This window comes from Phragmites australis, chromosome 4 (genome assembly GCF_958298935.1).
Source record: "Phragmites australis chromosome 4, lpPhrAust1.1, whole genome shotgun sequence".
In the NCBI taxonomy this organism is placed as follows: Eukaryota; Viridiplantae; Streptophyta; class Magnoliopsida; order Poales; family Poaceae; genus Phragmites; species Phragmites australis.
Window position 1 is genome coordinate 45,556,612 of NC_084924.1, and position 140,135 is coordinate 45,696,746.

At 42.8% G+C, this 140,135-nt stretch overlaps 12 protein-coding genes across 26 annotated transcripts; 10 read left to right on the forward strand and 2 right to left on the reverse strand.

Annotated features, from left to right (window-relative positions):
* The first annotated feature begins 2,479 nt into the window (after nt 1-2,479).
* LOC133916795 (uncharacterized) lies at nt 2,480-5,464 on the forward strand. Of its 3 annotated transcripts, none has more exons than XR_009909538.1 (5): nt 2,480-2,833; nt 3,703-3,831; nt 4,340-4,504; nt 4,615-5,277; nt 5,345-5,464. XR_009909538.1 is itself a non-coding variant. In XM_062360639.1 (5 exons), exons 1-5 carry the CDS (start codon nt 2,576-2,578, stop codon nt 5,164-5,166), a joined length of 999 nt encoding a protein of 332 aa, XP_062216623.1. In that variant the 5' UTR covers nt 2,482-2,575; the 3' UTR covers nt 5,167-5,464. The 3 variants fall into 3 exon arrangements, 2 of the variants coding, with proteins under 2 accessions (XP_062216622.1, XP_062216623.1); XM_062360639.1 differs by having other exon boundaries at nt 2,482-2,833; nt 4,615-4,920; nt 5,026-5,464; XM_062360638.1 differs by having other exon boundaries at nt 4,615-5,464.
* Nucleotides 5,465-17,539: 12,075 nt separating this feature from the next.
* LOC133916796 (uncharacterized) lies at nt 17,540-25,594 on the forward strand. 4 transcript variants are annotated; one of them, XM_062360640.1, is made up of 10 exons: nt 17,540-18,474; nt 20,096-21,259; nt 22,031-23,152; nt 23,338-23,379; nt 23,832-23,908; nt 24,020-24,104; nt 24,179-24,262; nt 24,345-24,446; nt 24,534-24,676; nt 24,732-25,043. In XM_062360640.1, the coding sequence occupies exons 1-10, from the start codon at nt 17,794-17,796 to the stop codon at nt 24,877-24,879; spliced, it is 3,648 nt and encodes a 1,215-aa protein (XP_062216624.1). In that variant the 5' UTR covers nt 17,540-17,793; the 3' UTR covers nt 24,880-25,043. The 4 variants fall into 4 exon arrangements, 3 of the variants coding, with proteins under 3 accessions (XP_062216624.1, XP_062216625.1, XP_062216626.1); XM_062360641.1 differs by lacking the exon at nt 24,732-25,043 and adding an exon at nt 25,080-25,594 and having other exon boundaries at nt 17,542-18,474; nt 24,534-24,632; XM_062360642.1 differs by lacking the exon at nt 17,540-18,474 and adding an exon at nt 19,076-19,208.
* A 4,393-nt stretch (nt 25,595-29,987) lies between these two features.
* Nucleotides 29,988-31,777, forward strand: LOC133916798 (uncharacterized protein At5g64816-like). Its single transcript, XM_062360643.1, has 3 exons — nt 29,988-30,174; nt 30,307-30,753; nt 31,538-31,777. Exon 2 carries the CDS (start codon nt 30,345-30,347, stop codon nt 30,720-30,722), a length of 378 nt encoding a protein of 125 aa, XP_062216627.1. The 5' UTR covers nt 29,988-30,174; nt 30,307-30,344; the 3' UTR covers nt 30,723-30,753; nt 31,538-31,777.
* Nucleotides 31,778-39,604: 7,827 nt separating this feature from the next.
* Nucleotides 39,605-43,743, forward strand: LOC133916799 (uroporphyrinogen-III synthase, chloroplastic). Its single transcript, XM_062360644.1, has 10 exons — nt 39,605-39,890; nt 40,678-40,765; nt 41,018-41,084; nt 41,337-41,455; nt 41,571-41,666; nt 41,934-41,989; nt 42,561-42,646; nt 42,923-43,057; nt 43,213-43,264; nt 43,349-43,743. Exons 1-10 carry the CDS (start codon nt 39,714-39,716, stop codon nt 43,361-43,363), a joined length of 891 nt encoding a protein of 296 aa, XP_062216628.1. The 5' UTR covers nt 39,605-39,713; the 3' UTR covers nt 43,364-43,743.
* Nucleotides 43,744-52,298: 8,555 nt separating this feature from the next.
* LOC133916800 (uncharacterized) lies at nt 52,299-57,704 on the forward strand. The gene is made up of 4 exons (XM_062360646.1): nt 52,299-52,743; nt 53,045-54,746; nt 55,635-56,719; nt 56,806-57,704. The coding sequence occupies exons 1-4, from the start codon at nt 52,355-52,357 to the stop codon at nt 57,686-57,688; spliced, it is 4,059 nt and encodes a 1,352-aa protein (XP_062216630.1). The 5' UTR covers nt 52,299-52,354; the 3' UTR covers nt 57,689-57,704.
* A 797-nt stretch (nt 57,705-58,501) lies between these two features.
* On the reverse strand, nt 58,502-70,347 carry LOC133916801 (MADS-box transcription factor 47-like). Its single transcript, XM_062360647.1, has 9 exons — nt 69,960-70,347; nt 69,611-69,822; nt 59,988-60,072; nt 59,806-59,867; nt 59,594-59,693; nt 59,435-59,476; nt 59,130-59,171; nt 58,890-59,038; nt 58,502-58,750 (listed from the first exon to the last, which is right to left on the reverse strand). The coding sequence occupies exons 2-9, from the start codon at nt 69,796-69,798 to the stop codon at nt 58,732-58,734; spliced, it is 687 nt and encodes a 228-aa protein (XP_062216631.1). The 5' UTR covers nt 69,799-69,822; nt 69,960-70,347; the 3' UTR covers nt 58,502-58,731.
* A 6,869-nt stretch (nt 70,348-77,216) lies between these two features.
* LOC133916802 (vacuolar protein-sorting-associated protein 37 homolog 1-like) lies at nt 77,217-86,576 on the forward strand. 6 transcript variants are annotated; one of them, XM_062360649.1, is made up of 9 exons: nt 77,220-77,375; nt 77,488-77,645; nt 78,334-78,372; nt 78,800-79,018; nt 79,870-79,957; nt 85,336-85,375; nt 85,480-85,526; nt 85,731-85,851; nt 86,150-86,576. In XM_062360649.1, the coding sequence occupies exons 3-9, from the start codon at nt 78,347-78,349 to the stop codon at nt 86,308-86,310; spliced, it is 702 nt and encodes a 233-aa protein (XP_062216633.1). In that variant the 5' UTR covers nt 77,220-77,375; nt 77,488-77,645; nt 78,334-78,346; the 3' UTR covers nt 86,311-86,576. The 6 variants fall into 6 exon arrangements, with proteins under 6 accessions (XP_062216634.1, XP_062216636.1, XP_062216633.1 ...); XM_062360650.1 differs by lacking the exon at nt 77,488-77,645 and having other exon boundaries at nt 77,217-77,375; XM_062360652.1 differs by lacking the exon at nt 77,488-77,645 and having other exon boundaries at nt 77,218-77,375; nt 78,803-79,018.
* A 3,734-nt stretch (nt 86,577-90,310) lies between these two features.
* On the forward strand, nt 90,311-91,845 carry LOC133916804 (aspartyl protease 25). The gene has a single exon (XM_062360654.1). The coding sequence runs from the start codon at nt 90,374-90,376 to the stop codon at nt 91,652-91,654; it is 1,281 nt and encodes a 426-aa protein (XP_062216638.1). The 5' UTR covers nt 90,311-90,373; the 3' UTR covers nt 91,655-91,845.
* Nucleotides 91,846-93,185: 1,340 nt separating this feature from the next.
* Nucleotides 93,186-97,853, reverse strand: LOC133916805 (protein CutA 1, chloroplastic-like). The gene is made up of 6 exons (XM_062360655.1): nt 97,548-97,853; nt 94,886-94,977; nt 94,556-94,618; nt 93,785-93,816; nt 93,572-93,666; nt 93,186-93,458 (listed from the first exon to the last, which is right to left on the reverse strand). Exons 1-6 carry the CDS (start codon nt 97,754-97,756, stop codon nt 93,374-93,376), a joined length of 576 nt encoding a protein of 191 aa, XP_062216639.1. The 5' UTR covers nt 97,757-97,853; the 3' UTR covers nt 93,186-93,373.
* A 95-nt stretch (nt 97,854-97,948) lies between these two features.
* Nucleotides 97,949-100,626, forward strand: LOC133916806 (protein EMBRYO DEFECTIVE 514-like). The gene is made up of 2 exons (XM_062360656.1): nt 97,949-98,375; nt 100,125-100,626. Exons 1-2 carry the CDS (start codon nt 98,049-98,051, stop codon nt 100,449-100,451), a joined length of 654 nt encoding a protein of 217 aa, XP_062216640.1. The 5' UTR covers nt 97,949-98,048; the 3' UTR covers nt 100,452-100,626.
* A 13,835-nt stretch (nt 100,627-114,461) lies between these two features.
* On the forward strand, nt 114,462-122,761 carry LOC133916807 (uncharacterized). Of its 3 annotated transcripts, none has more exons than XM_062360658.1 (13): nt 114,462-114,920; nt 116,296-116,522; nt 116,674-116,747; nt 117,006-117,059; nt 117,178-117,518; nt 117,874-117,942; nt 118,037-118,125; nt 118,481-120,619; nt 121,348-121,425; nt 121,520-121,631; nt 121,883-121,933; nt 122,042-122,088; nt 122,210-122,761. In XM_062360658.1, the coding sequence occupies exons 1-13, from the start codon at nt 114,606-114,608 to the stop codon at nt 122,292-122,294; spliced, it is 3,681 nt and encodes a 1,226-aa protein (XP_062216642.1). In that variant the 5' UTR covers nt 114,462-114,605; the 3' UTR covers nt 122,295-122,761. The 3 variants fall into 3 exon arrangements, with proteins under 3 accessions (XP_062216642.1, XP_062216643.1, XP_062216644.1); XM_062360660.1 differs by lacking the exon at nt 114,462-114,920 and adding an exon at nt 116,007-116,205; XM_062360659.1 differs by having other exon boundaries at nt 114,463-114,920; nt 122,042-122,761.
* A 6,503-nt stretch (nt 122,762-129,264) lies between these two features.
* On the forward strand, nt 129,265-139,643 carry LOC133916808 (protein ALTERED SEED GERMINATION 2-like). 3 transcript variants are annotated; one of them, XM_062360663.1, is made up of 20 exons: nt 129,265-129,538; nt 131,157-131,225; nt 131,397-131,474; nt 132,229-132,363; nt 132,452-132,559; nt 132,904-133,032; nt 133,626-133,741; nt 133,837-133,954; nt 134,356-134,461; nt 134,594-134,721; nt 134,881-135,051; nt 135,129-135,239; nt 135,672-135,783; nt 136,173-136,501; nt 136,618-136,699; nt 137,904-137,999; nt 138,073-138,143; nt 138,417-138,529; nt 138,983-139,076; nt 139,173-139,643. In XM_062360663.1, exons 1-19 carry the CDS (start codon nt 129,452-129,454, stop codon nt 139,050-139,052), a joined length of 2,229 nt encoding a protein of 742 aa, XP_062216647.1. In that variant the 5' UTR covers nt 129,265-129,451; the 3' UTR covers nt 139,053-139,076; nt 139,173-139,643. The 3 variants fall into 3 exon arrangements, with proteins under 3 accessions (XP_062216647.1, XP_062216646.1, XP_062216645.1); XM_062360662.1 differs by having other exon boundaries at nt 129,266-129,538; nt 134,359-134,461; nt 136,618-136,708; XM_062360661.1 differs by having other exon boundaries at nt 129,267-129,538; nt 136,618-136,708.
* Nucleotides 139,644-140,135: the final 492 nt, after the last annotated feature.

The window sequence follows — 140,135 nt, forward strand, 5'->3', positions numbered from 1 at the left end:
ACGAAATTCGATCAATTTCTACCTAATTCCACCGAATTACTATCGAAAACCGTAAATATCGAAGAAATCGCTGGGGCTCAGTGATCGGTCTTGAATCTAATTTTGAAACCTTAGGTATGACATGCCGGCATTGCACAGGTGATGTCACCGCTGATGCATAAAGTTAAAGAAGTTGTTTCATGTGTCAATGATAATATCATCTTGTGCATTTACTTTAGAGGAATATACGTCCAGCTGTATGGGGGAGATGAGATGTTTTACTTCAGAAACTGGCTAGAAAAAAGAGGAGCAGAGATAGACGATCAACAAAGGAGGAAGATTTTTTTTTTCCCCGCTCATTCGGAGGCACACCCAGCCCAATATGCAACTTGCTCTATAAAATTTCACCGATGTACTCGAATTTGCATTTGCACAAAATTTCTCTGATTTTGCTCCTATATGAACTATACTGCTTTTGCGAAACAAAAATTTGTCAATCAGATCTAGTGAGAAGCGGAAGAATTCGCGATGGAATAGATTCCAAATTTATTTTGTGAATTGCATTTGCTTCTCCTGGTGCGTTAGCTAAGCACCACGAGTGAAAGTACGGACAAGTAAGACAATGTTGCTAAGCACCACGGTGAGGAAGATACGTGTCTGGTGTGGATGTATGACAGCGCCAGGTGAGCTCTTGCTCTGGGCATGCACGCGACTTGCTCACGGTTCATCTTGGACTCGACTAGTGTGACTTCGCAACGTGGGTGTGCATCGTTTCAAAAAGAGTAAATTTTATAAAATTATAACTATTTGTATTATTATAATGTAGAACTATAATTTTTCAAGTTTATTTCACATAACTATAACTATTTCAAAACCAAATAATAAATTTTTAGCATATGTGTGGTTGACAGATGAAATCAGAAAATGTGACATATGTGTGGCTGATGGGTGAGACATAGTAAAAAAAAATTATAATTATTGTTAATAAGGATCGAAGTAGTTATAGTTTTGCGAAATATAATCCAAAAGTTATAGTTATATATTACAAAGGTATAAATAATTATAATTTTGTGAAACTTACTCTTTCAAAAAAGAAGATAAAGTAGTTATGGGTCCGGAAACCCTGCACTCGTATCGTCTAGGCACGACTATTGAAAATTATTGGTGTGCTGGTTGGCGAACCAACCTCTTTGAAATGGTAACTCCACATCACTTATGCGGATACCTAATTTCGTTCATCTATATCTCTCACGTATTTTCTTGTTCAGAAATAATAGACGTATTTTTTAGCTTGATCTTTAAAGTTAGGTTTTAACTAAGTTTTCTCATAAAATATATTTATAGCTATAAAATTTATATATTATAAAATTATTTTAAATTATAAACCTAGTTATATATTTTTTATACGCTAGATATTCTTATTATTTAATTAAATGTTACTATTTCTAAATGAAAAAATATATCTATTCATCTATTGGCTCACGCATAAGTTCTACAATTCTTTTATTATTAGACTATCTTCAACAGAAACTCTAAAAATTCATCATCTATAACACTATTATAGCATCTACTAACACTATTACAATATCCTCTATTTTTTTTATCTTCAACAGCTACCCTATTTCCTCCTTTCCATTACTCTCCTCCTCTTCTCGGATCCACGTGTATACGCTATGCACAGTGATACAGGTGCCATTTTCCTTCGGCAAATTTGCCATCTCCGAACGTAGCCCGCATCCCTGTAGATGTGAAAAAACAAGTTTGCCGATTCTATTGGAGTTTTTTTTTGGGGTAGTAGGCGAGCGGTAAATCGTCAGGTACAAGGATATGACAGTTGGATGCTGATTTTTTTGGAGATGGTCTTGTTAATCTTAACCTAAAAAAACAGTGGTGGTAATAGGCCGTGGTGCACATCCACGTGAAAATTTCCCTTCTGATCGACTCTCGAGCAGTCGCCGTGTGTTCCCGCTCAAAAACCGCCGTCGGCTTGAGTTGGAGGTTGGGTGGGCCCCTTTTCATAAGTTGATTAGACAGAGGCCGGTTCGTGCCGCTCGGGGCGGATCCCTCTAAGACCATCTCCAGCAGCTACCTTAAATTTTCATTCTCAAAAATACTATTACAGCATCCGCTATCACTATTACATCATCCCTTATTTTTTTCATCTCCATTAGTTAACCTATTTTCTACTTTCTACTCCTCTTTTTCCTCTCTCCGGGCCCGCTGTCAGCCTCTGTAAACAGTACAGCTACAGCGTTGCTACAGTACAGATATTGTTTTCTTCATCCGGACCCACTATCAATTTCTCGTGAGCAGTGTTGCTACAGTGTTGATGTTCGTTCTCCCTCCCCGCAGCACTGTAGCATTGGGTATCGATTCTTCTGGAGCTGCTACAGTACGTGAACAGTACGTGCTACAGTGTTGATGTTACTGTAGCAGACGAATCTGAAAAATGCTCCTCTGCTGAAGATGGCCTAATGATAAAAGCTCACGTTGGTGGCTTCGAGCAGCAGGAGTGTGCAGTGCCGTGCCGTGCAGCGCGACTTGGATCGGATCAGCTCGCGGTTGCGTGAGGCGCTAGTCTAGCCGGGCTCGGGGCATGTGGGTGGCGGTGACCGGCGCGACGGGGTTCATGGGGGGCCGCCTGTGCGCGGCGCTGGCCGACGCCGGCCACGACGTGCGCGCCTTCGCGCTTCGCGGCGTCGACGTCTCCGGCCTCCCTCCCTCGGTCGAGGTGGCCTACGGCGACGTCACCGACGAGGGCTCGCTCGTCGCCGCCTTCCACGGGTGCGACGCCGTGTTCCACGCCGCCGCGGCCGTTGAGGCGTGGCTCCCCGACCCCTCCGTTTTTTACACTGTAAGTTTTGTTACTAACATGGGTCTCTACACGTGCACACCAACTTCTCATGCACGAGATAGGAGATTCCACCTAGCGCCGGTTAGTGGGGATCCAAAATAAATATAACCGGATGTCTCAAGCTAGCATACTAAGATTTGAATATTTCACTTGTTAAACTATAGATTACCACATGAGCTACTATATATAAAGACCACTTAAAAATAAAATTTTAACTAGTGTCTTATACACTCTATGTCTATAATTTACTCTGTGTAAGCCAAAGACCTTTTGCACATCTATGTGTAAAAGGTTGCTTTCACAGTAGGACCTAAACCGCACAAGTACTTACATAAAAAATGGCCGTTGTGAAGCACATAAGATGATTTTGTTTATTCGAAAAAAAACAGATGCATATGTTGCTAATGATACATATCATATGCCAAACGGTTCTCTTATCCAATTCTAGGTTTTGTAGTGCCATTCTCAAGTTAATTGCTGCTACCATTGTTTATGCCCACATATTCCTCATCGTGGTACTATTTTTTAGAGAGAGAAAAAGACATAAAGGCATCAAATAATTGAGAAGACCCCGAGACAGTGCATGAAACTGGAATGCAGATAAAATTGGATTGGTATAATATTTGCGCATAAGTTTCCTAAACGGGCTATTGAGGGCTTAGGCAATTTATTGGTAGATGGCACATCGGTTTCTGTTATTAAGCTTCATAATCCTCCCTTCCCGCAAAAAAGGGGCTGTTATCAATTCGCACATGCCCTATTGTTTTGGGAAATTATGGGACAACCTTCACACTTTGTTTATGAAAATAATAATAAATGAACATGTGCATTTGTCATAAAGAAAACGCATCTTCTGGTGTGATTAACAGGTCAATGTTGGGGGGCTTGAGAATGTGTTAAAGGCTGCCAAGAGAACACCAACAGTGAAAAAGATAGTTTACACATCGTCATACTTCGCAATTGGCCCAACCGATGGTTATGTCGCGGATGAGACACAGGTATAAAATTGTATTCTTGAACTCTGTCTTCGATTTTTGCCTTTCCCAACCTGAAAATATTGCCATGAAATTACTTATGGTGTTTCCTAAGGAATAAATTTGGCTCAACGACTTTCTTCTATGGGTTCTATTCGAAGTGCATGTATTACCATATCTCACATATATGTTGCTAGATTTAACAGACACTAATGCTAAGGCTGGCATAGTTACTTGCTTCATTTGATTGTCTGAGTGGATTTTCTATAATGTACAAATCTTTAGCCGTCTAGTTATAGGCCCTGTTTCAAAAGTATTTTAATCTACCCATACATATTTCAGCCCCTTGTAGAACAACCCTGCTTGATACACTAACATCCAGCTGACTTGTAGTCATCATTTCCAACTTAGGCTCCTTATATTGAATTGGATTACTCATGCTATTTGAATTTTCCACACTTATGCAGAAAGGCATTTACATGGAAGATAGTGCCGCAAATTGTAACATAGTTGAATCGCTTTTAAATCGCAGATGCATCGAGGGAAAACATTTTGCACAGAGTATGAGAAATCAAAGTTTCTAGCAGATAATATGGCACTGCAGGCAGCAGCGAAGGGGGTGCCAATCACCGTTGTCTACCCAGGTGTTATGTACGGCCCTGGAGCACTTACAACTGGAAATCTTATTTCCCGCGTTGTAAGATAGCTTTTTTGCCCATGAACATACCAAATATCTACTTTTTTTCTCTTTTCACAAAAAATATTGTGCATTTATATTTGAATTAACAAAAACAGATCTTCTTGCAGTTAATCGAAAGGTTTAATGGGCGTCTACCTGGTTACATAGGAAAAGGGTATGATAGAGAATCTTTCTGCCATGTTGATGATGTAGTTAGTGGGCACATAGCGGCTATGGAGAAGGGCAGAGTAGGCGAAAGATATCTCCTTACTGGAGATAACATGTCATTCATGCAGATTTTCAATTTGGCTGCTAAGATTACCAACTCAAAGCCACCCAAATTCCACTTACCTCTCTGGTTGCTTGAAATATATGGGTGGATTTCAGTTTTTGTTGCTCGCATCACTGGAAAGACCCCCCTTATCAGTTACCCTGTATGTCAATTATTCTCCATTTTAAAAAAAAAATCAAGTTTATTACTTGCACATAAACCATGCTTTGGGTTAATATATAGTTGGTCTATAATGTGCATATTGCAGGGAGTGCGTTGTCTTAGACATCAATGGGCATACTCATGTGACAAAGCCAAGAAGGAGCTGGGCTATGCTCCGAGAAACTTAACTGAAGGTTTGTCGGAGACGCTCTTGTGGCTGAAGAATGAGAAATTGATCAAATTTTAGTGTTCTGCACTTCTTTATTTGAGAGTCATTTTGATCATGACATCAAACAAAAGTTGTATATAAGACATGAATTACGAAGTTGCGAAATTGCTGGGAAGGGCATATAACAGGGTAATGTTCACCAATCAAAACCCTCGCAACACGTCAATGTAACTCCCCAGCTTTTTCTTGCTGCTAGCTTCCATGGAATGGTTCCACGGTTTGCAAAGTAAATGCTGTCAGTTTTCTAGGATACCTACAGAACAAATGGAACAACATGATTATCTATTGAATGGGAGAAACACATGTTTTTAGCTCCCATGGTAATGCTAGCACATATCCACAACCTTTTCGTTCTCTCTGTGGTATCTGGTGCTATCTGTTGATGAATGTTACTTTTTCAGTAAAAACATATGCATTCCCAATTAATGATAGAATGGACGCTAGACACTACAGCATGATGTAAAATGCCGTTTGTTCCTGCCATTTTACACGATCACAGGATGCATCGAAAAGAAAAGCATTTCGGAAGCAAATTTATTACCTGTTAACAATTCGTACCAAAATCCTATGAATTGGTAGAGCTGACCGATCGAGACGTGAAAAGATTTCGTTTACACTGCATGGGTTCGTATAACATTCACAAAGATGCTTAGAGTGTGTTTGGTTCGTATTACAACTCGGGCCACAGAATGCGTCACAAGCAGGTGCATGCGCGACGTGCTTCTCCGCCAACATCTCGTCGCGCAACAGCAGCGGCGTGGCCGTGGCCGCGGGCGTGGTGGAGGCGGCCGTAGACGACCACAGGGCAGAGGCGGTCTTTTGAATAAAAGGCCCAACCACTTCAAATCATCCATGTACGGCAATGACCAATTCATTCTTTTGCATAATTCAGTGTCTATTTAACAAGCAAAGCTTCTAATGGGCCTGCTTCCATCTTAGGCTTGCAAGTGGGGCAGGGCGGGCGGCCTACCCGTTAGGCTGGCCTGCACCACAAGCCCACATAGCACCGCAAATCAGCGGGCAGGCCACAAGTTCCTAGTGGCGCCGTGAGCCCACAAAGCCACGCATAGCGTCATGAGGTAGGTTGCCACCCCTATGGCAGACCCTTGTTCTCGACCTGAAAGGATAATGATATCGTCTAGAGAGGGTGAATATGCAATTTTACAAAAAATCGTCTCTTTTTTATCGTTGATCTAAACTTGCAGCGAAAAATACAGATTTTTCAAAGTAAAATCTAAATATGTTGAGCTCAGCTAGTGCACAATTAACTTAAATAAGTGTAAAATATATAATCTTAGGGTAACAAAGATTATTCAAAACTAGCAAAAGATATAAAAAAACTTTAGTTGAAAATCCTAAAAATATTGTTCACTGGATACTCCGGGTTGACCTGAAACCTCCAGATTCAGATCTGATTGTACAGTATCTGGAGTATCCAGGTTAAATTTAGAACCTCCAGGTTCAGCAGAGAATGAAATCGAAACTAAAATTAAATAGTGTCTCAGGAGTTCTATCTCAAACTGAATAAAATCGTGTGTTCCAAATGATGATTCAAGTAGATGCACGAAGAACATACAATCAATTTCACACGAGCAAGTAGATTGAGAAATATGAATAAATATTGAGCAAAAACACAAAAACAAGGAAACAAAAGAGGAGACACAAGATTTATTTTCTAAAGTTCAGACACTTCCTTTAGAGATTCCTACATCACCGTTGAGGGGCTCGGTAGCATTTGAGCCAGATCTCTCTCAACATTTTTTCTCTCCAAGCTCGGTCACACTTGAGCTAGGCTTTCACTCTTGATTTCTTTCATTCCGGAGGCGAACAAAGCCTTTTGTAACACCCCGAGTTTTAGAATTATAGAAAATAGCAAAATTCGCTCTAAATTATTTTTTCTAATTATTAAACTAATATAAAATGAGGAAATATATATTTGAATATATATATATACCTGTATGTGTGTGTGTTCAAATATATTATTTTGGCTAAGTATTCTAAAGTTCACTAAATTAATTTCTAAATTAATTGTTGTAATAAATTGATCATATATATTTTGGTTTAATTGTTCTTATGGTTCTTGTGTGGCGATTCAAAATTCAAACCCGTTTTAATTCCTTTCAGTAATTTCCTTTTCCATATCAATCCGTGAAAATCGATCTTCCAATCCAGCTCAAATGTATAATTCAATAATTCAATTGAATTATCTCCATTTAACTTTGATCGACTCGAATTTGAACATCTCTCAAATTCAAATCTAATTTTTAGATTCTTTCATCTCGAGATCCAATTGAATTCATTTCTTTTGAATTCAACTCCAAATATTCTTTTAGAATCAATCTCCAATTTCAAATACCTTTCAGTTCAATTGCTTCACAAATTAAATTCAAATCAGTTTGAATCAAGTTCTAAGTTTGAATCTCGTAATTCAAATCATCGTACATCCAATTTCTAATTCAAATATATTTATTTGAATTATTCCAAACCTAATTTCAAATTCAAATTAATGATTTGAATAATTACAAATCAAGTTTACAAATCTACTTTACAAATTCGGTTACATTCAAATGCTCTCTCTTTTGAGATCTTTCATCTGTTCCACTCTCTCTCAATTTCTCCCACTCTCTCCTTCCTCATTGTTCTCTCTCCCTCACAAGCAAAAGCCCATACTGCCACCGCCCCATGTGCTGATGTGCCTTCCTCTCTCTCTCACTCTCTCATCTCTCTAATCTCCCTCTCACATGGGCAGAAAAAGATTAACACCCTGCCGTCATGCTTCTCCAGTGTTCACACCAGCCCTTACTCCCCTCTCTGATCTTTTCTCTATGCAACAACACCAGCCACCTCCTCCCCATATCGACCTCTGATATTTTCATTGGGAGGCAAAACCAATTTGCTCCCCTCCTCCTCCCTTTTCTTCACCTGCAAGACTCTCACCTCCACACCGAGCAACCACATACATTCACACAAGCACACACACCAGCTTCCTCACAAGCATACACACACAGCAGCAGCTCCACCACGCCCTGGGCCACAGCTCCATCGCACCGTGTTGTCATCGTGTGCGCTGAGCCGCCGCCGCCTAGCCGTGCATGCTATCGCCGTGTTGCCATCACCACTGGGTCGACGTGCGCAGTGCCGCTGACCTCCACTACGCTATTCCCACATGCGCCACGTCGCCGCCACCATGGATCCTGCCGCTCTGCTCCCCGTCGAGCCACCATGGGCCGCCTCAAGTTCAACCAGCCAGCTCCGCCACCCGTGTCATGTCACCGCATCATCACGGTGAGCTTACTCTCTTCTCCCTCACATGCCACGTCATCCCGAGCGTGCCACCGTACGCATCCACGCTGTCAGGTCCCTGGACCCGGGACCCCTGTGCCTCCTGTATCAGTCCCTGGATCAAGTAGCTGATACGCACAGTATAACAGTCATAATATCACAGTCAAACTTCGTGCATAAATAATATGGTTTAGAGTACAAAAGGTTACAACCCATACTGTATATTACAAATCTGGCCTAGCGGCCATCAAAGCACACAGCGGAACAAAAGCCCAAGCCACAAGCAACGAGGGTGCGAACGCGACTTTAGATACTATTCTTCATTTCTGGCTTCTCCTCCGGCGAAGTTGGCATCGGCTTCTTCATCTGAATGACAGCAAGAGTGAGTACGAAAGGTACTCAACAAGTCCTATACTACTTCAAAGGGGTTGATAGATGCATAATGGATATTTGAAGGATAAGGCTTTATGGCATAGTTTTAAGCGTAAGGCAGGTTTTATGCAGGTATCTAGTTATATTCTCCACTGTTAACCATTTGAAATAAATGTAACCAAGCTTTCGAAATAGTTTTAAAACCAAAACCAGGGTAACAAGTTGTATCTGGGGGTTTTTAGTCCTGGGAGGGGCTATACCTCACTCCGCAGTCCCTTTTATCACATCTGGTGTACCTCTAGTACCACACAGCTTCTGGCAGATCGAGCCAGGAACCACATCACACGGACATCTAGTCCACACACTCACTCATCAAGACACACGCACCAGGAGTCTATTCAAGTGAGGTCAATGCTTTGCATGTCCATGACCGTGGACACGGCTATTCGAATAGGTTTACACTCTGCAGAGGTTGTACAGCTTTACCCATACGATATGCTCAGCCTCCAACCGTTGCAAGCGGAGGAGCGAATCATACCGAGACTCTCCAAACACCTTTCCTGCCGGGCTTTTCCACGAGACACGCCAAGTTCCAGAGCTGCATGTTCCGAAGGTCAGCCTCCATTTTTAAGCCTAAGCCGGTCCCTGAACCTCCAAACAGCGGGACAGATAGACCCCTGGCTGCTCGTTGCTCTCAGCCTCCTGGTATGATGCCCAACTCAGTCCAGTGAAGAAAAATCAAGTCCTGCCCATACAGGACGCATGGTTGCACGGGGTGTCTAAGCATGACGGCGCAAGACTCGGTCCTTAAGCGGCCGGGCTAGGCATCTTCACGGGCAATGAATACCATCATGTAACTCAAGCCCCCAAGAGCATCCTCCCCGGAGGACTACTCTACCTGCCCGCGCCAAAACAGTTTTCACCCATTTTTACACATCACCTTCCATGTCCCACACGACATCAAGGATTTCACCACAATCACGGAATTCACAACCATCAAGGAATCATGGTATATGAGTTATCATTGATAACAGCAAATTGATCTCCGAAGAGAAGTGTTTTAAAAGCGACATCTTCGAGGAGATGTATTCAATCCTAAGCATGCTAGATATCAAGGTGTCGTCTATTGTTAATATATGTAACAACAGGTATTCCTAGGGTGATATGTATTCTGGATGATAACATGTATGGCATGGCAGTGTTGATAGGGTTAACTACTACAAGTAGTTTGAAAGAAATGCAATATATAGCACATGCGATAATAAGTCTGATTTTAGTTGATCATATATATTATTCGAAAACATAGGTTCAATATGATCAAGGAAATAGGACTTGCCTTCTCCGGAGTTTTCTTCAAAATCTTGGTTGTAATCAGGATCTTCTTCGCTTCTAATGCTTCCCGCGCAGCACTCACAGAATTCTGGCAGATCTGCAATTGCGACTACGACCATTAACGAGCTATACTAGGGAGGAACCAATCACACCAAATGGAAAACCAATGAGCCTTAACAAACATCATAATGCAACAGATAACTAGATCTTGATTTTAGATGAACTTTGGCGAAAGAATCGCCGAAATCGGAGCCAGAACGGAGTAGTTACGGCTCCCGGAAGATTTAATATAAAATTAAATCGGAAAATTATGAAATGACACTATTCATAGGTGGGACCCACATGAATAGTACCCAGTGGGCCTAATGGGCTCAGATTGGGCCGAATTTGGGCCTAGATGGGCCTGGGCCGGGCTTGGACTGCACAGTAATAACTACACAATACTGGCCCATTCAGGTCTGGGCTGGCTAGCTAACGGGCCAGAGGAGCTGGGCCGGCCCACGATGCACGGCCTGCTGGCCAGGCCGGTTAGCCAGCCACTGGGCCGAGCCAGGCCGGCTGGCCAGGCCGAGACATGGCCCAGTTGGCTTGCGCGAACGCGCCAGCGCGCGAACGCGCCCGAGCGGCGGAGCGGAGGGGAAACAAGCCGGCGGCGAGGAATCACGGCGGCGCAGCACTGGAAAGCTCGCCGGGATCGAGTTTTCGCCGGAGTTTCACGACTATGAGTTATCGCCGGGCTTCTAAGCGACATGGCGGACTCGGCAAGGATCATCTCGACGGCGACCGGCGGAGAGAACGATGCCAGATCACCGCCGGAGAGGAGATGGCGGCGTGGCGCAACTGGACAGCACCTCCCCCGCACGGAGAGGGGCCAATCCTGCAAGGAAAAGAGGCCTAACGCCTCTAGAGCATATGGCACGATGGCCGGATCACAGCACAGGGCAGAATCATGCCGGCGGCGAGCGCAACTGCGGCGGCGGAAACCAAAACACGGCGGCGCACGGTGAAAAGCTAAGGGAGAGCGCGAGGACACCTACACGCTATCTAGGAGGGGGGTGCTAGGGCTTGGGGTGCTCACCGAGCGCAGGAATGACGACGGGCGAGGTGGCGGTCGGCGATTCGTCGGAGAGATGGCGGCAACGCAGCTCGGCTATTGGCACGGACGAGCTCCAGTCGAGCTTCCGGTGAACAAGCAGCGGCACAGAGACGGCGGTAGTGTCCTGAAACTCCTTGACGGCACGTGGACGGTGAAGGGGTGACGGCGAGGTTGCAGCGGCGGAAATGGCGGTGGTGGTGGTACGGTGGCGCGGCGAAGTGGAGAAAAGGAGGGAGAGAGAAGCACATGCTGCTCTACTTATAGACGGGAGGGAAGGCACGGGGAGGCGGTTCACGTGCTGGCTTCACAGGGACGTCGGTGGCGAGGTGGCGGCCGGCGCCCACCATTTTCCCCGGAGCATGGGCACTCTGCGCCGGCCAGCGCGTGGGCCGCGGAAATCACGGCGCAGAGGCATGGGCAGCAGGGAGAGAGAGAGAGAGAGAGAGAGAGCGGAGGGTGAGCGGGGACTGCGGAGAGTGGTCGGGCGTGCGCGAGATATTTCCCGGAGAGACGGCGACCGGCGATGTCGTCGTCGCGCTGGAGGGGAGAAGGAAGGAGAGGCGCGCGGACGCGTGCGGGCGGATCAGCGACGCGTGGCTCAGCGGACCGTCGAGGGCGTATGAGTGCGCGCGCGTGAGTGGGCCGATACGACGCAGCGAGCTGGGCCGGACGCAGCGCGTGGGAGAGAGGAGGCCGAGCTGGCCAGCTGGGCCAAGAAGGAGAGGGAAGGGGAAAGCCGGCCCAGGGAGAAAAAGAAAAATGGAAGGAGGAAAAAGAAGGAGAGAAAGAAAAGGTTTTGGAATAATTCAAATTTGGAGAATTTGAATTTGGTTTTGACTTTGGATTCAACAACTCTATTTTGAATATTTGAACTTGGATATCGAGATTTTCAAGACGATTTGAACCAAAGGATCCAACTAAATTTTTGGATTTGCGCTGAATAGAATCTAAAAGTATATTTTGAATTTGATCCTAGTGCACTTCGAATACTGCTGCAACTTAGCATAACTCACAATTACGAAAGTATACATATACTTGTATATATACATCCACACTCCTATTTTCTTAACCTTAATCAGCCTAATTTACCCTAAAAAGTTTCAATTTGGAGTGAGATTTGCACTAATTGGCAGGCTTAAACTCAGGATGTTACACACGCCATGCGCGCAGCCTTCGACGCAGCTGCTGCCACGCCGCTCAGCCAAGGCCACTGCGTCGCCGCTGGCCAGTTCCCCCTCCAACGCTGTCTTCTCCCCACCAGCCTCCATCTTCACCACGCCGCCCTCGCGTAATTGGCCCTTGCCGCCGCATTGTCCCTTCGCTGCTTCCCTCTCTTCCTCCCGTGTGCCGTCCTGGTCTCTCCCCGCTGGCGCGCTGCCGCTTAGCTGCTCGGTCAACAAGCTGCGGTCGACGAGCCCTCCTCCTCCGACCTCCACCTCACCGGTGCCGCCCTCTCTCACATCGCCGGCACCACCAAGCTTCTCACACCGGTAAGCCTTGCCATGCTCGGCCTTCCTCTCCTCTCTCTCCCTCTCGGTGAGCCCCATCTCCAGCCAGCCACCTCCCCATTCCGACCGTCGTCTCCTTCCTCCGGTGCCGCCTCTCCCTCTCACCGCCCACTCTCCCTCCGCTTCTCTCTCTGTTATAGTGAGGCAACCCGGGAAAATATCCCCCTCCCTTATCCTCTCCTCCCCTCACTAATAGTGGGCCCCACTGGCCAGGCTGACATTTCCATCGGCCTTGGTCCACCACAGACCGACTGCATGAGCTCCCTCCGGTCCACCGAGTCCACCAAGCCATGAACCAAGTCCAAAAAACTAGTGCACCATGCACTTCCTCACAAAGTCCCCTATGGTTCACCAATTCTGTGGACCGAATCCGCAGCACAATGCCATTTTTCGATTTTTAGGATTATTCTTTCCAGTAAAACTTTCGACGACATATCTCCTCCATTTTAACTCCAATTTTAGCGGTTCTATCACCGATATTCCTCTAAAATCATAATCTATCTCTTCGCCAAATCTTGTAATTTTTGGAGCTCGTTTAATTTTCTCGTTCGGTATTTACTTCGTGTAGCGACGTTTAACCTTGATTTAATTTTCGTCTTTTAATAAATAAAGTTGAGTTAGTTACTTCGATAACCATGTTTAGGTTGTAATCATAGATTAATTGCTTATTTTAATCTAGCATAAATATATATTTAATCATTATATTATTTAAAGAATAGTTTTTAGAATAAACTAAAGAATTGATCTTTTAATTAAATGTTTAGAAGTAATTGTTATTTCATTCTTTAATTCATAGGATTTAATCTGAGTATAACTGATGAAATAAGTTTAACCAGTGTAGATGTTAAATAAATAAATATCAATCATTAGAAGATGATAGAATAATTTAACCTTAGTAATTGATTAATTAATTAATTAATTACACTTTTAATAATTAATTAATTAGTTCTTAAAATAGTTTAACCTAATTAATTAATTATATAAATACTCTTATGATGGCAATAATATATAGCTTAATTAGAGTGACAATTAAGTAATATTAGGTAATTAGAAATAAATACTAGATAACAATACCATAGGGTCAGGGGTGACGAGGCAATGGGAGCAAGGCTAGGAGCTCGGTGGCCTTGTGTCATCCACGCCATTCAACGAGTGTGGCAACAGTGACTCTTCCAGCGGCAGCTATGACTCCTCCTGCCCTGAGCACCTTAGCGAGTGTGGTAGTGACGACCTCTCCTTTCTATGGCAAAACACTTTTCTGTGGTAGTCGTCTTTTACTATCCCTTTGTGATAAGAATGTTGTAGTCCTTCGATTTAATTTGTTGCAGCGATTTATTTTATACATGATGTTGCAGTCCTTAGTTTAGAATGTTGTATCGATTAATTTTTGATGTCGTAGGGAATACTTTTCGATGTTACAACTGTCTTTTTTGTTGCAATCCTTTGTTTAGAATGTTACATCGATTCCTTTTTGATGTTGCAGTAAATATCTTTTGATGTTGCGGTAAATATCTTTTGATGTTGCAGTGATTCTTTTTTTTATTGTTGCACTAATTATTATTCGATGTTGTATTGTTTCTTTTTTGATGTTGTATTAATTAACTTTCGACGTTGCATTGCCTAGCTTAGATTCGGCTAATGAGAGTGGCTTCTGACTCCAGGTTTTTCTTCTGCGTGTACGCGGCCAAATTTACGAGGTGGACGACAACGTGGTGTTGCATGGAGATCCAGTGGCGGTGTCTTCAGAAGAAGCATCGGCTCCTGGTTGATGAAGAGGACGATGACAGATGGCAGTGTCGAGCTGGTTCAGCACGATGGTGTCCTCCATAACGGTGTGGTTCGAGAGGAGCACCAGTATCACTGGATGTGGAGAGGCTACGTGGCTCAGGACCGTCGGATCCGGAGGCAACGTAGCTCAGGATCGTCGGTTCCGGCAGCGACGAGCGGCGAGGAGCACGAGGGAGGAGGGAGGGCACATGAAGAAATGGAGATATGGAGGCATAGATTGAAAACGTAGCTCACTAATTAGTCCTGCAGACGTTTAGGAGAATCATTTTGATCGGAAGACAGCTGATTACCTTGCTCCTTTAATCTGGAACCGTCCAATACTATGTTTAGATTGGGTGTCCGAGCGCTAGCAGTTCGAACATTGGGTGCGCGCGGGGTTGGAGAATGGAGAGCTTTGCGGACCGGTTGGCTGTAGATCACAAGTCAGCCATCAGCTGGACGTACCGCGTTAATCCAACGGTTAAGAATAGCAGTTGTAGTGTTATTTCTAAGACAGATAGAACGTCATGTCTTTCCCACGTCTACCCCTCGATTCGGAAGACATAATTTTTTTTAAAAAAAAATGTAGTGTTAGTTCTAAGACAGATAGAACGTCATGTCTTTCCCACGTCTACCCCTCGATTCGGTGCTGACATGTGGGTCGTATTCTGCACCACCAATCCCAATCCCACGCCCTCGCTCTGCTTCCCTCCCTCTGATAAACTCCTTCCACCCGCACTCCTCTCCCCAACACACCCACCCGCCCTAACCACGCTGCCGACCCCCCTCTCCCTCCTCCTGCGCACCCCCTCACCGCCTAGCATCAAATCAACAGCTCTAACATTCGCAGCCACTGATCAACGCCGACGCCACCACGCTACTCCCCTCCCGATGGACACTGTTGCGTTCCCTCTACCTTTCCTCGACGACGACTTCAATTTCAGTGATTTCACCTTCTCCTCCGCACCAGCACCCCAGCCACCCCTCGCCGATCCCTGACCCGCCGCCTTCGATGACAACTGGGGCGACTTCATGACGAGTCCAATCGAATCCAAGCGAGATGCGTCCGCACAGCCCACGCCACCAACGCCCATATCCATCGCTTCCTCTTAGGAGAGGTCGCGGGGCCTATTCCCTCTCTCTCTATTTGGCACCGACGACCACGAGGAGGATGGAGATGAATTGCAAAAATGGAGGTGAGTGTTTCGCACTGTGATGCATATTTTAATCACCATATTGATTCCTTTAGCTGTTTTTGTCCAAATTTCATAAGATGTTGGGAGTTAGGAAGACTGTATAGTTACCTCAACACTATCCGAAAAAATCATATGAATTGCCATAATATGATGTTGCACTCACAAACCAGATAAAATATAATGGTTTCAAGCTCCCAGGATTATTTCAGTGGCCAGCATGATGTATTGATGATAATACAATGTGACAATTAACAGAATGCAAATTTGAATAAGGATCTGGTTGTTGGTGTAAGAGATAGATGTGTTGTTTCTTTGGTTCTAACAAATTTTAAGCCAGGCCGCCAAAGTTGTCCTACTTAAGAAAATCCCTGAAAACCTATTGATATTATAACATTAGGACCTCTTAGATAACGGAAAAGTAAATCACACTATTTTCATATTCAAGATAAAAAGTAGAACTAGTTTGTAGTGTATTGGTTTGCCCGTTTGTACATACAACAAAGGTGAATGTTGAAGCGTAAAGCACTAACCGAAACACCATTAATACAAATATCACTGTGTATTTGATAGCAATTCAGTGTAAATGATAGTGTGTACTAAGAAGATGATCGTATACATGCTTGCAATCATATAATCTTTCACAGAAGGGAATTCTATAGAACACATTATTGCAAATCCCATCGTTAGTTGGTTCTAGACTTTGTTCTGACTTTTAATTTGACTATTTGTCCTTCTTCATTGGTTGCTGTGGTTCCTGCACCTAAGCAAGACGTCTATTGATTCCTTAGTGTTCAGAATAGTATCTTTAATATTTGCAGTGCTTTAATAATATGAACAATATTATTGTTTGAAAGATACTTCGGCTATGATGGCTGATTTTAGAGGTGTCAACAATATTATTATGTACAACTTTGCGACTCTTGTTGTAACGTATGGACATTCAAGTATACAATATAATTTGCACACACATGCAGGATAAATCCATCATTCATCCCCGAAGGTATTAGAAATAAAAAATAATTACAAATGGGCAGCAGATGTGCTGTGTGACAGCACATAAAATCACTCTTTAGAACTATTAATATAAATAATACCTATACATATACTTAATATTATCGTATATAAATTTTATTTTCTGTTATAATACATTAACACTCAACTAATACAAACTACAAAGTAGCATGCCAAATTCATTGTCCAACAGGAGTAGACGAGTAGTTTGTGGAGAAGTAGAGGTGGTCAAATAGGTGGCCCGGCACGACACGGTACGTGCCTATTAAGGCACAACCCGTTTAGCTAAGTGCCAACCCACGTGTCGTGACTCTAGCCTAGCACTAATCACTTAAGATCGAGTCATGCCGTGCTGGCTCGCGGTATTGTAGGTCTGATGACCTTTTTTGGCTCGTCAGCTCGCGGAAAATTAGAAAAAATTATAAAAACTTGCTTTCACCTGAAGTCGAACACACGATATTCTGCTTAGACTCAAACACACTACTATTACACAACATATTCTATATGGTATTAGATCTAAATAAATTATATAAGATATTAAAAAATAGAAATAGTTAAACAGACTGTGCCGTGCCTCCATCGTACCGCGGCTCCGATCTAAACCATCGTTGCCGACTGACCCATTAGACACCGTACTGTGCCATACCTAGGTCGAAAAAAATAACCGTGCCTCATACAGACCTATTTAGCCCGGCCCACATAGCCACTTTTATGGAGAAGAATCTCTCTCTGTAAAAAAAGGTACACGGCGAGGAAAACGTGCGGCCTTTCGACACGGGCTGCGTCTTTCCGAAGCTTCGAGTCCGATCCAAACTAAGGTAGCGTAGCCCATCAAGCCCAACACACCAGCTCTCCCGTCCCGTCCCGTCTCCTCGCTTGCCGCACCACCGCCTCTCTCTCGCTCGCCCCCTCTTCTCCGGCGAATATTCCCGCGCCGCGTGCCTCCCTTCCCCAACTCCCTCGACTTCCTCCCCACGGCAAACCGGCAACCGCCGCACCCGTTGAACACATCGCCCGGAAACCCCGCCCCCCCCCCCCCCCCAAAAAAAACGACCCTCCCGAAGAGAAGAAGCTGCCCGCGATGCTTCCCTGTGCGGCGATGCTGCGACGCGGTCTCCACCTCCGTCGTGTCTACCACCATCGGCATCGCCTCTGTCTGCTCTCCTCCAGCCCCACCCCGCCCGCCTCGCCCACGCCCTCCGCCCCCTCCACCTCTGCCTCCTCCCTCCCGATCGCAGCCCCGCCGCCGCACCACCTCGCGCCCCGCCGCAGTGGGGCCCGCCGCCTCGCCCCGCTCCTCGCCTTCTCCACGATCTCCCTCGCTGCCGCGTGCACGGTCTACCTCACCACCGACAACCTCGAGGAGACCCTGGAGAGGTCCAGGGCGTCCGCGGGGCGCGTCGTGGAGCGGATGCAGCACACGTGGACGGCCTCGCGGGTGCTGTGCAACTCGCTCCTGTCCGTGCTCTCGTCCGCGAACCAGGATGTGCGGTCGGGGTTCGAGCTGCGGGTGGCCGCGCTGCTCGCCGACATCGCCGCTGCCAGCGCCGCGCGCCGCGCGGCCATCGTCTCTGCAGGCGGCGGCGCCGTCATCGACTGGCTGCTCGACAGCGTCGTGCGCGGCGCCACGCAGGCGGAGGCCGCGAGGGCGCTCGCGCACCTGGTGGCCGACCCGTGGGTCGCGCCTGCTGTTCTCGGGCGCCCACGCGCCGTGCCCTGCCTCCTCCAGTTCATCTTCTCTTACCAACCAACGCGCGGCAAGGTGATAATAGGTGTTACTTTTGTGTTGTTTGCTTTAATTGATTGCCGTAATGTGGTTTGATATAAGCTTGCGGTATGCCATCACACGGGATTGGTGAATATGCGCTGTAGTTGGCTCTTTGTGGTTATTTACTGTAACCACCACGTGGAATTAGGATAAGAAAACCCCACTATTTCTTATACGTCCACCTGAGCATCAACTAATATTTGACCTGTTAATTTTTTCGGTATTGCTAAACTCTACCCGAGTTTTTCTCCCATCTTCACCCCTTCTCCATCTCCGGCGGGGTTAGGGTTAGGCGAGGGGGTTTCTCTGGTGAGGGTTAGGGGTGGGGTTGGAGTTCACCGGAGTTCTCCGTGAGCTTAGAAGGATGCCTGGGCAGCAGGCCAGCCCAGCAATGGTGGTGGGTGTGGGGGCGGGGTAGCGGGGATGCCGCTGGCCGCAGGATGTGGAGGACTGTCGGCTGTGCAGTGTCGGGGCCGGGGCATCACAGCAAGAGCCCGGTGAAGTCGGGTTAGAGTGCCGGCGGCCGATGGTGGCGGATTCGGTGGTGGGAGCCGCCGCAAACGGGAGCAAAAGGGTGGGGTGGGGGCGGGAGATCCAGAGGAGACAGATCGGGAGGAAAAAGAAAATGGGATGACCATTAGATGTGGATTTGATGGTGGAAAAATCGAGTGAGGAGAGGGAGAGAAATGCTCGAGTGAGCTATAGACGGCACCTACTTTTTTAGCTAGGTAAATTGATTTGACATTGCCTGTTTTCTAGCAACGAAATAGGGCATCCATGTGTTATGTTGTAGGATTCAGATGCCTAGCTTATAAGTGGAAATAGGTTTGTACTCATATTTTGCAAGATTAGTTATGTCGATGCCATGTCTTAATGGGTATTCAGTCTCTGTGTTCTTGCACTTTAAGGTTGCTTGAGCTAAAACTCTCTACGCAATGTGACTGCATTGCGATGATAATAGATCTGGATGTCCAATGAGTTTGTAACTTGAAAATTAGCTGCACAAACTTGCTATTTTTCTGCTTCAGTAAGGTCTAGGAGTTAGAATAAATGTAGTATATTTTCATTGGTGGCTTGGTTATCTCTTGTGCAGTCTTTAAGTCTTAACATTCAAAGTTACTTGTTCATTTATGTAAATTACGACATTATGACCCATGAATGCAATATTTAACACATTTCTATGACTGGAGAATCGATGTGATTGGAGGTCAGCATATTTACCTGTATTTTGCTTAAGATAATTAATCTGTTATGAATACGTCTAGTGCTGCAATGCAGAGTTTCTATTTCTTTCCTGTGCTAAAAGGATGTGGGATCAATAGGAGCTTGTTAACGTTTATTTGCTGTATGTCAAGTAGAGGCAAAATAAACAAAATAACATAAACAGGCCTTTATTCTGTTTGGTATAATTACAAGGTAAAAACTGTGTTAAGATTTTTGTTACTGACCAATCATTTTCTTAAGCTTTTTCATTCTTTTCGGGATATGTATTGTCTTCAGGCATACTTTGCTTCATGAAAAGAAGCAACCTATTGTTCTTAAATTTTCTGGCTTTGCCACACTCATGGACACTATTAGTTGCTCATACCTAATATTTTTTCTATTGTTGAGACAGAAATCTAGGCACTCTTCATTTGATGGTTCAGATCATTCTAAAGGGAGGAGCATGCTTGTGGCTGCACTTATGGATATCATCACTTCGAACTGCGATAATGCAGATTTCTCGTCGTTTCAGCCTTTGCTGCCTGCAGATGCTGATACAAGAGATATTGCAGCAGCAATTGAAGTCATTGAGCAAGGGGGGATGCATTTTGATGACCACGAGGATACTAGCAGCAATGATGGTGACAGAGGATTAAAAGGGATAGGGATTAAGGTGCTTGGTGGAACCACTATATTGGGATTCTCTAGGGGAAATAACTTGTTGGAGTTGGACAACTCAGATGATGATATTCTGGAAGTCTCACATAATAGTAGAAGATTGGAGGTGCAAGAGGATGCTATTGAGTCTCCACTAGTTGAGAAATTAAGGTCTTCTGCCGTCCCAGGCCTTTGGGATGACTTGCAGAGGGAGCATGTAGCTGTACCTTTTGCTACATGGGCTCTTGCAAACTGGGCTATAGCATCAGATCTGAATCGCACTCGTATTCAAGAACTTGATAGTGATGGCCATGCGGTCGCAACTGCACTGAAAGCACCTGAAAGAACAGTTAAGTGGCATGGAACTCTGGTGGCTCGAGCTCTTTTAGAAGTCCAGAATTCGACCTTGGCTTCTTCAGTTCCTGATTGGTGCTATAGTCTTCTTTCTACAGCTTCCCAGGCTACTGAGAACAATGACATGCCATTGGGTCAGCTGTCATTATCAACTTTCCTATTATCCATGATGCGGTGTAATGAGTCAAAATTTGTGATAAGGAAGAAGGGCCTTCACCCTCTTCGCAGTATTGCAAAAAAGATAGAAAATCAGAATGGTCAGAACAGTATGAAAGAATCAATATCAGTCGCACTGAGTTTGCTTTATGCTGGTGAAGTTCCTTTATCACTTGAGGAATCTCAAAGATGGTCCGGCATTCTTCTTCGTTGGCTTTTTGATAAATCTGTATCAGATAAAACACATCTGACAGCTGTAAAAATCCTTTCATGCATACTTGAAGACTATGGGCCAGCTTCAGTGCCAATTTCTCAGGGATGGTTAGCTCTTGCCCTTTCTGAGATTCTTGGAGACAACAAGGCACAAAATTTGAAAGGACCCACTCAGCCTGAACTGGAGAAAGTGAAGGTACTCATGTTTTGTTTACTGCAAAATATATTTTGGATGAGTGTTTTACCCAGTGTAAAGATCTTAAGCTTGTCTACAGTATACACACTATCACAGCATAAAAGTAGATTGATAAGCTCTGACTAAAGTACTTCATTTGTTTCAAAGTAGATGTTGTTTTAGACATAGTCACAGTATCCAATACCTTTGGGCATGGATATTTATAGTACTATGTTAATAGAAATTATAAAACATTATATTGAATGCTTCATGAAGTGTGTGGCTATTTAGAATAGACTGGTGGAATTATCCCGGTGTAATCATAGACAGGTTCTATAAACATTCATGCTTTGATGGAAAACCACAATTTCTTTTTATTAGAATGTTGGTTTTTGTAACAAAGTTAAGGCATTTGATTGTGTCATCATTTATTATTCAGACATGTACCAGCTGCCCTGTTCTGTTGATGTAACATTATTTGAATGTTACAGTATAACCTAGATTTGCACTGTGGAATTTAGCATGTTACCTGATAGTCCTAATGAATATGATCTAAACAAGGACCAACCTAGGAGGAGCTAGGTGGCTTTTCATTAAGAAGAAATAGGCACCCAAATCCGAGTTCAAGAGCACTCGAACTTGGGTGGTGGGGGTCTACACCCACACCTCCCACACATCTCTCTCTCCGTGGTCGAGTTTTTCTTCTTCTTCTAATGAATATGATCATTTACTGTTTCACTCACATTCTTGTTCTTCCTCCTACCATCCTAATGCAACTTTTGTTATTGACAGAGTCCGGTTGACTACCATAATGCTTCCACTGCAACTCAGGTCCTGAATCAATTAGCTAGCGCTGTTGTTAAACTGGCAAGCATTCAATCGGACTATGAATCTGAATCTGATGACAAAGTACCACTTTCCGATTTTCTATCACTTGAACCATTTGCTACAGCTCTAAAGAATTTGAACAAAAAGAACCCACCTAAGTTTGATGCTACTGACTCAGCATCAGCTACCCTCAAGGGAATAAAAGCTCTAGCTGAGCTTTGTTCTGAGGATAGTGCATGCCAAAAGAGAATAGCTGATTTTGGAGCTCTTTCCTTGTTGAGGCACATCCTCCTGGGTGATGATTATGAGAAACTTGCTGCAATTGAAGCATATGATGCATCACGAATTCTAGAAGTGCAGGACAAGAATGTGTCTGCTTCTAATGTTTCTTCTACTGATGCTACCACTGATCCCTCAACTGTACGTGTTCCTCCTGCAGCACATATTCGAAGGCATGCTGGACGGTTGCTTACCATTCTCTCTCTTCTACCTAGTTCAAAGAAGGAAATTATTTCTGATGATGTATGGTGCAAGTGGCTTGAAGAATGTGCAAGTGGACGAATTCCTTGCAATGATATAAAACTTAAAAGTTACTGCAGGTTAACATTGTTGAACATATTCTGCTCTGAGAATCTAAATATGAGAAGAGTTTCTGATGAATATCCTGATTCAGAAAGCGAGTATAAAAGAAAATGTCCTCAGTTTGGAGATGCACTGTTCTTGCTAAATCCAGAGTTACCTCTCGAGGTTCATTTGGACAACAGTGGTTTTGGGATTTCAAAAGTCGCAAGAGATAATTGTAATGATGACGGATGTATTGAAGACTGTGGCTTTGAAACGGGGAGCTCTGTAGATGGTGCAGATGCTGCATCCAAAACTGCCCCTTTGATGGATGTTGTGTTTGTCCATGGCCTTCGTGGTGGCCCATTCAATTCATGGCGAATAGCTGATGACAAATCATCAACTACCAAAGCGGGTTTGGTGGAAAGCATTGACGAGGATGCTGGAAAAGAGGGCACATGTTGGCCAAGAGAATGGCTTGCAGCAGATTTCCCTCAAGCTCGTTTTTTTACAGTCAAATACAAGGTCTGTTCTTTGATGCCTCATCAATTGCCTCTGTTCTGCCGTCCTTATGTTGGAGATCTGTATTCGCCCCTTTCACAATATGAGTTCTTCTGGTACATTTGAATATTTGATGCTTCCCTGCTGAAGTGCTGATACCATCCTTGTTGCTTTTAAATGTCCTTATCAGTTTCAATTAATTTATGCAGACAAATTTGACCCAATGGACTGGAGCCAGCTTGCCCCTTCAGGTTATAACTTTCGAGAGTTCTTTAAGTTTTCCGTGTTTTGCGCATGGCCCCCTCCCTCGCCGCATTCTCTTTCATGCCACCTGAAGAAATCTTGAAATTTTGTGTCACTTGTATCTTTTATATGTGGGCCTGCATCCAGCTTGTCAGCGTTACAAATTACAATCCAAAAGTTTTTAAACTTAGTAGTGGCATATACCCCCGCCCAAAAAAAACAACCTTTTTTTTCTTATTGATGCAAGTTTTTGTGGTGAAATAGACTAGGTGCTGACAATTGAGTATTTGTCTGGCCTTTCTCATGGGCTGCTATTTCACTGTAAATTGTTCCATAATTCTAGGTTGCAAGAATCTATGTTTGATGTGATATATGTTGGTACCTATTTTTATGTTATTGATTGATAATTTGATTTTTTTCTTACTCATAGTATTCAATTGAGACTGTATTTGCTGTATAGGAGGTGAGCTCTATGCTGCTGAGAAAGTTGGTGGCTGCTGGGATCGGTAGTAGGCCTGTTGTTTTTGTGACACACAGGTAAAGATGGCTGGTTTCTGGTGTTGTGCTCGCTCATGCAATTGCGGTGGCGTGGTGCTAACTTTTCCTTGCTTCTGTAATTTTTGATTGCTGAAAGAACTTTACTTGCAGCATGGGAGGACTGGTGGTTAAGCAGCTATTGTATCAAGCAAAGCTGAATAATTACGACAAGTTCCTGAGTAATACTGTTGGGCTAGTATGTATTTGGTTGTTGAATTTTATGATCATCTCTGTGACTGTGAATAGGATGTAACTGTGTCCGTATCACAGGTTTTTTATAGCTGTCCGCATTTTGGCAGTAAACTTGCAGACATGCCATGGCGTATGGGGTTGGTGTTTCGTCCTGCTCCTTCGGTATGATCTTCGTATGACAAACTTGCTCAGCAACTGATATTTTTCGTCGTTTCTATATTGTTCTGACACTATCTTTCAATAGATTGGTGAGCTAAGAAGTGGATCTCCAAGACTAGTTGAACTAAACGATTTTGTGCGGCAGCGCCACAGTAAAGGACTTCTTGATGTTCTTAGTTTTAGTGAGGTAAAGGAAAAATGCCGTCATACAATCATACTGTATGGTTCCAATGCCACAATGCTAAGTTATCTGTGCTAATTGGTTCCATGACAGACCCAGGTCACGCCAATCGTTGAAGGCTATGGTGGTTGGGCACTTCGGATGGAGATAGTGCCAATTGAATCTGCATACCCTGGTTATGGGGAACTCGTTGTAAGTATTTCACAGTTCTTTGCAGTTTTACAACCATTATATAGGTAATTCTTACATGAGTATTTCACAGTTCTTTGCAGTTTTTCGACCATTATATAGGGAATTCTTACCTTGTATCATGAGGGGCTTAACATATCATGCAATCACATGTGGTGCACAGTCCAATTTTAGTCTCGATGATGTCAACGGTATATTTATGTTGATAGTCAAAAGTAGGTTTAGTTTGCCTATTTGCACTGCGAAATAGTACGGAAAGACGCTGGGATTTATTTATAATTAGGTCACCTAGGCTACCAATGTACTTATATACTTTGATCCATATGAACCACTCTCACATTTGTCCTACCAGTTATTTTTAGTTCATTTTGTATGCTTTCATAAATTCCTTGTGCTACGGCAGTTCCAGATTATGCAAATTTCAAGTGCTTACCGTTGTACTTTTTGCAGGTTCTGCCGTCCACTGACCATATAAATTCATGCAAGCCAGTGAACAAGAATGATCCTTCTTATGCCGAAACCTTGGGATTTTTGGAGAAAAACTTGAAATTACGTCTCAAAAAAGCAGAAACCTAGGCCTTTTGTTTCCCGGGCGGCATTGTACCAATTCAGTTGGATGTTAATGGTGCTGTGGAATTTTTCGGTAGCATGCATGCTTCGGTTTAGCATTTCTTCGTGAGACTCGATTTGTCCCTTTACTGAAACAAGGTGGTTGATCTGACGAAGCAATTTTGGGCGGGCTGTGTTTTATGAAGCTTGCACCCAATTGCGGGATACATCGTACATAGCGGATAAGCTGTAAATAGTTGTCTTTTCCTTTTAGATGAAATAGTTACCCCTTGTAAGATTAAGTAGTATATGTGTATCACATCTAAAAAAATGTGTATCATCTCAAAATAGTATAATTTTCCGTTTGAAAGTCAGAGGCACGCATCCGTACATGTTGAACGAAAGTTTATCTCCAATCCTTTTCTATTCGATTGCTCGAAATATGAAAAGTGTCTACATTTTTTAGGGTACAAGGGGCGTACATGCGTGTGCGGCCATCACATGTTAAGAATGAATTAGAAGGCTTGAGACCTTCGGTGTGTGAGAGCGCGTAATATCATTGAACACTTGTCGCGTGTGTAGCAAAAGCTGGAGTCGAACTCCCGACCTGGTTGCTCGCACGCTGTGAGCAACTTGCGAAAAGTGTCGACTTGACAGTCCAGTATTTCAGAGGGGCTTCGTCTTGAAGCTTTATGTGTCGGCTTTGGGGCTATATGGGCAAGAAGTGTGAAGATCATGGTTGTCATGACGTCGTCATAACGATGATATAGTGGTGTGGCGGTAGTTTGGGCCTTGCCACGGCATTGACATCTATGGCGTCCGCTATATAGGCATGGTGTTGCCGTGGCGCCGATATATCGTCATGTGGTGTCTGTTTTCGTGTAGCGGATGTCGTACCGGTTGGACGGAGGGGATTAGAAGGGGAGGAGAGGTCGAGTGGGTCACAGAGGAGCGTCTCACCTTTACCCACTAGCGACTGGTCCAGTGGTCCTCGTCGATCCCCGCCGCCACTGCTGAGACGGCTCCTCACCGACGTGCCGCCCTCAGATTCGGCTGACGCGCCACCGGCCACCCTCAGATCCAGCAGTCGTCCGCGCACTCGCCGTATCCGCCAGCCACCCTCAGATCCTGCCCGTCTCCGACCATCATCCCTCGGTTGAAAGTCCGCCGCCCACGTCGCCAGAGCCGACGTCCCCCGCCGTCGCCCAAGCTGGCCGCCTTCCCCACCTAGAAGTCTGCTGCCCCCCCCCCCCCCCGCGCATGGAAGTCCATCGCCCCCGTCGCCTGAGCCGACCGCCTCTGTCACTTGAGTCGGCCACCCCGCCCAAGGTATGCTCTGGCTCTCTCTCTCTTCTCTCTGTGCTGTGAGCCTCTACTCTTTTATTTGGTAGATGAGCACATCTATGAGCACAACACATACTGATTTGAGCTTATGTGATCTGTTAGAACATCTTCTGAACAAGGCTGTGATGTTAGGCCATTAGGCAGTAGACACATCTTTTAATCATTGGTAGTTAGCACTAATTCTTAGCTCTTGTAGTCTATTGCCCATGATTAACAACAGTTAGAACTAGTTCTTTACTTCTTATGTTAGCATTTCGCTATATTCTAAATTGTTGCTACATTTTCTTCGGAATATGGCTACTCAAGGAACTGGAAGTGCGGAGGCTTCAAACGCTGCATCAAAGCATAATCCAAAGACTGGTCCAAAGCGAAAGTCGGTAAGGTCAACTGATCCAGGGTAAAAATATGCATTTTGGCCGACCATTGATAATAAAGATCTCTTACAGTGTTGCTTGTATGATAGAACTGTAATCGGAGGAATTACAAGGCTCAAGGAGCATCTTGTGGGTGGTTATAGAGATATTCTGAAGTGTGCCAAAACCACATCAGCTATCGCTCAAGAGATGCAAATAGTTTTGAAAGGCAAGAATAGACCACTTCCACTTGATGATGAAGGAGGGCTTCAAGAAGAAAATGATGATGTGATTGATGTGATAGAGGAGTTCCAAGATGTTACTAGAAGCATTGTGCATCCTAGTTTAGGACAGCTGCCAAAAGAAAACAATCTACCTTAAAGTTCAGAGCACCAAAAGAGCCCAATACAAAGTCAGTTGGTTCAATGCTTAGGAGAACGCCAAAAGAGGAAGTGGAAGAAAGACATTCGAATGGTACTTCTCAAATCAGTATCCAAGCTAGATGAGGACAAAGGAAGAAAGAGATGCTGTCAACTTGGAGTGAGCTAGCTTCTTTTATGAGTGTGGCATACCATTCAATACCGCAAATTTTAAATATTTTGAGATTGCTATAGAGGACACTGCACAATATGGTTTTGGGTACAAGCCTCCTACCTACCATGAGCTTAGGGAGCTATTGCTTGAGAAGGTTGTTAAAGAGACAGATGATTTGAGGAAGAAACACGAGGATGCATGAAAGCAATATGGTTGCACATTGATGTCAGATGGATGGACGGATAAGAGAGGGCACCATTTGATCAACTTTCTAGTCAATAGTCTGGAGGGGACTTTCTTCTTGGAGTCAGTTGATGCATCAGCATAAGTTCATGACCAAATGATGCTAGCTAATTTGTTAGAGAAAAGAATAATGGATATTGGAGAAGATAAAGTTGTGCAAGTTGTCACTGACAATGGGGCTAATTATAAGGCAGCGGGAAAACTTCTCATGGAGAGGTTTCCTACACTTTATTGGATACCTTGTGCTGCACATTGCTTAGATATTATGTAGGAAGATGTAGGGAAGTTGAAGGAATTCAAAAAGCCTATCTCACGTGCTTGGCATGTTACTACTTTCTTCTATAGGCGTGGGAGACTTCTTAGTGCAATGAGAGAGAAGACAGGTGGTAGGGATCTTGTGAGACCAGCAGCAACTCGGTTTGCTACCACATTTCTCACCTTGCAGAGTTTGCACAAGCACGGAGATGTACTGAGATATTTGTTTACCTCTAATGATTGGACTTGTTGCAAACTAGCAAAGACAGAGGCAGGAAAAAAGGTGTATGATATTGTGCTTTCTAGGGAGTTCTAGAACTCCATTGAGGATTCCCTTAGAGCTTCTCTACCACTTATCATTGTGTTGAAGGTGATTGATGGTGATGAGAGGCTTGCCATGCCAGAGGTTGCTTCTCTCATGAATAATGCATGAGAGAGGATAAATGTTGCCTCTGTACTGAAAATTAGAGAAACTTGCTCAATAAAATCTTACTAATTATTAAGGGTCGTTGGGATAGGCAAATGGACACTCCACTCTATGATGCTGCTCTCTTTTTGAATCTAGGAAAATTCTATGCCATCCAAAAAGAGAATGATGAATATGTTGAGCACCTAAGGGGTTGTTTTAATGATGTGCTTGCATGAATGGTGGAAGATGAGACCATTCAAAACAAAATTGAAGAACAATCCATGCTCTACGAAGATCAACGTGGAGACATCTTCAAGAATTGCATGGCCCTCCAAACTATGAAGTTAAAGAACCCCGTAAGTGATTTAAAATTGTAATTTCAGCATATTATTTAAGAAATAACTCATAATATATGCATGTTTATTGTTAATTTAGTTGATTGGTGGCATGCGTATGGTGGCCGATCTATCGACTTACAAAGATTTGCAAAGCATATTGTTAGTCTTTATGCTTCATCATCCAGTTGTGAGTATAATTGGAGCACTTTGTACTTTTGGATTTGTAAGTGAAGTACTCAAGTTCCATATTTCAATTAACAAAATTAATAATATATTTTTATTAACTTTGCTTGCTTTTATGGTTGCTTGTAGACTCATACTAAGAAGAGAAACCGACTAGAGCATAAAAGATTGAATGATTTGGTTTATATTGCCTACAATTGGAAAATGACTAGTAGGTTCCGAAAGCGCTGTGAGGAAGCGGGTAAAAGCTACGACGCTTTTGTTACGAAAGACTTTGATTGGGAAAATAAATGAGTTGACCCAACGGCCCAATCTCAAGTTACTAGTGGCTCGGACTCACATGGGATCAAGTTAATGACGCAATTGGTGCATCATATGAGCTTCGAGGTCGTAACCTTTCTAGGACCTATGCTCGTCGTGTAAGACATATATCAAGAGTGGTTACGACGACAAGGAGGATGGAGAGGAAGAAGACATCATTGTGGATGATGTTGATGTTGATGATTTTGGTGACAAACCAATAGATGCTACTGAAGATAGTGTAGAGAACGTGGATGCTTCTAACGATCTCGATGAGTTTGTATTGAATGACTTTTGAGAGATGAGACATTTGAAATTTTAAAAGATCGGAGTGTTATATATCTTTTATGCTATATTTACATTTCTATTTATCTTTTGTGTTATATTTATATTTCTTAATATCCTAAACTATAGTTGTTAAGCTACATTTATATTATTATTTGTTAATATTCTCGATTATAATGTGAATATTCGTTACGATGTGTATGATATCATATGTTATGCGACGTATCGCTGTAAAATTATGAAGATGATAGGTCTCCACGCCGCCGTAAGACTATCCCCAACCATATTCCTTTCATTTCGTTCTCTTCCTGATTCCCTTCCCTGTTCTCATTCACTTTATTTTCTCTCATCTCCAACAGCTTCTCTTCGAAGGGAATCGTGAAGGGAAAGGAGAGAGAATCCCGTCCTGAAGGGAATGACCCTGAAAATCCTATCGTGAAGGGAACCGTGAAGGAAAACCGTTGGAAGCGCTGAAGGGAACGAGAATCCCTTCACGACGGGAATCTGACCGTGAAGGGAATCCGTTAGAGGTAGTCTAACAAGTGAAGATGGTGCCAAACTTTCGGCCGATTTTCAGCCCAGCTCCAGCCGTCATCTCCGCTCTCCAGACCCGCAGAACAGAACAGATTGGAGTTGGAGAAAGGAAACGCCACCTCGCCGTCCTCGCCTCGCCTAAAACCCTCGCCTCCCTCTCTCCCTCTCCTCCGCTCCACGCGCGGCGGCGACTCGGCGTCCAAGCGGCCCATCCTAAGGTGTCACCCCCAAATCTCCCCGCCCATCCCTTCCCATCTCGCCTCAAGAATTCCTCACAGATCGTTGTTGTCTCGTTAGGGATTTTTGCCAAATCTGATCCGCGCAGCCCCGATTCCCCCCCCCCCCCCCAGGCGGCGTCGGTTGCACGCGGAGTCTCGCTCACGTGGTGATGGTGGACGCGTGGTGGCCGTTGCTGGGCGCGGCCATCCCGGCGCTCGTGGCGGGCCAGGCCATCCTCATCAAGCGGCGCCGTGACGAGGAGCAGCGCCTCAAGGCGGCGCGGGGGCGGGAGAAGAGCTCCGACGAGGTCTTCGTCTGCGAACGCGTGTGCACCTCCAAGAGGATGCTCAAGAAGGTGGGGGCATTCTCCAAGGACCCCATCCCGGAGACCTGCGTCACCGTCTGCGGCGTCTCCGAGCTCGACGTCTGCGCCGACGCTTGTGCGCGCACCGTCTGCGTCAACCAGCACCAGGTGCCCAACTGGAACGACGTCTGCCTCAAGAGGTGCCAGAGCGAGTGCCTCAAGCTCTCCTCAACCCTCATGTAGTGACCATCTCGGCTCGCTGTGCCCTCTTTAGGTACCACTCGTCAGGCTCTTCCCCATTCGTAAATCGCAATGCAATGTTTCCTGCTTCAATCCATACCATGGTTTAGGAACTTCGGACGTCGATAACTGTCATTTATATATCTCAAGGAATGGAATGAGTGAATTGCTGATTTTAGTTGTTATGTCGTCCTTTTGAGTGGCTAGTTCACATTTCATCTCATTTCAGGCAAATGTTTTACTGATTGTGGTTGTTGGAGCCAGCCATATCCTGATTTGTGAGGTGTAACAGAATCTGAGTTAGCCCTGTTGGATCAAATGCTTACTCTGTTAAATTCCATGTGCTTCCATGAAGCTGCTCGCTTTGATATTTATTTGAGTAGGATGCTTATTTCACGCCTTGCTAGTGCTGTGGTCTGGTGTATGTTGCGCACTGGCATCTACTTAGCCTCACAGTCTAAGATAAGAATTCTGAAATATTATTGGGCTTCATACGCCAAATCTTAGAGGTTTGGTCTTTTAGGTTTTTGGGAGTTCAATTTCGTGGGCATTGCGAGTATATCATGCTGCTTGTTGGAGTTTCTTGTGCAAACATCCAGGGTTGTGATAATTTGGGCTTAAGATAAATAATTGATTGGTTGATAATACCATCTTCAAATTGCCATTCATCCAGGTGGGACGCAGATGTTATTTGTGACATATTAGATATGAGCCATTTTGGTTAACCTTTCTAATTCAGTATTATTATGGTTTCTGCTTCTTCTTCTTCTTTTGCTGTAGTAATAGCCTAATAGGTAATTCTTCTTTCTTAACTGCAGAGCCAGATCACTGGTTCGGGTAAAATGAATAGTGGCGGGCTGGCCAAGCTATGCTGGTTTGGGTATTGGGGGGCAGTAAAGTTCTAGCTGATGGTAAACGAAAACCAGTATTTTAAGATTTGATTCGTTACTAGTTTGCAATAAGGTTTACTTCTATATTCTATTTGGACATCAAGCTTGTTGTTTTGGGTCCATGTATCAAATTTCAATGAGTTAAACATCGTTACTGGTTTGCAATAATGGTTACTTAACCATCTTGCTAATAAAACTGAGTATAGAGGACCTGCTCAGTAAAGAAAATGAAGGATAGAAAATGCGGTACTTGAAAATTTTGAATGGAGGATGCAGACCGACAGTAGATTTTCATGTGAGGGGTTACAGAATGCATGTTTTTGTAAGAGAAATATTACTTGTATTCGCAGTCTTCTTGACAAGAGGTTCTTTTGTTCGCTAGATTAACTGCTCAGCGAATGTTATCTACCATCCAAATGACAAATTTAAGGCCTATTTGATAGAGCTCTGGAACTCCAAGAATTCGTAGAGCTGTGTATCTCTAGCTCAAAAAATTCGTGGAGCCAGTGTTATGGGTATACTAGGGTGTTTGGATAAACGTTATCTTATTTTTATTTTAGACTAAAAATATATGTTTAAATCATTTTTTAAAGTATACAAACTCTAAATCTGAGGAGAAGCTGGAAGCTGCAGCCTTAGCAAACAGGATCTTAGTGTATTGGACTTCTCAACTACATTTCTGCATCACTGATGTTACTGGTCTCTAGTTTCGAATTTTCATTGGACTTTGAACAAGAAATTGATACTTTTAACTCAAATTTCGAAGCAATTTCTGTAACGTAGCGCGCTCGAGAGCTACTGCCATGGGATGAGCTAGGGTGAAGGGGACGAGGAGAGGTGTGGAGACAAATTGCGGCGTCCACAGGACATGTAAATATGACATAACTACATTTGTCAGTTCACAAAAATATACTCGTAAAAGGGATGAAGAAAAGGCATTTCTCAGAACAGTCGCATGATCAGCATTCGAGCATCCGTCATAACCTTAATCCGTTTTCAGATATTTGGACAAGCCACAGGTACTCGTACCAGCGCCAAGGCCGAGTCCTAGAGCACGTCTGCGTCGAGACATCCGGTAGTATCTTGTGGATTACGCGCCTCGCGCAGTGCTCCATCTCGACGCACCTGATTGAGCCGTCGGTGCAGACGACGAGGTCGCGGTAGGAACATCGAGGCGCCGCGGGAGTCGGACTGGTTGGCTGGGAGCATCTTAGGCAGCAGGATGACATATGGCTTGCACATCTTATTTATATCATCTATCTTATAATTTAATATTAAAAAAAAGAGAATAGATATGTATCATAAGAGGAGCCTCCGTTCCGGAGGTGGACCCAGCCTAGCTCGCCGCCTCCCAGCACGATTACCTTGACTAGGTAAAGAGACACCTCCCTCCCAGGCATCAGCGCACTGTTGGTCCACATGCCATGCTTGGACCGGAAGACGTGGAGCTCGTACGTCACTTCGGTGGGTGTTGAACGGAGAGCGGCCAAACGAAGTGCCCGTCGTCGGTGCCAAAGGGCACGAGTCCAATGGAAGCAGATGCAACAGATGCCCTGGAGAAGCTGCAGCGACGGCCGGCGCCCGGCCCTGTAGATGAAGTAGTCGGTCGTGTGGGTGGGACCGCCCGATAGGGTGGCGCGGAGGAGCGCGAGGTCGCCCTTCGAGTCCGAGTAGAGGATATATATGCTCCATCGGCGCGACCGGCCTCCCGAGGAAGCCGTCCTTCTTCAGGCCGGTGCAGTGGGCGCAGAAGTAGGAGTCGCACGGCGGGTCGGCGGCGAAGAAGGTGACCGGGATCGTGCTCGTGCGCGCCGACTAGCTAGCTCTGCACACTTTATGCATAAATGTTATATCTATCGTGAGCAATTTAGAGTTATGCATCAAGCTTTTTTTCATAAACTTTAATAAGTTATCATTTTCTTGCATTTTTATCAGGTAGGACTTCTATGTGGTTTCGTAAAGCAATTACACAGAATGCTATATGTACTTTTGAGCTATTTAAAATTATTTATCAAACATTTTTCATTGTTCAGTATAGGTAATTGTACGAATCTATACTATTATGTAGGCAAATTAATGGTAATATGCAGATACATTAATTATATTTTGTAGGAAAATATTTATTATTATGTAAGAAAATTTATATTTCTTCAATATATGGGTTAGACATCGGCACTTATATGATTACATCGTAGGTAATTTTATCATATTGTGTAGGTATATTGATGATATTGTGTAGCATATTGTGATACTGTGCAGGCAAATCAATAGTATTAAGCAATCAAGTTAGTATTTTGGCATAAACACAGTGTAGGCATAGGGTGTTCAAAGTTTATACTATGGCATAAATAGATAGTGCTATCCAAAGTTGTTAAGCATTGAATATATAACACAATGATTTTCTTTTTATGAAAGTTGAAAAGAAATAGACATTCTACTGTGTAGGCAAAACTATTATACCATCTAGGCAAATAGATGTTCTGTTCATGCAATTTATTATTGTTATGTAGGCAAATCCAGAGTTAAGCATTTCTCATGACATTTGTAGAACATAAGCTGGTTCTCATGATATTAAAGGTATATTTGTTTGGACTTCTGCTTTTGGTTTTTTTTTGAAAAACTATGTATTTGGCTTTTCTGAAAAATTGATTTTGGATTTGAACTATGGAATTTTATAATAAATTTTTAACTTTTCAGCACACCACTTCTCAGAAAAACTACTCTCAGCTAGCATCTCAACTTCTAGTTCATTTCCTCAGAAACAGGCTTCTGGCTTTTCCAGAAGCCACAGAAGCTACTTTTCAGCAATCTCGTTTGCTTGGACTTCTGACTTCTGACAGTAAAAAATCTAAAAGCAGAAGCCCAAACAAACCGGCCCTAATTATGCATATTCTCACTTTTTTCGTTGGCACAAGTTTTGTGAATAGCAATGGACTAGTAGAATTTCAAGATAGGTTTATACATGGAGAATTCAGGCTACAATAAAAATCAGACAAAACTAGTGTTGCACAGGTGAAGTGATATGGAGCTTAATGTTGTGTAAATCAAGTCTAGTGTTGGAGTTCAATAAAACAATCCTGGAGAACTATATTTCCTATAGAGAAACTAATAAAAAAATTATGTCCTTGTTCTGTGGTTCAACAGTAATCTAGTTTTGATCATTGCCTTGTTTCTCTGGGTACTAGTAGAAACTAGTGAAAACTAGAGAATTGTGCTTCAATTTTCTAGTAGATGTAGTTGTATCTAATAGATATATTTGTAGGAAAAGTATAAGGGCCAAGAATATTGTACAAAATTTTGCTTTTTGGTTAAGTGTTTTTTGGAAACCTCAAATGATCCTTTGTAACAAGGAAAAGTAACATTGTGGTATGATGGTACTGGAAAGCAAATTTGATCTAATTTGAGAGAAAATAATGCAAATTACTGTATAGATCTCTATATTTTGATCAACTATTGAGGACTTGACTTGTAGCTTTCTTATTTGGAGAAGTTGCACATATGGATGGTAGAAAAACCAGAATAGAGAGGTTTTCTTTAGAGTCAAATGTGTTTGTATTGCGTACGTGATTTTTACTTGTGCACAAGTAAAGCAGGTGAGGCCATAAAGAGGGATCAAATGTAATGGATCAGGTGGGAGGCAATCTTGTGCACATGTAAAGCAGGTGGGGTTAAAAAAAAAAGTATGGGCAGAAGCACTATAGCACGCACGGCCTTGTTGTAGTGGCGTCTAATAAAACAGAGATGTAACACTGTGTTATTTTTATTTATATATTCTTTTTTCGAAATTAGGAGACAACCTTTGATTCAATCTGGCAGCTTTCGACGAGGGCTTTAATTGTAGCGACTTAGAAGTGTGGCACTGTACTGAACAGATGCTCCGATCGCCCACTCCATCGTAGATAAGATGGAGTTTTTTTATTATGTAACAGACTAAGTCTATTTTCTGTATAAACTTGTTGTCTTTTCTATTTCTTCACGTTGTCGTGATCTTAATCTTTTCTAGCATTGTCCCGAGTAGACTCGTATCTAAAAATATCCTTAATCTGAAACAACAAAGTTAGAGCGTACTCGACCGCCAGCCCTCGAGTTTCTACTCGGAGAAGAAAATTTCCGACTTACCAAATCAAGGAACATACATAACATGGAATTTTATAACACAATTAAGTTCTCGTAAATAAAAAAAATTGAGTCACCAGAGAAAAGGAAACTCTAACAACCTATCTGCGAAATACTTCGGTTGAGTTGTATTCCCTTCTAAATGTTATAGACGACGTTGGTCCGTGTGTACTCAGTATGGATCCTAGCCTGTCATGGAGCGCTTAAAGACTCATTGCCAAGTCTCTCTATCTAACACATCAAACACAATTATAAAAGAGAAGACTAAAGTGCCAAAAAATTACCTGCAAATGCCCTTCCCTCGACTGCTTGATGGAGAAAGGGAACCTTCGACAGGGTAGTCAAAGATTGGGAATGACTTAACTCCTTGAAGGAAACCAGACGAATTTGTCCTTCCTTATTAAACTAACAGACCGAGAAATCAAGTGTAATTGTCTTACTCTCATGCATTGCTTAAAGAACCAATTTGTCGCTCAGGGTGAGATTAATGGTCGTTGAGTAGCATGTACATGGTATATTAACTTACTCAACAAAGATTTACCGAGTCAAAAATTATATCGATTTTGAGTTTTCACAAGATATGGTCATTGGAAAAAATAAATATCAATAATGCTTGAGATTTCAAGCAACCATGTCGATTGAATTATTCTAGAAAATCTTCAGAACAAACTTTGACCAATCTTACCAACTAGTCAGATTTACACATAGAACTTGCAAAGCCGATTAATATTCTAAGAGTTATTGAGCACATGACCGTCCTTCACTACCAGTTTCACCAATCCTGGTCGGATGACTTCGACCACCGTGTAAGGACCTTCCCATTTGGGAGAAAATTCATTCTGGTTTCGGGTTTTTCTCAAGACTGGATCCCCAACGACAAGGGTTCTACTTTGAACATTGTATTCATGATAGCGGTGGAGTGCATGTTGATACTTGGTTAATCATATGAGCTCTTTATTCCATGGTTCCTCAAGGAATTTGATGTTGTCTGCTCATCATAGAACTTGACTTTGTTATGCAAAGGCGTCCACTCGTGGATACCCTATCTCAAGTTCATAGTGAAGTATGGCAGTGGTTCGAACGGCCCATAGCACCGAAGGGAGCTCTTGGACCTAAGCCCTCGAGTAGTTTAAGAGTATGTCTATCGAATATCTATTTATAGGGTATATACATATAAAGGGTATACCATATACAGATAAGGTATGTCGTGTGCATGCTTAACAACTCCAGATATTACAGAACTGAATCCGTGGTACCTAATACTCCCGGAGATCCAGAAGGTGCATACTAGGAAGGTCTCAATTGGTTACCTAACTCGAGAACAACTAGTGTCCTAGCCAGATTTATCTGATCTTTCTTGGTGGACAAAATGAAGAACTCTCTATCGACTATGATGAGATAGGAGGCGGTACAAGACCCTTATATAAGGCGGGGACCCAGACCCCCGAAGGGGACTCTCTTTTTTCAAAGGAGGACGACTCATCTGCAACTCGACACAAGCATTAGAAACACAGGAGATACTCGATGACTTCCTCATTAGTCTAGTTTAGATCCCATCTACTCCTTGTAATAGATCTAGACATCTTATTTGTACTAGAGTGAATATATATACAACATCGATCACACATGACATATTGTATTACTCCAATTGGGAGCCCAAACCTATATACATCATGTGTGCCTCATCTCCTGTTCGATTCCTGAATCATGAAGACAACCCCGTTATTCTTACGGACATATTGTCAGAGAAAAACCCTCGACAGTTTGCTCGCCGGGTAGGGGTCTTCTGCTTTTCAGGATCAACTATGTCTCGAGTGCACATTCGCACCGGATTCTCCGACGCCAGATTCTACAACCACTTTGATTCGCTAGCGATCGCTTTCGAATCGCCCCCAGCCGAATCAAAGATCACGTTGGGAACTATGGTTTTCTACTAGGATGATCAGGATGGACTAATCCACACTAGTATTCTCGAGTCCTGCCCATTGGATGCGTACCGTGAGGTGGGACACCTTGAATGGGATCCCAAGGAGCCCAATATTCTGCAATTCATGGACACTGATAGCGACGCGAGTGGTGACGACGACTCTGTCGACAGCCAGAGTAGCCGAACAGATCAATTTGTGATTATAACTAGAGGAATCGGGGTCCCACCTACCAATCTGATGATGGTAGATCCAAACGTCGTGGTGAATAACGGCACGAAAATCCTCGAGGATCCAGCGCAGTGGCTACCAATGTCAGCAATGCTGGAGATATACCACCAGGTATATCTACAGTCGGAGCTCGATACGCTCCTAATACCATCGATCATCGATGAACCACAGGAGGACTTCAACGACGGCTTCTAGTGGGCACGCCTCCACCAGCACCAGTCCCGAGATCGAGGGACGAACTCCCTCAGGGCAGCCATCACGAGGCTTCACCGACTCAACCACAGCCGAACCTCGGCAATGATGTTTTTAGCACTCCAGATGCTAATGTCCAAGGAGCTCATCTGATCCTTAGATCCCTTCTGAAGTTGGATCCGACAAATCATTTAACCCATATGGTTAATCAGGTCAGGATCCTACTCGATGCGGCTTAGATCCAAGTTGCTCAAGCAAACAATTCTAGCGCCTCTAGGCCCCCTCCCCAGCCGGTAAGGTGCTGGTGCGAGGAGTCACAGACGCAGACGCTCTCAAATTTCAAAAGATTTTTTTAACTCTACTTGGAATCGGGTGTCGACTAATCGAGCTTTTAGTCCTTTCTTAAGCTTCGAGTGGTTAACAACAAGGTGCTCGCCCCAATTATGTTTCCACTCAATACTTGGAATAGGATGCATTGTTACTCGATTCTCTCGACTACAAGCCTGAACCACCTTACTCGACCAGGCTTAAACTTAGCGGTACTCGAGTGGAAAATTGCAGGAACCCTTCCTCCCGAGCAAAGTTAGGGGGCTACTGTCGAATTTCTAACTATAATGTATATACGCATAAAGGGTATACCTACGGATAAGGTATGCTATGTACATGCTTAACAACTCCAGATATTACGGAACCGAATTTGGGGTGTCTGATACTCCTGGAGATCCAGAATGCGCATACTAGGAAGGTCTCAATTAGTTACCCAACTCGAGAACAACTAGTATCCCAGTCGGATTTATCTGATCTTTCTTGATGGACAAGATAAAGGATTCCCTATCGACTACGATGAGATAGGAGACGGTACAAGACCCTTATCTAAAGCGGGGATCCAGACCCTCAAAGGGTTTTTTGGTGGAGGACAACTTATCTACAACTCGACGCAAGCACTAAGGCCACAGGAGATACTCGGTGACTTCATCATTAGTTTAGTTTAGATCACATCTACTCTTTGTAATAGATCTAGATACCTTGCTTATACTCGAGTGAATATAGATATATCATCGACCACATAAAACGTATGGAATTACTTCAATTAGGGGGCCCGAATATGTATACATTGCATGTGCCTCGTCTCATGTTGGATTCTTGAATCACGAAGACAACCCATTATTTTAATGGATATATTGCTAGAAAAAAAATCCTGAATAATGTCAAAGACACATTTCTTTATTTCCTATAGCACGATATCATTTGCTCACTCCAGTTGATCATTGTTCTACGGATGAGCTACAGAAGAAAAACAAACTTTGATCACCAGTTCCTCGCAGTACTCTTGGAATACCTCACTAGTAAATTATTTCTTCTTTAATTTTTAGAGGTGAACGTGCTTCTAAAAAAAAGTAAATCATTCTCATAAGTTTCAGTGTTTCACGGCCTATAAACGCAGGCCCAAACCATTATGTTTGATCTCAGCCCATTACCAGCACGCCCGACTACACCGCAATGGCGAAACGGACCGTGACGGTGGACCCAGATCTGAGGCGGAGTTGCAAAGTGGGGCCCACTTCCAGAGAGTCTTCCTCTCCACGACTCCCCCGGGCCGCGGGCTCTATGCTGCCGCGACCTTCCGCTCACCATCGGCCATGGCCTTCTCTTCCTTGCTCGTGCCCTTCTCCCCGCCTTCTGGAAGGTTCCATGCCCGCCCCACCGGAAGGTGCCGAGCCGGCGAGCCCGGGAGGTTCCTGGCGTGCTCCTCACCCCCACCCGATGTCGTGGTGACGCGCGAACGGGGAAAGAACGCCAAGCTCATCGCCGCGCTGGTGAGTCTCCAGTGGATACTTCTCCCGTTGTTCTTTCTAGTTGAATTACAGCAGTTAGTTAGAGCTACGGAGGAGGTGGCAGGAAGAACGTCCAAATGCTGTGGTATCCTACTTCTGACCAATTTTAGTGAATTTAGGCGGAGGATTTTAGACGTTTGTCTGTAGAAAGGCGAATCTTCGGAGGTTAATTGTGCTTTTTCCGACCTTAGAGGCTAAGGCATTTGGCACTAGCTTGGGGAATCATACCGATTTCCTTCACAGAAGAGTTAATTTGGGGTTTGATATGGAGACCTTCAGGGCCAATTTTGTATACTACGGTGCTGAATGCTAATGGAGCTCACTGCTTCTCTGTCCTTTTGGAACTGTTATCAGGAGTTTAGGTTTGGTCGGCATTTCCAAAATTTCTATGATTTGAAATGTAGTGTTCTTTCTTGGAAAGTATTTTTCTTTCATGTGATTCCTTGCTCCTTCCATCTGTTTCATAAGGAGCCTGGTGTTGATACTGCATATGATCAATTTTGGCTTCGAAATTTTCGCGTGGAGACTTGAATCATGGTCGTTAATGAAACCAATACCTAGGAATTTAACAAAAAAAATCTCGGGGTGACTTGAACAATGAATCTACTCAGTTTTCTGATAATAATTAGATTATTTGTGGGTTGTAGAAGTCTAATATTTTTCAAAATATCGCATGCTTTCCATAAGTTCAGAAATTGATGTTTCCTTCTAGTTATTCGACTGATTGCTGCCTAGCATTTACATTGATTTTTCTAATTGGATTCTGTAGGAAAAGCATAACATACACTCTCTGGAACTTCCTCTTATTAAGCACGTGGAAGGCCCTGATACAGATAGGCTTTCAGATGTCTTACGTAGTAAGTGTTACAGTCTTTCTTTTGTAGCAATGTGAAAAACCTGCTCACCCACTCGATTTAATTTTCAGAGTTTCATTCTGTGGATATGCAGCACATAAAATTTCATTCTGTCATTTTAGATTTCCATCTCAGTTTGCTCCAACAGATATTATAACAGATCATTTCATGATATTGTCTTCTTCACACTTGCTTTTGCAAAAACTGCAATTGGAAACTCCATGGGTTAGTCTCACTGGTATTCTGTATTTACAGATGACAAGTTTGACTGGATTACTATAACCTCTCCTGAGGCAGCTGCAGTGTTCCTTCAGGGATGGAAGTAAGCTTCAAACATATTGCAATTATGTGCGCAATGTTGCTACACAAGTAGTAATTATGCCTCATTTTACGCTTCCTTGTAATTTGTCGTGACATAGGTTTGTGCACTTTCTGTCATTTGTTTATTGGCTAACAAAATACATGATGTATCTTTGACTTAAAAATGATTGTTGCATGAATACAGTCAATCAGGCTCAAACAATAATCTAAGGCTGCCATTTTTTATGTAATTTACACAGTAGTTCAATACCAGGGCTGCAGGAAGTCCTAAGGTGCGTGTAGCGGTTGTTGGAGCAGGAACTGCAAGGACTTTTGATGAAGTATTAGAGTCTGATGATCGATCTCTTGAGGTTGCATTTTCTCCTTCTAAAGGTATCTAGCCTTCTAGTTTCTACTATTTCCTTGTATATTTTCAAGACTTTATTATCTTTCATCTTGAATTAATTTTCAGCTTTAAGATAATTTATTCCATTTCTTTCTGCATCAGCTATGGGTAAAGTCTTGGCCTCAGAGCTTCCAAGGGGCACTGAGAATACTTGTAAAGTGTTGTATCCTGCATCTGCAAAGGCTGGTCATGAAATTCGTGAGTCAGTCTGGTGTTCACAGTTAGCATTTATCTGGTTACTAGTTTTCCTTTCATTAAGGCCAAATGTTTCTGTCATTCACTTTTCCCAAACGGAGTATTAATCCTGAACCATAATGGATTTCCAGTTGTGTTGATTTTTATGGTTATGAGCTCTTAACTCGATGTATGTTGATCTACATACTTGGTATAATCAGTTGTTTTTTTATACAATAGCTGCATAAGTTATCTAAATTTTATGGTACTTAATTCTTCTGGTCAATGCAGAGGATGGGCTATCAGATCGAGGATTTGATGTGACAAGACTAAATACATATACAACTGTAATTTTTTTCACTTATCCTGGATGACCAGTTTTTCCTATACTTTATTAATAATCATCCCCTGTCTCACCACATACACAAACACGTCGTGTTCTTGTTGAGCTACTTCTGGTAATCTGTGGTACCTGTTTTTAGCATGGATCTTTTTTTGAGACTTTGCTATATCAATTTCATTTGTGCAGTCTCGTAAAAGAAAAAATGATTTACGTGTTAGGCATTGATCTTCATATGAACTGACTTTTTAGTTTTTACAACAATATATACTGAACCATAGTTATTTTTTTAGTTATTTTTTGTAAGTTAAAATTCTAGTGAGCTCTTGGACTCAATGCTACTCTTGTTCAACTATTCACTTTCTATATGATATTAATATATTCACTTCTTTCCTTTGATAGTGTTATAGTTTCTGTAAGTTGACTGTGACATAAATTACCAGAGAGAGATGTTGTTTGTGAACCAGAAAATAAGGACCACCTGTGACATACATTACCAGTTTCATATTATTTTCACAGTTTCTGTGTGTGAATATTGGGCCTCTGTTAATACATGAAGGTGTTGTGTGTGCATTCAGGTACCTGTAGAAGATGTGGAACCAGTAACTTTAAAGCTTGCTCTTTCAGCTCCAGTTATCGCAGTAGCTTCTCCTTCCGCACTAAGGTAATTAGACAATCACATCTGGATAAGAGTTTCGCAAATTTTGTTCATGAATTATGCAAGGTAAAACTGTTGTCCAACAAATCAGGAGATACTAGCATTTAAACATCAAATAATTTTGAGGGAGCTTAATTTAACTTTATAAAGAGGATCTTGCTATTTGCTTAGATTGACTTTCCTCAAACCATCAGTCTCCTTGGATTAACTTCCATTTTTGCCACGATTTTCTGTTATGTGTGGTTCTGTTGTTGAGTCTTTTGTGGTATCATTGTGATGCAGAGCTTGGTTAAATCTCATTTCACGAGTTAATAATTGGAATAACTCCATTGCTTGCATCGGTGAGACCACTGCCTCAGCAGCCAAGAAATTAGGCCTGGAGAGCATATATTATCCTACAACCCCTGGACTTGATGGGTATGCCCACATCATGATGCCTTTTGAATAACATTATCCAATTTCCATGTACACGTCAGGGATGTTGAACATTACGAACTGTATTCTCACCTTATATTGTCCAGCCCTTGACTACTGTGTGATCCGCACACATGACTTTCCCATGTTTTTCGCAGGTGGGTTGAAAGCATTCTCGAAGCTCTGGAAGTCCATAAGCAATCAAAAGAGGTTCTTCTCTTTTCCTTGCACACGGTACACTTTCCTCCATTTTCTTGGTTTTTGTCGTCATAGCCTTCTCTGTTTCTACTGTAGGTTCCGAAGTGTTGAAAACGACCAGACCTCGTACCAGATGATGGAGCTTCTTGACGTCTGTGGGCGGCTGTAGATTGAAGTATTCTTTGCTTCTTCGACTAATCGCACCCATTTTTCTTCGTTAGTTGAAGAGAGAGGCAAAACCGTATCGTCAGCTACTGTAGACTTGTAAATCGTGAGCTGTGCAGTGTAGCATGTCAACAAGTGCTGAATCAGAGTTCTGTACCGGGGCACTGTAAATTGTGAGCCGTGCAGTGTAGCATGTCAACGATTGCCGATTCACAGTTAATGTACCGTACCACAAATTGTTCTGTGTTGTGATACCAAATTTTGCCGACTTGTACTGCTCATTTTCCACCAGAAGATGAGGGGATGCTTTGTACAGTACAGGTGCAGATTTCCTTTCAGATCTTGAGGAAATCTTTACGATGCGTGAATGATCTGCTCACAGATTTCTGTGTATCCATGGAGGTCCATTTCCGAGTTAGACCAACTCCAGCAGTACCCGTATCCAGTGCTACAGTACTCCACAGATTATAAATTTATTGGATTAAATTAATACTCCCTCCGGATACAAATATAGATCGTTTTAGCTTTTTCTATTATTACAAATATAAGTTGTTATACCATTACAAAATAACTTTAACCTATTTATTTCACTTTTGCCCTTGCTTAATTTCTGTTTGGCTAGGTGCTCTTACTATGTCTCTGTTCAGACTCTCACCTACCTGCTCTAACGGAGTCCTCAAATTAGCATTTTTCAGTGCTACAGTACTTTGCGGTCTACTGTAGCACGAGAAAGGAGATGCTGTAATAGTATTTTGAGGATGAAAATTTGATACAGCTGTTGGAGATGATCTAATCAATTAGACTTCCCCACGCTCAGTCTTTTTATACCGGACCTTTACTGATAGCCCCTCTTTAACTCTAGTATTAGTACGAGCTCACCATGAAGAGAGGTACTAGTAGCTCCACAACCTCTAATCTGTGCAACAACTCTCAGTGTTTGTGCTTGTTAATTTCTTCTTTTTTTCAGCGGCAAATAAGATAAAATAGAAATGCAACACTAAACTTTTGCAGGAGTTCATAGTAGTACAACGTTTATCACGCGTCATCTGAATTTAAATAACCTAGTGTAGCTTGATACAAATCAGTATCACAAGAAAGTTGCACGGGAAGACGACCAAGCCTTTCCAGTTCATCTTTTCCCATATGTGGAATTTTGTAACGATTACCTCCTCTGCATTTCATGATCTCCATCATGCATGATTGTAAAGTTAGGAAAAATGTGTTGATCTTTGGGTATTCATAGTCACTGAAGTGTCTTGTGATTGATGCCTAACTTCTTATATAGTGTTTGTAAATGTGTCTGTCACTAAAGAGAATGTCAGCAACTTGGAAAAGATCAACTTAAACTCTGTTGCGACCGCACGTACTTGTTTTTTATGGTACACATCTACATCAATCCCATCTGCATCCTTCACATGCTTCCAAATCCTTTGTACTGTTCTCAGAGATACAAAAATAAAGAAGCAACTTCATGAGTCGTGTTTCGCCGTAATTTTCCATTCAAACTTGTCTCAAGCAAAGCATGTGGTATATTGCTCTTCTCTGGTCATTTGATAGGAATTGTCTGGTGTCTCTTCGTTCTCAATAATGACAAGAAAAGGAACCCACAAGATTACATGCATCAATCTGGTTAACGGATAAAAAAAAGAACACTGAATGCATATTCGGACCCTTGTTGTACCAACCTGGAGAAGTAGAAGCATTTTTCTCCATCTTGGTTAGTTTTAGGAAAAGCATTTTTCTAGTCCTTTGCTCTTCATCTAGCTTCCCTTTGTTTTCTTCTCTAGTTTGCTCGTGCTTTAACCGTGTAATCTCTCTTCTTCCGAGCTGAGCTGCGCTTGTGTAGTTACAGGCTTGTGCAACCAGCTGTTCTTCTTGGCCTGTATGTTCTGCAGTATGTTTCTTACATACTGGATAAACTCTCTCCTCCTTAATTAAAAAAGCCTTTTTTTGGGATCTTTCAAAAAAAAAAGTTTTAGGAAACGCAGGAGTATCATCATTATCCTCAAACAGTATTGAGATATCCTCAAGATCATCACCTATCATGAATGAATGAACAAGCTAAAAATACATCAACTATATCATCACTGACAAACATTGAATATTTGAAGGCAGTTGATCCCATATACCTGGAGCAGCAACTCCATCACTGTTATCTTCAAGCATGGGCTCATCTTCTTCAACTTGCTCCCTGTTCAACTCAACACCACATCATGGCCTGGTGTTAATTTATCTTCAAGCTGATCAGGCGAGAGGTTTAGATAAGGGCAAATCTTTCTCTAGAAGCCATATAGTGAATGACATCCTCCACAGTACGAGCATGCTTGTTTATAGAGTCAGGACTAGGGTTAAAAAACCGACGGTAATCAAACAAAAATCACGATAACTGACCATCTTGGTTCGATTCGGTTTCAGAAACCGAACGGTAACCGAATTTGAATTCAAAAAATTGAAAAAAATAAAAAAAAATCTTTAAAAAAAACTAGACACAATTCTAAGACCTTCTGTGAAAAAAAAATTCAAAAATAATGTCGTTTGCATCATATTCTATAGGGAGTAAGTTTGAAAAAAATGAAAAAAATTGAACCGTGCGGTTCAGTTATTAACTCATGTTAAGGAAAAGTTTAACATGCAAACACATATTTTTCTTGTGTAAAACGTATATTAAGAGGATCTTTAAAATTGATTTCATTTTATTTAGAGTTTTATTAATTTCTCTATGATTTTTACAAAGTTCACAAGCATAAAGTGAATATGTTAAGAAACAGCACTGTAATTAATTTTTTCATGTCTACTATTATTTTTCCTATGTAAATAATAGTATAAATAAACTAATAAAAGTGGTTTCACTAATATTTAAGGTGTGATGGGTCAGTTATGAATTAATCTAGTCGCAACATATTTACACAATCCTGCATGTTACAATAACTAATTCATGAGTTCATGTATTTTTAAAAGACATAGGATCATGTAAGAAGACTAACAAAATTAGTTTCATGATTTTTGGATTATCAAAGAGTAAACTATGCATTTAACTTGGTTTAAAAAATACATTTTCTCACAGAAAATTTTGAACTTTTTTATGAGTATAAATACTTTTATAATGTAGATCATGTTACAAGGAAACTAAAAAAATTTATTTCACTTGATTTGAATCTCAGATGAATTAGTTATTGATTTTATAAGATTGAGATAATTTTTAGGTTTTTTATTGAATTTCACTAAAAATCGAGAAAACCGCTCGATAAATCTAGAAAACCGAGTGGTTACCGATAATGCGGAAAATTCGAGAAAACTGCTCAATAAATTGTAAAAATCGCTCGGTAACCAGTCCAAACCGACCGGTTACTGAGCGGCTAAAATCGCGATTTTTTTCCCAAATTTCAAATTTTACCAAATAATTTTTGTATGATTTTTTTAATTTTCGACCGGTTATCGCGGTAACTGTGACTTTTCAGTTACCGCCAAAGCTCGGTAACCGAGCTTCGATCGGTAAGTCGAACCCTGGTCAGGACTCCATCTAAGCTGTCTCTTGGCTCCAAAACCGAATTTTTCCCTTCACTTTGAAAGTTTTCTTGTTGGCTCTAAAATTACCCTTCCCTCCAATTAGTTTGGCGCTAGTTTTACTCCCTTCTATCCAGTTGGAGTTAGTTTTACTCTCTTCCCTCCAATTTACTTTCCTTGGTAACTAGTAAGCCAGTGAATGTTGCACTGCGTGGCGCTTGGGGCTTAGGCAGTTTAGACCATTCTTCTGCCTACTTAAACTGCGTGTTCAGATTAAAACGACATGTATTTGTATTCGAAGGGAGTATATTCTACATAAAATAGTTATCAAAGGTATATATCAAGACCATATTATGTCTAAAACGTTAAGTACTTTTAACCGGAGAGTACTAGGTTAATTAATACACGACTAATCAAATCATTCAATTTGATCTCTAACATCACCAAAGAGCCTTATCGTACGTCACTGCCTCGTCAACCTGACTTCCATCTGGTTGATTAATATACAGCTCATCATGATCTGAGTTGCAGTAACCAACACCTACTTGGTTAATTAATACACAACTAATGAAGGTTAGTCAAAAGCAGCCCGACGAGGGCCGGCGAGCACTTGAACGGACGTCGGCCGCGCGAGCGAAACCGACGCCTAGGCCGCTCGAGAAACAAGAACTGCAGCTCAGCGAATATGTGCCTCGAAATCTATGGCGTATTTTGCCGTTGTACTTTCGGCGATGCACAGCCTGGGCCTGACTAGGGATAGGAGTGGGTCGGATCAGGTTGGGTTAGATCCCGTCAGTTTTAGATCTGGTAGGAGAGGTAAGTTTGCTTCATGGATTATTGGGTAAGAACCCAATTCATGTTGGATCCAGGACCGTGACTTAATTTGCATCTGTAGTGCTCCACGGATTCTGATTTTAAGTTGGGTTTAGGATATCCGCTCCTCTATCTTCTCTGTGTAGCTCTTGTGAGGCACTCCTCCCCGGTTCCCCTTGCTCGCGGTCGGCGACCTACATCACCATCAGGTTTTGGGTCTTTTATCGGGTCTTAGGTCCCGTCGAGATCGGGACTCGAGTGATTTTACATCTGGTAAAAATTTAAGAGACAGGTTGAGTTTGATATCTCGAATTTTAGGTAAGATGTACTCTCGTTTTATCCATACCGATCTAACCCGTTGTCATCATAAGTCTGGCTGAAGCAAATAACTGTACTAGATTTTTTTGGACTTGAAGAGCGAGCAGATTCTCTGACCTCATCATCGTACCACTTGGTGGTTCACGCATGGTGCTGCTACCTGACTCCGGTTGGAATTGGAGACATATCAACTGCCTGCCTGCCTTTTCTTCGCGTAATCGGAAGGTATTCTGAGCTAATGGTACAATCAGATGACAGGGTTGATATGCAGAATTAAAGCTTGACTACTAGTATGATTTAGTAACCACTCTTGTCTTTGTTCAGAGCAAGTAGTAGTAGCCTAAATTGATCCAAAGAGGAACGGGTAGATTGATATGGAACATGCATGTAACCTAGCTAGCTTGTCTGTTGTTGCCCACTCTAACTAGTACTAATAAATAATCTAGACTGATACTTGTCGCCTATTGGTGGCAGTGGCTGATTAGTTCTAATAATCTCGTGCTCCTTATATTAACTGGAGCATACCTTGTTTAACCAAGAACAACAAGCGTGCAAAGCACGGGCAGGCGCAAAATGCTCCATCTGGCAACAAGTATTCCTGCCTCCTGTTACCAATGACAGTATAGTATATAGGCAAGTACGGACATGCGTACGTTCAGAAAAGTTTCGAGTGGTCCATGGTTGGTGACTAATAACATCTCAGTTAGTCAAAAAGATGGACAGAATGAAGGACAGATCACTGCTCTTTTTTTTAGTGATTAGTGATGAAAGCAAAAGCACATCTGTCTAATTGAACATCGTTGATAATTAGAGTAGTATAAAATTCGGTATTTCTTGGAAACGGAATGTGGCAAGCTGGTAATTATATCACATCTGCAAGGCCTAACCACACGGCCCTGAGAGCCAAACCGAAAGTCGACACGGCACCGCCTCAGGACACGACCGTGCGTCCCCGCCGTCAGATTCCGCGGGCCCCGCATCCTGGGCCCACGGGATGCATCTCTGCGCACTACAGTCACCGGAATCTCGTACTACTCTCCTGGGGCCCACCCGAAGGGCCTTCTCTCGCATCGCCACGCAGGCGGGGTAGGAAAGAACCCGGTGCGGGAATCCGCGAGGACGGCGACAGCGCCGCCGGGGCCAAGATTCCTGCCGTTGGATCGACCGTTAGGTGGGCACGTGTCGACCCCTGAGGATGGCCGGGGTTTGGACTTTTTTTGACCTCTACTCTAGCGGTACAAGTTATAGTATCTAATGGTACATCTTACACATATACTAACTCACACTTCTAAGATATATGTTAGACCTACGCCTATATACATATCTGTTAAAAAGATTCACGAAACCCTTAGTTCCGCAAACGACGAGCATGCCATTATCCTATCGTCGTCCAAAGACGTTGAAGGTCGATTTGAAATTATTTGAGGGACAAACCTTGGTGAGACACCCAAGAAACATCCTAAGGATCGGATGGATCTGGGCGGGCAGTGTGCCTCATTGGCAACGCAACCACTAGGCTATACACCTGTTCTCATCGGGGTTTAGACTTAGGGGCGTAGATCAATGTCAAGGGAAGGGAGAGACTGCTTGCTAGTGCTGTAGCTTTTTTATTCAGATATATGAATCCGAGTCAGATTTTGACGTAGGTGTCATATTCATATAACACTACTTGCTAGTGCTGTAGCTTTTTCTGATTATTTGTGGCTAATTCTTTTCTCCTGTTTTGGCGCATGAATCGCCACGATAGCTGCTTAGGGACGCGAGAGAGCATCATGTTAATTCTGGAGATTGGAATTCCACTCTCTTCTTTCGATGCTAATCGTGCGCGAACGTTATTGTTTGATGGTTTGATTTGGTTCTTGAGACCACGATTTCAATCATGTTATAGTGTGATTTAATGCATATTCATTTCTGTTAGAGCGCGCAACGGTGCGGTTTTGCGGCTAATTTTCTAACAATCTTATTTTCGTTGTACATTTGTAACCAACTTCCTAATTCGACATCTTAAACAAACACCTGTTTTGATCACAACTCACAAGCTAGCCCGATCACTTTTATAGTATATTTCGCATGACGACGTGCGATAGGATGGTATGCTTAATTTTTTTTTCCAAGAGCTATTTTAATATCTTTTCAAAAACCAATCATTTAGTGTAGCACTCCTTTTGTCTGTTTATGTAAGACATATTTTTATTTGGAAAAATGAAACTTCGTAAATTTTGACTAGCAATTAGTCAAAGTATAGTTATATTTTGAGTAAAAAGTTACATCGATAGATTTATTTTTTAAAGTGCTTTTGATATGATGTTAATTTTGTAGCAATTGATAATAAAAAATTGATGATCAAAATCTACTTTTGAAGACTTTTTCATTTCAAAATCCGTCTTAGGATGGAGGAGTACGTATGTTAATTACCCAAAACTTGCATGGCCCAGCCATATTTTGTTATTAGGGCCAGTCCTGCATGACACAGCCTTCCGTGGGAAGTTGACGTGAGAGATTAACAAAACAGCTCGAATCATTCTTCCCAACCAATGCCAATTCCAGGAAGACTTTTAACGGGATTATTCTAATTTCTAAGAAAAGCCTAGTTCAACCATTTCTCTCCACTTTTCTCTTATCTCATTTCTCTCCATCGACAATGAGAAGGTAGAGGACCTTGAGCCTCCGCGTCATCTGAAGATCCGCCCCTGCACGCTTACGAGCAAGATTTACAAATTCGTTTGAGATCTGAAAATTAGGACCCAACGATTTTCCGTAATTCACGAATATCAAAAAATTCGACAAGAATTCAATCAAATTTACTTGATCAAATTTATAAATCGGAGACAAAATTCGGGTGAATCGACCATTTGTTAACCAACCGCATTTCCCGTATTTCATTTGTGAACGAAAACAACTCAAATTCCATCGAAAACTGTTCAGTTTTATCAAATTTCAGTAAAATTCAAGAAAAATCAAAAAATAACTTAACCTTGTAAAATTGATAACTAATTCATCTGAGCTTAAAATCAAATGAAACAATTTTTTTCCTTGTAATATGATCTACATGATAAAATTATTTATACTCATGAAAAAGTTATATATTTTCTATGAGAAAATATATTTGTTAAACCTAGTTAAATGTATAGTTAATTCTTTGCTAATCCAAAAATTATGAAACTAATTTTTTTAAGTTCATACATGATCCTATGTCTTTTAAAAATACATGATATCATGAAATAATTATTGTAACATGCATGATTGAGTAAATATGTTACAATTAGATTAATTCATAACTATCTCATCACACCTCAAAAATAGTGAAACCACTTTTATTAATTTACCTATACTATGCTTTATGTAGAAAAAATAATAGTAGATATGCAAACTTTAATTACAGTATTGTTTCTTAACATGTTCACTTTATGCCTATAAACTTTGTAAAAATCATGGAGAAATTAATATAACTCTAAATGAAGTGAAACCAATTTCATAGTTCCTCTTAAGGTACACCCTACACAATAAAATATATTTTTATATATAAGCTTTTTCTTAACATGAGTTAATAAATAGGCTACACGCTTCAACCATTTTCTTTTTTTCTTAAACTTTCTCCCTATAAAATATGATGCAAATGATATTATTTTTTATTTCTTTCACAGACAATTTTAGAATTGTCTTTACCATTTTTAGGATTTTTTATATTTTTGAATTTTTTTAAATTCAAATTAGAAAATCGATTGATTTTCGAATTCGGTGCGGATCGAATTAACCGAATATCGTGAATTTCAACCAAATATCGGTGAATTTTGGAACCCTGCTTACGAGTCGAAGCAACCTTGCATGGCCAAAGTTCATCGCGTGTCCAGGTTCAGAGCTCCCCTGGCTCGTGATACGTTTCTTCCAACTCTCGATCGCCTCATGTAATCTGTTGTTCAAGGCAACCGACTCGGTGGCTCAAATAAACTATTCCAATCATTCTATGGAAAACCCGGCCCCCTCCAGAAATGGCCTCTTCTTCCCCTCTCCGGAGCCGCAGCTCGCAAGGCAACGAAAAACACCTCCCCGGTTTCGCCATCGCAATCCCCTGGACCTGCCTGGCCGCGATCCTGCGGATAAGCCAGCCGCGCGCTGCCGCTGCTTCGAGAGAGCGTGCGGCGTCTACGGCTGCAGGTTTCTCTCACCCATCGAATTCGGCGGAAAGGGACCGGAGTTGCTTGCCTTGTCCTCATCTCGTCATTCGGACGACATGGATCATGGCATGTACGCCCTAAACACTTTGATATTTGATCTAGTTTTTGCAAGTTTCGCAGTCGATTGATGAGCGTCCGCTCCACCTGCAATGACCCGACTTTCAACCTCGCACAAGCACAGTACAATCCCGGTTTAGAAACCAGGGGGCAAAACCGTCAATTCAGACCACAAAGTCTCAGATTTTCCTTTCCATACCAAAACCAACCAACACCCAACGCATTTTATTTTCTCATCCTCCTTTTTCGTTCTCTGTCCCTCTCATCCTCCCTCGCCTCACCTCCTTTCTATTTTCCCTTTTATTTCCTATTTTGTCCGTGGATTCCCATGGTCACCACAGTGAAGTCTCGCCGCCCGCCGCATGTATCCTTCCCCATGAGCGGCCGCCGCCACCGCTTTTCGCCGGCGGCGACCACTTCTTTCTTCAGGCCCGCACGCTCCATCTCCTCCTCTACCCGGCAAGTTCCTCTCCAACTCCCCTTCTTGCCTTCTTTGCTTTCTTGCTTCTTGCCATCCTGAGACGAGCATGGAACTGCTGCTTGCCTTCCCCACCCCACCCCTTATCTCTTTTGCTGATTTTTTTTTTCAAGTATGACCCGTGCTTTAGCCGCTCTTAAAACACCAGTCTTTTTCCTAAGTTCTTGTGAATTTTTATCTTGAGGTTTTACTGGGTGCGATGCTGTCCAGTAGCACTTTGCCAGGCCGGCGATCAACTGTGCGTGTTCTTGATTCGTTTGTGATGTTTTGGGTTTCTTGCAGGGGGGCCTTGGTTGCGCTATGTTGCCTGTCCTTGGTCCTTGCTCTCTCCGTGTCGGCGGCGGCGGAGGATTGCGCCGAGGAGAGTGACGGCGACGGTCGCTATCTTGGCTTCCGGGATGCCTGTGCGGACCGGAGCTCCTTCTGCTTCTCGCCCTCGGTGGCTCAGACGCTGCTTGCAAACGAGGATAGCATCAAGGAGACCGATTTGGAGGTCTCAAGGGACTGGGGACCATCTCGGCCATTGGGCTTCCCGATGTCCGGCGGAGGCGTGGTAACTTGCTCTTCAGTTGACACGCTGATCACCCGGGCACGGAATGGGTTGGGGCGCGAGGGCGATGTGAGATACAATGTGCCGTCGTGCCAGGCGCCGCTTGTGCCTGACAATTGGATGCGAGCATCAAGCGGGGTACCGCTGGAGTTGGATGGTGCAGCCGCAGATGTCGACCAGAGTGTCCTTCACAGTTCCTTGTCCATGAATGTTGCAATAAACCCGCCGGTGCTGGATTGGGGTAGGAGTGACTTGTATGCTGCCTCCACAGCAACCTTGACCGTGGTGAATTTGAACAACGACAGCGCCCTGCATCTGTATGAACCATTCAGCACTGACCCCCAGTTCTATGTGTATGGTTATGAGAATCCGGAGCTGCAGCCTGGGGATAATGCATCGGTTACCTTCATTTTCTTGCCAACATCGTTGGGCTCTTCATCAGCGCATTTGGTGTTGCAGACAAATTTTGGGGGTTTTATTATACAGGCTAAGGGCATGGCTGTCAGTTCGCCCTATCAAATACTGCCATTGACAGGGATAGGTGTCGTAATAGGTGGACACCTAGAGAGGAACTTGTCGATATATAACCCTCATGATGATACTCTCTATGTCGAAGAAGTGGCTGTTTGGATGTCTTCATTGGAAAGCACAAGACAATCTTCTCACATAGTTTGTCAGCTAGACCCTTTTGATGGGCCATTAGAGCTAACTTCTTCGAGTAGCAACTGGTATACAGCAAGCAGTCCAGAATTTGGATGGCCAATGATCTATATCAGGCCCAGCGAACAATGGGAGGTGCATCCTTCAAAGAGCAGCACTGTTGTTGAGTTAAAACTGCAAGCTCTTTCTGAAGGCAAGGTGTTTGGTGCTATCTGCTTGAAACTGCGCAATTGCACAGCTGATCCAGTGGATACTATTGTGATACCTATTGAGCTAGAGGTGCATAAGCAAACGTACTACGATTCCAGCGGCTTGGTTGCTGTCACATTTGAGCGGGTATCTTCTTGTGGTGAAAGTGGTTCGATATTTTCGCTTTCTTTACGAAATGATGCATCCAAGTTACTGAGGATTGTAGGTGTTACTGAGGATAATAGAAATGGCCCAGTGATCTTTCAGGTTAAGTACCTGAGTGGATTGATACTCTTCCCTGATACGGTAACAGATATAGCTTTAATAAGACATACTTCAGTTCCAGAGGATATTTCATTTAACAGCTGCAATATAGTGGTCGAAACAAATAGTACCCTTGATAGTTCAATCACCATACCATGTGAAGATTTAGTGCATGCATCTCTTTCCCATACAACCAGTGCTGTTTTTGCTGAATCTGATGGATCATTTACTGGACCATTATATGAAGAAGAGATCTCTGCTAATGCAAGGACAAGATCTTTGAGCAGCATGCTACAGGTAGAAGGCTTGAATAATGTGAAGGTATTATTTGCGTCTTTTTTATGTTGAACTCTTGTTGCTTCAATAGATATGAAATGCTGTTTTATTAGCCGTACCTGTACTAGGAGTTACTTTTGCCCATTGAGGTGCTCAATGCTTCCTTAAGTGACATGTACCTAGTAGTAGTAGCACCTTGCCACACTTCATGCTGTTTCATTGGTTTTATCCACCCCAATACGTTGTAATCTCTTCTTTTTTTTCTTGTCAATCTTACATAATTCATCGCATGTCACTTCCATGTTCCTATGATGTCCTCGTCTTATAGCAAGAAATTGCATGGTGTAGAATTGACTGTTTAAGTGGCTTCTAATGGGTGTGTTAGCTTCACTCATCGATAGTATGCTTCTATTTTGTTAAAGAAAAGATGTTGGATGCCGAGATCATAGTTCCCCTGAGTCATACAGTTATTTCGAAGGACAGAGTCAAGTATATGGATAATTGTGCTCCCTTAGAGAAGATAGTGTTCTTTTCAGCAACCGAGAGATCATTCTAGCTAGCTTGTCTGATGAATCTGCGCTTGATGTTTTAGATAAAATGTTCTGTAGTAACACCTACTTTTTTGGATGCAGTAAACTAGTAAGAGATGATCATGAGATTGATACCTACAACTATACCGAAGCAGAGTACCTTGTTAGTGACCTTTCATGGTCTGAAGAAGAGAATCATAAACATTAGTATATATCGCAGTGGTAATTGGAGTGCTGTTCTAGTAGTTGGCCGCTTTTCGAATTAGAATCCCACTCTGTTCTTGCGCTTAAGTATTGAAGTATATTTGATTGCTTGTCTTGATTGGTCTATACTTATACATATATGCATCTTGATCCTTTTGCTTGGGAATCTGCTCATGTAATTTCATCAAATGATTTGCAGCGAATGATCATGAGAACAGTTAAAGCTGACGACATAATACTTAGACAATGGAGAGCTCATGGAACGAAGGATGGGATTTCTGTTCTCATGGATCATGAACTGATGTTTCCTGTTGTGCAAATTGGATCACAGTTTTCTAAATGGATAACAATCCATAACCCAAGCATGGATCATGCAGCCATGCAGTTGATACTGAACTCTGAGGAAATGATTGACCAGTGCAAAACTGTAAATGATGCATGCGAGTGTGCATTCTCAAGCAGATCTCCAGAGATTGACTCAACAGAGACTAGATTTGGTTTCTCGTTAAGTGATGCAGCAATCACTGAGGCCTATGTTGGTCCTTGGGAGACTGCTTTGCTTGGTCCTGTTGTCTTCCGTCCTTCGAATGGGTGCATGTGGTCGAGCATGGTTTTGATCAGAAACAATCTGTCGGGAGTGGAGATGCTGCCTCTTCGAGCACATGGTGGACGGCAATCTATTGTCCTTTTAGAGGGATCTGAACCTGTTTGGAAGCTAGAGTTTAACCTTGGGTCCCATGTTCAGAATAAATCAACACTGTCCAAGTCAGAGGTCCCAAGCCCTTTGTGCCGTGACCAGTTGTCTAAGGAGATACATGTAAAAAATAGCGGTGACCTTCCTCTTCAAGTGACAAAGGTAAAAATTTCCGGAGCTGATTGTGGTGTGGATGGATTTACTGTGGACAACTGCAAGGGATTTAACTTAGCGCCAAGTGAATCTATAAGAATGCTCATTTCTTTTCAAGCTGATTTCTCTTCAGCTATGGTTCAGAGAGATCTTGAGTTGACCATGAGTACCGGTATCTTTGTAATCCCTATGACTGCAAATATTCCAGTCTGTATGCTTAGCCAGTGCAGAAAATCTTATCTCAGATCCATCCATTGGAAGTGGCTGGTGCTCTTCTTTGGAGCTGTAACCATACTTGTTCTGATCTTTGTACGAAATGTGCCACATTCTTGGTCAGTGGGTTCTCAAGATTATTACACGAAAATTGATGACAGAAAAAGTAGCATGAACAAGACTGTTAAGCCCCCTTTCCTTCAGCACAGCAACAAAAAATCCAGGTAAATTTTGATCAGTGCCAGTCTCTCCCAAGTTCTGTTCCATTTTACATGATCTAAGTTTCTGATTAATTATGGCTTGTTCACAGGTCAATAAGGGAACACAGAAGAGCTGAAGAAGCTCTAACTGAGAAATACCCTGCCAGTGTTCTCGATAGCTCAAAGATGACAAATGACAAGAACAATCCAGATGAACAACTGAATACAACTTCAATTGTATCCGTGTCCCCAGCTAATCCTGTGGAAGACAAGGCGTCAAGAGAAACTCCACAGACTAGTGAAAATCTTACTATCAGGATTTCTCGAGACAGAGGGAAGCGGAGGAAGCGGAAAGTTGGTGGTACAGGACTGGCAGCGAAGTTTGAGGTTTCAAGCAGCCACAGTGGGAATTCAACACCATCTTCACCATTGTCACCAAGTTTAACCCCAAAACAAGGTTGGACTTTTTCTGGGGCACCATCAGAACTGAAGCATGAAAGTAAACTCGAGAGCGGATTTGATGTTGAGGCAACCACAGCATCAACTGGCACTAAACATAAGAAAACTTGGCTGCAAGCTGCTAAAGATCCTCCCACACCTTCAGCCACACCTGGAAACACATTGCCTTCAGCTGCTGTGTTGACCACTGCATGGCGTGCACCATTGTTGGCCACATCGTCCCCGATAGCTCTGCATGCACGTGCTCCTGGCTCAAACTTGATGAAAGATAAAGTTCTGAAGAGAGATGAGGGTGCTGCGCCAATAAAAGAGTTTACATACGACATCTGGGGAGATCATTTCCCTGGAACTCTGCTGGGTAGAGCAAGGGAGGCTGCGCCACGCAAGATGTTTGATGCTTCTGAAGGGGCCTCCTATAGTTTCTTTGCTAGAGAGCCCCAGGCCCTTATGATGAAGCCATCACCTGCACCACCTGTGTCTCGTGGCTGCGGATCACCGACGTCTGATGTAGCATCTGGTTATGGAATAAAATAAGCTGAAAGTTGAAACATTTTGACCCTGGTTTGCCTTTGCGTCCCTGCGTTCTGCCTCTCTTCTAGTAACCATGAGTCGTTATTAGTAATTTGAGAAAGCACAAAACTAAATTAAAAGCAAGAGAAAGGGAAGCAGCTTAAAACTGACTTTTTTTTCTTCACCTATAAAATCAAACACTGAAGGACCAAGTAAAGGGGGAAAACTTTGTTCTACCATATTGTTCTTCTTCATGTTCTTTCCCCTGGCAATGTTAGAGAAAACAAGATCTGATTGCATTTTTGCTCCAGGCGAATGCAATTCAGAGAAACAGTTACGATCCCAGCGCTACCCTTTTTAGTGTTCATATGCTACTTGATGAGCCTCCAGCTAAAGATTCGAAAGTTCCATGTCTCACTTTACTGCCATCGGTAAGACATAAGGGAGAGTATCTTCCTTTATAAAGCAGAAGTGCTTGATGCACTTTGTTGGATGTCTCATTCGCTAATGCCAAAAATGGACCCTTTTTGTAACACGTGCAGATTAGGCAGAAAGCTTGTAGAAATGCCTTATTTGTGGATGCCAAGATCTTGCAACTTTCGTTAGCTTCCATGGTCATTTTTGCTGCCAATTCCACTGTTTCGTTTGTTACATTCCCATCAAAGTTCTTCCTGCTACAAAGAATGATAAAATCCTCTTCCTGAAGGACATTCTGACAGATGTCTGATTTCGTGGAGATCAGAAGGACTGAAGGTTTTTGCAGGAACTCCAAAAATTATGAATTATGATGTATCATCGGGGATTACGAGCACTCAAAAACAGAGGGCAAAACATGGATAGCAGGAACAATCCAGGAGGGAACCCGTTCTTTATTGTCAAGTTGTATAACAAAAGCAGATCACTTACAGAATACACACGTCATCTAGCACTCCATAATGCCTTATTTTGATGCGATGCACTGATTGCCTCTCGACCCAGGAGTTCTGCTCTCCACCTCACAATGGAAAGGGAAGTAATCACCATCACTCTGCTCCAGACAATTCGATTCCATCACTTGGATCCATCACTTAGTTAAAGAGTGGTAACCTGCAATATGGAAGATTCATATGGTTCATGTCATTTCTATGTGCAATTTCAACAGTCACCAGCCTTTTTACATGTAATTTCTGATGGGCATTGGCTTGAGATGAAGAAAGTATTAGATGTACAAGGGCTCTGAACTCACCCGAGCCTGAGCGATGTATCAGAGCTGTCGTCGTCGACTGGTGGGCGCGGATAGGATGCGTTGGTTACGGATTCAGATGACTGCCCTTCCTCGTACACAACTTCTGAATCGTCACCGAGCTGCATCTCCATCCTTGCCATCCGGGTCACCTGCAGCTTCAGATCATGGCTTAAACGGATTTCACTGGAAACAAATGAACAACGGAATGGAACCTCACGCAAAGGAAAGCAGGGACTTTACTTGCTCCTTTAGCCTTGAATTCTCCTCTATCAGTTGGATTCTCTGTTTAAGAGCACAAGTGAATGTCATCAAAAAAAGAAAAACAAGTGAAGCTGTCAAATGAAAGGAAAAGAGGGGGAAATCTGACTAAATGTGATATTAATTTCAGCTACATCTTTCAATAGCATGTGAAGTGCTAAACTCGCTCTGAAGTTTTCCATAAAAAATAATTAAGCTCCAGCTCTAGCCTAGGTCTAGTGCAGTAACTGAAGCTTAGCTGAAGCTCAGGCTTGGCCAAACAAGATTGTAAAGAGAGTTATACTCGCCTTTCTTTCCAGACAGCTTATCTCGTCGAGGATTTTTTGGCTCTGCAATTTGGAAAGGAAAAAAAATAAGGTATGCAACCTATCAAGACCATTGGGCAGACATGGATTGTAGAATTATTATTATTAGGTTGACAGTCGGTGCTGTCACGTATCACGTACCTTAGTTTTGAGTACAGAGCCCAGGCCGGACTCGAGGCTCTTCTCTAGCTCTTGCAGCTGCTGGAAGCTCAGCCTCTGGAGCTCCTCTCCTCTCATCTGCCTGTAGGAAATGATAAAATGGCTGTAATTTAAACAATAATGTAATACTATTAAGCAGGGTCTTGTCTCCAAAAGACTAGCAGCTGCCTGTAGATTGTAGGAAAGATAGGCACCTGAGCTTAAGGCTCGCTTCGGCAAGCTTCTCCCTTAGTCTCGCACAAGTGCTGTCCTCCGCCTAAACATATGCCAGCAACCAAAAGTTGTTAGTATACCAACGTCATAGTCGTTGCTTTTGTCTTGCAATCTGCAGCAAATGAAGGCAACTGCAATGTAAGTTTAACTTAGTTCAGCTCACATGTGACGACTGCAGCTGGGAAGGCGCTTCTGATTTCTGCAGTGTCTTGGAATGGGAGTCGTACCGATCAATGATCTGCTTCATGCTTCAGCAAAATGAAAAAAATAAATAAATCAGACTATAGTTTGAAGATCAATCAATGTCTTCACCTAACCTTCTCATCAAGCTTCTATCAAAATACTAATCACTCCGGTCATAAAAGAGTGTCAATCACTACGCGAAAAAAAGTACATGCGTGACGGATAATAACCCTCGTGGAGTTCCCGTACCTATCACCATAAACACGTTACTGATGAGTCGTCATAAGTAACGGGTCTGTATGTGATCATTGGTGGCGGGTCACAACTTGATATGTCACCAATTAATATCATAGGTCACGAGTTGTAACAATAACCCGTTACTTATGACTGATGAACGTGTTTCACATTTTTTAAACATGAAAAAAGTTTTAAAAAATTATTTTTTCCACCTAAGAGCCACCCTAATATAGGGTCCATCGCATATGCCCAATCCACATTATTTTCAAACATATTTCGGTCTTTGCATTTCATGAGACTCGAACCCGCGACCAAGACCTCGCGTGCGACTCCCTTACCACTTCAGATATCACGTACTTATGATAGAAACATGTTATGTTATCCTTTCAACCTTCGTTGTCAAAGGTCATAGATGACAGATCACAGTTATGACCTGTCAACAATGATGTTTTTCCCGAAATGTTAACCCATAGTGCTTTCAGTAAAAAGAGTATAATTTTGTATACGGACTCTAATTTTGACATTTTTTTACTCTACGGACGTCTATATAAAAATTTACATCTGTTTCTCCCCCACTTTATCGGGTTTGAAGAATTTTTTGACACTAAAAACGACTTGAAAGATTGAGTTCTCGCCACTAGAAGTTTCTGCACCGTTTTTGAAACACGCATTTATGTCCATAACCGTGACCCTTTACATCAAACTTGAGAAAAATTGTACAACAATTCATATTCTAGTGCTGCTAAGGTGAGAAAATAAAAAAAATTAGTATATTTTTCTCTATTCATTAGGGGTATATATAGGAATATGAGTATATGTTTGTACTACTATACATATATACACACACATGGAATAAACCAGGAGTACATGCACTTTCACACCACATGAAATGATAACTCTATATATTGATCAAGTCATTAGTAACGACTTATAATTTGACCTGTTACTACGGACTGACTAGAAGGATCCATCACTGATGACTGGTTAGGATGACCCGTCACTGATGAGTTAGCCATTAATAACAGGTTAAGTTATAACCTATCACCAATGACTGGCTATAAAGACCCGTCACCTATGAGTCATAATAAGTGACAGGTCACAACTGCGACCCATGACTTTCATCATCAGTGACGGATCATGTTACGATCCATCATTCATTTCACATCTTTATTGTCTATTTTTCACATAATGAATGTAGACATCGACACAACCATCAATACACTACTTTGGTCACTAATTGCTAGTATAAAATATATGCAAAATATAGCAAAATCGTAATATTCAAAAACTACTTTTCAAGTCGAATATAATTATACCGTTTCCAAAAGTTTAATCAAAATATTTAAAAAGGTACTAATGGTCAAAATTTAAATGCTTTGACTCACTTCACACAACCTAAAACAACACTCTTATGTCCGGAGGGAGTGGTGATCTCAACAACTATATTGTTTTTTCTGGAAAACGAGATAAGGAAACTGGTGCTTCTTGGGGAAATCAGTTTATTTATACATGCCAAAGAACCGGTAGTATCATATTGTTGTGTCACCATCGGTATTTCATGCATGGACCAGGGGACTTGGTTCAGGCCTACTTACAGGGCAACAAGAAGGCCTGATAACTTCAGTGCGAAGATAAGAAGACGTGCATCGAAATTGTGTTTAATGTCAAAGTTAAATAAGACTTAATTACCTGCTGAAATATTATGCAACTGCAAGGTTCAGCATGCACATGCATTAATTTTCATTAACAGTAGGTGTTTCTAAGGTTTGCCTTGAGAAAAAAAAAAACACATGGATACACACACACGTATGCTTCTAAGGGTAATATACTTTGTTGGGACTTTGTGCTTCTCCAAGGCCCACCACATAACATTCCGCGGTATCTTATCGTAGGCCTTCTCTAAGTCAATGAACACCATATGCAAGTCCTTCTTTTGCTCCCTGTATCTCTCCATAAGTTGTCGTACCAAGAAGATAGCTTCCATGGTCGACCTCCCAGGCATGAAACCAAACTGATTTTTGGTCACGCTTGTCATTCTTCGTAAGCGGTGTTCAATGACTCTCTCCCATAGCTTCATCGTATGGCTCATCAGCTTAATCCCACGGTAATTAGTACAACTTTGAATATCCCCTTTATTCTTGAAGATTGGTACTAATATACTCCGCCTCCATTCTTCGGACATCTTGTTTGCCCAAAAAATGAGGTTGAAAAGCTTAGTTAGCCATACAATTGCTATGTCTCCAAGGCATCTCCACACCTCAATAGGGATACCATCAGGGCCCATTGCCTTGCCTCCTTTCATCTTTTTTAAAACCTCATTGACCTCAGACTTCTGAATCCTTCATACAAAACGCCTGTTGGCATCATCAAAGGAGTCGTCCAGCTCAATGGAAGAGCTCTCACCTTCTCCATTGAACAGCTGGTCGAAGTACTCTTGCCATCTATTCTTAATCTCATCTTCCTTCACCAGAAGTCGATCTGTCCCATCCTTGATGCATTTGACTTGGTTGACATCCCTCGTCTTCCTCTCACGGATCTTGGCCATCTTATAGATGTCTCTTTCCCCTTCATTCGTGTTTAACCGCTGGTAGAGGTCCTCATACGCCCGACCTCTTGCTTCACTCACTGCTCGCTTTGCGGTCTTCTTCGTCACCTTGTACTTCTCTACGTTGTCAACACTCCTGTCCAAGTGTAGGCATGCATTTCTGTGGAAGAAAAACGGACGTACTAGTAGTAGATTTTTTTTACCCTTTTCAACTACTACTACTGGAGTACGGAGTACTCTATTTGTGCTACGTACCACTACTGTCTGAAAATTAACTTAGTTACACAGAATAATCCTAGTTATTAGTAGTACTTTTAATCTTGACATACATACACCCCCCCCCCAAGTTTATGCATTTCTTCTTTTGCCTAAGTATGTGATAATTGACCCCTACAACCTCAATGGTAGTCATCATGCTAGTTTGGATTAGCTCCTCTTTTTCCGCGTAAAATCAATTCAGCACACTTTTAGTCTTGGTAGCCATTATGCTAAGTATAGATACGGCTAATTGCTGCCGTGACTTGCAGACTATACACGGTACATACTCCCTCCGTTCATTTTAGATGTCGTTTTAATCATCAAAACACAAAACAAGGTGACAATTAATTCTTCTTTTTCCGCGTAACTCTTCTTTGACATATCTATCACTCCTAATTGCTCACACTTCCTATTAATAGCACCCAATCCACCACTCGTTCACTCTCCAACTTACAATGGTTTTTAATAGCAGCTCTTTAGGACAACACTACCTAGAAAGCCTAAAACAACATCTATTTAAGAACCAAACAACTTTATAAAACATCTACAGTATTTCAGAACAGAGAGAGTAGTTGCGTGCCTGCTAGAGTTAGAAATCATGATTATCTTACTATTGTATTCCATGCACCGACTAATTCATCTAAAACACTAAGCTGGTGAAAAAGGTAGGCAATAGACTTAAATTTCAACACTTACGATTACATATGAATTATATATTTTACTCGATACACCTTCAGCCCTAAGACTTCGAATAGAAGTGGGCCGCATTTCTATAATCACATTGCACATTCATGACCATAACTCAAGATTGTTTTACTCTACGCTTCTCATACTGCGGTGAGACCACTTCACCCAAAAGTCTTAGCTCATGAGGAAATGTGGACACACAATACATCAACATTTACTATTGTGTATGTCAATTGGATGGTTTAATTAACTGAAAACACATTTTTTCAACAGTAACTACTGTGTATAAATTGGATACTTTACTCAATGGAAAACACAGTTTCCAGCCTCTGCATCAACAAAGATGTTTTAATTTGAGTACAAGTCCAGATTAACCATCCATGTCGCTATTGTATAAATTACATGCAGCTTGCATTCGACATTTTCATATATGCACATGCCAAAAATCACATATTCTAGCTCTATCTTGTTCTATATATCAATGGAAAGATATGAACAAAATTACCCTTAGAAGTTAAAACCAATATTCACTTTACAAACCTACGTGGACAAGTAAAATGAGGTATGAGAACCGAGCTATCAAGTGATAGCTTGGTTCGCAGAATTAAGGAAGTTCACGTGAACATTCATTTCCTGGTAAGCCTAGAGAATATATACATGGAAATATAGAGCCGACCACCTGGAAAGCACTTTCTAGTTAAGATGTCCCAATTTGGAGGCACAATGAGAAGTCAAAAGAAATGTAAACGTGCTAGAAAAAGAGCTATAGAAGAGGTTTGGAAATCCAAGCAACTTGTAGAAAGGAGAAAAGATTGTAGATCAGAGCGAAGACCTGTGACATGTACCTTTTCTTATGAGATCTGTTTTTACTAGTCACATTGCTAAAAGAAAACCCTCCATCTGTCTAGTCCCTTCCACATATTTTAAGTTTTTCTTAGAACGACATATTTCAAGTTTTAACAGAAGAAAAGTGGCAAAAAGAAAAAAATTACTGTAATCAAAACAAAGAGCATATCCTATAAATATTTACGAAAGATAACAAACCTGATTCCATCACATAGAAACATGAAAACTGGATAAGCAATAAGATATGATCAAATCAAAGTAATTGGTCAACATAACCTTATACATAACACTGAGTTTTTGGGCAGACTACTGATTTTATCTGAAATAAAACATTGGTTTTACAATTGAACATAACTACAGTGAACTCCCTGTTACGTACAAAGTGAAAATGAATTGTTTTCGTCATCTATAGATAGCAAATGCTACTAAATTAAATTTTCACACGTACCCTTCGAGCAAATGTGGAACGAAATCCGATGCACAAGTTCCTTCTGATTGGATTGGTCAGTCTTTTTACCCTAGCCATCCTGACAAATCATGTCAGGCACAAGCAACTAGGAGCCTCCAACAATCCACTGCGTGCCATAAAAGACTAGGAGCCTGTTTGCTTTGTTATCAAAATTTTCCTACTTTGCCTTTCAAAAGTTTGGCATTATCAAATTCTGGTCACCAGGCCAAACTTTGGTAAGGAAATGAACTAGCATTGCAAGAGTAAACGGAATCTTACCAGTTTGGTGACAAACCAAATGCTAGCCAAATTTGGTCAACGCTATCAAATTTTGGTAAGGTAAGCATTGGCAAAGGTTGGCTACAAACCAAACACACCCTAGACTAATTTATCTATGCCATGCATTTTCGTTGGAGGAAAAAATAAATATCCTTGTAATTTTTTTCCCTTTCCAACTAGTATTATTATATAGGAGTATATATATCAATATCAATTGGTATAAATCATATGTCTGAAAACTTCTGCTTAGTTACACTGAATGCTGCTAACCAACACTTTGAGCGTTACCATGCATACTTGCAAAAATTATAGTACATTTCTTGCTGTGCCCAAAATATTTTTCCCCTGATACTCTTTCTTTGCCCAAAATCTGTGCATGCAACACACAACATGCAAGTATGTGAGAATTGACTCCTGCAACCTCCAGAGTGGATTAATTAACTGCATTTTTTTGGTATCGCAACATTGCATGAAATTCATAACATAACACTGCAATTTAATTGGTACTGTGTTAAGATAGTTACGGCTATTGCTGCTGTGACTTGCAGAGACTACACATAGCTGTGCACCTGCTAGAGTTAGTAGCTGAGATTATCTTACTGTTACGTTGCGTACACCAAAAGGACAAGCTGATAAGAAAATGTGGCATAGACTTATTCTTCAACACTAACAATTCTATATGAATAGGATATTTCTTTCAATACCCTCAGCCCTAAGACTTCGAATAGAAGTAGGCTTCAACGGCAATGACGACGCCCAAAGAAAGACACTGTGAGCTAAACGGCCTTTTCATCTACACCATGTGGAACATCTGGAAGGAACACAATCGCCGTATATTCCAAATTTTGTCAAGACAACCGGATGAGCTGGTTCATATCATTTTGGAGGATATAAATAGGAGGAGAAATGCCCTATTCCTTTCATAGTTATATGTTGTTTTTCCATTACTTTTTTGGGGCTGTTTAGGGTGCAAATGATAACTATCTGAGCCACCTGGACATCCACCCAGGTAGGACGGCCACGTTGTAAAAAAAAAACATTTCTGCTCCTTTCTTAATATGAAAACGGCAGAACTACTGCCTGTTTCCGTAAAAAAAAAGCAGGCTTCAGGAAACTCAAGATCACTTGACTCTGCTAATATCATATTGAAATCGCTTCACCTAAAAGCCTAAATGATAAGGGTAAGCAATACACTTATATATCAATATTTACTATGTGTATATAAATTGGATATTTTACTCAATAACACTACTGTATATAAAGTGGATATATAACTCAATTCAAAACGCAAGTTTCCAACCTTATCATCAGCAAAGATGTTTTAAATTTGATAACAAGCCCAAAATTAATCAATTATTCAGTTATGCCGTTTTGTATAAATTACATGCAATTTATATTCCATCATTTTCATGCATGCCCAAAATCATGTACATGTGCTATTGCTCTCTCGCTCTCTATTTTAATGGAGAAATATGGATAAAATTAACCTGCCTACACTACCACATAAAGGTTGATCATTGTTGGTTCCAAAACCCCATCATTGCCAGTTTTGGAACCAGTGGTCTTTACTCGACAGTGAAAATTGTAACTATCACTACCAGGTCTAGAACTGATAGTGATAGGTGTTCAGTGGAGAAAATAAAGAAACGAGCTGAGTTGGCTCGACTGCCACCACCGTTAGCGCGCTCTGCCGCCACTGTCGTGCCACAGCTCGCCTTGCTCCGCCCTACATAAGAAAACATGACAACACGAAGGCCGCCGTCACAGCACGTAGCATGAAGGTCCACCGTCCTTCTTTACGTTGACCATGAGCCGCCCTTGGAGCCGCCGCCCTCGGACCCGTCGGCTACCAGGGCCGCCGCTCCCCGGCACGCTCCGCACCCATGGACCCGTGGCCCTAGCGTCGGTGCGCCGCCCCACGGACCTCTCGCCGCTGCTGCCCAAGGTGGCGACGGACTGCGGCAAGGAGGTGGACCAGGCAACCGCCCTACCGTGCTGGAGGAGGGCATCGCCATCATCATGCAGGAGGAGGGCCCACAGCAGGGATCCTCCCTGTTGTGCCTCGTCTTCCGTTGCCGTGGTGAGCCGGTGGGCACAATAGTGGCCTGGGCCAGCTCCAAGGAGCCCACCTTGGCTACGGCTAGCATGGATCTCCGACCCTAGAGAGATCCATGGCTGGATCCGCCAGATCAAGGGGCGGAGTTTGCTAGTGGGGAAGCTAGGAGGAGGTCGATGGAGAGAGAGAGAGAGAGAGAGAGAGGCTGGTGAGGGGAGAGAGAGGCCAGTGAGCAAGGCTGGGAGGATAAGGTCGGTGAGTGCGGGCGTGAAGAGATAAGGGAGAGAGAAAGAGAGATCGAGCCGGTGCGTGTGAGCATGAAGAGATAAGGGACCATAGAAAGAGAGAGGAGCTGAACCTGAGCCACGAGCTAAAATCAGAGTTTATTAAAATTTCAAGTCCGCTGATATTCAATGCCAGATTGTAACACAAACCGGCACTGATACTCAGTTTTAGTGTCGGTTCTAACGGCTCAATCACTGTTCGGGCATGGCCTGGTTGAGAACTGACAATGATATATTTTTAGTAACGGTTTTTGCACAACTAGCACTGATGAGTCGCTATTTATGACATGTTTTGTAGTAATGCTAGAAGTTAAAAGCTTACAAACTTACATGGCCAAGTTGGGAATGGGACATTTTTCTTTTTTGAGGGCTATAAATAATCAGTTAAGGAAGGTCAATGAACATTTCAAGGTAATTCTTGATAAGCCTAGAATACATGGAAATAGCATACTAGCTAGAAAGCACTTTCTAGGTAGGATGTCCTAAATTTGGTACCACAATGAGAAGTCAAAAGAAATGTAAACGTGCTAGAACAAAACTATATATAGAGGAGATAGGGAAATCCGAGCAATTTGTAGAAAGGTGGAGAAAAAAGATTTAGGACCCATTTGGTAGGGATCTAGATTCTCCTAAAAAGCATTTTGATTCTGTATTCCCCTTGAAACAGGAGAAACACCTCCGAGGCCCAATCGGAAACGTTTTTTCTCCAACGGCGTTTGTTACAAATTCTCCTGGAACAGCCGAGAAACGCTCCGTATTGAGGCATTCAAATGGCCCTTGGTTGTAGATCAGAATGAAGACCCGTGACATGTACTATTTCTCAAGATAATCTGTTTCTAATTTACTGGTCACACTGCCAAACGAAACATAAAGCCCTCCATCTGTCCAATCTGCTCCACGTGTTTTAAAGTTTTAACAGAGAAGAACAGTAGTGAAATGAAAAAAAAAATCAAAGACCATATCCTATAGGGATATATTATATTTACCAAAGATAAAAAATAGACCCGTTTCCATCACATCAAAACATGAAAAGTAAATAAGCAACTGTATCATCAAAGTAATGGATCAATATAACCTTAAACTTTAAAAAAAAAAGTGAGCAGAGTCCGTACTGACTATGCACATCGGGGACTAAAAAAACACATATATCAACATATTTGATTTATTGGGCAGCAACAAAGCAGTGGTATCAACGAACATTCTGTAAAAAGAGCTATTTCTTTTTTTTTCATAGAATAGGATAGAAACTCCAAGCGAGCACATGAAAACCTCTGCAAAATGAAAAATAATAGCAGCCCCAAATTAAATAACTGATCGATCTAGAAACCTTAATACTTCGCGGGGTAAACGAGTAGTCAAACAATCAAACATGTCGCCGATTGACAACGAGGAAAAGGAAGTTGAGCGTGAACAAGCAAGCAAGAACTTTCTCATTTGATGTAGAAGGAACAAGGAAGAGTTTTCTCCTTCGATCTAGAGAAAACAAGCAAGAACAGTATAAATTAAATGTCTATAATCCATCAGACCATCTGGAAGATTTAAGAACGACCTGCACTGCAAGAATGCAATCAAAAACCGACCAGCATCAATCATCAAACCTACAATAAACGGCATGCCGTACACAAGCTTGGTCCTAGAAAAGAGAACGCGGCTCAGCCGGATACTTGAGTTGGAAGACAAGAATCCCTGATCTCAAGAAATACAAATCAGGTTTCTAGGTATGGAATTAATTAAGATGCCTAATTAAAAGTATCGAACCTGAAATTAGGGCATTCGGTACCAAGATGCAGCATAATATATCAATCTAAGCCCTAGAGCAGCAGGAAGAACAAAACAAGTAATCCGGAGTCCAAACCGATCGATCAAACCAAGAACAATTGCAGGGGCGGATCACCAGACGGCGGCCGTCGCATCGAGCGAGAGGGGCCGGGGTAGGTGTATATATGTAGCACAGAATAGATACCTGGAGCTGGCGAAGTGGAAGAGCTTGCCGGTGGCGGAGAAGACGACGAGTCCGACCTCGGCGTCGCAGAGGATGGAGAGCTCCTGGGCCTTCTTGAACAGCCCCCGCCGCCGCTTGGAGAACGTCACCTGCCTCGCCGCCAGGTTGTCGATCCTCCGTATCGCTATGCGCTCCCTCTTCCCCGCCATCGCTTCCCGGCCCTCCACCCACCGCTGGAGCAATCAACAACCACCACAACAACAAGGAGCGCAAGAAGAGAGATGAAGCGCATGCACATATTTTGATCGACTAGAAGAAAAGGAACCCTAGCTGCCGGGCCCGGGAAGGCACAGCCACGGCAGTAGCTTACAAGTGTAGATCTGCGGCGTGTGTCGGGAGCAGTCAAGCCATGGTAGCTCGGAGTATATTTTAGTAGTTCCTCTCTGCGCAAAGGACGACCAGTGAGCAACTGGCTACTAATTATCGAACAGACGCATAAACTATCCAATGGCGATGAGAGTGGGGGGCGAGGGTGATGAGGACGGCCGCGTTGGCGCAGCAGAAGCTAGCCTAGCCTAGCCAGCCAGCAGTCCAGCACTGCAGCAGTAGCCAGTAGGGCAGCAGCGCCGTACGCGGAAGCAGAACGTTTTGTGGCAAAGCTTGGCGCCGCGCGCAGGCCGATGGAGCCAAGTGTCCGCCAGGAGGTGGTCAGGGGTGAGTGACCCCCTACCCTACCCTCCGCGCCATTGGTCCGCGCGTCCCCTCCCTCGCCCCTGCTGACTGCTGTTGCTTGCTATCCATGCTATCTGGAATCTGGTCCTGGAATTGGAAGGTCACCGTATACGTCCCACTGTTACTGTTACTGTACGTTGCCTCTGCGTCTTCTTTTTTTGGTGCGGTGGTACGAACGACTCGGTATCCATTTTTAACTCCCCTCCGAAGATACTGTTTCGGGGTGATTTTCTCGGGAGGGAGGAAGGAATGGGATAAGACCGATGGATGTTTACCGCTGGGGAGGAGGACTCTCGAGTGTTTAGCTGGATTAGCTGGAAAGGGGAAGCTCGATATGGATCGCTTAAGCTTTAATTTTTCCAAAGTGGACCTCGTGCGTTGTAGGAACGATTTTTTAATAATATTATTTTATTAAAAAATCGTAAAACTAATAGTCAAATTTACTAAATTACAATACTTGTCACTTGTTGGCATGCAAAATGGATGAAGGGCACTTGTTAGGGGCTGTCCGCTTATCTGTGGTGCCAATGAGACATATCGGCAAGATATATGGTTGTCGGGATCGGTGATATCTGACAAGCATGTCGACATTTCACATGTCAACAATCTTATCGGCAAACAGCGTGTCGATAGGTTGCCCTTTCTTTTCTTTTTTTTTATTGATATATTTTTTAATTTGGGTAGAATCATTCGTGCAACATCCTATAGAAGAACTTAAAGTCTTTCGAAAATGAACATCAACTATGACTACGAGGTAATAAGACGTGCGGATGTTGAATGATCCAAAATGTTTGGATATCCAAAATGTTTGGATAGTAGTCCAAACAGCATCACATAGTGATTTATTTATTTTCCTTAATTTTGGTTCAATGTAATTTTACTGACATTTCTTTGCTGAGTTAATGTAAAATTATGTGAGTAATTTTTCTAGTGAAGTAACGTTAGGAAGATACAAAATATAAATTTTTGAACAAATAATACTACAATGTCATCGCGAATAGACTTTTCAGTGCTACCCCTAATAGGCTGGTGCAGTATAGACAATAGGCTTTTCAGTGCTGCCACATCTATCCACTACCGTCGGGACTTCTTGTATATAAAAAGAAACCTAATCGATTCTCTACTCACACATCTCTTGACCTTTAATTGAATCGAAGCAATGGCGTCACCTCATCCTCTCGATGGCCCATCGATCCACTGCCTCTGCACCCCTATTTAGACATATACGGTAAAGATTACTATGGAAACCATTATGCTCTTCCTTGCTTCGGTCGTCATGTCGGTATGGAGATGACGTTGTAGTCCAAGTTTATGAGCATTTCGTTAACACAGGCTCTAGATTCTTCCATTGTCCACATTTCAGAATATGAACAAATAATACTCACTTTCTTTCCTATTTTCGCAACACCGTTTACTTATCTCAGATATTACTTTTTGCAGACGGATGATTATAGTTTCCAATATAGAATTGACATGTGGATAGAACCACACATTCAAGAATGCATCCAATATGGATCATTTTTAGGCGGCTTCGTGAAGTCTTGTACTGCCCACCACCCAAGCAACTTCTCGGTCTAAGTATTTTCTGCGACTTCCTTACGGTAGTATGGTAACAGAAAATACCCTAACTCTATGTTGCCATTCGCACAATAAGCTAGTACACAAGAGCAAGGCAAATGCATAAGTGCTGGCTTGTTGTATGTGTACTCACACTTGTTGTCCGCTAGTCACAACCTGTATTCCATTATAATTTCTTGCCTTCCGATACCCAGTCTGCCCTTATCACGCAACATCACCTTAAAGACGTGCTGATGGTTACCAACAATATGAACTCTGTGGGACTTGCCCTTCCCACTCTTCTCTTCCATATAAGGTGTTATCTTTTTCGTGTGCACCCTTTGCGGATTACCCATATGTAATTACCATTGCTTTGAACATGTAAGCTCCTAGAGCTTCCACCGCCATCCGGTTTCTCGATGTCTACGAATCAGAGCCTTCACCGTCAACTGCTGATATACCGAACTAAGTTACAACAGATTATACAGCCAACCTAATACTTGGGCTCATCACAACTCTCCCAGACTATTAATTATGTGTCTATATACTGAAAGTTACTCAAATCTACCCTACTGCTACAATGCATAACATATCCAGTGTCCTAGAAAATCCTAAAACCTACTACAATTGACATCCCTGATTCAATATACAATATTAATATTCCGTCAGCTAAATTTACTCTAATTAACTTACAAATTATACTAAAATAACTATAAGACACTAAAAATATTGTGTCCAACTACCTAAATATTCCAACCGACAAATTCAATTTTAAACATGCCACATTTTCCTATATAAGGTGTTATCTTTTTCGTGATGGTACATGCTTGAAGCATGGTTGTTACTTGTCTTTCACCTTCATCTTTTTGCAAAAGAGAATATCTATATGGTCTTTGAGTTGATTGATGGTGTATTAGGCAACAAATTGATGCTATGATCAAATTTCCTGTGAGGGGGTAAAGAGGTAGGTTCTGCAAATACAACTGCATAAGTAGTTAATAACTCCTTGATGGATGCTGGAACACCACCGATCACAAAATCATGGGCATTTTCTAGTACAATTGTTGCCCAAACTTCATTTCCTTTGGACCATTTGAACAAATTCTCTATAGTCGTAGCTTGGATGGCTCGATGTTGTTGAGGTAGAAGCCCTTGTAACCTTACTGTCTTACCAGCACATTGAAACTCCACCCATTTCTCAGCCCACTGATAGATCACTAGTCCTCACTGTTCTAACCAGTCCATGTCAAGTATGACATCACAACCTCTCATATCCAATACTCTCATGTCATATTGGAATGTATGGTTAGGCACCCACCATGTGAAACCGGGAACCATGCTGTTACACATAAGAGTATCTCTCATTGCCACTTGAACCTTGAGTGGTTTAATTTCCTGTTGGTGGCAGCCAATCCTGCGAGCAAAGGTTTTGTTCGAGAAACTATGAGAACTGCTGGAGTCCAATAGAATTAACATGACCTAACCCAGCTAAAGGATGAACAAAAACATGTATTCCAATGTCCTTATGGGCATCTGAACTGACCAATAAATCCAACACTTCACCAGAGATAATTTCAGTGATATCACTTCCATGTAAAGCTCTAAGCTGGGAAGTTCATGCGAAGTACCAAGGCTTTTACTGAATCCAGATTTGGTTGGAGTTTTGTGCAACCCAAACTAAATCGTCTCATGCACTAAAGCCAATTGTGCAGTTATGCTAACATTATCTGGAAGATGCATTTCAATATATGCACGAAGATCATCCTTAAGACCCAAAATAAATTGTGTGACAAGAAGGGTCTCACTCAATGAAGGGTCATACATCTTGATATGATACATGAGCTGCTCAAATTGGCGCTTATATTCCTCAACTGTGCCAGATTGGCGAAGGGATAATAATTCCATGAGTTTGTTCGTGTGTGTGTTCACCTCAAACTGAAAGTGTATCTAGGCCCCCAAGTGGGTTTTGGTGATAATAACAAAATAATTAAAGAACTAATAAGTTTTATGAGTCATAGACAGGTGTTAATTCCATCAAGTAAGAAATGTGACGCATTGTGACCCCCCCCCAAATGGATAAAGGAAAGCGACTTGGCTCCTATGTTTTTTAAGTTCTTGTATACTTTATATTTGATTTTAGGATGCCGTACTATAAATGGGGATATGAAATCTATTTTGTTGTACAAAAACAATGCTCAATATTCCAAACAAACACATGAGAGTCATAGCAAGTTAGCCCTAAAACCTTTATTTTAGAAAAGTCCGGAAGGTCCGCACTTTTGCGTGGAGGATCCGCACTTTAGTAATTTCTCGGCTAACTGCGGAGTATCCGCACTTTTCTGCGGAGGTTCCGGACTTGTGCGAAGGGTCCGCACTTTTTCAGAACATAACGGCTAGTTTTTTGAGTGTGGAGTATATATACCTCGCACTCTTCAATGTAACTGCCTCTGACCTTTTCATTCCGACCAGCTTTGAGACAAAAGGCTTCTAGCACATTAAAAGCTCATTTCCACTCCCCTTTTATGATTCTAGTTGAGATCCTTGCTAGGGTTGAGTGGCTTTAAGCAAGAGTGCTAGTAAAGTTCAAAGCCATCATTGAGTACTTGTTTCTTTGTCAAAGCCGGTGATTTCAAATTCATTACTCTTGGTGGTTTGTCTACCTAGACGGCAAGGAGTTGCCCGTCGAGTTCCCAAGTTTGTGGTGAGCCTCGGGAAGTTTATATCACCCTGACAAGTTGAGTAAGAAACCCGAAGCTCGATCTTTGAGGTCGCTTTGGTGAGGATAGGGTTGAAAAGACTCGGTTCTTTGTGAGCACCTCAACGAAGACGTAGGCACTTCTTTGTGGAGTGGCCGAACTCCGGTAAACAAATTCCTGTGTCAGCTTTGTTCTATTTCTAGTATTTGTGTATAATCTTTTGTTTGAATAGAACTCTAGGTTTTATACCCAATCTCTCTTATTGCAAAGTTTGAGCTGCATGTATTTGGTCTTATAAGTTATTATACACCTACTGATGCTTGATAAACCTTAATCTTGTCACTCATCATCCCAGATTTAGCTTCAGTTCATAATCTCAGAAAAGTCCAGAGTATCCGCACTTTTCTCCGGAACCTCCGGACAAGTGCGGAGGTTCCGGACAAAAGTCTGGAAGGTCCGAACTTTTTAATCCGCTGTTTTGAAGTTTGTAGAAAATTTAGATTTCGCCTATTCACCCCCCCTCTAGGCGATATTTTACAAACTCACTAATGACAACTTCACTAAACTGATGCCAACTATGATGTGGGTAGGAAAGTTTATAAGATTGGTACCAATGAGTAGCGTTACCTCAAATGAATATCGACAATTATGACTTTAAAACCCTCAGCAATTTGGTACAAAGCAAAAAAAAAAAAGGCTTGACACTTATCCAACAAAATCCTAGCATCATATCCATCAAATTTGGGGAAATCCAACTTGGGCATCCAAGATTTACGATGTGATGCATCAGTGTGATCTGGAACTAAAATCATAGGAGGTGGGATATGTGGAGGTGGCACCTATGGTGTTGGTGGTGGAAACGACACGTGGGGCTGTTGTTGCGGTGGAGGAAGAGGAGGACTGCCTTTTGGGCGTGATCAGATGATGCCATCACCTGGCTTCGGTGGAATGGCTAACGGTGGTGGCGCTGGTCCGTGCAACGATCGAGCGATGGTGGCATGCTCTTATTGAACTTGGTCGATAGTGAGCATCGACAAGTCCATCTTGGTCTGTAGTCGATCGAGTTAAGACGCTTGGTTCCCAATCTTCACATCCATCTCTGAGAGCTGTTGTTGCAGGGTGTCTTGTGCTTGGAGCTTCTCCATTGCGCGGTCTTCAGAGGACTCCATCGTGGCTATAATAGGGCACACCGTCACGTTTGAGCGTGTCGGAGCCATGGTGGATTCTCCTCTAACCTGACTGGATTAGTTAGGATTTACAGCGAGCCATCCGAGAACAATCGCAAATCATCAGGGAATTACCGATCAAGGTCGAGACGTAGCGAGAATCGGAGCCGCATATCGCCAAAATCTGATACCAATTGCAGTGGTCTGCCGTCGGTTGATCGTTGATGAGGGAGACTACGAGATCATCGAGCGCAGAGAGGAACAGAGGGAGGAAAAAGACAACAGAGAGGATATGGCAAATATTTTCTTACTTGATCAACCAGTAGATGTCTATTTACATGGCCCCTTTTAAACCTGACACACACACATGGGGAGGACTCCTCAGCCCGGTGAGCGTTCGACTTGGCCCACACATGCTCACAAGGGTTCACAACTCACTACAGGCTGGTCCAATTGGCTCACACACAACTCACACGTTCCTCGTCTGGTCTATAGACATCATCTTTTGCTGATGGCACGCTCCATTTTTCTGAACACCCATGGTAGCCAGGAGCGTCATGACAGGCTGTAGCAACGATGTGGGCAGCGCACACACATATGCATGCCCTCTAGGGCGGCCACCGTTGCCTCCTCGTTAGGAAAGCTATTATGTGGTTTGCTTCCTGAGTGGTCGAGGCTTGGCGTGACAGTGGTCTACTTTGATCTCTCAAGTTTTAAGTTGGAGAGTTTGATTAGGCTAATGGGATGGCAAAGTGAGAAGATAGAATATAGGGTTAGGAATGATAAAATGGTCCGAGTGGAGTAGTTGGGCATGAGGTGGACGCCTCTCATGTAGGATAATTTTTTTGGCATGTTAGCCTCAAAACTAACTATACATACAAACGCCAACTATCATCTATATAAAATACATACTATATGTATAAAAAAATTGCCAAAAATAATATATATTCAGTTTAATACCCTTAATCATGATATCGCCACCCTTTATGGTGCCATCTCGAGCAATTGGATTAAGGTTTGCCCGACCCACCAATTATGACCGTCATGGCGGAGGATCTCCGATTTGCCAGAGCAGGGATAGTTGGATGAAGGTAGGCAACGATGTTGGAGGCGGCGGGCTGCGTCGGTAGCCACAATGGGAAGCGGTAGTGGGCGGCGGCAAGGTTTATGGTAGGCGGCACGCAAGCGGCAGTGCACACCACACACGTGTCACAAGCGGGTTGTTTTCTATCACAACCCCGGCACATTGCCTACTCGGCTCCACGCACGCTGGAAGAACTGTACCCCCTCGCCCGGCGGCGTCTCCCAACGGCCAACAGCACGGCGCCGGTGCCTGGTGCCGATCGCCCCCGGACGCCGGCTCCCGCCTCGTTAGTCGTCGTGTGCCGAGTGCCCCGGCCCAAGCGCCCACCACCCCGGCTCGGATACCGGTTAGCTCGCGAGGCCCGAACAAAATTTTCTGCTCGGCCGGCCCAAACTTGGCCGCGTCCGGCAAAGGCTTCCCGAGCCGTGTAGCCGCGTCTCTCTTGGAGACTTCGACTCCTCTACCGGTCTCCCCCACCTCGGCTCGTGTCTTCCTCCGACGAGAAACAACCGCGGGGCGAAGGACTCCACCACTCCCACGCGGCCGGCGAGGTAACCAGCCTGTTTGCCACTTCCTACTCTCCCCCTCCGCACGCACGCGTTCGGTTTCAGCCTCCCACTCGACGCACGCGCCCAGCCTTCTAAGCCTAGGCTCCCGACGCAGGGCGGAAGTTTCAACGCCGCCGGGGTATCCCTTCCTCTCTCTGCCGGATCCCCCGCCCCACCCGCCGCTCCTCGGTCCGCTTCCGCCGCCGCAGCGCCGCTCCTCGCTGGGTCCAGTGGAGATCCAGTTGGGGCGCGGATTGATCCCTTCTTGTGTTGGTATGTAATCCCAGCTTGCTTGGATGGGTTCCGTTCTTCTAAGAGTTGCGGGTTCGTGTGCTTGCGTGGCTCAGTATGAATCTGATCCGGCCGTCGTTCCATTCACGGTTCGATTAGGTTCTTCAGCACGCAATTTCAATTTACCCAACAAGGTGCGGGTGAGGTATAATTTCCCAAAAAAAAAGTTGTTGTGGTTGCTGCAGACTTTACTCTGCCAGCTGATGACTTGCCAGGTCCTGACGAATTAGGAGTAGAGTCGGACAATCAGTAATTACTTAGTTTGGACTTTGGGTACTTTCTGCCTTGCTGGGCCATGCTAGTTTTGTAATGTATGATAGCAACTGCATGAAGCGTGACATTACAAATGATGAATTCACCCACCCTTGCAGTATAGCACATTTAGGCAATTTGAGAGTAGACCACGGCCTGGGGAACAGTTTATGAGCATGGCACTTCAGATTATGGATGAAATTCTGTGAGATAAAAACTTAGTCAAATGGTTGTTTGTGATTATCTAATTGAAACGTGTTGTGTCACAAGTTTTAGTTACCGTTGACAAAGTATTTGTCATTAGAATTTATTTAGACGCTCACTTCAATCTTCTCAAAAGATAAGGTATCAAAATTTCGTGATTACATCACTTATCAATTTTCGATAAACGTCAATAACCTTCTCTCTTTTGATGCAGATTTCTCTGTACAATGAGCTGGAGAATTCCTCTTTTTGGGTACGTTGGTATCATCGAAACCAAAGTGTTGTCACTTATTCTGTTTATCAGTCCTGGCCTCTCATTTATCTGTCTTATGTAGTTAAACCATTTCTTGTATTTATCCAGCGGTCAGTTTCTTCAGAACCAAATATGTCGGAATAGTTCAAACAAGTTGTCTGCTCACAGCCTCACACTATTTTGTCTAGCAGCACCTGACACCAAGCATGGCACGTAGTCTTTAGTTTTTCTGTGCAACCCTACAGATATTTAGGAAGTTAACAGATTTGCTCTTTTTTGCACCAAAATTTCATATTGTCATGCACGAAGAATTGAGGATAGCATATATGAAATGGCACCACAATTTTTTATGATTTGTTTTGAGCAGTTCTGAAGGATTTGCTTCTCTTGCTTACTGCCTTTGGCTCTGCTGAATGCATGCATATAGCAGTTCTCAGCAGCAGCAAGCTGATCCAAATTTCCAGGACATCCCTACGCAGTCTTGGTACCCTCCCTCAGTGGTAGGTTCGTCTTCACGTCCATCCACACCTGGCTCTTCTAGTGCTAGTCTGCATCAGAGAGCTTCAGATCATCCTCAGCCTTCATCGCGTGGCCAGCCATCTCCAGCTGAGGCTGCAGGGGTAATTGCTCGTCTGAAGGATAAGAGGTTAGCAATTAGCCTTATCTGCTTTCATGCTTGCTTCTAACTTTTTGTATACAAGATTGTGTGGATTTCAAATGCTATCCAATTTTACATTATCTGCCCTGTGTGGTGGATTTCGAATGCTTTGTTACCCTTTGCTCTGAATTACATGCATTCTAGAGTTATCCCCAAACTGGGGACTCAGCAAATGTGTGCTATTCAGAGAAGCGTCGTTTAAGTTTTTAAAGGTTTAGATGAAAGTTTGTATCACTATCGTTTTGTGCCCCTTAATCGGAACATATATTTATTACACCTTTTCTTAACAAGCATAAATCCAATTGAAATTTATATGCATTGCTTTTGGTTGCTATTAGCAACAACTGGACATGTGCTATTTATTTCTTTAGAAATTAGAAAATAATTTGGCCAAAGATTAGTGATCAGAATCGAGTTGTTCTGCTACCTAGCCAGGTAGCTACAAAATGATTCTGTTATATGTCCTGGTCTATGCCATAAGCTAGTTTAAAACTAATATCTGAACACTATAGTAGGACATGGCCCTTACTTCTGCATACGCCATTATAACAAATCTGCACTGCAGATTTGGATGGACATGTGTAAGACTGGAAAATCCTTGAATTCGTTGTACTTAAGGCAATTTGTGTAGAGGCAATTTGTATATGTGAGAATTATTGTTGGTTGGAGTGCAAGTGGATAAACGCTATATAATTTTTGAAGGGCCACTTATGAATGGTTGTGCTATGTGCCTTAATTAAATGTTGACAATGTGTCTGTTTGCACGATATACGATTGATGCATTACTTGATTGGAGTCAAGAACATATTGTATTACCTTTATTAATCACTTTTTTGCAGTATTGATGAGTTACAGAGGTTGTTGAAAGACAAGGAGGCATATAATGTACTCTTTAATTCACTTGATCAAGTGAAAACTCAGAACAATGTAAGCTCTGTTTCACATTCTTATATTTGTGCTGCTGACCTCACCGCAGGATGTGAAATCATTTGTGCATTATAGCCAGCAATTTTAGTGTACTTTTTTGTTTGTTAGTTCCAATAATCGGTGAGGTTGCTAAGAACAAATTACCTGGTTTGTATTGGTTAGTTTATGCTTGACCATAAATAGACAGATACTTTAGTGAGCTCACTAGTTAAGGAAAATAGATGCGAAATCTTACCAGTCAGTTAAAGATGTCACAGTGGTAAACTGCTCTTCCGTACTCCATTTTTTTCTTTGTTATATTTCTTAATACCCTCGTGCACAAAATGATTCTAAAGCTTACCTGTTGTAGATATCGTATGAGCTTAATTGTAATACAGTCTCTTTTTTCTGGGCCTTTACCCATGATAGTGTGGTTCATCCTTTTTATGCGGTATTGAAGAGATTTGTGAATCCATTTTGGTGATTGCTGTTAGTGTAATTTTTGTGTGTAGGTAAATCTTGTTTTGCTGGCAGCTATTGCAGCAACAGTATTCCGATGTGTACCAGTACATTGGTTACTGCAGCAACAGTAGACCGTTTTGCGCTTATATATATTGGGCTGACCCCCTTGGTTGTATGATTTAGATGTTTTCTAAATACATCAAAAGCTGTTAGTAGTGAGAAAACCCTTGTGTCTAGTGTGTGCTTGCGTGTATTCTTCCAACCCACCTCTTACAAGATCAAATCTAACAATGGGTATCAGAGCCAGTGTTAATCAATCCTGGTGATATCGGTTCCTACGAGTGGTGTGGCTTTGAGTCCCTGGCAGCACTTCAACCACCATTGTTCCCCATCGCCGCCGCCATGATAATTGTGACATCGAGACGTTGGTGGATGTGATGTGGTCGTCTAGCGTGTGGTCAAGGAGGTTGGCGGCGCGTCGTACCCGATCCTCACACAGAGCAAATACGTCGACTGGAGCTTGCCCATGAAGGTCATGCTGTAGGCTCGTTGTCTCTGGGACGCAGTGGAGTTTGGCTATGCGGATTTCTAGGAAGACCACATGGCACTGGAGGCCATCCTTCACGTTGTGCCCCAGGAGATGATCGGCACACTCGCTATCATAACGAGCGCCAAGCAGGCTTGAGACGCCATCAAATCGATGCACGTCGGCGACAATCGCATCCGTAAGGCCTCGACACAACAGCTTAGGAAGGAATTCGATGCAATATCGTTCCGTGACGAGGAGATGATCGACGATTTCGTGATGCGTCTCTCCGGCCTCGTCACCAATCTTGTCACGCTTGGAGAAACGATGGAAGAACAGAAGGTGGTAGAAAAATATCAGCAAGTAGTCCCCAAGATATTTTCGCAGATTGCTCTGTCTATTGAGACTCTTCTCGATCTCTCGACGCTCACACTGGAGGAAGTGACTTGGAGGCTAAAGGCGGTGGAGGATCGTCTCGATCCAGAAGAATCCCCTGTTATCGGTGGAAAGCTCCTCCTCACTGAGGGGCAATGGATCGCATGCATGAAGGAGCAGAAGCAGGGCGAAGGGTCCTTAGGCAGCGGAAATGCCTGTCGCCGTGCGCGCGCATCGACGAAGAACGGGGGAGGCGGAAGCTCCGATGGCAAGGAGGCCGCACGCGATCTCTTCCATGACAAGTGCCGCAATTGCAGGTGCTATGGCCACTGGGCTAAGGGCTGTTGATTGCCCAAGAAGGAGCAAACTTATTTGGCTCAGGGCCAGGAGGAAGAAGATGAGCCTACGCTCCTGATGGCGTATGTGTGTGCTCTCAGTGATGCACAGGGGCCACCGCCAAGCCACGTCCACCTCGACGAGTCATATGCATAAGTCCACCTTGGTGCTAGCGACGACAGTGACCACCTAGAGGGCTAGTACTTCGACACCGACGCCACCAACCACATGACAGGTCACCACGATGTCTTTGCAAAGCACGATCGAGGTGTGGTGGGCTTCGTCTGTTTCAGAGATGGCTCGATGGTCGACATCCGCGGCTGTGGCATCATCCTGTTCGCCGGGAAGAAGGTAGAGCACAAGACGCTCTCCGGCGTCTAGTTCATCCCACGGCTGATGAACATCAGCGTGGGCCAGCTAAATGAGGGTGGGTCCAAGGTGCTGATCGAGTACGACATCTTGCAGATTTGGGACCGCCAGCGCCGCCTCCTCGCCAAAGTTTGTTGCAAGCGTAACCGGCTGTACATCCTGCACCTCGATGTTACCCATCCCATCTGTCTCGTGGCGCGCCACGACGAGAACGCTTGGCGGTGGCACGCGCACTACGATCACATAAGCTTTGACGCACTCCGGTGGTTGGCGCACCATGAGATGGTACGAGGTCTGCCGCAGCTGGAGCACATTGAGTAGCTGTGCGACACATGCGTCACCACCAAGCACCGTTGAGCTCTGTTCCCGTCACTGGCTGAGTCTTGGGCGAAAGAGCGCATTGACCTTGTCCATGGAGATCTTTGTGGTCCCATCATATCAGAGACACTAGGTGGACGTCGTTTCTTCCTGCTGATGGTGGACGACGCTAGTCGATATATTTGGCTGATGCTCCTGGATGTGAAAAGCGACGCGGCGGTGGCGATCCAGGTGGAGGTGGAGAGCTATCGGAAGCTTTGGATTTGCACCGACAACGGCGATGAATTCATGTCCATAAATTCACGCGCCACTGTGCGGATCACGGCGTCCAACGACACTTCGCGTCGTACAGCCTGCAGTAGAATGACGTGGTGGAGAGGCGCAATCAGTGGATCGTCGCGACGGCGTGCGCACTCCTGAAACAGAGGGGCATGCCGGTGGAGTTTTGGGGAGAGGCGGTGAGCACTGCCGGCTTCCTCCTCAATCGTGCACCGACGAAGAGCCTGGATGGCATGACACCGTTCGAGGCGGAAGCCGGTAGTGAGCTTACGCACCTTCGGTTGTCTAGTGTACGTCAAGGAGAGACGACCGCATCTATGGAAGCTTGATGACAGGAGCACGCCTTGTGTCTTCATCGGCTACGAGCGTGGCACGAAAGCAAACCGCCTCTCTGACCTGAGCACCAAATGCAGCGCGTGTCGCGAAATGTGATCTTCGACGAGGACGCCGGATGGAGTTGAGAGGCGGATGTAGCTGTGAGCGTGGCTCCATCGAGTGACTTCGTTGTGGAATTCATGACGAATCAAGTTCATCTCCCGGTGGTTGGCGGGCCCACCTCAGCCGGAGGAGGAACACCGGCGGTGGAACCACCTGCACCAAGTCCGGCGATGGCCGATGTGTCACCCAGAACGTCGAGCGGCGAATCTACCGGGGAGGCGGATTTCGTCACGCCATCGCCGAATGACAGCGCAAGGCTTGACGCACACCATGGCGACAGCCCAGTATGCTCCTGCATTGTCGACAAGCTGCTTGGTGGCGGGGAGCTCCGGCGGGATACGCCACCCGCGTCTTGGACAACGCCGAGCTGCACCTGGGGAGCGCAGCAGAGCCAAGCTCCTTCGTCGAGGCGGAACGTGACATTGTGTGGCGAGTAGCGATGCTGGAAAAGATGAAGTCTGTCGAGGAGAACATGACATGGACGCTGGTGGAGCTGCCGTGTGGACACCATTCAATCAGGCCCAAATGGGTGTTCAAACTCAAGAAAGACGAAGCTGGGGTTCTGATCAAGCACAAAGCTCGCCTCATTGCCAAGGGCTATGCGCAGCAGCTAGGCATGGACTTCGACGAGGTATTCGCACCTGTTGCCCGTCTGGAGTCCTTGCGCTGCTACTGGTGTTAGCTGCCTAAGAGGAATGGCCGGTCCATCACATGGATGTGAAATCAGCCTTTCTCAACGACGAATTGTAGGAGGAAGTGTATGTTGCACAGCCGCCGAGGTTCGTCGTCGCCGGAGAAGAGCACAAGGTCTTGCGGCCACGGAAAGCGCTCTATGGCTGCGACAAGCACCGCACGTATGGAACTCAAAGCTTGACGACACTTGAGGGCTCTCGGCTTCAAGCAAAGCGTGCACGAACATGCGACGTACCGGCGTAGCCATGGCAATATGCTGTTGCTCCTTGGGATTTACGTGGATGATCTGATCATCACGGGATTGACAAAGGAGGAGATCGATCGATTCAAGGTGGAGATGAAGACTCAATTCAGGATGAGCGATCTCGGTTTGCTCTCCTTCTACCTTGGGATCAAGGTCTAGCAGAGCAGCGGTGGTGGCTCACGTTGTGCCAAGTGCAATACGCCGCTCGAATCCTGGAGATGGCAGGGATGAGATAGCAATCCCGCTCACACCCTGATGGAGGAACGGCTCAAGCTCAGCCGCGAGAGCACATCGGTAGAAGTAGACGTGACAGAGTACATGAGGCTTGTCGGAAGCCTCCGCTACCTCGTCCACACGCGGCCGGATCTTGTCTTCAGCTTCGAGTTCGTGAGCCGCTTCATGGAGCGGCCAACTTAGGGGCATATGATGGCCATGACGAAGATCCTGCACTATGTTGCCGGGACAATCAACTACGACTACCACTACGGGAAAGCAAAGGAGGGATGGCTAGTCAGCTAAAGAGACAACAACCTCGTCGGCGACATTGATACGCGAAAGAGCACTTTTGGCGCTCTATTCTTCTACGGCGACAGCCTGGTGAGTTGGCATTCTCTGAAACAGAGGGTGGTGGCCCCATCGTCCTATGAAGTAGAGTATGTCGCCGCCACCACTGCAGGTACCAAGGTGTGTGTGGCTGGCTCCATTGCTCGGCGACTTCAAGGGGAAACCTGCTGACACCGTCGAGCTCAAGAGTGACAATCAATTAGCTCTAGCACTGAGCAAAAACCCCGTGTTCCATTAGCGCGGCAAGCACATCGATGTGCGCTACCACTTCATCAGGGAGTGCTTGGATAACAAGAATGTCGGTGCAGACTTCATTGGCACTAAGGACCAACTCGCAGATATCTTAACAAAGGAATTAAAGCGAGTTCGATTCCAGGAGCTTAGAGCTAGGATTGGAATTGTCAAAATTAAACTTACGCAAACACACAAGACTTAGTGGGAGTAATATGTTAGTGCAATCCTTGTGTATGTTGGTTACTGTAGCATCAGGAAGTTGGTTTTGTGCCTATATATATTGGGCTGAACCCCTAGTTGTATGATTTAGATGTTTTCTAAATACATCAGAAACTGTTAGCAGTGAGAAAACTCCTATGTCCAGTGTGTGTTCTTCCAACCCACCTCTCGCATGATCGAATCCAACAATTGTTCTGCAGTTATTTATGTTGTGATGTTGACTGCTGTTTGTCTCAATTAGATTGTTTATCTGAATATCACATCTTGCCAAGATGTACCCACATAGGAAATTCCTTAAGAGGTCTGTTGATTCACTCACTTGTGGCTCTTTCTTGATGTCAGGTACGCGATGAGCTTAGAAAGGAGACTTTGCAACTTGCGAGTGAGTTATACATTCTTTGTCTGTAAATATTGGTGTTTCAAAACTGAGTGTATTCTTGGGTTTGCTGAGCCTAAACCAAGTATTATTGGGATCATGAACTGCAGGGGAAAATTTAGAAAAGGAGCAACGGATCCTGGAGCTCAGAAACCAGGTTAACACTGTCAGCAACTATTGTAGTCAGGCTGTTCTTTATTAAAACCAAGCATCAGGGATAATTTAAATTTGGTTGAAATCATAATAGAAAAAAACATGAGAAATTCTCACTATGATGCTTTCCACTATGTTTTTTTTCTTATGTTTTCAGAACTTGACATTTTTTTTGCTAACATTCTGGTTGCATTTATAATTTGTACAGTGCACTATAATAAGAACCACAGAACTGGCGGCTGCTCAAGACAGGTTAACTGATTTGGAAATGCAAAAGGACGAGATCATGAAGTCCTATTCTCCTGCTGCGCTGCTCAACAAGCTCCAAAGTAAGCACGTTAAACAATAGCATCTGCAGTTCATGTCTTCTTGCCAATTGAGTACTTATATCTGAGTTGGTATACCACACTGATATGATCGATCATGCTAGAATTTTGTGAAGCATCTTTTAGTTTTGTTGAACTTAACTAGATTGTTTAAGGGTATTGTACTGGCCAGTGATCAGCTGGGAGCTGGTACTTGCCACCCAGTGGATATATGTCAATACCAGTACTTGCAGAGAGTTATGTTATTTCTCGCATACACTCGTCACTAACATACACATACGTTGCGTTGGTGCTTACACAGGGTCAATGGCGAAGTTGGATGAGGAGTCCGAGGAGCTGCACCAGACGTTCCTAGAGAAAGACATCGACCTGCCTACCTTTGTGCAGAAGTACAAGAAGCTCCGAACTGCCTACCACAAGCAGGCGTTGCTCCATCTCGCCGGGCAGGCATCGCTTCGCTGATATCCGTAGTCACTCGTGTTGCACAAACTATCGTGGCAACTTTGTTGTATACCTATTCATTCTTGTTCTCCGTCGTTATGCATCTGTCTGCTTGGCCCTGTTTTTGAGTGCAGCATATAGTAGGCTTGCCAAACATCAAACGGATATCGCGTGCATAGTTATGTCTTGCATTTGGTGTCCTGGTCGGTATCTGACCAAGTCAAATATACATGCGGTAATCAAACCCATTGCCTTATTTTTGTAAAGCTGTCTTATGCTTGATGGTTCGTGGCCGGGTATACGCCAGTTAAGTGGTACCATAGTCATGGAGACACCGGAACAGATTGAACTCGAAATCTTATAATTTTCTTTTTGAGAAATTACATACATATACACGCACGCAATCCCTGCTGTGGCATCCGTGTACGCTCAAAGTTCGCACACGGTTGGGTGGGACGGTGCCATCCACGCCCCACCATGGCCTCGAATCACCGGTGACACTCAGAAGCCTAAGCCACCCGGGCTGAGAACTGTCCGCTTGAAATCTTATAATTAGTGTCCGATCCGGTGATGTATACAGACAAGAAAAAATCACATGCAAGACAAATCAAGATCGTGTTCAACAAAATTCCTTTGGGATGTGTTTGGTTCTGCATCTATCCGATGGATGCGTAGAATTATAAAAAAAACACTTGTTTAAGTTATTTGTATCTACTTTTATAGTCTGCTCCGGCATTCGTAAATATATGGCTTCGTCCTAACCTGTGAGTGAAGCTCGATTCCGCAGTCTGATTCAGAAGACACAGATAGATACTTGTTGGTGTTATAAAATCATCTTCATATAAGTAAAATTCATTCGTTAATGTAATAAAATCATCTTCATACGAGTAAAGCTCACTTGTCAGTGTTACAAAAATTATCTTCACGTGAGTAACTAATTATAATTTCAACTTTACATCCACTCATTCGGTTTTAGATTTAGTAAAAAAAAAAAACTCAGCTCAATCTATCCAGACAAATATAATCAGTTAAACACTTTTCTTTAAAAAAAATATATAATTTTACTCATCCTATTTATACAATACAAATCTATGAAGCATCCTCAGAGAACCAAACACATCCTTGATTCATGCTCCACACACTAGCAGATGAAATGCATGAGCATGTATGCGCACGCGACGGCAGGGCATGTGGCGAGTTGATTCTGAAACGCGCTATGCATCTGGAATTCCTTTCGGAATAATTTTGTACTACTGTGAGCTGTACTCGATCCACCACCCGGGAAGATTCCCAGGTGTGCTACGCATCTCGACTGCCGAAACCCTCTGGCAGTAATTTGGACATAGCTGAACTTCAATTCTCGTGTGAGAAACTTTCACACACAAAAAAAATCTTGTGCGAGAACAACAAGAGAACAACTCGTACGAGTCGTACCCGTTTGTTCGGTCGCTCGACGATCCCACACACGGGACGACAGAGTTCTTGTCGATTCACGCGACACATTTGGGATGAGATCAAACGGATCCGATCTCCGCATGCACGCACGCAGAAAAAACCCCGCATTATTAGCTGTGGGCTAGAACGATCCAAGCGTTTCCTCGCGACACTGCTCCAGCGGTAGGAGCGAGAAAGGCTGTCCGCATCGCTGGAAATCCAGCGACCCGTGACCTGGCCGCCTTTGGAGCCATAGGGAGGCTGCTGGACCCTGCAGAATTCCATGGAGGAATCGTATTCGTCACCGATGTTACTAGATTCAAATTGCTAGCCTCGATAGCCGCGGCTGTTTTGTTTGGATGGACGAGAAGAGGGGAGGGTTTGGCATGCTCCCGCCGACACTCGCAGGGAGTTGCTTGCGGATCTAAGTCCGTGGTGAACAGTAATTCACGACCGTGAGAACATTACAACAAAATACTGTAGCGATGAGTAATGTAGCAATATCACTGGTCGCAAGCTGCTGCACCGCTACGTATCACTATTATGGCATCAAATTTTATCTGTTCATATGAGTTTCAACATCGTAGGGTGGAGTGGAGTCAGGTACTCCTGTTTCTTAGGTCACGCCCAACAGTTTTATTTTCCTTCAACGTTCTAACAGTTTACCTTCACGACAGGATTCTAAGGTTATTTCTTTCAGGACGGGATTATCTCTCCTTTCACTTCGCGATTCTCCTCGAAGGTAAGCTATTGGAGATGAGAGAAAATAAAGGGAATACAAACGAGGTAAGAAATCGGAAAGAGAACGAAATGAAGAGAATATGGTTAGGGATGATCTTAGCCGGGATTGTTTTGTTTAGTTGGATGAGAACAGGGGAGGATTTGGCATGCTCCGGTCGACACGACACTCACAGGGAGTTGCTTGCGGATTCAAATCCTGAGGTGAACAGTAATTCACGAGACGGGAAACACCGAACTGGCGTCGAACATTATATCAAAAGTAATGCAGCGTCAAACACAGTAGTAATACTATTGTTCATAGTCTACTGTTTCACTATTGTAGTATCTCAAGTCCTATCCGTTCCTCTAAGATCCAATGTCTCACGGTGAAACGAAGTCACGTGGTCCCGTTCCGTTGCTTAGACCTTGTCAATCGTCTTGTGCGCTTCTCTTCATGCGTTTTTTTTTTGGACGTAGTGTTGACTATTTATGTGTCTATTCCAAATGCTCTTTGTGCTCATGCTAGAACAATTAGTTCATAGTTATAGGCTTGTTTTGATGAACTAGGATTAGGCTCGACCTCTTCAAAGATCAGAGGAGGGGAAATTAACTAAGATTCAGGCGAGCTCTACCCTCTTACCTATCCAAAGAAGCTTTTATGGGAAGGGACGACGAACGTGCTCGACCTTATAAACGGGCCGGGAAAGAAAAGAAAAAAGGCCTGGCCTCAATCAAGAACGGGCGTATTGCGCATGCCGAGGCTTGGAAATGCGGCTCGTGAAGCAGAAACCAACAAAAAGCATGCATGGAGGTTGGAGGGCAATGGAGATCAATGCAGGATCGCGCACCCGGCGCATGCAGCAGCTACTTGCTTTGCTGGCGAGGCTGCTTCATCCACCCACGCACATTCTCGATCCATCCATCCAAGCTGCTCATCTATCTGAAGAACATCTTTGATACAAACGTGCAAATAGCTAATAACATACCTTCCATCCCCATTTGAAAGGTTAGAGTTGATTCTACTAGTGAAGGAATTAATTTGCAAGAAAATCTTATGTGATCATGAAATATCGTAAAATAACCTTTTCACTTATGAGATATAAGATCAACTGTAGCTTTTGGATGGGAATCGGATGTCATTCACTGTTTACACATTTGCAACTACTATTTGCTAATTTGCACCCACCACCTAACGAGCCGACCGATACGCATGCATGCATTGTTGGTGACCATTACGGTATTTGTAACTTACTTCGTGTAGTGTCGTGCAGACGGCAGTATGCATGCCGACTCGTGCATGTGGTCCTCGATCAAATCACGTGTGGCCGCGTACATACATACCCGGCCCGGCCGCAGCAGTACCAGCAATTCCGCATCAACGCCATATATCACGCCTCGATCGAACCAGCGAATGCATGCAATCATGCACTGTACAATGATGCTAGCATGGATAAGGTCGTGTATATGGCTGGATGCCATGATCTTTGTCTTTGTTGATCCGTGAAGAAGCTGGCACAGGCCGTCAGACTGTTCGGTTACGGCACGAGTACAGCACTCCTGCCTATCTTTGGACTTCACTTCAGGTCTCGGTGCTTTAATTTGTGAGTAACATATCCATTTGCATCCACCACGGTTATGACAGATGACACATGCCCTGACAAAATAGACCAAACTTGTTCGTGCAAATCCTATTTCCTCGGAAATTCAGAACAGAAAAGTCCATAGAAAATATGCATAAAAGTGAAAAGAATACCTGGAGGATGTTCAAATTTATATATATGAAGAAACTTAAAAAGAACTAAAACAAGCAAAATCCTAGCTAAAACCACAATAATGCAACAGCAAGACCACTCCAAGAACCCTATATAAACCCACCTCACACTCCTCTCTTCCTCGCACTCGCTGACACTCGCCAGCTAGCTCCCTCGCCATGGCGGCCACTACCATCCTTCTCCTCCTGTCCGCCACCGTTGCCTCGGCTGCGGACCTCTCCGTTTACCACAACGTGCACCCGTCGTCCCCGTCCCCGCTCGAGTCCATCATCGCGCTCGCCCGCGACGACGACGCGCGCCTCCTCTTCCTCTCTTCCAAGGCCGCCTCCTCCGGCCTCACATCCGCCCCCGTCGCCTCCGGCCAGACTCCGCCATCGTACGTCGTCCGCGCGGGGCTCGGCACCCCGGTGCAGCAGCTCCTCCTCGCGCTCGACACCAGCGCCGACGCCACCTGGGCGCACTGCGCGCCGTGCGACACGTGCCCCGCCGGCAGCCGCTTCATCCCGGCCAGCTCCTCCTCCTACGCCTCCCTCCCGTGCGCCTCGTCGTGGTGCCCGCTCTTCCAGGGCGAGCCGTGCCCGGCGAATCAGGACGCCTCGGCGCCGCCGCCGACGTGCGCGTTCGCGAAGCCGTTTGCCGACGCCTCCTTCCAGGCGTCACTGGCCAGCGACACGTTGCGGCTAGGCAAGGACGCCATCGCCAACTACACGTTCGGGTGCGTGGGCTCGGTGACCGGGCCGACGTCGAACCTGCCTAAGCAGGGGCTCCTCGGCCTCGGCCGGGGGCCCATGGCGCTGCTGTCCCAGACCGGGGGCAAGTACAACGGCGTCTTCTCCTACTGCCTGCCGAGCTATAAGTCGTACTACTTCTCGGGCTCACTCCGCCTGGGCGCCGCCGGTCAGCCGAGGAGCGCCCGGTACACGCCGCTGCTCAGCAACCCGCACCGGCCGTCGCTGTACTACGTGAACGTGACGGGGCTCAGCGTGGGCCGGGCGTGGGTGACGGTGCCCGCAGGCTCGTTCGCGTTCGACCCCAACACCGGCGCCGGCACGGTGATCGACTCAGGCACGGTGATCACGCGGTGGACGGCGCCCGTGTACGCGGCGCTGCGCGAGGAGTTCCGGCGCCAGGTGGCCGCGCCGAGCGGGTACACGTCGCTGGGAGCGTTCGACACGTGCTTCAACACGGACGAGGTGGCGGCGGGCGGCGCTCCCACGGTGACGGTGCACATGGACGGCGGCGTGGACCTGACGCTGCCGATGGAGAACACACTGATCCACAGCAGCGCGACGCCGCTGGCCTGCCTCGCCATGGCCGAGGCGCCGCAGAACGTGAACGCCGTCGTGAACGTGGTGGCCAACCTGCAACAGCAGAACGTCCGGGTCGTCTTCGACGTCGCCAACTCGCGCGTCGGATTTGCGAGGGAGGCCTGCAACTGAGAACCCGTCTTCTTAGCTTATGCAGCTTTCCAATATTGTGTGCAACAATAAGGGACGTGACACGAAAAAAAAAATGGTCGGTCACGGGTAGCAAGCTAGGGAAATCACTGCCAGATTGTGTATTGCTTTTGTTTTGTTTCGTATGGCTGTTGCAAGAGATTAATTTGGAGGTGATGAAGACTTGAAATCAAGTACGTCGACCCTGTCAGATGCATGTACGACACAAAAGATGGCCAATCTTGGATCCTTGTTTCGTGCAAAAGGATTGCGTTTCACAAGCTGTCGTTTGACCGTATCTGAATGTGTATCATTCCAGTCCAGACTATGTGTGGTGTCTTGTTCTTGTTGTCTGTTCAACTTAGTTTAGCAAGTACTGTAGCAACTAGAAACAATGAAAGATGGTTTGTTTTTCTTCAGTAACAAGTAGAAAGTAGAACAGAGAACAACTGGCAGCAGTGGCAAATGTAAGATGGATTATCCCTAACCATATTCTTTTATTTCGTTTCCTTCCCGATTCCCTTTTCCGTTCCCATTTCTTTTATTTTCTCTCATCTCTAACAGTTTCCCTTCGAGGAGAATCGCGAAGAAAAAGAAGAGATAATCCCGTCCTGAAATGAATGATCCTGAAAATCCCGTCGTGAAGAGAAATCGTTGGAACGCTAAGTTCTCTTCACGACGAGAATCTCATCCGCGAAGGAAAGCTGTTCCCTCAGCCTCCCATCTTCTTCTCCCTTCTTTCTATCCTTCCTATTCATAGAGCGCCAGAGGGTTGGGGGCTCACCCTTGAAGATCCGCCCTTGACTGGCAGTTCGACACCGCCGCCTGCATCAAGGATTTACCAGCCTCGCCGACCCGCTCGCGCAGTGTACAGAGCTCGCATGCATTCCGTGCGGTTCTTCACGCGGAACGGGTGAAACTTGTCCAACGGCGATGACAGCCTGCACAACGTACTTGAGCTTCGACGACATGGCCGGCACGTCCAACACCGTGCAATGCATCAACAGTCTCGTCTCCGCCGTCGTCCTCACGCCGGGGCGACTAGCATTGTCCATCGGGAGCACTCCTTGGGCAGGAGCATTCGCCAAGCTTCTCCTCGCGAGGGAGACGATGACCACCCGGACGAGCAGGTGCGACAGGAGGTTGCCCTGCCCGCGAGCCCTGCCTGAACACTGAACTCTGAATTGTGCCCGAAGAGCGGCAGCAGCGACTGCAAGGATGCCCGGGTTGCCTTGTGGTGGTTTTCGAAGTAACATTCTCTGCTCTGAAGAAACTACAGAGCCTTGAGGCTAGCTAGCATACCATTACCACGGTCTCATACGATGCAGTTCTCCCATATCTGAGCTTACCAATAAATCATGAATCGTTGGATAAAAGCTTGTGAGCAGTATTAGGGGCAATTCAGTAATTGCACGTCTTTGTAGCTGCGATGTGAGTTCTAGGCACGTCAGCAGAATACTCCATGCCAAATATCGATCAAGAACGACAATGTACAAGTTTGAATATGATTTGGTTTGATTTACACGGGTCAATCTATCAGCAACCATTGTCACGAGAAGATGGTAAAATATATTAGATATTCAGTACAGCGATGTAATTGAGATATACAGGTCAACGGAAGGAACTCCCTTTGTGCAAGCCACTGGAACTGCAACAGAGCAGTCACTTCATATTTTGGGGCATTTAAGCTGCATTACGAGGCATACCAGGGTGTAAAACAGATCAGTTTCCCCTAGTGTTGTTCTTGATCCATTCCAGATACTTGGTGTTACCACCAGTTATGGGAAGAGCAATAACTTCAGGAACACTGCATGGACGAGGAACAAGTAAACCCCAGAACAAGAGCAATGTTGATACTTGACGTCGCTATATATACTTTCGATCAACAAACACAGCATCAGTAGTATGAACGGAGCTTACTCATATTCATGGTTGGCTTTGACATGTGTAGTTAAGGCATCTAGAAGCGATTCCCTGGTCTTTATTATGAGCAATTCTTCAGCATCAGTTTGCACCTGAAAAATGGCAGAGTGCATACTTAGTTTGATAAGCAGGGGGAAAAAATGGGATAACGAACAAGTAGAAGTGAAGATCTACTAATTTAATTAGTCTGGACAAATCTTAACAACATACTTTTCCCTCCCACCAGTAAACAGATTCAATGCCTGAAAAGGTAAGGAGGACTTCAGTATATTTCACCACAAGAGAAGACAGATAAGAGAACATACTATTCCAGAACTAAAATGAGAACACAGAGTAAGGTATTCATATTAAGCACTAAAGTGCCAAACAGCAAGGAACATATTATATGCAACCTCTACGCATCATTCTTGTTTATGGGCAATAGGTCTCGCAAATTTTTTTCTAAGTTACACACTCAGTGATTTCAGTTTATGGTTGTTTTGGTTGCCTGAAGCTAAGATGTGTAATGTAATATCTATGTGTGAGTCCAACTGAGTCATTTGTTCAACAACAAAATATGACAAGCTTCAGTAAGTTCTGCCATGAGTTCCTTCAGCTGACGACGCAGTTTTCTCAAGCTCAGCTCATTTACAGTGCTATCTATAGTAGCTGAACCTCACATTGCACTACTTAACAGAGAAACCTAGCAACCGTTCGAAAAGTGGGAAAACTTAGTTGACATACTGATACTGACATTGAGCATGAAAATTAATATTTTGTTGAGAAACATTAAGGGTAGGGAGGCCAAGAGCCCAAGACTCTCCTTGCCCCTAAGGGAGCTACACAATCACTAGACCTTCCCAGTGCTGTTATTATTATTTGAACAGAACAAAACTTCCGTACTATGAAAATAAATAATTGAACTGAGCAATCACATGCATTGCGTTCATAATGTCATCCATAGATGAAGAAACAGAAGCAAGGAGATAATCAAATTCGTACCAGGAACTATATTCACACAAGCTGCAAGTTTCTCGCTGATGATGCTCTGTGACAGCTTCTTGCCTGCAGTAGATGCAAAACACAGTTCTTTAAGACATCTAAAGCAAAAGCCAGAAAGATTGGACAGAAAAATATGCAGCAACACTAACAACAAAAGGTTAAAACCTTAAACGAACAAAAGCTAATCGATTGGATGAAGATCGAATGTTACAAGCTGAAAGGTACTAATCTGGCCGTATTTTCAATGGATAGAATTGCATAAATTGATGAACAAGTACTTAATGTGGTAAAGGAAGCATCAATAGCATAGAAAAAATAGGCGCAAACAACCTGCTTCCCTGTTTGGAACCGTCACATATACAACAATGGAGGGCACAGCAGTGGAAGCGGACTCCATTTGGGCAGAGCTGAGCCTTCTTGCCCTGCAAAATTTGCATCTTGGTGTCACTACATTGTAAGGAAATTCTCCAATGAGGTAGGCATGAGGAGAGTATTCAACTCTAAATGAGCAGCCCCGCATGCAATAAATGTGTGTGCCTTGCCTTGGACACGCTCTGGACTTTTCTATTCAGCCTTTTGGGAGAAGGAGAGCCTTCTAGAGCTGTTGTCCAGACCACGAAAATCAGTCAAGCCTCCAAGAGAGAAGAAAACAGAAAGGGATCAGATTAGAGAGATCTTGCAAGCAAGCAAAGGGATTTCATTTCCAGAGTTGTGAAGCACCAGATCCGCATCCTTGGCTCCACCAGTCTGTTGTTCCACCGCACTGATGAGGTCCTACCAAACCCTAAGCTAGCAGCCCCCAAATCTCGATGTTGCTATCCAAGATGGTGAAATATTGATGTATGTGAGCCTCTAGTGCTATCTAGAGAAGAACTTGTTGTAATCCCACATTCATATAGTGAAAGAGATTTGGCTGGGCTAGGCCCCGTGGTTTTTACTCAGATTTGGGGGGTTTGCACGTTAAAATCTGGTTTGCCTTTGGTTGATGTGGTTGATGCTGCCTATACCTCCATATATGTGTGATGCATATGTTTCCCTCCGTGAATAGGTCACGTTCTTGGGATGACTTCAGATTGTGCTGAAATTATTTATTTGCTTCCGTTGAAACTAGCAAGCCTTGTCCGTGTGGTAATCCCAACATACATGAGCATGAGATACAATGATAGGAATAACGCCCAACACGTTTACCCTCCAAGGTTTGCATCTATATTTTTTAGGGAAAATTGCCCATATACCACTATTTCTAAAGAGCTTTGCAAACATACCACTCCTTTAGTCTATATTTCTATTTTAGCACTACTTAGTGATCATGCTTTACTCCGTCTAGCACCGCACCACTTCAACCTTGCGTGAACAACCCAGATCAGATATGGACTTCTCTCCCCGTTAGTTGGCAAGTCTCTCATCCGGTGTGCACTAGGCGCTCCATCCTCCCCAACTCTGGCGCTCCTACCCATCGTCACCGGCAGCCTGGAATCCCTCTGCACCACGAGTCTTGATCCCGAGCTCCTGCCCCTATGCTAGCGCCACCCTTCATCCACAAATTTCCCTCCTCATTGACCTCCTTTTGCGCCATCCTCGACACGCCCGTGAGCGGACTGCTGCCATTTTCCATCGCCGCCAGCCAAGTTCGCCGCCGTCCAAACCAAACTAGAGAACCCATGTGCAACATCGAGCTCACTTTCTGAGCATGCCATCCGTGGCCACCTGCCACCTCCCATACCATCTAGCGCACCAAGGAAGAACATTTGGATCTAGACAAAGAAAGGAGAAATTTCTACAAAAAGGAAATGAGCAATCCATCCATGCAAGCGATGTTGTCCTCTTCTCATTAGTAAAAGAAGAAATTAAAGGAGGGCCAGGGTGAGGAGTACCAAGAGGATCCAGCGGGAGATGGCTGCTTCGGTCTTGGACTCGCCTTGCCAGATCCCAGCAAAGAAGGTGTGCTCCATTGGTGGCGCGAATTGAGCTGCGATGGCGGCGGCTGGAATCAAGCAGCGACAGCGGCACAAATCGAGCTGTGGTGGCACCGTGAACGAGCGGTGGCGGTGTGAATCCACTGGCAACTCCATCTGTACGGGTTTTGGGCTGCTTGGCGGTCCTGCTTGCTTACTGCCGGCCATGGAGGAGGCTCATCTCAGAGCCTGCTTGCTCGCTAGAGAAAGGGCCGATTCGGTTCACCGGAGAAGAAGGGAGAGAAGCTAAAGGGGTGCCGGAGAGGTGGAAGATGGTACGGGAGACGATGATGTGTTGACGGAGGCGAGGTTTTGATATAGTGGTAGACGGAGAAAAAAGAGGGAACTAACTAGTGCTAATTTAGTAATTTTGGCTCAAAGAGTAGTATGTTTGCAAAACGTTTTGTGAGGAGTGCTATAGAGGCAATTTTCCCTTGCAGTAAGATCATCCCCAACCGATTCCCATCAGGACCCAGAATCCCTTTATGAATTGATTTTCGTTTCCTTTAGCGTTCCAACGATTTCCCTTCACGGTTCCCGTCACGAAGAGATTCCTAAGGTCATTCCGTTCAGGATGTGATTCTCTTTTCTTTTCCTTCACGATCCTTCGAAGGGAAGCTGTTGGAGATGAGAGAAAATAAAGTGAATGGGAACGGGGAGTTGAATCGGGAAGGGAACGAAATGAAGAAAATATGGTTTGGGATGGACTAACTAGGTGCAGATTGTGAGGATTTGTAATATTGATATACCATAGTACGAATTCTTGGAGGATTTTGCCTGCTTCCGACGTGCACTGCTAAAATTGGACTCGTGAATTGTGGCATCAAGAGTGTAGCTTACCGGAAGCTGTTGTTCATGTGGTAGCATAAAAATTAGGGACTAGTCAGTGATTCCAGAAAATGCGCACACCACTCTAAACCACCGCAGCACAAGAGAACAACATTGCGCGGAACCATGAGAATGTGAGTGCCTTCCACGCATCAACCAAACAAGAAACAGAGTTACACTCAAGAGGGAGGGAGGGAGTTATAAGTTACCCGAAGAAGGGGAGGCGGCGGTGGCAGAAGGCGCACCCCGTCATGCAGGCAACGGCACCGGTGCTGAGGAACAGGAGCGTCCCCGCGAGCGGCACACGGCGTCCGTAGAGAACCGCGCGCGGAGCTCCGGCTGGGGCGGCGACGGCGGTCAAGGGCGAGAGAGCTCGGAACGGCGCGGGGATGAGTGGCATCTCCAGCAGCTGGGGCATTGGTATAGCCGCTTCTGTACGCGTCGCCGTCGGAAAAGCGCCTCCCTGCCTTGCGTTGGTGGCTCACGAACACGATTCGTCCCCGCTGCGTTCTTGGGCTCTGTGGGCCTCTCTTGGGCTTCTATTCTGATTCCTTTCGGCCGCGAACGCCGCAACTCGCGGCTTCTTAACCCCCTCTCCTCGGCCGGAAGCCCCCAAATCCCAAATCCCAAACCCTACACGAATCAGTGCAGCCTCCAGCGCCAACGCATCGAGCTCCGCTTCTGCCTTCCTTCCGCGCGCTACTCCGGCCATGGCTGAACCCGAGGTGGCGGTGGCTGCAGCCGCAGCCATGGAAACCGAGGCGCCGGCAGCCGCTGGTCTGAAGCGGGAGCGGGAGGAAGTGGGTGATCCCGCCGCTGAGGGCGGCAAGGCGGCGACGGAGGAATCGGCAGCGGCCAAGAAGCCGAAGGTAGAGGGGGAGGTGAAGGTGGAGAAGGAGAGGGAGGATGGCAAGGGAGAGGAGGCGGAGGGGAAGGCGGTGAATCTGGGGCCGAAAGAGTTCGCCTCGGCGGTCGAGATGTTCGATTACTTCTTTGCCCTGCTTCACTCCTGGACGCCTCAGCTTGACTTCAATAAGGTGAGGGCTATGGTTCGATCCTCTCGCAAGTGGCCTCGCGCTGTTTTGGTTGTAAAAAGTTGTCATTTTTTATGGTGATTTCTATGCGTGATGTAGTCTACTAGCCTGATGAAGTTTTGGCCTTGATGTGGTAGTCACAAGGTGGTAGGTTGATCACACCAGCTTCAGTGACTAAGGGTCGCCTTAACCTTTATTGGGCAAGGTTTGCTCTTTACTTCAAGCAGACTTTTTCGAATTGGGTAAATCGTTGTTAAGGTTGTCATTTTTAGTTAGTTTGTTTTCTAGAAGACGTAGGAGAGCTGCGTATCTTTGTATTAAGAAGAAAATGAGAGTGTGATACAGCCACCTTTGTCATTTTAGTTAGTTTGCACTAAAAGTTCATAAGTTGTAATTTATCTTATTGTCTTCTTAGCACTTCCTGCTTCTTTGATTTGATCTATTGACGCTATGGATGTGAATGTGCTAGAACTAGAAATGGTCTCAGCTTTAGGATTTTCTCTATGCACCCCATAGCATAAGTTGATCTTCTGAAGTTTTATTCTTCCTAGCGAAGTTGCAGCATGTTGGTTCGATTTGATTAGCTTCAGTGAATTATTGTGTTTTGGATGAAGCAAGGTTGATATTTTACTAAGCTTTGCTTCGAGTTTCTTATGATTAGTATGGTTTGCCAAATCAAGTTTTGGATTAAATAACATAGCCTAATAAGGACCTCTAGCTTCTTTAGCTTTATTGCCGCAGGTCTCATATGAGTTTTGGCATGCCCTGTTTTGCTAACTTGCGTGGTTTGTATCTGTTTGTGCATATGTTGAATTCTTTTCACGGAGAAGAAGGTATATATAAATGATTTGTCTTTCTTTTGTCGTTAGCATTTCTGCAATCAATTGGAGCTCTAGTTGAGACTTCAATCATCGTTTATTGTACTTTTTTTTCACTTGAAAGTGCTTGATAGGGTTTTCTGTTTTTTGGTCTGATTAGTTTGAGAACTGATTTTGTGGTGTATGGGTGATAAGAGTCTGCTGTTAGTATTGAGTTGTTCACAGAATTTGTAAAAAACTTTCTTTGTGTGGTTGACTTTGAAACTTACAGCTGGCCTTTTTCTGTTTTGGACTATATAATAATTTGTTTTGAGCCATGGTTTCTTACTAAGCTTACTGCTACTGCATTTGGGACTTCTTTCATAGTTGGGACTGGGAGTTGCACTTTTGTATTGTAGAGCTTAAAGCGGTATTCAGTAAGACTGCAACTCTCTTTGCTTGCACTAAAAATTCTTGTGACTCGCATCCGAGTTACAAAGACACATTCCTTGGATAGTTCATCTATACTATCCCAAAATAATTTCGTATCCGGGCATTACTTTTAGATCATACAATTTAACAGCACTGCAATTTATCTGTACAAGTACTGCCAGATCTAATGTAAACCTAACGTTTGTCCTGGTTGTATTTATTTAACATGTCTTGGGATTATGTTGGTTTCTAGGGATTAGTATCCGACTCCATAAAGCCCTCATCTTTGACTCATCAGTGGGCTATTTTGGTTTAAAATGATTATTAATTACAGAAAAACCACTGACCTTATGCTTCACAGAGGATGCTTAATTGGCCATGTGGTCCCTTAACTTTGATATGCTTTTGTGATGTGTCCGATGTTCTTTAAAAATCCATTTAATCTCCATATATAACCTCATTACTGGCATTAACATATGCTCTTCAACACATGGATTTCTAATTTGCATCTCAACTTTTGCAGTATGAACAAATGGTGTTGGAGGACCTGCTTAAGAAAGGCCATGCTGAACCCACTAAGAAGATCGGGCCAGGAGTTGAAGCATTTGAGATCCGCAACCACCCGGTGTGGCAAAGCCGCTGCTTCTTTGTTCGTAGAGTTGATGGATCTGCGGATGATTTCAGCTTCCGCAAATGTGTTGACAACATACTGCCTCTCCCTGAGGACATGAAGATTGGCAACGGCAAGAAGTCCGGCGGCCACCATAAGGGTGGTGGGGGCCGAGGAGGACGAGGAAGGGGGCGAGGTGGTGGGCGCGGAGGGCGTGGCCGGGACAGGAGAGGTGACTAGGAACTTACTAAGCCCTGCAATTTTGCCTGTTTAATGCCCCTGGTGTCATGAAAATGAAGGGCATTTACCTTATTTGGTGTGATCTTGTTAGCCTGTCCTAAAGACCTATGCCGACTTCTGTACCGTGAAACTGCGATATGATCTATGCGTAATGCTTGCGCCATGATGTTCTTAACTTGCAGCGTTCCACTCGTCTTGTATTCTACATTCGCTTGCAGTGTGGTTACTGCATCTTTGTTTGCACCGTCCCAACGAGGTGCATCATTGCGGCTACGGCCCGCCAAATTCATCTCCAATTGCCAAATGGTGATTGAGCTGTCCCCCCACACCAGAGCTCATACCTTGCTCCGAGCGCTTGTTGTCGGCCGTCTCTCCACTACGGTGATTCAGTGAAGGTTTGTTGTCGGTAGGGATTGTAATCGTGTACGGATAGTGTTTATTTATACCTGTATTTATCAGTTTTATATTCACCCATAGGTATATCTACGAACGCTCGTAGGTGAAGAGTTGGTTTCAAACCCGTTATCCGTGGGTATATCCGTTTACCCGTGGGGCGGTGCGATGACGTGGCGTGAATAGGTGGCGTGGTGGCTGCTGCAGCGAGACAGGACGGTGGGGTGGGCCAGGGCGACACGACGGGTGGCGCGGGGAGGCACGAGGCGTGATAGGGCGGTGGCGGCACGTCAGGGTGGGTCAGGACGAGGTATTTATATGATGTAGAGTGTTAGTGTTTGAAGGTGAGATATTTATATGGTAAATATACATGTTTTACAGATATGGGTATGTCTTACCCATACGCACACCCGTCTACTGTCGAATAGTATTTTTTTTACCCACTAACATACCTGTAGATATCCTTTGCTATCCATATCTTACTTTATCCGAGTATTTACCCGTGGATAAATGGGTAATCGTAATAAATTACCATCGTCGCCGTGTTACACTACCGTGAAGGACTTAGCCACCTATTGGTGGCAATGCTACAGCCTCTGTGTCTACCGCCTGGGGGATGAGAATATATGCTTCTTCCACACCTTAGCTTCAGCTCACCTCCGTCGCAATCAAATCATCATAATGTACGCGACGATGGTGTCCTCGTTCACACCCACCGTGCTATTTTTTTTAATAAATAGGATGACTTTATTCGATCAGTAACAAACGCAATACAACCAGAAACCTGAAAATTACATAGCAAAACGCACATAGGTCCCGATCAGTAACACCCTGAAGCTTCTCCGAATGCCGCTACCAAGCTGGATCGGAGGAGCCAATGCTGATACATCCGCCACCAACGAGGTAGGGCCATTGAAGGCGAATGAACTTTTTTGAGCCACCAACAGTAGCGCAAAACGCTATTAGAACGTTGAACGAATCGGGCGACCCCATCGGACGTGGTAGGATACACCTTCCCCTTTTGGAGGAAGTAGAGACGACGACACCACCAGAAACCAACACGACAAGCCAATAGGTCGAAGAACAAAAGAACCTCCTGGATTCCTTCTCGGTGGAGAAATCAAAGAGGGACAAAAGCACTAGTGGTTCTATCACTAAATCCACTAAAAGAAACTACAAACTAACCTAACAACTAGACTGAAAAGTAAACAAACTACTAACTATAGTAGTACTGACCACTAGTGGGACCGGGCCATCCTCCTCCTCCGATACCGGTAAGCCATCGGGGCGAGGGGGCCGGCCGAATGCCGATCGTCTCGGTGTCGCCTCCAAATCACTTCTGCTCCAGAGCTTTCCAGAACTGTCCGTAACGTGGTTAGAGCCCACACCCACCGTGCTAAGGAGTGGATGTTTCACACCTTATACTCCAAGCTCCTAGGCTCGGTGTTGCCACCCAACTGGGCCTTCGACCTACGGTGGCTAGACGAGTTGTTCACCATGGACGAGGCCTGCGACACCCCATGGTAGATGTAGCAGCCCGGGCCTTGATGGGTTCGGGCTTGTTGTCTAGAGATCCTTCTGGCGGTGGTTCCTGATGGCACAGCTACGATGGACGGCATGAACCACACCTACATCAAGCTGCTTCCCAAGAAGGAGAGGGGGTGCAGCAAGCGCTCATCGACCATGATCATTAGGATGGTGTTCTTCTCAATGGAGAGGAGGAACCACATTCATGAGCACCAGCGATCGCACGAACCCTCTGCCACAAAGGATCATGTCGAGTGAATCCTAGATGATGGAATCAAAAGCCTTCTTAAAGTGCTTAAAGTGAAGCTTGAGTGCGATGGTCAGAGACTTGAGTTGGTGACAGCATCATGCTACTTCTGTGGCATCAAGGAAGCTGCTGGCCACGTTTCTACCCCTTGATGAAGCCGGGGTGGAGCTCAGAGACGAGCTCGACGGCGAAGCGTTGGATCTGCAATCGCATGGTCTTCGACTGAATCCAACTCAATACGCGTCATGGCTTCTCTGCTACAGGAGCACTTCACACTTAGGAGTCATCGCACGTCGGGCCGACTCTTCATCGACCCCATCTCATCTTGGGTGTAAATTAGCTCCTCGGGCCCATTCTGTTTCCTCCTTTGTTCTCCAACTTTGTAACCGGACACCGTGCTTGCCCAGAAAAATAGATTTTTGCATCCTCATCTGAGGGAGTGACTACAATGGCAAGTGTAGGTGGACTTCTTGCCTCCCGTTGATTCGTTGGAAAAAAAAGAGACCATTGAGGCTAGAAATAGCATGTGCCACGAGCGTGTTCACACAAATTGTAGCATTTGTCACGCAAACAGCGAGTGAAGCCATGGTTTGGTTGTGCATGTCTGCTCCCCCAAGTTGGCAGTGGGGTAGAAGCAGAGCAGCAACAGATGAACACACTTGATGCCACGACGGTGGCGGTGATTATACAACCAAGAACACTGCCTTCAGGCCATAGCTAGAACCAGAATAAATCCATGATATGTTATTGAATATCTAGCTAATACCTAATATGTCATCTATTATGAAGATGATATGCGAAATCTAAACCTATATGTACAATGATAGCATATAAAAAATATGGCAAATTATGAAATCTCCCGAACAAAACTGCTTTGCTAGTCTCAAAAATGAAAAGGAAGGGGACAAGTCGGTTGTTCATGCGATTCGTCACTTCTAGTCCTATATGGCCAGCAAATACAGTAACACATTCATGTTCTATTGATACATACTGTTAAGAAATTATGAATTTCTAATGTCTCTTGGGCTCTCTTTTTCTCTCTAGGCCGACCGACTCTCTTGCTTGGGCAGCCCAGGCCCATGTAGGTGGGATTATCTGTGCCCTTGGATTCAGCTAGAGAGAGAGAGAGAGAGAGAGAGAGAGAGGAGAAGAGATGGAGAGAGAAGAGGGAGAGAGGAGCTGGCGGCGCATGGGGGTGGTGGCGTAACCTCCCTCTGCGTCCTTCGGGTGCGTGGGGGTTTGGATGGTGGCGTCCGGCCCTATATGATGGAGGCCGGTTCCTTCTCTCAAGGCGCAGAGAGAAATCTGCCTTTTCCCTTTTCCACATCTCCTCCACATGGTTCTTCTCTGATTTGCTTTTCTTGATATGATTTTGAGCCGAGCTGCACTTGGTTCTGGTGGTCACAGCTTGGCTATTTGGGAGATTTATCGGTGGAGGTGTTGTGTTGGTGCTCCTCGGAGCTGTATTCGCCAAGACTCGCCCGTATTGTATTGGTGTTACGGTTGAGGCGTTGTATATCCATCTTTCTCTCACCGGTGGCAATTGGCGGGTGATCGAATTTCTGGGATAGCGACTAGTGAGCCGTGCCTTACCTCATTCATCGGTGCTTTTCAGCGAATTGCACTGTGAGTATTATTCCCCTTCTATTATCTGGACAGCAAATTCATACTTATGGTTACTTGATACTGATGAGTGTATATTGAGATTGAGCATGTTTCTGAGTACCCTAACATAGGTCTGTGATGAATCTAGTTCTGTGATACGAAGCTTATACTTGGAGGTTATCTTGGGTGATTATTCATTATGTTTGCTGTACACTTAAACTCTTGTTGGCTTTGTAGTCCAGTGCAATTTATGTCACTGTGATCCCTATATGTGTGCTGTTGTAAGCTCAATTTTGCTTCATCTTTTGCAAATTGACTCTTGTCTTTGTGATTCGACAGTAGCTTGCTACCCCTTGCAGAACTTGAGAATTTTGTTTTGATCTTAATAACTATGTACAGTATGATAATTTAGATGTTTGAGAACTAGATTAGACTCTATTGCTAGTTATAAACTCAGAAATATTACTCTATCCATGATATTTACACTAGAACAATTAGAGAGTTAAACTTTAAAAGTTCTGAGGCCAACTGTTGTTTAATTAAATCTGAGAGCATTTTTATTCATAATATGTTCATGTTGTCTGGTCCATGTTTTACACATGATATTTAGAACCGTTATATCAGCTATGCTGTCTTTTTTACAACGATCATGTGTATTAGTATTGATGTGTCATACACTTATATTTTCATTTATGAAATATTGAAATCCATACTCTGTTTATCGCATATTATACAACACATACTCTGTTTTGCCACTTGCGGTGCATCCGTTATCCAGTTACGTTATCAGCACTTGTGCTGCTGCTTGTTGCATCGCTAGCTTGCTCGTCAGCTACCGCCTACTAGGCTTTATGCTACAATTGCTATCTCGTTGGATTGGTAAGATTTTCTTTTGAAAATAACTAGACTTTCACATCGGGACGTAGCAAACCAACCTCCATTGATCATTGCAGAGCAGGGAACTTTCTAACCCAGGCAAAGCACACCTCTCGATCAGGCCCGCTTTTGAAAGGGGATCAATCGAAGTCATGCAAGAAGAGCCGATCTTCTCTCTCTTTTTTTGTCATCTTATCTCTTTTCTTCGGTTTCATAGGTTATACGAGAGTGACAGCGTACGGAGCCTTAAGCCTCCTCCCCTGAAAATCCGCTGCTGCATGAATTGACGTCGCAGGTAAGGACGGTGCGGATAAGACGGCTCACCTGCCTATTTCGCTTGTCTTTCCCGTCGAGCGCAGCTTACGCGACTGCTGCCAATTTGCCATCGCCAAGCAGGTCGAGGTCGGGTCCGCGGAGAGAGACAGACGTCTCCGACCGTAGCTGCAGTCTCGGACGAGTAAGGCCCAAGTGCTGGACGCTTCGTGAATCACCGTAGCTTTTGTCCAACTGCCGGTGCTTCGTTTTTAGATGACAGATAAGTGTTGTTCGTGTTATACTATTTTATAATATATCATCAGTAACGGTTTAAAATTATTATTGACGATAAGTATTAAACTATTACTGATTATTCATTATCGATAGTTAATAACTATATTAATTATTATTATTTAGTATAAAAGTACCTATCACGGTTGATTTGTAGCTTCAACCGATATTGAAAAGTGGACTGTCACTTTTACCCACCAGCAATGTTGTTTCGTCTTTTTTAAATTTTAGCAATTGTCGCTAATAACATGTTTATTTTAAAATTCTAGGCATTGCCGCTAATAATGTATAGCATATTTATAGACACGCACGGCTGGATTGAATCCTTCGTGATGGAAATGAGCAATAATCGATGCTAGTACAACAATAACGGAAAAGCGAAACAGGATTAAAAAAGCAGAATTTTTTTGAAAAATATTGGAAGCAATAACCGATGCTACTATAGCAATAACGGAAAAGCGAAACAGGATAAAAAAGCAGAATTTTTTTTTGAAAAATATTGGAAGGTAGCTAGTTGAAAGACACTGTGAACTACCTTCCCTGTGAAGCATGACTTCGTGCTTCTGGATCGACCATAAAATTCATTAGCAGCTCTATCAGTTATTTTATTATTGGCATTTATATAAATTTAATTTACATATTAAATTTTTATTATAACATATATACACAAACATATATAAATTTAAGTTATAAAATATCGAGTCTCATCACAACATATGTACATCGCATACATATCAAGTTTCATTACAACAAAAATAAGCAGGTTAAGATTTCATGCTAATTGAATGATTTGAACTTTGTCTTTTCTTGTTAGATGAAGGTAATGAGGTTGATCAGTTAATTTTATAGTATTCACCGATTGAACTGATTACATGCTTATTGATGAAGTCAATAAGTTATTTTTAAAGTGCGTTAATTTTAATAGATAAGAGTCGATATGTGGTCAACTTGAAGAACTGCAATTTCAAAAATTGAATAAATGAATCCTTATGAATATGTATCAAACCTGAAAATTAATCATCAATATATATGTTGTTTACCTCAACATCAGTCTCCTCGAGCGATGCATCTCTGGTGAATCCATGCATGAACTCTCATACATAAAAATCACATAAATTATTATCTGCGCCCTGCTTTCTACAAAGAAAGTCGTGTCGTACTATTTATTCTTTCGCATATGGCTAATGTCTAACACTCTTCTTGATGTATCACGTGTACAATCTGTATGTGTGTGATTATTACTGTAAGTAGACTTAGATTCTATCAAATCAAATATTACAATAGCATTAACGGAACGTTCGAGTTTAACTTTGTAGCAAGTCAATGACGGATTGGTAGTTTTCTTTTGGATTATTTTGTGAGTTTAAGATAATGATCTTGCTAATGTCTAACTGGATGATAAGGATGATTCAGTGATAACTACACATATGTCACCATAGGTTAGTTGCTCAAAAAGTAAAACATTTATAGAGGAGAACACACACTCAAAGTAGTAGGGTAAAATTATGTATTTCTTCAACTGTAGCTCTAGAATACACTCCAATGCATAGTCCTTGGTTTCTTTTGATTTGATTCAGATCTTTGTTAGGTCTACTTTAAAAGGGTCACTGAATGTGAGGAACTGTTCAAATAATATTCTAATTAATCATCAGAAGGATTATTATTCATAATCACAATCTCGATAATTAACCAGAATATCATCCCGGTAGTCCCGGCATGTGTTTTATGCCCAAGATCAGAATACATGCATTTCCAACATATACACCACAAAAAAGCTTAAGAAAGAGCGAGTAATTAATATTATATTACAAGTCTTTAGTCATGCAACCATCTACACCAATTTACAACAAAAGATAACAACATCTACGTAGCGAAAATATAAACCTATACAAAAAAAGAGTGAAGCTATATGCCCTTAGGCTCCACCCCAAAAACACGATCTCTGAAAGTAGGGTGAACTACTCTTGCCCACCACCCTGAACAGTAGGCATGAAGTAGCCAAACATCGGCTCTTCCTCACCAGCAACACCTGAAAATGCAGGCATGAATACGAAGGTACTCGCAAGACTTAAATCATAAAGAGCACATATATATAGATCGACTCCAAGGATTATGCATTGAGCCATTGGCAAGAAAAAGCTGCATGGTTAAGTTAAACATAAGCAATAAGCAACCTAGACACATAGATGTGAGTAATTAAATTAACCAACAACAATATAACTCTACCCTACCATAACCAACTAAACATAAATAACTAAAACCATTATGAGCATACATGTAACAAAAGACCAACTCAACCATCTCCCACATATCCAACTATCAACCACAAGTGAAAACTCTACGACCGATGCAGATGGACGGAAGCATGCTCATGACCGAGAGTGCGGTATTTCAAAATTTTTTACACCCTGCAAGGGATACTCCTGGACCCACACGACTTGAGCACAATATGGCTTGTATGACCACACAAACCCATACAAGGAGTACTTATGTCAACCTTTCCCAATAAACCCCAACCATTTGGATCATGCATCGTTCGGCGCGGATGTACTAGAACTACTCCCGGAGAAAACTAGCACCTCTTACAAGCATGCCCGCTCACACCGTAGATGTTCACGCCCAAATAATCACAGCTACAGAGGTATTCGGCTCGCCTTACTATTAGATCGGCATGTGGTGAGTAAGGTAAGTGCTAAAGCTAACTACACCGACGATCAGTGCTTAAATGACATAAGCAGTCTACGGTATCCGGGTTCCTCTCCCGGCCTGCCCCCAGGACTTACCTCCGGAGCAAACAACACCCCTAGTATCGTCCACATCTCGTCTCATACTCACCACTCATCCAACCATCATCAACTCATATCCAACATTATGATCATTACGAAAGTAAATAACGCCTATACTCATGAACGATAAAACAATTCACCGCTCGACTTCTATCGAATGACCTATGCATTGCTAAGCATTTCGATTTAACTTTTAATCTAGGCACCAACAACATACTCAAGCTGATAAGGAAAGAATAAACAACAATTCAAGTAATGCATTCAATATAGGATCTACCCACTTATACCCGATCTCGATCTGACACATGCAAACATACATAAGCATAGTTCATAAATTTTAGACTTCATTCAATTGAACAAAGGTGCAATATACTTAGTTGCTTGCTTTGCTGCTCTTGAGTTTACCTGACACTCCCCACACAGAATTCACAGAAATGCAGGAGCTTGCTTCCACCTTCACTCACACCCACGTCACGCTTCATTTCTTCACTCACTAAAGAAGAACACATCCAATGATGAGTATGAATGGAGTGCAAATATGTATACCAAAAAATGCATATGATGAAATATCATAAAATTATAACTTATAATGTATGAAAATATTTTTCCTAGATATAAAAGTCATAAGAATACTAGCAAAATTGGTTTCACCCATTTTGGGCTTGCGATGAATTAACGGTGAATTAATGAAACTTTAACCTAATTAATAAATCTCTGAAATTTAATTAATTATTTAATAACTTTGGATATTTTTCATAGGTAAATTAGGTTATTATGAAAAAAAATTGGTTTTATAATTTTTGGAGCTACAGAGAATTTATTATGAATTTTACAAGTTTCAGCCAACAGTAAACTGTGCTGAAAACGGTTCTGCTGAGTTGACCGCGGTCAGACCGTCGATTCTGGTGCTTTAGGGGTGGGGATTTGGACCTAGAACATCCTCTGACCTCCTCTACCGCATAGGACCACACGTATAAGCCGAAATCGACCAAAACTCAAGAACACTAGAACTTCATAACCTTAGCTTCAATTCGCAATCCATCCAACCAAAACACAGATTCTTGACATGTAAGCCTAAGAGACTCGCCCAAGGGTCTTTGCCGAGGTTGTTGACCACCGGGTGAAGGAGGAAACAGAGGGAAATCGCTCGGGAGGAGGATGAATGCCGGTGTTCCTCGTGTTTCAACCATAAACACTAAAAGACATCAAATCCGGCCCAAATCCTACGAGAAAACGAAAAGGAATTGGATGGGTGCGTAGCTTAGGAGCTCGTGATCCCCATGGTACCACATACTCACCTCGAATCTTGCTCTAGAGGTGGGATTTGAGGGAGAAAGAGAGAGTGAGTGTGAGGGAGGAGAGAGGAGCTGTTGCTCCTGTGCTGCACGGGTGGGGAAGAGTGAGCCGAGGGAGTGAGAGAGGGAGCAGGTGGGCTGCACGTGAGGGAGAGGGGTGCGGGACCAGGCGTGGGTCCCACACGTTAGAGAAAAAGTCCGTTTTAGCTGCGAATTTTTATTCTTTTCTCTCCCGGATTTCTTTCTCTCATCCGAATGACTTTAAACGAATTGCTCTAAAGTTATGAAACAAAATTACACAAAATTAAACATAATGCTTAAGAAGCATATTTATGCTTATTTATGTAATTATGGATTTTGGGACGTGACAATGAATCCCATATGGTGAATGTCGTCCGTACTGTATTTAAGTACCTCCATTCTGTATAAGAAATAAGTTAAGACATTCAATCTAATGATACAAAAATATATACTATGAATTATACCTATATGACACTTACAGAGTCCAGTAACTCATGATAGACACATCGAGGGCATCTTTGCTAGTACACTTGATACATTTCATTGAATAATATCAAAAGAGTGTCATCCCCGTGGAGAAAATCTCGATGCTTGTATCTGGCCTCAAACATTTGTCTACCCTCTCTCAACTCATTCATGTATCACGTATGGAATTTTTGAAGTTGAAATGTTATGCTGTTCCACATGTCTGGCTCAATCAACAGTTCACCTAGCTTAAATTTCCATCTCATGGTTGCTTTTAGTGCTAAGGATTCATCTATAAGTTGGTCTTTTATTATTCTAGTTTCTTCAAAAATCTTTCTAAATCTTGTTCTTATAGTATCTATTCGATCCTAGAATCCTTCAAGTATTTCTTGTTATTGATGTACTAGTAGTCTGATTTACACTTAAGCTCAATAGGTGTTGCCATCTTCAAGAAAAACTTATGCGTTTATACACGAATTGGTATTTTCTTCTCATGCTCTGGCTTTTGTAAGAATTTCTTGACATTGGCGTCTACTATCGCTCTGGTTTTTTTTTTTAGTTTATTCATAAGGCAACTTCTCAGGTGTTGGCACCTTTTTAGATGGCCTTTGCTTCTGAGATGAAGTCGATTTCTAAGAGAACTCAAATTCTTAGATTGTGCATGTGTTATCGACTTCCGAGAAAGAGGAGTTGGCTCTCTTGATGGCAGTGGTGGTGACTTCCGTGGGAGAGGAGTTGGAGATATTCTTGGTGATAGTGGCGGTGGCGATGACCATGGAGGAGTTGAAGATTTTCTGGGTAATGGGAAGGCTATTGGTGAGGCCGACTCTGCATCAGATGACTCATATATCTCTTCTTCAAATACTATGTAGCACTTGTTCCACAGAACAAAACTAGCTACGTTTGATCCGAGCCTCTTGGAACCCTTCTCTTCAGGGTAATTCTTGTCAACCTTACGGTACGACCTTCGTACAGAGTCCATATGGACCTTGACGTTTTCTCATGGTATCGGGAGATCGTTGAAGAGAGTCACTTCCACGCATTGGTCAACCTGCCATATAGCCACCGTGGTGATAATGTTCAAGGTGGGAACGACAAGTTTGCACACTTTGCTTTCTGTGATGTCGTCCATAGGGTAACAAATCAAGTTTTGTGGATGCGCAACTGCTTCGATGACCACCAGTGCTCAAAACATTATCTTCGGCTTGCTACTGCATGTTTTCTTGCTAAAGTGCTCCTTTAATTTTGGTGTCTATCATTTGTCTCTTTTGTACAAGTTCTTGTTGTATTAAAGCCAACACCTTTGTCAATTGTTCTATGCTTCTCTTTCGACTCCTATAATTTTTGGTGTCTTCTAGGAATCCCTCTTTACAAGGCATCACACCCTTACCTCTGGTGCGACTTGGGTACTCCTTGGTTTGCAGTGCCAATGTTAGCTTGTCTTTCTTCTTTTCTAGCCTAAAAGATCCTTAGGAAGTCTGGACGTGGGCATCTGCAAGTCTTTGAGTCACTTCCTATTATCTATCATTTTTTAAGATTATTTTGCCTTTTGCCGACAAAGTCACCCTTCTCGCGTATAGATAATGTTTTGCTCGTTCAATCCAGTCAGTCGTTGCATCTATCTTTTTCGACTGTTAGTTGTCCTTCATGCACAACCTCTTCAAGTTCATCGTGCTCAGTCTAATAGGTATAGCCAACCTTAAAACCCCTGTGAATCAAGTGTGCATAAATATACTCTATATTTGAAAACTACTTCTCATTCTGACAATTGACATACGAACAACATATATAGTGATCAACATACTTTCTTTTTAGCTTCTTATACGCCACGATAGCCTAAAAAAAAGTCTCAACACCGTAAAAGAACTATGGCCCGTGATCTTCTTATACATTCATGACTGATCCATTTATAAATCATTATAATTAAGCCTATACAACTTATAATTATTAAATATTTTAAAATCTAGAATAAATTCATTGAGTTGCCTCATATCTTGATTGGTCCCTATTTGAGGATATATCTCCTTTTGGCACTTGGGCTGAGTTGGGGAACCCACCTTTTAAAGGCTGCCATGTCTGATTACGACCCGTGGGTAAATGTGCCATCTCTACAACATAATATTCTATCAATTATGTTAAATTCAATATATTGATGAATGAATAGAGAAAATCTATTGGATTAATATTTAAATTTAAGACTTTAAAAATATATGCAATCCACATACTAGAAAATTAGAGCTAGATTTTAATATACGCATCCACATCTATTTACATGTGATTTTAATTTACTCTTTAAATTATCTCTATATATCTACTAGGACAAAATTGTGACTTTTATAAATTAGATCTCAATTATAGCTCTTACTCTTTCCAAAATTTATTACTAGGAACAACCACTTACATTCAAACCTAGAATAATCTATCAAGTAAATCTAACTACAAATTAAATGTAGATCATCTCTATACATCTAATAACGATAAATTTCTAAATTTTTTCTAAATTAGATTTCAATTGGATCTCCACATCTTTCTAAAATTTATCATCATTGAATAACCACCTACATTCCAACTTAAATCAATTTAGCAAGTAAATTTAACTACAAATGAAATATAGATTATCTATATACATCTCACATGGCAAAATTGCAAATTTTCTTTCTAAATTAGAGTTCAATTGGAGCTCTAACTCCTTTTAAAATTCATGAACAAGTATCAAACATCAAAACTAGGGCAATATAACAATTAAACCTAATTAAAAATAAAATATAGATCATCTTAGTGACCTTAGGGTATCTTAATTCCTCCAAATTTTAAATGTGCTGACCGCAAAGATGGCAAAAAATAGCAGCTGCGAGTGAAGGTATCACATTGGCAAAAAAATAGCAGCTGCGAGTGAAGGTATCACATGAGGATAGAGATACGATGAAGTAGCCACCTTTCTTTTTTGGCAAGTGCCAACGATTTTTTGTGGTCGCATTGCTCATGGGGTAATGCTCTATGCTAACTCTCATTAGGGACGGAGCTTTACTGTAGCCAAAGAGGCTTGACCTCTCAATATTTATATAATTACCTAGTAAAATATTAGTATTTTGGTCAATTCACTAGTTAGATTTTAATTGGCCACCTTATCTAGATTCGAGCTTTGTCTCCTCTGATTCTGGTCTAAGCTCTGTCGCTCCTCTCACTGGTTAGGCACATGATATAAAATATTAATAAAAATAATAAACACTTTCACCTTCTAATTATACTTGACCTGATGAAGCACTTATTTATTTTTAAAAAGCAAAATTAGTGGATACCATCGTAAAAGTATTTATATTAGAAAATACTATCGACTGTAAGATGACATAAGGGCTCATATGTCATCTCATAACTAATAATATTTTTTAATTTTTACAATTTTATGATGTACCTAGCAAATTGTGCATTTCCAAAATTATTGAAGAGTTTTCTAGTTGGATTCTGGCTTGATAACTTAATCGCAGTAGGCCGTCCTGTAGCTAGTGTCCTGGTCAGTTGGTCAGGATCATGTAGGAGGCAGCTTTGTAGGCCGTCCTGTAGCTAGTGTCATGGTCCCATTGTGTACCCCTTGCATTCTTATGTTCATGTCAACTTTTCTTAAAGAAGCAACTGCGTATATCATCGATCTTGTACTGTAACTTAAACCTCTTACAAAGCTGCCTGCCTGCCTTATATGGATCGAAACAAAAGAGAATTTGTACTGGAATTCTTATTTCTCTACCTAAAGTTCTCACGAAATTACTACATCAATAATACGTGTCTACAACAAAAGTGCATTTCCAAATGAAGATGATTTCAGGCAAAGTCGCCCATATATCTTTATAACAAAAGAGTGTTGTACCGAATTTCATCACCATATCCTCCTCTACGTGGACCGTGAATTGAATATATTGGATTTTATATTTTCGGATCATTTTTCATATGAACTAAATTTCTCAATATATTTAACTATTTATTATTTTTATAGGATAAATGATAATAGCTTTATCACTTTAGTCTACTATTAATAACTCAGATAACCCGATATGTTAATAAGAATATAACTTATCACTTCTTAAGAGTGATAAAAAGTTGAATGTTAGACATGCTTACAAGGAATGAGCGTTTGCACCGAATTTCGTATCTTTGTATCCACTTTCACGCGGACTGAACTTCTCTCATATACGTGTCTCGTACGATCTGTATCTTCATCTAAAACGAAAAAAGAAGGAAAACCATATTTGGCAAGAAATAAGAAGAGAAAACAAGTCAACAAAAGAGGAAAAAAAGAGAGAAATTTTATACGATTTCTGCGCCCTCTTCTTCGCTGTCTTCGCTACTCTCCCCCAGCGAGCCCCAATACGACCAACCCTCTCGCCGCTCGCCGCGGGCCATGTACAAGCTCGGCGGCCGTGGCGGTGGGCGCGGCGGCGGCGGCGCGGCAAAGCGCCCGCCGCCCCCCCACGGCCGCGGCCGGGGCGGCGCCTCCTCCATCGGCGGCATGGGCGCGCCTCCCCGCGGTCGCGCCGCCGTCTCGCAGCCTGCTGGGCGCGATGAGTCTTTCCGCCTGGAGTCCAGCGGCCCGCCCGCCTTCGCGGCAATAATACGGCTGACCCCCGACCTCGTCGACGAGATCCGGCGGGCGGAGGAGGCCGGTGGCGGCGCCCGCATCAAGTTCAACCCTAACATGTACAACTCGTCGGAGAACGTGAGCTCTGCCTCATCCTCTGTCGTTTAGTTCTGTTTCCATGACTGCCTCCAAGTTCTAACCTAACAAATTTGGACAGTTTTTTCCCCATACGTTACATCCAAATTCGTTTTCCCTTTTAGCCGCACTTCTACTGGGTTTAGTTAGTTTGTTCTGTAATTTGCATTCAGACTAATCAAATTTACTGCACGGTACTCACGAGATAGTTTCAATTGTTAGTGCATAGTGACCTGTTAGGTATCTCATTCTAGGATTAACTATTTTCTCTTCACATTGTGTGATGGTTTGGTTACTTCGGTTCATATTTGGACAGTGAGCTCGAATTTCTCGTTTGGTTCTTTCAGTGTATAATTTAGATGGGTTAAACTGCAAATGTGTTTTAGGATTTGTGCAAATAATGCCTGCATTTATTGAGTGCTTGTTCCCTTGTAGTTTGAGTGTTCGACTTTCTAGGGCATAAGGACTATTCATTCATTGATGTGTCCTATGCTCTCATTTCAAGGAATCACGTTGCTTACTTTGCATTTAGTATAATTTGTTGGGGGCACAATGACATATTTCAGTTTCATTGATGTTTCTATTGTTTGGCTGGGAATAGGCTTAGTGTTTTTTCCATGAATCCTTGAGTTTTGCCATCTATTATCCTGGACTCCTGCAGTCCTGCCTACTTTAATTTACTTTAGGCTGAATCATAACAAGTGCCACTTGTTTGATGACTCTTTTGGCCATTCTAAGTGAGCATTCATGCAATTTGATCTGGATCAGTCGAAACTCAGTTCAATTTCGTGTTATTTGTACATAGTTTGGTTGTTTTTTGTGGTACAATTATTCTTGCATTGGTATTTGATTCTGTGTTGTTACTTTTGGACGAGTTTGGATTTTTAATCTGTTAAGGATTGCTCAAAATCTTCTCCAAATAGTGATCCACACTTAATTCAGCACAATAAGACCAGATCATATTTCAGTTAGCCTATTGTTGTGGAGCAGAATTTATAGGTGGGCTGGGTCTCTCTCTCTCTCTCTCTCTCTCTCTCTCTCTCTCTCTCTCTCATGCGCGCGTGAACTAGACATACATTTTTGGATTTTTTTCTTCTTTATGTTTTATGGAGTGTTTGTCTTTTCTATGTATGGAAGCACCACCAAGGATGCCAATATTGTTGAAACAACAGGAAATATGCCCCAAATTTGTGGAGACTGGTGGGAACTGGCCGGTTCCCAACGCTGAAGGATGTTTTAAAGCATTTAGAGCTTAGTTGAATTACCTTGCTAGGCCCAAATTAAATTTGTATGTGAAGGATAATTTGTTCAACATAACGATTACTCTTGTACATTTAGTTGTTCCATTTAAGTAATCATATCTCTTTTCATGCACCAGGTTATAGATGTTAGTGGTAAAGAATTCAAATTTACGTGGGCATCTGAGCGTGGCGAATTGTGTGATATTTATGAAGAACGTCAGAGTGGAGATGATGGAAATGGGTTGCTTCTGGAGTGTGGCTCTGCCTGGCGCAAGGTGAATGTGCAACGCATTTTGGATGAATCAGCAAAGAACCTTGTGAAAATGCGATCAGAGGAGGCTGAACGTCTCTCAAAATCTCGAAAGTTTGTCTGCTTTCCCTGTTCCATAATCCTCTTGGTCTCTATTGATTTATGATAAACCTGATGTGTAGTTTTCTTAAATCTCCTTGTTTTATGATATTGTAATTTTCTTCTCACTTTCACTTATGTATCCCTGTACCATTTCCGGCTATAGATCAATCGTGCTGGACCCTGCTAATCCATCTGTCAAGAGACAGGCCAAATCAATGGCTGCTGCAGCTGTAGAAGGTCTGTACTTTGAACTATGATTCCATGTTTTCTTTTTCAACATTATATTCTTAGTTTATTATTTTTACCTGGATTTCACATTCAAAGTAGAAATGTGCATTGTTGCGTAATTATTCTTTGCAAACTCCTGTGTGTTTAATTTTTCTCGTATTAGTAAATGGGCTCAGATTTTCTATGTGCAACAATAAATACTAGTTCTGAATTGGCTAATGTATGTTAGAGACTGTAATTACTATTTAGTGCTGTTATCTCTTCCAGGCAATATGCGGAGGATGCACTGGAAGCAGAAAGAATTTTTTAAGAAGAATCAAGGTTCCTATCCTGTTCGATCATATTATTCCCTTTTTTACTGATTCATTTGTCCCACCACTAAGAGATCCCTGCATTAGCACATAATTAACTCTGTTTGTTTTTCCTTGGCCTGCTCCAGCTGCTGTTATCGCCCCAACCAAATCAGTTTCCAAAGTGAAGTTATCTAAAAGTATCCCCAAAGGAAATTTCTCATCATCACCTGCACCTTCTCCTGAACAACCTGGAACAAGCATTCCTTCATTTCCTGTTGGATCAGATGCAAATAATGAAGTCATAACACCTTTTGATTTGAATAAAGAGGAAAACAGTAAAACTGAGAAATCAACACCAAGTAAGATGCCTAAAGGAATAAATCGCCGAGCAAGTGCTCCTTCAGCAAGTGTTGATGATAATACAAATGAAGTGCGAAGCCTCTTGATATCCGTACTCTCAGAAAATCCAAAAGGAATGGGCCTAAAGGTAACCTCTCTCTCTCTCTCTCTCTCTCTCTCTCTCTCTCTCTCTCAAAACTGAATTACAGGTTAAGGTGTCGAAACTTACAGTTCTGCAGAGTTCGCAGTATGATAAAAAGAGGGTTGTCCTTCTTTTTTTTTGGCTAGCTCGGTCTTGTAGTTCGATGACTACTCTTTACCTTTTGAACATAATGTATAGTATCATAATTTTTTGGTTTGGTCATACACTACAAATGCTTTCGCTTGTTATCATATATGCCTATCCCCCCCTGCCCCTCTTAATTTGTGTGACTACATAATTTACTTAGTACTCCACAAAGAATTGTCTGATGGTCTGCTCACATGTTATGAATCATATGCAGGCCTTGGAGAATGCTGTTGCAGATGCATTTCCTAATGCATCGAAGAAAATAGAGAGTGTCATCGAGAATGTGAGTAACCAAACATTATTCGCCATCTCTTTCCCCAATTAGGAAATGTAGGGAATAAAGAGTAAACATACTTGACATTTGGATATACTTTCAGATTGCGAATTACCAAGCATCAGGGAAGTATGTGCTCAAACCAGGATTGGAGGTAGAAAGCTCCAGAAGGCATACATCTGAAGGAGGAAGGTACAGTCTTTTCTTGTCCAACTCCTTGCCTTTTTTTGCCTCTCAGGACATGTTTTTTATGATGTTTTTTTAGTACAAACGCACACACGCACGCCCTACCACCTAAACCCTGTACGCACCCCGGGTTCTCCTAAAACTCGAACCCAGGGCATGTGGGGCGTTTGCCACCAACGCCCCACCACGAACTCGAACCTGGGACTGTCCAGTTACGCTCGGGAGCCTTAGCCACCCGGGCAACGAGCCGTTCGCATGTTTTTTATGATGTTGCTTCTGCAGCTTTGTACAATTATATCCCTGCATGTCTGCAACTCTACCACAACACCTTAACAGACATCTCTATTGCTGCATCTAACAGATCCATCAATGAGAACATTGAGGAAGCTGCTCCAAGCTTAAAGATTGATGATCCTGATATATTTGGGAGGATTGACATTGTGGGCTCCCAAGTTGCTGCCGCAGGAGATGGAAAGGTTAATAATGACAGTGAAGGTAAGGCGGGAACTTCTAGTGAGAGTGGAAGTGATAGCGATAGCGATAGTGACAGCAGTGACAGTGGAAGTGATAGTGGGAGCCAAAGCAAAAGTGCTGCAGAAAGTGGCAGCGGGAGCAGCAGTGACAGTGATAGTGATGCTTCATCGAGCAGCAAGGAAGGATCTGACACATTTGTGGAAATTACAAGTGATGATGGCAAAGCAAATACAGCACAAACAAAAGTAGCAGATGACCTTAATTTGTCTTCATCACCAAGAGATTTGACAAGACTTGATGTCGATGATGAGCAAATTGACATAGGAACAAATCTGGACTATAGGAGTACATCACCGCATATCGATCTAAATAATTTTAACACCGTTAATGATGATGCAGCAGCCGAGGGCTTTGGTGCCAGCAACCTGAACAAGCCATTAGAAATTCCAGGAAGCAAGAACACGACGAGCACCAGAATGGACCCTATCGGAGTTGATAGCAAATATAATGAAATATCTTATCTGGATAACCCTTTTGATGACTCCTTGACAACAATCAGTGAGAACTTACCCAAGGAAGAAGCCGGTCAATTCACAAAGCAGCATGGCAGCAGGAGAAAGTCAGCATCAAAGGATGGATCAAACCATGGCCCAATGAGTATCGCCGACAAAAGTGCCCAACCCAAATTGAAAAGGTCTTCTGGTAATGAGAACTCCACAACAAAGCCTGAAATTGCCAAAAAGGCCAAAGTTGATATAGCATCGCCAGGTGCTACAGGTTCTTTCTCAGAGCACAAAGAAAGCCTACCTCCTGAAAAACATACCAATGATAGGTTGAACAAGGAGACAGGGAGTGTTAGCCGGGATGCTTCACGAGATAGCAATCCTGCCATGAAGGGAAGACCTTCGGTTTCTGGAAATTTGCAAAAGATAGATGAGAGCCCAAATGTACCTATCCCAACAATGCACTCTAAGAGAACGAAAGAAAACATTGAGAAAACAAATTCGAAGAAAAAGGCAGATAAGATGCAGAAACCATGGCATGGTATGGATGGTGACTTTGGAACAGGTTATTCACATGGTGAAGGCCACCATGTCAATTTTGACGGCTCTGATGATTCTGCCACAAGAAAAAGGAGTAGACACGGGGATCCTCTTATTGATGATAAAATGCTCATGCAGTTGAAGGATGCTAATGTTAATGTAAATTCCATGACCAAAACTTCCAGAGGAAATGCTGGGCCTGATGAGATCACTGCTTTTCCTGAATCCAATGAAAGTAATGGCGAGCCATCAAATTCACAAAGGGATAACATTGAGAGATCACCTCATGGTAAGAAAAAGCTCCAAAGAGACCTTTCAGACCTTGAGTTGGGTGAACTTCCTGTGACTTCTTTGGAAAATGACAATGGGAGGACAAGGAAGAAATTTGAGAGAAATAGTTATTCCAAGTCGCTTGATGGTAAATTAACCAATGTAAATAACTCCTACCCCAGTATGAATAACAGGAAGGCTCCTCTAACTGTCTTTCATGATAAGAGGAAACCATCACCTCAAGAATATGGTATTGGAGGCCATATAAACCAGGAAGGTTTTCCCAGGAAGGCAGCAGGATATGATTTTGATGATAGTAGGCCTCAACAAAGAGGAAATGTTCCAGAGAATCAGCATTTGTCAAGGGTTGATTATTCGGATTCTGAGAACATATTATATCCAGATAGGTCAGGGGAAAAAACAGGCAAAAGGAAAACAAGGATGGCACATGGTGGAATGCTAGAGTATCCAGATATGAAGAAGAAGAAAACAACCTCAAGGCTTCCACAGAATGGTAGTAATAATGTCATAGTGTCTCGAACACAGAAATCAATTTCCCCATCAGATAATGAGGAAAGTAGTAGGAATGCTTTGATTGAAATTGAGACAGGTAGGAAGAGAAGGGACAGTTTTCAAGATGAAGATAATTTATTTTTCTCCAAGTATGATAAAGATGAGCCAGAACTGAAAGGTCCAATAAAAGATTTTTCACAGTAAGTTCCAGTATCTTCCATGCAGTCATTTTTATGTCTCCTTGAAGTATTTTGTTTAGTGCATTTTGACTTTTCCCCTACTTTTGTCGCTAAGCTGTATGCTGGGTCACTGACTTGTTCTGTTCTTAAACAATTTGATACAATCTTGGATATTTCTAGAGATCTTTCCGCCAGTAAGTAGTTATATGTATATGTATATTATTTATTTGACTAGAATATGCTTTCTGTTCTCTTTTGAGTTCCCATACAGGCCAGCTTACCTTCTAGAGATTTCTACTGTTAGAAATCTGAGAATGATTGAATCATATCAGCAGGCCTGGACCAGAAATTTTACTAACCAGGTTCCTGTTTAGTAATATTTTTTCAGTGGGTTCTTCTAAGTTTCCATAAAATTTTTAATGCCTCTCACCCTTCCCGACCTCTTAAAACTGTAGAGCTATTTACACTTGGACTGGTGGCCCAATGCTTGATGGATTTTCTAGGTTTACATCCCTGCATATGAGATATTCTACAGACTCTTTTGGATACATTTATTTGTCTGTGTTGTAAAAAATACTATAGGTGGTATGATTAATCTCACATCTCAACAAGGTGTCTCTGTAAACTTGATTGATTTTGAAATGCAAAATGTTGATCTGTGCCATCAAGTGTTCATAGCTGTCGTATTTCTAATTTTAAGTTTATTTTCTTGTTGATGGATACAACCAACTGATTATTTTCTTTTCCAGATACAAAGATTATGTGCAGGAGTACAATGAGAAATATGAGGTTTACTCTTACTTGAATAGTCAGATGGAGAAAACTCAGTATGTGTTTTTAATTCTTTTTGCACTTCATTTTTCTTCTGTTTGATAAACCATAATCTAATAATCTCCTGGAACCGGTGTTTTTTTAATATAGGTCTGAATTCTTAAGGGTTGAGGAGGATCTCAATGTTGCTAAAGAAAGAGATAAAGACCAATACTATAACATTCTAGAAAGACTCAGAGACATGTACCATCAATCAGGAGCAGTATGCTTTCTACCTGCCCTTCCATATGCTTTACCCGGCTATCCTCAGATTTTTCACAACCTGAAAGGGGACCAAGTCGTCCTCATTTCCTATTTTTCGTCTTAGAAATTTCTATGAGCATCCTTATCCAACACATAACTCTGCTCATGTAACATTGGGTTATGAAAGGAGACTATTAAGCAATTTAATTTTACTCTTGATTATTATTTGAAGTTCTCCCTGAATCTGATTGTGGACATTATCTCTTGCAGAGGCATAAATTGATGAAGAAGGTCTTTGTATTGCTTCATGAGGAGTTGCAGGTGTGTGAAATCATTTGTAGTTTACTAGCAACTGATTCCAGCAACTTTCACTACAGTCTACCATTCTAGTTATTATTTGCATTCTAATATTTTGGTTATTTCCCCCAGACTATCAAACAAAGAATTAAAGACTTTGCAGAGGCCTATTCAAATGAGTAACTGCTTTATTCTCATAATACGCGAGTTCAGTTCCAATTAATAATTTCCTTGAAGCACATCGGAACAACGGTCAGCTGACAGTGAAGTGTGCATTATTGATTGGTGGTAATTATGCAGTGCATTTGCAACTGCGTTTCGGAGACCGTCACTCATCGTCGAGTCTGAAAATGTCAGGACAATGGCATTAGGCTTGCCTTTGTAGCAGCTTGCTTGGCTTGGCCATTCAGCCAAAGGCACTTATCAGTGGCAGGAATCCTTAGAGTTCTGATTTTCGGGATCGTTGTGCTGAGTTTCATAGCCATCATGGCAGAAGTGGAGGCCAAGGCAGTTTGAATATCAATGATCAACACCTCTACATGATACGAGACCCCTGAGCAAATGAAACATAACTTATGAAACTGGAGGCATTGTCTAAGGTGGCATTACAACAGCAGTTTTGCAGCTAGTTTGGCACTGTGACCTGGCGGTTCTTTGTAGATGTTTTTTTTTTTACCCCTGCGAAAAGGGCGAGATCTCTCCTCTCCTGGCGTTGTACATTGCTTTTGTATTAGTGTGATCCATGTCAAAACTGAGGTAAATTGCTTACTTTGTACATGTTTGTAGACCGGATAGAGAAATTTTGGAGGCAGAGAAAAAGCTGAGGGATAGTGTTCCTCGCGCAATTATTAATTCTTCGGTATCACCTGTGGATGCAGTTCAGTTTCTGAATTATGATCAACTTGAGGAGCAGTGAGCTGTTTGAAGCTGTTTGTTCTCAGACTCCTCTTCAAGCTTTCGGGTGGCTTGCGTGATCAGCATTAAACCAGACCGTGCTCACATGAAGGCTGTAGAGTGTAGACCCGGTACACTTCACTAAGTCCGCTGTTTCACTTTCTGTTGTTTTCCTGTCAGATCAAGATGTCGCTACATCTCGAAGTAACGTGATGCATCAATGGCCTGGCCTTTCCTCAGAAAGTTTGACGTTTCTGTGGGCTTCAAGAAACTTTAAGTGACGACTCCAGATGAAAATTTGTGGATCATCATAGCGTCCAAACCATGTGAAGAAAATATATTAAAAAATGAATAAAATTGAACTACCTAATCTATACTTCTACATTATTATAAAATACAGATCCGATTAATCTTCACTGTATATTTAAGATGATCAAACAATCACTATACAAAGCTAGATCATGTTCCTCCTTTAAAAAATACTTTCAATCTCTCAGTATTTGCTTTCAATATATAGTCATCCAATATTTAACTTCTATACATTATAAAAATACATTCAATATTCTATTATTTGCTTTACATACTTAGACGCTCAATATTTATCTTCTATATATTTACCACAAGATTTCTCCAGAGGATACGCTGCTTCCTGCACTTCACCTACAACACCACCTTTTTAGGAAGAGGGTGCGTCGTCACCCACATGTTATCTCCACCGTCATCTATCATAGAAGTCGCCTCCATTACGTTATCACTACTTGAAGGTACTATAAAAGAATTATTTTAATTCCCTCACAAATCGATCACCATCTTGATTCTTCTCCCAGCATTGCTACGAACAGTCAATTCTAAACGATGTGGTCTCTTCACCTCTTATTCAGATACTCAATATTCTCCTCATTTATAAAATTACATAATATTATTGTAAATTTTGTGTATGTAAATCTCTTTTTTATTATGCTATTTTTTTTACTTTTTTTAATTGTTATATCCTAGATTGATTACATATGTCTGAAACAAATATACAGTTGCTAGTCTTTTATATTGCACGAGTTACAATAGATTTGATCGATCTTCATCGTCCACCTAAGTTGATTAAACGGTTACCGTGTAAAATTAGATCTGGTTTCTCATTTAAAAATACATTTAATATCACATTATTTATATTTCATATCTAGATGTCTAATATTTAATTTTATATGTGAAATACGTACATACTTACTGGTCTCTACTATATAAAACACGGATTTTTTCTACGTCACTCCTCCCACCTCCTTCCCCACCCACCCCACCTAATAAAAAAAATCCAAAAAAACTCCCACAAAACTAAAAACCAAAAACAATCGGACCTCCTTCTTCCCGCACTTGGCATCTAATACAAAACCAAAAAAATCGTTGAACCGGCTGCCACCCTATACGCACCCCACTGAAACTACCTTCCTCTGTCCTCGATTCCTGGCCTCTCTCCATCTCTCGACCGCACCAGTCACCTCCTTTGCCTCCCACTTTCGCACGCGAACTAATCTCTCTCACGCATCCCGGAGCAAGACGTCGTCATCTGGGAGGCTGCCAGGGCAGGGGACGGGGGCGACGACGTCCTCGTGCTCCACGTCTCCAACCGCATACTTTGTGCCAATGACAGGTACCGCCCGTGGTACACCGGCGTTACCATAGACAACTACCACAGCCGGAGCACGATGATGCATTGGATGGTCGAGGCCATCCTGACAAGACCGGCGTCCAGTCCTTCCAGCTCCAACTTCGGTGAGTTCGCCATCCCCTCTTCTTGCCACTCCTTGCATTGATTTGGGCGGAGCAGGGTTCTTGGAATCTATAGATTCTGCGAATTTTTGCATCAATTTGCAAGAATTGTTGAAATTGGATGTTCTGGCCAAAGTCTCCGGGCTTTGTTACTGAATCTGTTAATTACTTAATCCTGCCTGTTAAGTAAAAGGTGATGCAATTTTCTGTACATTTTGTGCCAAGATTCTGTAGGTCGCGCTCCTAGGGAGCAGTAGTTCTGGGTTCTTGATTTCTTGCTCCTCTGCATTTGGTTCGCCTTAGGGATCAGTTCATGGTCACATTAGTCCTTTTCACCTTCCCATTACGTACCAGGTATCCAAAATTTGTTGTCTATTCTAGAGCTTAATTTTGGGACTCTTCTTAGAAAATCTTCCTAAAAATGTAGGCTTAACGATTATGACTGCTTTATGAATTTCTGTATGTCACTCTTTAATACGTGTTAGTTCATGGTGTGTCGAAAGCATGGGGGTTCTTAGTCATGATGTATATTAGGATAATTTGAGCAATTCGTCGTAGTTGTCAATCCTTGGTCATTTCTTGCAAGATCTTCATAGTATCTAGATTTCTCCATTCGGTTACCAGTGATGTCTGCTTGTTTTGGTAATTTGGTTTCCTAATTCCTAAACACCAATGTTCAATTGCAACAGCATCCAGTAATGCGTTCCGACATGTTCTGGCGGCATGTCGAAGTCGTGGTGTTGCAGCGGATGATCAGCTACGCGCGGGCAGATGATTTCGGGAACTTGCACCCGCTCGCATGGAGAATGGTCCAGTTCTACGGCCGGTACATTTTCCACCTGAGGTTGGAGGTGGCGAGCTATGAGGGCATCTTCTTCGACATCACGCTGCGCGTGCGGGCTGGCTCCTTCGGGCGGCTGACGCCTCTGGTCATCGACCTGCCTTTGAATGGGGGCGCCCATGGAGATTGTCGTCCTCACCACCGGGTCACCAGGTTAGAGTATTGCAGTTTTTTTAGTTGCCTGTGCAGCAGTTATTATATGTTTCTCTTCTCATAAAAGGTGTTCAGTAGATCATACAGATGAGAGTAGATACACTAACTTGCATATGCTCATATCACCACAAAAGTTCTGTAGTTTTGAATTTGCTGTGAGAGATCAGTAAGATTGTTGCTGCATGACAGATGTTCAATAGAAACTGTAACTTGCCTACTGCGTACCATAATTCAGATGTTCAGAGACCTTCTGTAGGTGCTGCATGTAGTATCTTATTCTCGGTTTTTTGGGTTTTTATGTCAATATATCATTATTTTAACTAGAACTACATTGGTAACCATAAATTTACAAGATAACAGACGTGAGGCATTATTTCCAGGAAGTTTCAACTTACCGGCTCCACGCTAAAGACATTTATAATGTTTTCTCACAATAATATATGTCGAGATGAAAAAAATCATCCATGTGATCTATGGCAAGTAAGAAAAATCCCCTTTTTTTTTTTTTACTATATTGTGATATGGCAACCTGATCTATGCTTCTGATTTTTTTTAGTGATATTATGAGAGCGGTTTGTTTTTTATAATAGAGTAAATTTCATTTTAGACCATGTATTAGTATACTTGATGCACTTTGAACCACCTTTAACAATAATTTTTACTTCGAACCATATATTTGATACTAATATTTCAATTTGCACCATTTTTACGGAATCGACTTTTGACCATGCTTACATAACGAGTAGTTCTAGACCAAACTTTCTTCCTCTCAGATCATTCATCGTTTTGCATGCTTCCTATTTAGCCAAAATTGCTATAGCTACATCTTCATATAGTGTAGGATGGTATAGAGTTTATGACGCCACCAACAATCCAAAAAGTTAACATCCTATATGTAATCTAATCCTTTAATTACCTATTTGCTAGTATTGCGGAGATAGGTGTCGGGCCGACGGCGAGGTAGACATGGTCAGGTGGTATAACGGTGCAGGTGGTGACTTGAGGATAGTCGGCGGGAAGGTAAACATGGCTATAAAGGTGCGACTATGTAGGCGACAACTTGAGTGGTGACATCAGCGAGGAATATAAGCAGATGATGAAGTCCGCAAGTGATGGTACATGGACTTTGAATGCCTGATATGGAGAGACGGTTCTAGCAACTTGAGGTCAGATGGAAAGTATGCAACGGAGAATGAACATAGAGAAAGAAAGTTTGGGTTGACAACAATAGTCCACCCTCCTAGTTGAATATGTGGAGCTGAGGTGGGTAGAATTGCTCGCCACGTGAGCATGGTCAGAGGCGTAATCCTTGGACATAACTAAAATATTAGTGTAAATTCTATGGTTCAAAGTGTAGGTATTGTTAAATGTAGTTCAAAGTGCACTAATATATGGTCCAAAGTAAAATTTGTTCTTTATTATATTGTAAAGCAGTTTTGTGTTTTTTTTTGACATTGTTGGAAGAAGAATTCAATTTAGTCTCACAGTCATGTTTTGCACAGTAATAATCCTATGTTCCTATTTGCATGGACGTAAAACCATGATAATCAATATTAGCTGATATATGCACGCCATCTTTTTGATTAGTTGGTCTATTTTTATGGAGATACAAAATGAATATTTGTTGTAAGATTTAAGAATCGTTACAACACACAAACACTATACTATGTTAATATACACTCATGTCAGCGTGATGACATAGACGACTGCTGAAAACCAAAACAATAATCTTGAATTCTTGAATAGTTCTGCAAATACACTCCAAATTTCAAAAATCCAAAACAACATGTTTGGATATTCTTTTACCTCTTTAAAGAAACTTCTCAATCAGTTTTGCGAGTACCCTCAAAATTTCATCGCACCTGAAAATTTCATTGCGCGCGTTTTCACATTAAGTCCTTAACCAATATAACATGGTCGGCCTCTCATCGGATGGCCACGAGTGTGTCCCCATCAACAAAAGACAAGAAAGCAAATAGATCGCTCATGAGAGTGGCTGATCACACCAAAAGCTATGGGCGGCATAGGCTTTCGAGATATGGAGCTTTTTAATCAAGCAATGTTGGGGAAACAATGTTGGAGAATTCTCTTTGCGCTGAGGTGCTCAAAGGTCGCACCACGACTAAGAAGCTCATCTTTCACCTGGTGTAAGACCTGTTTGCTTTAGCTTTATATTGTGAGAATCCGGTATAGTTTGTAGAATTAGTGGAAGCTAATTCTTACCAGATTGTTGATTATGAGACTTTATAGTATATCTTGGTTTGTGCATTGTGAGAATGAGTTTTTATATTATGATTATTTATTTTTCTTTTATTTGAGGCTAGAATCTATAAACAGAATAAAAAACAAATATGACGTAGTTTTATGCATGGTATAGAACTTCTAGAGAAAGATATGTTGTGGAGAGTAGGTGATGGAAAACAATTCGTCTGACAAACTATCACCGGATTCAAAATTCTTCTTTGCTAGAACCTACATTTACTCTTCCGAATGATATCTGTTAATTTTCTTATAGATGAAGAAGCCGGTGATTGGAATGAATGCGTCGTTCGGTCATGCATTAACGAAGATGATGCTAAAATGATCCTGCAGATCCCATTGAGTTGCACTCCTTGTGAAGACTTTCCAGTCTGACCACACTCAAGTCAGGTATATATATACTGTCAACGTAGATGCAGCAACTTTCAAAAATCCGTCTCGCATGGGTGTCGGAATTGTGGTCCGTGATCACAGGGGGGAATCTAGAGCTACCTGTTGCCAGTCAGTGCAAAAAATTGATGATCTAGAGCAAGCTGAAGCAATTTCTGTCAGGAGCGATGTCTCCTTTTATTTGGAGCACTACTTCCGGCAAGTTATTGTAGCTTCAGATCGTCAAAGCATTGTCAAGAAGATTAAGTCTCAGATGACGGATAGATCCCAGGTTGGAGTTATTATCCAGGATGTTACAAACTTAGTGGGAATCCTTTTGTCTCTTGCTGTAATCAGATAACTCATGCTGTAGCTAAGTTTGCCGATCAATTTGCTGCTTAAGGAAGTGTTTGACAGGGCTCTAGGTCCACCAAGTCCTATCAAATAGGGTGACTTCATGATTCTGTGGAACAGTCTGATCCATAAATCTCTCTATTTCTTTTATAATTATATAAAGTGATCAAGATGTTGCTCTAAATATGAATTAGACTACCCTAATCATATTCCCTTCATTTCCCTTCCTGATTCCCTTTTCTGTTTCCATTCCCTTTATTTCCTTTTATTTCCAACAGCTTCCATTCCAGGGAATCGTAAAGGGAATGGAGAGAGAATCCTGTCGTGAAGGGAATGACCCTGAGAATCCCGTCGTGAAGGGAAACCGTTGAAGCGCTGAAGGGAACAGGAATCCCTTCATGACGGAAATCTCCCCTGCGAAGGGAACCTGTTGGGTTTAGTCTTAGCACCTTTAAAAAGCAACCAACCCACATAGTTAAGAGGATATTACCCGTTTTTATCAACGATTCACTGATGTATCTGCTCCATAACTAATATGTGTAGAGCAAATTTAGAGGTAGAGCTCTGCTAAACCGTCCTTTAATTTAATATAATGCTAAAAAAAGCAAAAAGGAAAAGAAAAAGGGAAGCTCTGCTGCGGTGATAGGTCCCACCTGGCAGACCACGCCGCATCCAGCCGTCGCTCCACGCGTCCCACGCGTCCCTGGCCCCATTCCCTCACGCCAACCCGGCGAGGAAAGAGCACTCCCTCTCTGGAACCCAAACCCCCGCACCACACCACCCATACGTCCCCGACCCCCGAAGGGGCGCAGAGTTTCCTGAAGCATCCCCCCAACACAGCCCACGGCGATCGCGCGGAAACCGGCGGCGGTCGACGCGGGAGGAGTAGCGGCGGCGAGTTTTAGCCGGAGATGGACGCGACGGAGCAGCTGCGGTGGCGCTTCTCGGACGGCAGCGTCACCGATCTTCTCAACGCCCGCAGCCTCCATGGCTCCCCTGTAAGAACTCCCTCGGAGCGGCCGAGCCCTCAGTTCTCTTAGCGCTTTAGGTGGCGTGGTATTCGTGCTTTGCTTTGGGGGCGAATTGCCCCATTCGTCGGGGTTTCGTGTGGGTGAATCGCTAGAGCAGGAGTGATTGGCGAGGCGGTTTCGGATGAGCTCGCGGGGGCTGGGTTAGCATTTTCCGACCGGTCGATCTGATTAGTTTGAAGAACTTAGGAGGGTTTATGGATGCGGATGAACCGGTTGCTGTTTGAGTGTTTTCGATGTGCCCAGCGGCAGCGTGATGCCAATAGTGTGACTTAGATTAATTTTTAGTTGTTCAGTTAGAAACCCGAATTCTTCAGGTTCAGGATTTCTTTAGCCGGAGGTGGACGCACCGGAGCAGCTGCGGTGGCACTTCTCGGACGGCAGTGTCACCGATCTCCTTGACTCCCGCAGCCTCCACGGCTCCCCTGTAAGAACCTCCTCGAAGCTGCCGAGCCCTCAGTTCTCTTAGCGCTTTAGGTGGCGTGGTATTCATGCTTTGCTTTGGGAGCGAATTGTCCCATTCGTTGGGTTTCGTGTGGGTGAATCGCTAGAGCAGGAGTGATTGGCGAGGTGGTTTCGGGTGAGCTCGCGGGGGCTGGGTAGCATTTTCCGATTATTAGTTTGAAAAACTTAGGAGGGTTTATGGACGCGGATGAAAAACTGGCTGCTGGCTTCATCCAACAAAAAGGAGACCGCAGCACAGAAAGTTCAGCTCTCAGCTGTGGCTGGCGATGAGCCGATGGCTATCTCGTGGTCTCCCATTTCTCCAACTTGAATAGAGCCTGTGGGTTGGAAAGCTCAAAACAATAGCATGCACATGGGAGGTTGCTTCATATGAGTTTCGTACAAAACATTTTGTGTGTGAAGTGTTTTCCTTTGTACATAGATGCATTTGGCCTTCTACTGGATGAGCTTCACTTGGAGAATATTTTGTTCCTTGGCTACGGAATCGACGGTATACTTGGGTAATGTTATTTCACAAATGTGTACTGTACACGCTGTGCGCCGTGTGTGCATACTGGTCCTTTATTACAAGCTAAACTTTGATAGGTTACCATGATCTGAGTTAAATACATGGGAATTAGGAATTCTTTATTTCTGCAGGAAACTGTATGTAGGAATAAAAGAAGGCAACAAACATCACATAAAGGCAATGAAGAAACAGATCCACCATTTGGAACTTGTCATCCACATTAGAAAGAGATCCATGAAAATTGAAAAGTACATAACTTCAAGGAAAGGATAAGGAACACCAGTTTGTCTATTTACCATTCCCATAAACCAGCCAAATTCTCCTTCAATTTAGTAACGCAGCCAAAGAGTTCTGGTCCAGCAGCACCTGCAACTGCAACATGCATGACAAAGAGACTTTTTTTTTTTTTACTTTGATTGTGTATAGCGCAGCAACTATTTTCCTGGCAGCATTGCTTGTTTGGATATTATATTTTGAAACCACTGACACACTTGGTCGTATCTTTTGTAATACTGTTCTTCTTTGGTCTTGCATTCTGTAATTGTGCATGTCTCGACTGTGGTTTAAGTCAAAGCATAATGCACACAAAACAACTAATGTTTTCTTCTTTAATAGGACATTAAGAAGAAAGTACAATTTCATTCTTCTCTAGTGCAAAAGCTTGCTTTGGAAAAGGAGATGGAGGTATTTAACTAACTGTTTTCATTGATCATCTCATCATGCGCACTAATTCATTTGATCCCATGTTGGCATGTTGAAATTTCTATGTGTTCTTGAGAAGAAAGCTGAAGTTTCTTGTTCTTTGCTTGATTTTTACAATGTGTGCCTTCTGTTTCTTTCTGTGATACTTAACAGGGTCACATAGGTTGCGTGAATGCCATCTCATGGAATTCAACTGGCTCACTTCTCATATCAGGATCAGATGACACTAGAGTAAGTTTCTAAACTTAGGTTGGTTCGCTTACGTCATTATTTTTTAATCTTTCTATGTTCTCTTGATTTAATACCTTTTTAATTTTTTTTACTTTTTTCATTCTCTTTATTGGTGGATCTTGTTGGGTTTCATCTCTAGCCTACCCCAACTTTCTTGGGACTCAAATGCTTTGTTGTTGCTGTATGTTCTCTTGAGTTACTTGGACCCTCGCTTCTTTGTCAAAATTATATTGCCCTAGAACTAGTTTTGAGAGATATATGAATACATTGTGTCCTTCGCTTATATATGTTTTGTCATGCTTTCTTACAGAAGGACTGAGTCACATGGTTGAACGTTAATTATCTAGAAATCTTTTTGTATTTAGAAATATGGTAGCACGTGATTAATCTTTGCCTCTAGATGTTTTGTCATGCCTTTTTACAGAAGAACTGAACCACTGCGGTTAATTATCTTGTGGACCTCTTGTCTTTAAAAATTACTTTAGCGTGCGTACATTTTACAAACATAAGTTACCTAGAACTTTCCATTTGCATATCAAAATTTTAAGCGGTGGAATAAAGAAAAAAGAAGATAAGAATGATCTGTATGATACAAGCAGATGAGACCATCTTCTTGCGAAAGAGATGCTGCTATGCTGCAGTTAGTCCTCAGATATTTCCTATGTGGCTTGCTTCAGTGTTTTATGGTATGACCTCAGACTAGGAAGAGATTTTGACATTTGATTCTAGTTTTTTGTGATTATTTGTTCTGCAGATTAACATCTGGAGTTATAATAATCGAGAGCTGTTGCATGATATTGACACCGGACATTCGGCAAATATCTTCTGCACAAAATTTGTCCCAGAAAGATGTGACGAAGTAGTAGTCTCTGGAGCAGGAGATGCAGAGGTACACCTTTATTCTCTTTTCTTTCTAATTCTTTCTTATCCCTACTATGCTGGATCTTTCTTCAGAAGAGTTACTGATTCTTTTCCAGGTTCGTGTTTTCAATATGTCTCGTTTAAGTGGTAGAAGGCCTAGAGAAATTTCTATGGAACCAGAGGCAGTTTACCAGTGTCACTCAAGAAGGGTCAAGAAACTAGCTGTAAGTTCTCATGCTGATGGGCCATTATTTGGAATTTGAAATCCTAGAGCATGAGGGACGTTTGTGCATGTAATTTTGACATAGGTCTGAGGAAGTTCCTGAATGAACGGCTCTTTTAAAAAGTTCAAATTATTCATGAAAGAAGAACAGTTGATATCATGTAATTAAGTCTTGCACCACTTGAGATGTGTTCCTCCATATCCATGTGTTTAGAAATTGATGTGTTATATTTTACATCTTACCATTTGAGATGTGGTCTGCTCACCCATGTACTTACTTTCTTTGCTCTTACGAGCTTCCGCATGGTTCAGTCATTCATATTTTTGTTTGTTTGCCACTTGTAGGTTGAAATTGGCAATCCTAATGTAGTGTGGAGCGCAAGTGAGGATGGTACTCTGAGACAGCATGATTTTCGGGAGTGTAGTTCCTGCCCTCGTGCAGGATCTGCTAATCAGGAATGCCGTAATGTGCTTGTGAGCATTTTGTACTTCTGTTTTCCATGGTTTCCTTGTTCCAGTTGTGGTTGTTTGGCTGCATTCTTCTCACGGAGCATGTTATTCATCTTCTTGACTCTGTTTGTCCAGCGTATGGAATTAATTTTGGTCAATATTTTTTGGGTTTTAGATCTTTAGAAACCAAATAATGATAATCCGGAATTTTCTTTTGGGGTACTGTGGTTGTTTGGTTTGAAATGTTATGCTTGAAATTTACTCCAGCTTTTCAAGAAGATGGGTGGACATGGAACAAAGTGAATATATATTATTTTTGTGTGGATCTGTGACATCACTTTCCTATATGCCAGATAGATGAATCTATAAATATAAGAAAAAATTGTGGATTAACTCATAATTCTCCATTTTGTTGGACAATGATTGTATAATCAGTTGTAGCTTTGTGTTCAGCATGTTGCGCCTCTCATTACTTATGCCATTTTTTTTGCTCCTTTTGGATTCTATTTGAAATGCATGGATAATTGCTGCCTTAAGATAAATGTTGCTAATAATATTAGCTGGTCTAGTATGGGCTTGGTTCTGATTTTATTTTCTGCACTACGCATTTATGGCAGCTTGATCTACGATGTGGAGCTAAGAAGTCATTAGCTGATCAACCCAGACAACCATTGGCACTAAAGTCTTGTGATATTAGCTCTGTTCGTCCCCATCAAATCCTTGTTGGTGGGAGGTAACCTAACGTCTCGTCATCCATAGTCAGTGCGTAACAAGCCTTTCGCATTCTTTTACCTGACTAGCACTACTTACTATGTGATGTTCATGCAGCGATGCATTTGCTCGGCTGTACGATAGGAGAATGCTTCCGCCATTGGGCTCATGTCAAACCAAAAGGAAGCCACCGCCATGCGTTAAAATGTTCTGCCCGTTGCATCTTGCTGACAGTGTGAGTTCACTTGTTTTTTAGTGTCATTCTGTGCTGTTTCAATTGTGTATGGTAAAGTGCTATATGTATCTGCTACAAATGATTTTAATACAAGGTGGGGAAATGATATAAATACAGCATTTTTTCTGTTTTCCTCTCTGTAACCAGAGAGCATTTGTATAAGGGTCATGTCAGTGTCAATAGTTATGTTAGGGTTTAGGATCTGTTATTTGATGGTAGCCCTTTTAGTAATGAGTTGTGGATGAGTTTTAACTGTTTAGTCATTTTATATAAAGTACTAGTTCTGGAGCTTTTGGGTTTGTCCAGAAATTTGAGCTAGAGCATTTGAGCCAGAATATGCTACTTCATTGTGCTTTGACTTTTGAGTTTCACATTGTTTTTGGCCCCTGCTTTGTAATCAGAAGAAGACATATTTGCACCTTACACATGTTGCATTTAGCCCAAACGGGAAGGAGGTTCTTTTAAGTTACAGTGGTGAACATGTTTATCTCTTTGATGTTGATCCAGGTATGATCACTTAGCTCACTTTGTGCATCCTATCATCACATCTTTTATATGCTTCTAGTCTACCTGTCACTGTTGATATACTATGATAGATCTTAAAAGTATACTGTTCAAATTATCTGTTTATCGGTTCAGATAATATGAGTTCAGTGAGATACACAGCTGATTATGTACGAGAGCAACTATTTGCACCCCCTTTTCACAAAGAACCAGCAAAACAACAGAAGTTTTCAGTAAACACAGCTTCAAGGAATTTGTGTAGGGTGAGGAACTCTCTCTCTCTCTCTCTCTCTCTCTCTCTCTCTCTCTCTGCATGCAGACGTGCTTGTAACATAACCTCACCATGTCATGTCATATATCCATATGTCTCTTGGTCTGCTACACATATTGAACCTCTCTGCCTTTCATGGCTCCCGTTTCAGGTAGATATGTGCAGGAAACTTATGCAAGTTGCGATAAAATCTCTGGAGACGAGCACTAACTTAATGCATGGGATTGAAGCATGCAGTGAAGTACTTGAGTCGGTCAGACCTGATGTTGATGATGACATGAGGCACGATTGCTTTTGTACTCGGGCAGGACTGTACCTAAAGGTCTGTCTGCTTTGTTTATGAATTGCCAAAGCTCTGTTCCACATTAAAAGTAGGGATCATAAAATTTTAATTTACAGAGGAAGTGGAAAAATGATGTTTACATGGCAATTCGAGATTGCAACAGAGCGCGGAATATTGATCCCACATCCTATCAAGCACATTTATATATGGCAGAGGCACTATTACAGGTAAACATCTGTAAATCAGTCTGAATAACATGCGGATATACTATTATCAAATAGTCTTGTAGCTCTGTATTTTTACGAAATTGGTCAAGCTTTCTCTTGAATCTTTTCCTGTAGATACTGTTAAATTTCACACTAGCATGATGGGTTTCGAGAAATTCAGAAGTTTTCCCGTGCTGCCTATTCTTTTGCCAGCCAAATATGAGCATAAGCAATCTCTGATTACATGGATGCTTATATTATCCAAATAAACCTATCAGTCCTTTTTGTTTAATCACATCTGCTTTCAGTTGTGTTAATTGTATATGGAATATAGTTGGATTTGAAATGTTGACTTTGGCACTTGCTAATAAAATTCAGTTCTCCTTTAAATGAAGTGCTGAAATTGGATGGCTAGCTTCCATATCTTTAATAGTTGTGTCATGCCTTGTGTAGTTAGGAAGACTGAAGGAGGCATCTGAGTATGCAGAAGCGGCAAATAGTCTTCTTCCACCTTATTCTCAATTGAGGAAGCAGGTTGATGATATAAAGCAGCGTGTTGCTTCAGGTGAGTACATTCACCATAACAGGATAAACTATTATTTTGTCACATGTAACTTTAGCATGATAATTGATTATTTGGAGGTTACATGTTAATATGTTTGCATGCTAAATGATCAAGGAGTTGTTCTCCTCCAGTCTAATGAACTGTCACCTCCTTATTAATCTTTCATGTTTGGTGGCTGTTGCCATGAATATATTTTAGTTGCTCGCTGATCAATAGATGAACTTAGAATTTTTTTTGTGAACATGTCATGCTCATTTGCGTTTTGTTCATCTCAGTCCATTATGCTTCTTTCTACTTTCAAGCTGTGGGTCTTGGAGTCAAGGAATTGAAATTAAAATTTATAAGATGTTGCTCTTCTATATTGTGATGGATTTATCTTGTTCAAGCAGCTGAAGAAGAGAAAAATAGAATGGATCAGAATGGGAATGCTAAAGCTGATAGACAACGTGGAAAATTACGCTCATTGAGTGATATATTGTTGAGATCCGATGTTAGTGGTTCTTCATCACAGGAGGGACGAGAAGATTCAGATTATGATGATGAAATGGAGTTAGACTATGAGACATCAGTATCGGGTGACGAACGTCGTGAGAATGATCAAGGTGTCTTTCAGGGTAGTTTAAGTTTCAGATTTCATCAAAGAGATGATCAAACTAATGAACACACTGGTGAGAATGGATCGGTTGAGTCCAATCATAATGATGATTCCGCCTTTCTGGTATTTTTTTCCTTGTCTTTTCTTTACTACCTAATACAAGATAACTTTTTATATGCATGTATTTTAATGCTATTACATGGATTTTTAACACAATTTTTTTGAATCGTGCAATGCAGTCGGAAGTTGCCATTGATATGAAACAAAGATATGTTGCACACTGCAATGTGGGGACAGATATAAAACAAGCTAGCTTTCTTGGTGAGCAAGGTTAGGCTATTCCCTCTTGCATTCGTGTTTTAATTCTGCTTTAGGTAGCAGGCCTTCCATCAACCACTTGTATTTCATTTGTGGATTTTATAATAGCAGAAACACGTTAACCTTTCATGTAAGAGTAAGACGTACAACTGTGCTGCTCTGTAGTTTAATATGGCTGTTTAATAAGGAGGAACTGAATGTAGCTCAGTTGGTTAAGGGTGTGGATGTACGCCTAGACCACCTAAGTTGGAGTCCTCTTCGACATAAGTTTGGGTGCCTATTTTCTTTTTAATATAAATCCACATAGTTCCTCCTTAGGTTGGTCTAATTTTTTTTTTATAGTAATCTGATGCCTTGTGTTGCAACTTTTTAGTTTTTACCAGTATGTTATCAGATGCCCTTGATGTCTAGACATTAAGCATCAATCGATTCAGAGTAAGAAGTTAAAATTAAAATTCCCAGTGGAGTTTGCTATCTTGTGTTATGATCCTAGGATCATTAGAGGGATAAACATCAGCCAGGAGGATAGCTGGGAGGCGGCGGCTGCAAGGGTAGAGAGATTAGACTATAGATGAGGGAGACTTAGAATATTGGGGAAGACTTAGATTAATTATTCTTTTGCTTGATTACAATGATGTGTGGCTGCCCCTTTATATAGAGAGGGAAAATTACAATTCTAAATCAATTCCAACTCATAACTTATCTCCTATCAAACTTATCTCTAAGCAGTCCTAATTCAATCTGACTCCTAACTTATCTTCTACCAAATTTATCTCTAAACCAATCAATTCGAATCCTAACATACCAAACTTATCTCCTAATTAAATAAAATTCAACTCTTACTAAACTTATCTCCTAGCTTGATCTCCTGACGTGGTACTCCTTGGGCCCATACTAGCAGTCGGCTGACCGCCATGACATTGACATCTTGAGTCTGGGCTATTTTTTAGGGAAATCTGGAGTCTGGACTTACAGTAGTTCTTAAAATTAACTTATGTATAAGCGCTTCCTTCGACTTGAATATTCTTAGATGCATGAACTAGAAAATAGCTCGGGTCAATAAAAACGTCTCTTGTGTTGTATTCCTCCCCTGTTTAAATGTCCCGAACTTCCCATAAAAAATCCCTAATTGAATCCAAAGTGTACAGGTTAATGTGAGCTTATCTGTGCGGTTATTGACTCTTGCGCTTTGTTCCTCTTGCAAAAGGGGAGTTTATTGCCAGCGGAAGTGATGATGGTAGGTGGTTCATATGGGAGAAGAGAACAGGAAGGCTTATTAAAATGCTTGCAGGGGATGGAGCTGGTAATTATATTTCAATTTCCTTTTTTTGCTATCCCGTTAACACGGCTTCTCACGTGTCTTATATTTTCCTTAGTTGTGAACTGCATACAGTCTCATCCCTTCGATTGTGCTGTTGCAACAAGTGGAATTGATACTACAATAAAGGTATGTAAAATGTATATTTCTTGTTGCAATTGATGATACAATATAGGGATGTTGTTCACATGCCACTAAATGACTTATGTTCACATATGCTACCATTGTATCACTCTGACATGTGGGGCCCGGCCCTTCATGTCAGCCTTACAACAAGTGAAGAAATGTGAATCATGTAGTTATTCAGTGGTATATTGTGGATTTTCCCTAGAACATATTCATATATTCTACTGAAAGTACTTGATTATTTGGCTCTCATTCTTCTCTTTGTTTCTTTATTAGCTATGGACACCCGATGCAAGTGCTACATCTATGGTTGCTGGACCAGAACTTGATGTGTTGAGTGCCATAGAGAATAATCAGCAGAAGTTATGTCGGAACCGTCAAATTTTGCTGTAAGATGTCCAAACTTTACTTATAACTTGACATCTTACCATGATATGCAGTCTTGGAATTAAATTATCATAAGTAATATTTGACATAATGCTGCCATTTTCATCCGGTGTCCAGACTATCTTTCAAATTATGTAAGTTTGATTTCGGTTTACTCATAAGTAATATTTGACATAATGCTGCCATTTTCATCCGGTGTCCAGACTATCTTTCAAATTATGTAAGTTTGATTTCGGTTTACTCAAGTATGGTGGCTTTTGTGAATCTTGAAACTATTCTATTTGATTCTAGTAGGAGATTAACCAAATTAAAAAAAATAAACAGTCTGCTTCTCTCTTTGGCTGATTTACTTACCCTGCCATAACTTACATCTAATGTAATGATGTTAACGCAGCACACTGTGTTTGTATTATCTTTCAGTTCTCATCTGAAAAGGTTTACATTTTTATATGCAGGCCTTTTGAATTTTTGGAACGATTTCGGATGCATGAGTTTGCTGAAGGTTTTGAGTGTGCGCAGAGTTGATTTACTATTAGTAGAGTTGCCGAGGTACTGCTGTTCACTTGAGATTTTAGGCCGTCCCTTAAAAGCCAAGGAATCAGCACTAATAAAATGAAACACTGCTAAACACAACCTTTTTTTCAGCTTGTCAGAGAAGTATACTACTTGGAAGAATGATATCATCCAAGGTACAAGCAGCCCATGTTTCGATCTGAGCGAAATTGCAAGGCCTTGTTGCAATCGTATAGTGTAGACATGGATCAATTGATCATGTTGGCTTACCTGCTTAGATTGCAGGTGTGCCGCTGCTTAAATTGTTACTTGAGGTGCCCATAAACAAGTGCTATGTTGTTGGTTTGGGGGTACAATGATGCATACCTGTAATGCAGTGTGGATTAATTCCCATGTACAGATTGTAGATAGGTGAAGTCCTGTAATAAGTGGAATATTATTCTTTTCTCGATGCCATTTTGTGGTTGCCGGTTGGGATGGTGTCATGTTCATAATACCCTTGAGCTGGGTGTGTTGAAGCTGTAATGTTGGATAGTACTACTACTTTCGCGTTGCTATATTTGTTTATTTTCTTGGATCGAGGTATGGCGGTTGTTGCATTTCTTTTCTTGCTTCCTGTGTACGTCTACGTTGCTTGTGTAAATGGAGTATGTTAGGTCTTGAATTGGAACTGCCAATTTTTCATAAATCTGACGCTTAGAGTGGTCAAATGAGAATATCATTGCTGTATTTGCTATAAAAAGATGGTTCAAAATGAATTCTTCCTTTAGGGTAAAAGTTGGGTATCAAAGATGCTTGTTGAAGATCATGTCTCATCTGAATGGTGTATATTCTTGTACGGAATGAAGTATTTAAACCATAATCAGAATGAAGTACTTAAACCATAATCATTGACTAAAACTAACACAGCCTGGAAGCTGCCAGGGCCATGATGGTTGGTAGCATCATGCAGCAAAAGCTAAGGCGGGCAGAGGCCACACGAGCGTAGGACGGCGGCGTCCAATTTTTTCCGCTCCTTTTCACTTTGATCCTTTTAAAAGAAAATAAAAGAGGAAGCGTACATCCTCCCAAGTTGAGAGCAAGAGATGAAGAGAA

Bases quoted from the DNA above. Each gene is read 5' to 3' on its own strand.
- LOC133916808 (XM_062360661.1), top strand. From the start codon at position 129,452: ATGGACGCGACGGAGCAGCTGCGGTGGCGCTTCTCGGACGGCAGCGTC. The intron at 133,033-133,625 runs GTGAGCATTTTG...CATTTATGGCAG, and splicing joins AGGAATGCCGTAATGTGCTT to CTTGATCTACGATGTGGAGC. The intron at 135,052-135,128 runs GTCTGTCTGCTT...TTTAATTTACAG, and splicing joins GGGCAGGACTGTACCTAAAG to AGGAAGTGGAAAAATGATGT.
- LOC133916796 (XM_062360640.1), top strand. From the start codon at position 17,794: ATGCTTCCCTGTGCGGCGATGCTGCGACGCGGTCTCCACCTCCGTCGT. The intron at 23,909-24,019 runs GTAAAGATGGCT...CTTTACTTGCAG, and splicing joins GTTGTTTTTGTGACACACAG to CATGGGAGGACTGGTGGTTA. The intron at 24,447-24,533 runs GTAAAGGAAAAA...GTTCCATGACAG, and splicing joins ATGTTCTTAGTTTTAGTGAG to ACCCAGGTCACGCCAATCGT.
- LOC133916804 (XM_062360654.1), top strand. From the start codon at position 90,374: ATGGCGGCCACTACCATCCTTCTCCTCCTGTCCGCCACCGTTGCCTCG.
- LOC133916801 (XM_062360647.1), bottom strand. From the start codon at position 69,798: ATGGCGGGGAAGAGGGAGCGCATAGCGATACGGAGGATCGACAACCTG. The intron at 60,073-69,610 runs GTATCTATTCTG...ATTTTGCTGAAG, and splicing joins TTCCACTTCGCCAGCTCCAG to CATGAAGCAGATCATTGATC. The intron at 59,039-59,129 runs GTAAAGTCCCTG...CTGAAGCTGCAG, and splicing joins ATTCAAGGCTAAAGGAGCAA to GTGACCCGGATGGCAAGGAT.
- LOC133916795 (XM_062360638.1), top strand. From the start codon at position 2,576: ATGTGGGTGGCGGTGACCGGCGCGACGGGGTTCATGGGGGGCCGCCTG. The intron at 2,834-3,702 runs GTAAGTTTTGTT...TGTGATTAACAG, and splicing joins ACCCCTCCGTTTTTTACACT to GTCAATGTTGGGGGGCTTGA. The intron at 3,832-4,339 runs GTATAAAATTGT...TTTAAATCGCAG, and splicing joins ATGTCGCGGATGAGACACAG to ATGCATCGAGGGAAAACATT.
- LOC133916806 (XM_062360656.1), top strand. From the start codon at position 98,049: ATGGCTGAACCCGAGGTGGCGGTGGCTGCAGCCGCAGCCATGGAAACC. The intron at 98,376-100,124 runs GTGAGGGCTATG...CAACTTTTGCAG, and splicing joins CTCAGCTTGACTTCAATAAG to TATGAACAAATGGTGTTGGA.
- LOC133916802 (XM_062360650.1), top strand. From the start codon at position 78,347: ATGAGCTGGAGAATTCCTCTTTTTGG. The intron at 78,373-78,799 runs GTACGTTGGTAT...GCATGCATATAG, and splicing joins TGGAGAATTCCTCTTTTTGG to CAGTTCTCAGCAGCAGCAAG. The intron at 79,019-79,869 runs GTTAGCAATTAG...ACTTTTTTGCAG, and splicing joins GCTCGTCTGAAGGATAAGAG to TATTGATGAGTTACAGAGGT.
- LOC133916798 (XM_062360643.1), top strand. From the start codon at position 30,345: ATGGTGGACGCGTGGTGGCCGTTGCTGGGCGCGGCCATCCCGGCGCTC.
- LOC133916800 (XM_062360646.1), top strand. From the start codon at position 52,355: ATGAGCGTCCGCTCCACCTGCAATGACCCGACTTTCAACCTCGCACAA. The intron at 52,744-53,044 runs GCAAGTTCCTCT...GGTTTCTTGCAG, and splicing joins TCCATCTCCTCCTCTACCCG to GGGGGCCTTGGTTGCGCTAT. The intron at 54,747-55,634 runs GTATTATTTGCG...AATGATTTGCAG, and splicing joins AAGGCTTGAATAATGTGAAG to CGAATGATCATGAGAACAGT.
- LOC133916799 (XM_062360644.1), top strand. From the start codon at position 39,714: ATGGCCTTCTCTTCCTTGCTCGTGCCCTTCTCCCCGCCTTCTGGAAGG. The intron at 40,766-41,017 runs GTAAGTGTTACA...CTGTATTTACAG, and splicing joins GCTTTCAGATGTCTTACGTA to ATGACAAGTTTGACTGGATT. The intron at 41,667-41,933 runs GTGAGTCAGTCT...TGGTCAATGCAG, and splicing joins AAAGGCTGGTCATGAAATTC to AGGATGGGCTATCAGATCGA.
- LOC133916805 (XM_062360655.1), bottom strand. From the start codon at position 97,756: ATGCCCCAGCTGCTGGAGATGCCACTCATCCCCGCGCCGTTCCGAGCT. The intron at 94,978-97,547 runs GTAACTTATAAC...CAAATTTTGCAG, and splicing joins CGCCGCCTCCCCTTCTTCGG to GGCAAGAAGGCTCAGCTCTG. The intron at 94,619-94,885 runs GTTGTTTGCGCC...CATCTACTGCAG, and splicing joins GGTTCCAAACAGGGAAGCAG to GCAAGAAGCTGTCACAGAGC.
- LOC133916807 (XM_062360658.1), top strand. From the start codon at position 114,606: ATGTACAAGCTCGGCGGCCGTGGCGGTGGGCGCGGCGGCGGCGGCGCG. The intron at 114,921-116,295 runs GTGAGCTCTGCC...TTCATGCACCAG, and splicing joins TGTACAACTCGTCGGAGAAC to GTTATAGATGTTAGTGGTAA. The intron at 117,943-118,036 runs GTGAGTAACCAA...ATATACTTTCAG, and splicing joins TAGAGAGTGTCATCGAGAAT to ATTGCGAATTACCAAGCATC.